Raw genomic sequence first — 131,231 nt, 5'->3', positions numbered from 1 at the left:
GCCGGCGCTTCCCCAGTGCAGCTGGAGCCTGGGATGGGAAGCGCCCAGCCGGGGGCGCAGGGTCTGGAGGCTGCCCGGCAAACCGTGAAGCCGGTAGTGCTTGGGCTTCAGGCAGCCCCTATGCCTCCGGACCCTGCGCCCCCGGCCGGGCACTTCCCCTCCTGGGCTCCGGCGGCGCAGGGTCCGGAGGCATGGGGGCTGCCCAAAGCCCGTAGCGCTCGGCTCTTAAACAGAGACGAAGAGTCGGGGAGGAGCAGAGCCGCCGCAGCCAGAGGCTCTGCTCCTCCCCTGACTCTTCAGCTCTGTTTAAGAGCCGAGCTGCCCGAGCGCTACCGGCTTCGGGCAGCCCCCATGCCTCCGGACCCTGCGCCGCCGGAGCCTGGGAGGGGAAGTGCCCAGCCAGCGGCTGAGGTCCGGAGGCAAGGGGGCTGCCTGAAGCCCATAGCGCTCGGGCAGCTTGGCTCTTAAACAGAGCCGAAGAGTCAGGGGAGGAGCAGAGCCTCCGCGGGAGGGGAAGTGCCCGGCCGGCATTTTCCCGGACATGTTCGGCTTTTTGGCAATTCCCCCCGGACGAGGGTTTGAGTGCCGAAAAGCCAGACATGTCCAGGAAAAAGCAGACGTATGGTAACCCTACAATAGATCTTATTCACATGCAGCACTTGTCTCTCTTATGGTCTTAATAATACTGACTAGGACGGCACCTAATTAGAATCTGTGCTGTATGTTGTTGTTTCTTCTTTCTTCCTCTACAGAAATCAGGAGCAATACCTTCAAACACTCACCAAAACAAAAGCAGCCTGCAGACGTAATGTTTCTTCTACACCTTGGAAATTGCAATAAAATAAAACCGGACAGTTGTGGAAGCACGCGAGATCAAGGCACAAGATCCTCACTGGTGTAAATTGGCTTAGCACTATTCCAGTCTATGCCCATTTATACCAGCTGAAGATCAGGCCCAAGGTTTTTATTACTACATTATTAAAGCACAAATTACCAGGCTTTAGATGTACATAGTAGCGCCAAGCTGCAGCAGATTCTTTAATGTGTTCCTTGTTCCCAGGTGAGTAAAATGGCAGAGTTCCCAAGGCTGACAGGTTCTGTTTGGTGGGCCCCATTACAAAATAAACACACCTTAGGAAGGTATTGTATCTACCACAATAGTTCCCCTGCCTGGGGGATAAGATTTGCAAAAGTACTCAGTGCTGGATTAATTCTGCTTCTCTTGACCTCAATGGGAGCAGCATTAGACCAGTACAGAGCACTTATGAAAGTCCCCTTCAGAGCATATGCTGCAGCAAGGTGTGGATACTGCAGGAAAGCTTACAGTGTGACTTTAAGTCACAACCTGCACTAGGAAGAGGGCTGTGTAGTCAGGGCCGGCTTTAGCAAGAGGCTTGCGGGCTTGCGGCAAGTCCCGCCACCAGGAATCGAGCCACGCTCCGGCCAGGTTCGCCGGGCTTGGGTCCAACTCAGAGCTGCTCGGCGCTGGATCCGAGCCATGCCGCGGGGGCCGGGCCGGACCCGAGCCGGGCCGGAGCCGCTGGGGCCGGAATGGGCCGCGCCACCCGAGAGCCCTTCTCGCGCCCCCCGCCATCCCAGCTTACCTGATGCTGCCTGCCCGCCCCTGCTTCTTTTCAGACTTCCCGTGAACCTCTGATTCGTGGGAAGCAGGGGAGGGGGAGGAGCTGGGGGCGGAGCCTTCAGGGGAGAGGAGGAGGGGGAAGTGAGCTGGGGGCGGGGTGGAGAGCTGCAGCACGGGGCCCTCTTAGCGTGAGGCCCAATTCAGCCGAATCGGCCTAAAGCTGGCCCTGTGTGTAGTAACAGGAGGGTTCAGAGACATTCCAGCCTACTCAGCGATCATAACAACAAGGATCACATTCCGCACACACATACACACCCCTCAACCCCCAAATATATTTTCTGCCTGTTGCATTGAAAACCAGAGAAACACCAAAGTGAATTAAGATAAACTGAATTAAGGCCACTTTAATTTTGAATGAAAGTGTCCACACAGAGGTATAATGCAGTTTAACTAATCCACTTTTAATTCAACCTTTAGTTAATTTGGATTAACTTTCCCATGTGCCCCTTTGTAAACAAGCCCCAGGTTTCAGGACAATCTTTCTGAGCAATATGTTGCTCTCCCCTCCCACTTTAGCTTGACCCAGCAGGAGAGATGTCTGGAGACATGGGCATTAAAAAGCTTCTTTCAGTTCTATAAAGTGCATTTTCAGTCATTTCTGAATATTGGGAAATGCACAAAAGCTGGAGCGCAGCTGGCCTTTTACAGAATGCAGCATCCAATCCAACCAAAGTGATAGAGGAGATGGGACCCTGGCCCATTCAACCCCCTTTGGATGGTGGCACTAGATTCATGGACTCAGAGTAGGGGAGTGCAAGTAGGGCGATTGGCTGCCCCCCACATAGGATGCATAGAATCATAGAAGATTAGGCTTGGAAGAGACCTCAGGAGGTCACCTAGTCCAACCCCCTGCTCAAAGCAGGACCAACCCAACTAAATTATCCCAGCCACGGCTTTGTCAAGCCTGACCTTAAAAACCTCTAAGGATGGAGATTCCACCACCTCCCTAGGTGACCCATTCCTGTGCGTTACCACCCTCCTTGTGAAATAGTTTTCCTAATATCCAACCTAGACCTCCCCCACTGCAACTTGAGACCATTGCTCCTTGTTCTGTCATCTGCCACCACTGAGAACAGCCGAGCTCCATCCTCTTTGGAACCCCCCTTCAGGTAGTTGAAGGCTGCTATCAAATCCCTCCTCACACTTGTCTTCTGCAGGCTAAGTAAGCCCAGTTCCCTCAGCCTCTCCTCATAAGTCATGTGCCCTAGCCCCCTAATAATTTTCAATGCCCTCTGCTGGACTCTCTCCAATTTGTCCACATCTTTTCTGTAGTGGGGGGCCCAAAACTAGACGTTGCCGGGGTTTAGGGTGGGAAAGCTTCTTGACATCCTCTTTCTCCTCCTCTCCCCTTCTGTGAACCGATGCACCACCAGCCACAATTTGGCCTGTTTACTTTTTAATGGTGCTCATGATGGGCCATATCCAAAGCCTCTGAAGCCAGTAGGAGACTTTCCATTGACTATCAATGATATCGAATCAGGCCTATAAGTGCTTTTATCAGTACCTTTTCCTTTTTCTTCTTCTTTCTAGGCAATCCTAGAGACGGTTACAAAGCAAAATATCAGTCCCCTTACCTTGCTCCTAAGTTATTAGTGTACTCAGAAAATCAATATCCTTGCTCTGGCTATTTGTGCTAGCACATTGTTGGAGTTCCCCAGAGACCTCTTCCACTTGCTTCCCCAAGAACTCAGCCTGACTCCAGCCTTGTCACTCAGGTTCCTCTGTTTGGCATATAGCCAAGCTACACTGAGTTGCTCAGACTCAAGTGCAAGGGGTGGGTATACAGTATACCACACATCCAAAGTTACACAGCGAAACTCTTCCTTTATATTAGGGCTGTTGATTAATCACAGTTAACTCATGCGATTAACTCAAAAAACTTAATCGCAATTAATCGCCTTTTTAATTGCACTGTTAAACAATAGAATACCAATTGAAATTTATAAAATCTTTGGATGTTTTTCTACGTTTTCATATATAGTGTATTCTATGTTGTAACTGAAATCAAAGTGTATATTTTTGATTATAAATATTTGCACTGTAAAAATGATAAACAAAAGAAATAGTATTTTTCAATTCACCTCATAAAAGTACTGTGGTGCAATCTCTGTCATGAAAATGCAACTTACAAATGTAGATTTTTTGTTACATAACTGTACCCAAAAACAAAACAATGTAAAACTTCAGAGCCTACAAGTCCACTCAGTCCTACTTCTTTTTCAGCCAATCACTAAGAGACAAACAAGGAGATAATGCTGCCCTCTTCTTATTTACAATGTCACCAGAAAGTGAGAACAGGCATTTGCTTGGCACTTTTGTAGCCGGCATCGCAAAGTATTTACGTGCCAGATATGCTAAACAGAAGTCTTAAAAGAGCAACACTCTGATGCGGAAACTACAGAACCCAAACCACCAAAAAAGAAAAACAACCTTCTGCTGGTGGCATCTGACTCAGATGATGAAAATGAACATGCATCGGTCCATACTGCTTTGGATTGTTATCGAGCAGAACCCGTCATAAGCATGGACCAATGTCCCCTGGAATGGTGGTTGAAGCATGAAGGGACATATGAATTTTAGTGCATCTGGCACATAAATATCTTTCGATGCTAGCTATAACAGTGCCATGTGAACACCTGTTCTCACTTTCAGGTGACATGTACACAAGAAGCGGGCAGCATTATCTCCTGAAAATGTAAACAAACTTGTTTGTCTGAGCGATTGGTTGGACAAGATGTCGGACTGAGTGGACTTACAGCCTCTAAAATGTTACATTGTTTTATTTTTGAATGCAGTTTTTTTTATACATAATTCTACATTTGTAAGTTTAACTTTCATGAAAAAGTGATGGCACTACTGTTCTTGTGTTAGGTGTGTAGAGGAGCGGACTCACCCAGCGGCGCCTCTGCTGGTTATCCTGGGAATTAGCTCAATCCAGCCTGGAGCACCCCCTGCAGGCCGGTGGTCTGCCAGTCCTCTGGGCCCTATGTCCCTCCCAGACCCCCGTGCCCTTTTATCTGGGGTGCTGCCCCCTGGCAGTACACCCCTCAGTACTAGGGTCTCCCCTCCCCAGGGAACTCCCACCCACTATCCCTACCTCGCCTCAGTATAAGGCTACTGTCAGTCATTGTCTAGTCCCACGCCCTGGGGCAGACTGCAGTAGTAGCCTACTCATCATTGGCAAGGTTGGGTTTGGACCTGCTGCCTTGGCCTACCCCTGGGCTGCCCTCTGCAACCCCCAGTACCTTTTAGCCCAATACTAGGCCACAGCCTGGGGCTTTCCAGGCTGGAGCTCCCCAGCTCCTCTGCCTTTCCCCAGCCCTGCTCCACTCAGGTACCCTGTCTCTAGCTTCCTGCAGCCAGGCCCTTCTCGCTTTGAAGGCAGAGAGATACTGCTGACCTCCTGGCTCCCATACAGGCCAGCTGGGCCTGATTGGGGCGTGGCCTAAATGCAGCTACTTCGCCAATCAGCCTAGTAGCTGCTTCCCCCTGCAACAGCCTTCTCCCAGGGCTGTTTTAAGCCCTTCAGGGCAGGAGCGGGTGTCCACTCTGCTACAAGGTGAATTGAAAAATACTTTTTTTTTTTTTTTACAGTGCAAATACTTGTAATAAAAAATAAATATAAAGTGAGCACTATACACTTTGTATTCTGTGTTGTAATTGAAATCAATACATTTGAAAATGTAGAAAACATCCGAAAATATTTAAATAAATGGTATTCTATTAATGTTTAACAGTGCAATTAATCACGATTAATATTTTTAATCACAATTAATATTTTTAATTGCTTGACAGCCCTACTTTATATACATTTACACATTACATTGAATTTACTGTATATTGCATCAACACATTTTGGGATTGGTTTGGTCACTTGGTAGGAACCAGTCCCTGTACTGCATGCGCTGTCCATGCACGACTTACTCTTTACCTCATCTTACTTTCCAGGCTTATCTAATCCATTGTTATCTTGTTCTTTGTAAATGGTTCCCTGGGTGTTTTCCCTTATCTTAGCTAGCACAGACATTCTGTGTCCAGCCCGCTGAGCCATTTACCTCCCTAATCCTGTCTCCCAAGAAATGAGGCCTCAACTGTGTCCAGTTACTCATGTCAACCAGGCCTACACACACCACTGTTTCCCATAACAAGGATCATTTGACAAAATAAAGTTTAATCTAATTAAAATTTGCAGAGTAATTCTGTTGATATTGGTTCTCTCATGGTCAGGATTATGTTTCAGACAGTTTCTTTTTGAGAAGACCATAAATGTCTTTATTAGTTCTTTTCAAGAAGTTACCCTCCCTCCTTACATTCAGAATACACTCTAGGTTCACAGTGTCCTGTCCACAAATCCAGGAGGGAGGGATAGCTCAGTGGTTTGAGCATTGGCCTGCTAAATCCAAGGTTGTGAGCTCAATCCTTGAGGGGGCCACTTAGGGATCTGGAACAAAATCTGTACTTGGTCCTGCTAGTGAAGGCAGGGGGCTGGACCTGATGATCTTTCAAAGTCCTTTCCAGCTCTAGGAGATAGGATATCTTTATTTATAACACTTCATTTTGACTATAGGAGGAGAACACTAGATTTTATGGGCCTGATTCTTATTTACACTAAGGTCTCTTTACATCACTTTGTCAGCATAACGGGGCCTTGAAGTGGGTGAAATTGACACATACCCCCCACTTAAAAACCCCTTTATGCTATCACAGAGGTGGAAAGGGGCTTTGATAATCAAGCTCTGTATCATCATCATCATAGAAAAAGAAGCTTGAAGAACAGAAATTTTAGTCATATCAGATTCCAATCTATTGTTTCTGTTTATCATTTGAATTTTTATTTTAAGTTCATTATCTGCCCATTAACATACTGTGCATTGTCTTTTCAGTCTTTCAAAAGATGTTCCAGCTTTCATGTCCCAATTATGAATTTTAAGGTACCACATGACTCGCCACTTCAGGCTGATTTATAATTTACCACATCCATGTTTATTATTTGACTGCAATTCTGTTTGTCATATTTAAACCCTTACTTTAATATTAAAATAATAATCTTCTTAGTACCCAAAAGCAGGCATAGCACTCGATCTGCAGCTGGATCCAGGGGATGGAGCTATGCCAGATTACACCAGCTACATGGAGCCACTGGATAGATCTAGGCTGATTTACAGCAGGTGAGGTTCTGCTTCATAGTTCGCATTTCTAAGCAATGCAGCAGAATCTGGCTAGTGCATATTACGAAGTTACAGCCATTACCTCTGCTACATGCTTCTTTACACTGGTCACATTTGCATTTTTCAGTGTAGTCAAATCAGCTAGCTAGTACCAGTTCTTATTGCGAAGGTGTAATTCCTAGGACAAATTACGGCACTCATGGCATTTCCCATTTTATAGAAGTAGTAAAAATTCATCAGAATAAATTTCAGGGACTAGACATTACAGTGAGTGCTTCTGATAAATGCCAGAGTTTGAATTATTTATAAAAATGCTTCCATGATCCATGATAAACAGCCTTTAGTTATGATTTTGGAGCCCAGAAATTGTGATACACCTGCCTCATCCCAAGTTGATGAAACGGTGTTGTGTGTGCAAGGCTTTTTCAATAGGATGGTATGTTCTGTATAGCTAAGTTGATTAACTCTTGGTGTTGGATTTTATTACTAACATCCTGCTTCAGCAAATGGATAAATATAATAAATGTGACTCTTACTTCTCTATGAATATTTGGCTTCGAATTCAGCTTTGGCCGAATACCACTTTGAGGTATTTGGCCAAACACTACAATAGGAGATTCCATACACCACAAATTTAAAGCTCATCATATGTTTTAGAAAATCCAAAGATAGCTGCACCTTGCGACATTGTCGGAGAGGATGCTGTGCCCATCCTCCCCCACCCTTCCCTGGTTCCAACATGTCTGGGAAGGAAGGAACGGTCTTTGATCTACTGGGGTTGTGAGGCACTTAAGGGCTATCAAGTTTCAGTGGCTTCTCACCCAGCAGACAATAGGTTTTAGCCTGTATTTTTATAACTCCCAGTCTCCCACCACCTTTCCAGAGGGAGGGGAGAGAGCAATGCTTTGAGCCTTTAGAACCCAGTGTAAATATTGGGGCTGCTCAGTGCTGGAGTACACCAAACCCCGAGGGTGCCAGTAGCGGGCCCAGTGTACTTGGATTTGGAGGCAAGCACTGCAGGTTCTTCAGCAGCAAGGATTTGCAGGCACCAGGCGTGGTGGGTCCCTAATAACCCCTCAGACCCATGGCTGAGTTAAAGGGTAATTTTCTGGGGCTGGCAGGAAAGGGAAAGGTTGCAAATACCCTAAGTACAGAGATGTAAACAGGTACAGAAGAAAGTGAGCATGACAGTGATTCCTGTGTGGGTCCCTGCGGCTGTCCAATCATCAGGCCTAGTGCCTGGGGTGTCATCTCCAGTGCAGTTGCTATTCAAGCAAATAGGACCTTCCAGATTTCCAGGCCAGGATCAGTTAGTCTCTCATTGGTAGGGTTACCATAAGTCCGGATTTTCCTGGACATGTCCGGCTTTTTGGGGCTCAAATCCCCGTCCAGGGGGAAATCCCAAAAAGCCGGCGGTGCTCGGCCAGGGCCTCTGGGGCTGGGGCCGGCGGTGCGGTGCCGGGCCGGGGTCCGGGGGCGCGGTGCCGGGCCGGGCCAGGAGCCGGGGTCGCGGGGCCCAGCCGGGAACTGGGGGCGCGGGGCCGAGCCAGGAGCCGGGGGCGCGGTGCTGGGCCGGGAGCCAGTGCCCCAGGGCCCAAGCCAAGCCGAGCGGGAGACGCCGGGGCCAGAGCCACCAGAGGGAGCCGCTCAGCCGGGGGGCTGGACTGGGCCGCGCTGCACCCCACCCTACCCTACCTGCTGCCTCCCTGTTTCAGGCTTCCCGCGAACATTTGATTCGTGGGAAGCAGGGGAGGGGGAGGAGCAGGGGGCGGAGTGTTCAGGGGAGGGGCAGAGTTGGAGCGGGGCTGAGGGCGGGGAAGGGGCGGGGCCGGGTCCCCATGGAGTGTCCTCCTTTTTAAAAACTAAAAGATGGTAACCCTACTCATTGGAGCACCTCTGCACTGACTCCCTGTCTAGCTGCTGCTGCTCCCCATAAGTCCCCCACAGACCTGCACACAGCTGTGATGTCCAGCCATCTGAGCCTGTTCCACACATGGCTCTGCATGCAGTTCCTGAGGGTTGTGCTATGCACCTGCCTTCTCTGCAACTTCTGGCTTGCCATGTGGCTGTTGCTTCTCAACAGAGCCCAGCCACTTCCGCGTTCAGGACCTTCTTCTTCCCCTTTCCTGGCTAGGGGAAAGGAAAGTTCTGGGGAGAAGGGGCTGGTGGGAGTTGTAATCCTCTGTTTAGCTGATCAGCTCTTGTGTCCTGTTGGTTGTATATGAGAGTTCTCCAATCTATACCAGATATAACAACATGTCCAGTATTCCAGAGAAATGCAATTTGAACCTGCAGCTAGTTAAAAAAGATCCTTAACAAGCCAGCAGTTGGAAAGAGGAGTTACATATAAGGTCTCAGTTATATTTTAATTATAGTGGCTTCATTTGGCTTCAGTCCCTCATGGTTTCTGTGACTCACAAAGGAAGGAATGGATTTCCATCTCCTTTCTTTTTCACTACAAAATAGAGGATGGTTCACTAAGTGCTGAAACAAGCATGCAGTATCAGGAGGGTGTGACATTCTATACCTTGGGGGTATAGATATACTGTAATCCCCATATTCCTCATTTTCATATAATCATGATCTTACCTTACAAGGCCTATTTTATATGTATCATGCTGTAAGTTGGGGAATCAGCCAGATATCAGCTCCCCAGAGGCAACAGCAAGGAAAGTAACCAACACTCGGGCGGGGTGTCAAACAACCCATCAACAGCTATTATTCAGCAAGGGAGCTACAATTCAATGACTCACCTGCATGAGGCCACCCCAATTGCTCAACCTTGCTTGGAGAGACTCAGCAATGCCCCCAGACATGCCTGGACTTGTGCTCCCCAAGCACATGGACTGAGGGTATAAAACAGACAGAGTGGACACATACTGGGCCCTTCTCCTGTCCCTATCTTCGCTGCAAGCAACTAAGACTCTGAGAAGAAGACAACAGAGGAGATTGGCCCAGGTTTAAGGAACAAACCTGTATATTAAGGACTGTAATGTCCAGTGGGGTGAGAAAAACTGCTTAATCTAGATGTTGCCCAGTCTAATAGGGTTGAGAGTTTAGACTGCGTGCTTATATTTTGTTTTTTCTTTTGGTAACCACTCTGACTTTTTGCCTATCACTTAATATCACTTAAAATCTATCTTTGTAGTTAATAAATCTGTTTGTTTACTCCACCTGAAGCAGTGCATTTGGTTTGAAGCATGTCAGAGACTTACCTTGGGATAACAAGCCTGGTACATACAGGGCCGGTTCTAACTTTTTTGCCGCCCCAAGCAAAAAAAAAAAAAAAAAGAGTGCCGCCCTGCCATAACCCCCCCCCCCAAAGCGCTGCGCCACCCCCTGAAACTCCCCCCCCCCCCGTGCCACGCCATGCTGAAACAAAAACAACACCCACCCGAGCGCTGTCCGGCCGAAACAAAAACAACAAAACAAAAAAACCTCAAGCGCCGCCCCACCGAACCAAAAAAAACACCCGAGCACCCCCCACCACCCCAAAATTGGCCGCCCCTTACAAGGTGCCACCCAAGCACGTGCTTGGCCAGCTGGTGCCTGGAGCCAGCCCTGGGTACATATCAATTTCTTTGTTAAATTGATCAACTCACATAAGCTTGCAGCATCCAGCGGGCATAACTGGATGCTGCAAGACAGAGGTTCCTAGGGTTGTTTCTAGGACCAGAGATATTGGCTAGTGTCATTCTCTTGCAAGTAGCTGGGAGCAGCTTACATGCCGAGGCTGTGCGTGAACAGCCCAGGAGTGGGGGTTCTCACAGCAGAGCAGGGTAAGGCTGGCTCCCAGAGTCAAGGATTGGAGTGACCTAGCTGATCACTGGTCCAGATAACACCAGGGGAACGTCACAGAGGGCTCATTCAAAGTTTTAATCGGAGTTGCTGCTGGATTTCGTACATTAAGTTTACATTAGGTGGTAAGGAGAGAGGTCTAATGTGGCTTCTTATTTAACTAATGCTCTCCTATGGGAGCATGCACAGAAAAATAGACTATTGAATTTCACCCTGCAGCCAAGAAATCATCAGGCAGACTGCCAGCCAATCAAAAACAAGGGGAACAAGATGGGACAATGGTGCAAATTGTTTACCTTTTCCAAAAAGCAAAAACTCTTTTCTCTCACAGTAGAACTAAGGATTTCTCAACAACCAATTAAACCCATCAGTCTTCAGGTCCCCATTTTTTTCAGGCAACCCCTAAAATAGTGCCTGCAAGCTTTGACATTGTGAAACAGGGCCAGACAGGGTTAAGCAACTTGCAGGCTAATTGACCCAGATTCAACCGTTAGAGACATATTAGTAAATAATGGTTGTGTTTTTGTGTGTTTACAGATATATCGTTAGAGGTTGACAGAGTAACCAAACAGTTCCCGTCTATCGTCGTATTCTGTTAATTCAGAGCTCAAAAGGAGATGATAACATTTAAATGAACTCTGAATGTAGTGATAACACTGTCTTAATTTCTCTTTGAAGTTTGTGGTAAATTATCTGTAAGTGGCTGGAGATTGGCAATTGGTTTATGTTAATCCATGTAGCTAATTACTGGTGATGCTTAGGAAATAGGAGGTTACTTCAAAAGCTTATTGTTTACCCCAGGACTGCATGCTGTCAAGAGGCTGAAAAACAAAAACAAACAAACAAACAAAAAAAAAACAATTATAAAAGGAATTCTTGGGCTCTGATCCTTTTATCTCAGATCTGCTTAAGCTTTATCAGTGGAAGTTTGAGCCAAAAGACTGAGGTCTCCAGTCCCATCTGGATCACCCTTATGCTGGACATTGGACTGAACCTATGGACTAATTCTGAAAGAACTATTTGCAACTCTAAAGCTCACCCTCTCTACTGTGAAACTGACATAAGAATTCATTTCATATCTGTATGTATAATGATCTTTTAACAAATACTCTCTTTTTCTTTTTTAATACATTTTAGTTTAGTTAATAAGAATTGGCTGTAAGTGTGTATTTGGGAAAGATGTGAAATATTCATTGACCTGGCAGGTAATGTGTCTGATCCTTTGGGATTGGTAGAATTTTTTAATTGGGGAACAAGATTTTCAGTAATTCTCATCATATTTGACTTGGCTGTCTGGGAGGAAGCCCAAGGCTGGGTTGCTTTAAGTCAACTGTGTTTTTGGCTTCTGGGTGACCAGTAAGGTATTATGGAAGCTGTTTTGTTGCTGGCTTGGTGAATCTAAGTATTAGAATAACCACCAGTTTTGGGGATTGTCTGCCCCATTCTTTGCAGTTTGCCCTAATTGAGCAATCTCAGCGTGGCCCCCCTGGGACCCGGGTCACAGACATATTCAGATTGTTCCCATGTACACAAACAAACTGTAGAAGCAAGCACTGACAAGGCAGACCTCTCTTTCAAGGTAGTTTGTGTTACATATGCATGCACAAAAGGAATTTCCTTTTAACTGTGGAGCATTATGCACAAACACCTGCAATTAGAGTGGCCACGTTGAGCCGAAATGTACACTGGGGAATTTAATCATTATTAATTTTCAGTGGATGAAATGGGTCCAATTCAAGGCACAGGCACAGTATTTCAGAGAAAAAAAAAAATGGTTACTAACCTTCTCGTATCTGTTGCTCTTCGAGATGTGTTGTTCATATCCATTCCAATCAGGTGTGTGGCAGCTGGAAGATTTCCCCCCTAGCAGTATCTGTTGGGTCGGCCTGGGTGCCCCCTTGAGTCGCGCCCAATATAGGGCCCTGCTGACCTGCCACCTCTTCAGTTTCTTCTTGCCAGCTACTCCAACAGGGGGGGTAGGAGGGAGGGTATTGGAATGGACATGAGCATCACATCTCAAAGAACAACAGTTACAAGAAGGTTAGTAACTGTTTTTTCTTCAAGTGATTGCTTGTGTCAATTCCAATCAGGTGTTTCCCATGCCTAAATTTTAGAGGCGGGGTCGGAGCTTAAACGTCCACTGATTGAAGCACCGCTCTACCAAAGGCTGCATCTTCTCTGGCCTGCTGGGTAATCACATAATGTGAGGTGAAAGTGTGTTTTGATGACCATGTCACCGCTCTGCATATTTTCTGGGTCGGAACATGCACCAGGAATGCCGCTGACAAGGCCTGCTCCCTGGTGGAGTGTGCTGTGAGCAGAGAGGCAGGCAACCCTGCCAGGTTGTAGGACTCCCGGATGCAGGACGTGATCCATGACAAGATCCTCTGGGAGAACACTGGAAGACCTTTCATCCTATCTGCTACAGCAACAAACAGCTGGATGGACTTCCGGAACGGTTTAGTTCGCTCAATGTAAAAGGCCAATGCCCGGCGAACGTCCAACGATTGAAGTTTTTGCTCCCTGCTGCTTGAGTGAAGCTTAGGGTAGAAAACTGGGAGAAAGATATCCTGATTAACGTGAAACTGGGAGACAATCTTAGGGAGGAAAGCTAGATGTGGCCTGAGCTGAACTTTGTCCTTATAGAACACAGTGTAAGGAGGGTCTGATGTTAAGGTCTTAAGCTCAGACACCTCCTAGCTGACGTTATTGCTACCAGAAACGCACCTTGTACGAGAGGTAGAAAAAAAGAACATGTCACCAGCAGTTTGAAAAGTGGCCTTATCAGTCTGGAAAGGACCAAATTAAGGTCCCAGGCTGGGACCGGCTGTTGAACATGTGGATATTGCCTGTCGAGACCTTTCAGGAAACAGCTGACCATGGGGTTGGCAAAGACCGACTGGCCCTCTGTGCCTGGATGGAAGGCAGAAATGGTGGCCAAGTGAACCTTTATTGATGACATGGACAGCCTCTGCTGCTTAAGGTGGAGAAGGTAGTCCAGTATAAGGGGTATGGACACAAGGGTCAGAGACGGATGGTGTTGCGCCGACCAGATCGAAAACCTCTTCCACTTGGCCAGGTAGGTAGCCCTGGTGGAAGGTTTTCTATTGCCAATGAGGACTTGTCTGATTGGGTCTGAACAAGTGAGCTCTGTTGGGTTCAGCCATGGAGCTTCCATGCTGTGAGGTGCAAGGACTCGAGGTTCAGGTGCTGGAGACGGCTGTGATCCTGAGTTAGCAGCTCTGGGAAGAGCAGCAAGATGATTGGGGCTTCCACAGACATTTTGAGGAGAGATGTGTACCAGTGTTGAAGGGGCCAGGCTGGAGCTATCAATATCACCGAGGCCTCGTCCCTCTGAACTTTGAGGAGCATCTTGTGAACAAGAAGGATGGGAGGGAATGCATACAAGAGGTGGCCCTCCCAAGGAAGGAGGAGCGCGTCCATGATGGAGCCTCGGCTGTGGTTCAGGGAAGAGCAAAACTGCTGGCACTTCCTGTTGCATCGTATGGCAAACAGATCTATCTGGGGAAACCCACACTGATGGAAGATGAAGTTTGTGACTCCAGGTGCAGGGACCACTCGTAGCTGTGAAACAACCTACTGAAATAGTCTGCCAACTCGTTCTGTACTCCGGGGAGATACAATGCTTCCAGGTGTATCAAATGAGCTACACAGAAGTCCCACAGTATGAGAGCTTCCTGGCAAAGGGGAGAGGAGCGTACACCCCCCAAATTGTTTATATAAAACATCGCCGTGGTGTTGTCCGTCATAACCAATACACATTTCCCTGCCAGGTGAGCATGGAAGGTCTGGCATGCCAGGCGGACCACTCTCAGCTCCCTGATGTTGATGTGAAGAGCAAGTTCCATCTAAGACCAGAGACCCTGTGTCCTGAGGTCTCCCAGATGTGTGCCCCAACCCAAGGCTGACACGTCCGTCACCAGCGAGAGGGATGGCTGAGGTCTGGTGAATGGAACCCTCCCATACACTACCTGTGGGTCGAGCCACCACAGGAGGGAGGCAAGGATTGGGTGGGGCAGTGTGATGATCCTGTTCAAATTGTCCCAAATTGGCTGATACACCAAGGCTAGCCATGCTCGGAGCGGCCCAAGTCTGAGCCTGGCATGCTGCACCACATAGGTACAAGTGGCTATATGTCCCAGGAGTTTCAGGCAATTCCTTGCCATGGTGGTAGGGAATTGCCTGAGACCTCGAATGACATCACCCAGGGCCCAGAACCTCGCTTCCAGGAGGTATGCCCTGGCCTGTGTCGAGTCCAGTGCTGATCCTATAAACTCTATCTGCTGAACAGGGGACAGTCGATTTCCCCACGTTCAGAAGAAAACCCAGTTCATCGAAAGTTGCCCTTATGAAGTTGACTTGCGCCTCCACTTGCTCTCTGGAGCTGCCCTTGATTAGCCAGTCGTCAAGATATGGAAACACCCATACCTATTGCCTGTGCAGGAATGTGGCCACAACTGCCATGCACTTGGTATACATGCAAGATGCCGCTGAGAGGCCGAACAGGAGGACTGTGAACTGGTAATGAATGTGATTTATCATAAACCCTGAGGTACTTCCTGTGGGACGGAGTGATTGCGATATGAAAATAAGTGGCTTTTAAGTCCAGGGTGGCATACCAGTCCCCTGGATCCAAGGAAGGGATGATGGCGGCCAAGGAGACCATGCGAAATTTAAGTTTCTTCATGAACTTGTTGAGATCTTGCAGGTCTAGGATGGGCCTGAGAGCACCCTTGGCTTTCGGTATTAGGAAATACCGGAAATAGAAGCCCCTGCCCTTTAGCTCCTGATGAACCTCTTCCACTGCCCCCAGTGATAGGAGCGAGTGCACCTCCTGTATGAAGAGTTGCTCGTGAGAAGGGTCCCTGAAGATGGACGGGGAAGGGGGTGAAAAGTTGGGAGGGTTGAGAATTGGAGGGAGTATCCCCTTTCTACCATGCGGAGCATGCTGATGTAATATGGGCCTATGCAGGGTAGAAAGTCAGCACAAGAAGGTAAGGCTGGGTGGATCCAGTGTTCATACTGGTGCACCGTCCTTGAGCACACCTTCAAAAAGCCTGGTTTTGGCCTGAGGAAGGCTGCAACTGGCCAGAGACCTGGCCTGAAGAAGGGTGTGGTCTCTTTCTGGAGTTCCTGTTCCTCCACCGGGAGCCATTTTGCCCGTTATGCGGCTGGTAGAACCATGGTGGAGGTTATGGCCTAAAATGTTTCCGCTGTGTGGCGGGAGTATGGAAGCCAAGGGACTTTAAGGTGGCCCTGGAGTCTTTTAGGCTGTGCACCTGGGAGTCTGTCTTTTCAGAGAAGAGGGCACAACCCTCGAAGGGGAGGTCCTGGGTTGTCTGCTGGACCTCATAAAGGAGGCCAGAGACCTGCAACCTGGAACTTCTCCTCATGGTCATCCCTGTTGCCATAGTGCGGGAAGTTGCACCCACCATGTCTAGGGCTACTTGTAGAGTTGCATGGGAGATAAGTTTGCCCTCTTCAGCCGGCGCAGAAAACTCTGTGTGGGAGTCCTGAGGAAGGAGCTCTGCAAATCTGGCCATCACCCCGCAGGTGTTATAATTGTACTTACTGACAATGGCCTGCTGGTGGGTAATAAGGAGCTGCATCCCCCCTGGTCAAATAGCCCTTCCTCCTGAAAAGGTCCAGTTTTTTGGCCTCCCAATTTTTTGGGGAGGGGCCCTGGTAGCCCTGGTGCTCACGCTGGTTGGCTGCGTCCACTACCAAGGAGGGGTGCATGTATAAATGCTCATAACCTTTGGAGGGGATGAAGTACCTCCGCTCATACCTCTTTGCTGTAGGAGGCAAAGAGGTTGGGGTTAGCCACAAGGTCTTGGTGGCCTCACTTTATCAGTGGCAGAACGATCTGGGATGACACGGGAGGGGCAAGGATATCGAACATGGGGTCAGCGTCCACCACCACCCTCCTCCGTTTTAATGTTCAGGTTCTGGGCCACCCTGTTCAGCAGTTGCTGCAGAATCCTGATATCCACCAGGGCCAGGGCAATTGATGTTCCCACCACCGCCTCGTTTGGGGAGGATGAAGAAGAGAGACCGGCTGGTAGTGGGCCCTGCTCTCTGCCATGGGCGCCCCGAGAGTCTCACAGAACCAGGAGCGCCGGCAGTGTTATTGATGGGAGGAGCATCGCGGTCCCCACTATCGGTGCCAAAGCCATCAATGCTGCGGATGTCACTGGTGCTGAAGCCGTCAACGCCGCAGATGTCACCGGTGCTGAAGCCATCAACATTGTTGGCGCCATGGTGGCTGGCTGGTGCCGACAGTGCTGTCTCTGCCCCTGGTGCCGACAGTGCTGGCGGCGGCCCAAAGGATGCCGAGACCACTGATGCAGAGATGGCCACCGGCCCGGCCACGGTGCCAGATGGGCTGGCGATCATGCCGGGACTGGGACCTTCTGCTTCTATTGGAGGGCGATGACTCCGCTTCTGACTCCAAGGATTCTGTATAGGATGGCCACGGAGGAGCGGAGCTCATCGGTGCCAGAGATCGATGCCGCGGGCTGGGGTACCGGTGTGGCTCTGCCATGTGGGTGGCTGATACCAGGGGACGGTGCGCAGGGGATGGTAAGCGCGGTCCCATCATTGCTGGCTTGCTCCTTGACTGCACTGGGGGGGTCGAACGGGCACCAGTGACCTCTCCGGCCTCGGAGATCTGATTGAGGATGGAGCACGACTTCCATCAGAAGGATACAAAGGCGCTGGTCCTGAGGCAGAAACCTCTACAAACCTTGCAGTGCTCCTTGAGATGACTCTCTTCCAAACGCTTCAAAAACAAAGTGTTCGGATCGCTCTTTGGCATAGACTTGCGACAGTCCTCACAGGCTTTAAAACCTGGGGATCAAGGCATGGCCCGGTGCCGGGAGAGAACGGGGGCAGGGGGGAACCCCCAACTAAACCTGTAGACAACTAATACTAACTGCTAACTATATACAGAAACAGGAAGAAGTTCACTGCTAAAAGTGGGGTACCTTGCCGAAGCAAGAGAACGAATGTTCCAATTAACCGTCACTGGCAGCAAGAAGGAACTGAGAATGTGGCAGGTCCGCAGGGCCCTATATTGAGCGCCATGAAAGCGTGACCCCAGGGGGCACGCAGGCCGACTCGACGGATACTGCTAGGGGGGAAATCTTCCGGCTGCCGTGCATGCAGCGCACGCATACCTGATTGGAACTGACATGAGCAATCACTCGAAGAACAATCCAATTTTCACTACTTTTAACCAGCAATCAAAAAGAAACTAGCCAGTGACACCCCCAAACTCCCCCTGCAGATAAACACTTGAGTAAAGGGTCGAGTCTTGCAATAGACTCTTGCTCTGTTGGATCTGTGAGGCAAGCGAAGCTAATATAGAGTCAAGGGCCCTCTTCTGGGAGAGTTTTCTCTGATGATACAAGGCATTTTAGGTGGTATCCTGGCACCCTCTGAAGCCAATAGCAAAACTCCCATTTACTTCAATATGGTCAGAATTTCACTTTTAAATCTACCACTCAAGCATCTCAGCTGATCTCAGGGGTCATAAGAGTACGTAGGGAGAGAGACCATTGCTCAGGAAGCCAGGACCAAAGTCATATAGAACATTATAAATCAAGGTCAACAGCTTCCATTGCAGCCAGAATCAAACAAGCCAGAGTGTTATAATGTCTAACAACACGTGCTCTGTGGCTAAAACCACCAAGCAGGCAGGCAGCTGCTTTCTGCACCAGTGGTAGTTTCCAGGTGGTCTCCCAGAGTAGCCCTGCATTGCAACGATCCAATGCAAAAGTCCTGAAGATATGGATTACTGTAGCAAGGGCCAGATCCAAGAGAAATGGTGGCAATCACCTTCCCTGAGTCAAATAAAGGCACTTTCCACTGATGCCAACTGGGATTTCCTGGCCAGCAGGAGATTGTAAAGCATCCCCACACCACGGAACCTGTGGATAAAGAATAAGCGCACTGTCAGCACTAGTGGCAGGACCCAATTCTGCCACTCACTCCAGAGCCTTGTATCAACCCCATTAGCATTACCTCTGTGTCTTGTCTGGTTTGATCTTCAGCCAGTTTGTTCTCTCCTTCGCAGCCAGTCCCTGAAAAAGCAGACACACCAGACAATTGGGGTCAGACAAAATGTCGCAGACTGTAGAGGTACTGATGGTATTGCAGCCCAAATCATTATGCTTTCTCCCTCAGCAGCTGTGCCTGCCCATCAGACAGGGGCCTTGCAGAACCCTCACAAGTGATTCCCTAAGGCAGGATGAGCATTTGCCCCAAACTCTTGGGGAATGTCTCAATGAGAAAAGAACGGAAGAACTCAGGGGTGATACTGGCAACACCAGTTATGGTCAATCCAGTCTGCAGTCTAGCAGTGCCCTTGGGTTCCTTGCTGCCAGTAAGCTCTCAGGTCCATCTGTCAGCAACTTTTTGTACCGTCTCTGGCTGGCTAGGAGACTCCATCCCACCCAGGTGGACTATAGCCTGGTGTGATGGTCCTCGCTCAAGGATTGGTTGGTAGGATAGTGTCACCTAGTGGGCAGGGCTGAGGCCTATGACTTGCAAGGGGGTTGTTAGTAGGGGAGCCTAGGGATACCTGCTCCAGTGGGCTCCCACCCAGAGTCCTTTGAGAGTTATCAATGATCCGATAGCCAGGGGCTGCTTCAGGCTGCTCACCCTGGGCCACTTCCTATCACCCTCCCCCACCCCCGCAATTGCCCAAAGTTGCCATCTGGGTCCAGGCGGCATGAAGGGTGTCAGCTCACCAGCCAGCACCTTCTGGTGGCTGCATGTAGCGGGATAACTCTCTTCCTTTCTAGGATAGCAACTGCCTCCTTCTGTGGTATGGCCCACCCTCTTAGACCAGATCGGTCCCAGGGCTTTCCCCGACTGGGGAATTAACAGAACTAGGAGTCCATATGAGAGGGAGAGGGGAATGCTTCCTTCTCAGGCTGTCTCTGGAGCAGGTCCCTTACATCCCTCAGGGAGGGACCTTTGGCCAGTTGTCATGGGGAGAGATTCTGCCTTTCTCTCAGCTCACCTCTGCTGGAGCTGCAGGTTGCAGGTCTGCTCTCTTCCCTGGTCTGCCACCCAATGAGCTGCTCCCCTGCATTTTAACTCCTCCTCCAGGTGAGGGGAGAAGGGGGCTGACTGAGGCTAGAGCAGTTCCTTAACCCCTAGTTGCCCAGTGTGGGGTTTGTACACCCATCACACCTGGCCTCAGTTATTCACCCCTCCATCATCTCTCAGCTGGAACACAGCAATGTGATATACCTGGCCATGAAGCCTCAGCTATTAGGAAAGGCCACCTAGTACTGAACTTTGCAGTGTCTCCCCGCAGCAACACTGGCTGCTGCAAGCACCTCACAGCTTGAATAGCTCGACTGGGTGAGAATCCCAATGGTGGAGAAAACGCCTCCTTTACACTTATAGCAAAGGACTTTAAAAGAAACTCTGTCACCAGTGATCACATTGGTGAGCAATTTCTGCCATTGGTGGCTGACCATTACCCCATGTTTCAGCTGCTTGTAATAGCCTATTATTACCCAGACTCCAACCGAGCAGAACACGAACAGAGTATTCTCTGTTATAAAGGTCTAAAATCACTGGTTTCCATGGGCAGCTGAATGAAACATGCTCTGATCAAATAGCAGAGGTGTTTTCACCTCAAACGGCGGCAGGTGGTTGTCAGACAATGACAACGGTATAATTGACAAATGACAATTATATAAATGACAATGCCAAGGCACCCAACTCTCTCCAAGTCAGCTCCAAAAAACACAGAACAGCTGCAATACATATGCCTTAATCCCTAAATTATTATGGAATTAACATTTGTTGCCATCATGCTGTTAATTCTGCTGGAGTGTTATGCCCTTTCCCCCACCTGCTGTCCGTCTTGTAAGCTCTTTGGGAGAAGGCCTATCTACTACCCTGTTTGTTCAGTGCCTAGGATGCTGGAGCCCCACTCTTGGTTGGTCTTTAGGCACTACTGTAATAAATATGATTAATTATATAATGGCATCAACTTGTTATCCTATTTCTCCGCAATTGTCTGTTGCTACTGCCTGTTATATCACGCCTACTTTTAGGTTGGAAGATCTTTGGGACAAGGGCTGTGCTTTATGATCAGTGGGACATCTAGCACATTTTCAAGGAGTGGATAAATAAAATACAATGAAGAGGAGAAAACCTGGGAGTTGCAGAGTGGAAAAGGAATTGCTATATTAGATTAATCCCTGGTCCATCCAGTCCAGTATCCTGCCTCCAACAGTGACCAATACCAGATGTTTCACAGGAAGGTCCAAAAAAATCACAGTATGCAGATGTGGAATAATCTGGCCTCACATCAGGTCTCCTCCTAATCCCTAATAATTAAAGATTGGTTTAACCCCTGAAGCATGAGGTTTAATATCTCTTCCAAAATTGTTATTAATTATAACTCTGGATATTCTTGTTATCCACATAAATGTCCAATCCCTTTTTGAAACTTGGTAAGTTTTTGGCCTCAATGACTTCATGTGGCAATGAGTTCCACAGTCTAATTACACATTGCAGCAGAAGTATTTAATCAGTTTTGCTTTTGCAACCTTTTAATTTCATTGAACAGCCTCTTCTTGTGCTTTAAGATAGGGAGAACCAGAAGCTCCTGACCTACTTTCTAGATAGCACACATTACAGGGCTGCTCATCAGCCCAGGCAAGTGAGGATAACCAAGAATTCCCAAAAGCTACAAAATACTTTACTCACTTGAGAATTCTATGCAGATTTAAGGACAAATTGTGATTTGATTCCAATGCCACAACTCACTCCAATAGCAAAACATAACACCAGAAAGTTTGAAGAATGTAACGCTGCATGAGGCTCAAATCTTGGTATAGCTAATAATGCCTAAAGAAACTGCCTTGTTAGCATGGTAATTTACCCCACCCAGGAGTCACTTTCTAAGAGCGTTGGTGTGGTAACAACTGCTTGGTGAGGCCAAGGCAGGATTGTAGTAATTAAATCTGGGCTGTAGGGGGCTTGGAAGGGGCAGGGATGTTCCCTGTGACTCCCCAGCTCCCTCCCCCATAGGGTGTTCACTGTGCATGTGCACCAGGCACCTACACCCCAGGCCTGCCTTGTGCCCCATCCCGACCCTACTGGCCCAGGTAGCAGCAGTGGCAGCTCCAGCTCCTGGGTTTGCCTGCTGCTTCTTAGCTATTAAAAGCTTACCTTATTTATAGTGATTAAATTATACACTAGGCGGGGGAGGAAATAACTATTTTGTGATTTATGCCTCACCTGTCAAAAATGTCACAAGCCACCACTAATCCATTCCTATATATACTGTTATCCCCTCTGCTCTCATATGCCGCTTTTCTAAGGTAAACGATCCCAATCGTTTAACTCTGTCATCATATGAGAGATTTTCCACATCCCTAATCCCTGTTGCTCTTCTCTGAAACTTTTCCAATTCTTTTTGAGATGGGGTGACCAGTTCTGCACACATTGTTCCAGATGAGGCGGCACCACTGACTTCTATAATAAGTAACATATATATAATGTATTACATTTTCCATATTATTCTCCACACTATTTATTCTCTATGCATCTTTTCTTTTTGGGTGATGCTTCACATTGAGCTGAGTTCTTCTCTGACTGAGCCGTCCATACTGATGCTCAACTCCCATTCCTGAGTTGATAGTTACTGTAGAACCCCGAAATTTGTGAGAGTAGTTTAAATGTATCCCTCCAATGTGCATTACTTTGCATTTATCAACACGGAATGTCCTTTGCCATTGTGCTGCCCACTCCGCTAGCTTGGTTATGTCCCACTAATGTTCCTCCTCTTCTTCTCTGGACTTAACGAACCTAAATAATTTTGTGTCATCTGACCATTTTGCATTTCACTGCTCACTTCCATTTCCAGATCATTAACAAATGTATTAATCAAACTGGCAGCTGTTCAAAAGCTGAGAAATCTTAGAACAGAATAAACATTTTTGTTAATTGCATTTCTCATTATATATTATGTGGCATAATTAGCTCTTCAGGACCGGGACTGTATTTTAGTGCAACCCCCAGGACAAAAAGACCCTAATCCCAGTTGGCATCTGTGGGTGCCAACAATATAAATAGTACTAACGTATTATAAATGTAGTTGATAGGATACTGAGAGACCTAACACATTGTTACTAGGAAACTTTTCAACGTGCACTCTGAAGTTAGATTTTGACACTCAAGTTCACAGAAAGAAGATACAAGTCTAAGGAACTCTAAATATTTCAGTGGAAAGAAAGAGGTAGAATCATTTCTTTAACAAAAAGAAGAACAGGAGTACTTGTGGCACCTTAGAGACTAATACATTTATTAGAGCATAAGCTTTCATGGACTACAGCCCACTTCTTCGGATGCAAGAAGTGGGCTGTAGTCCACGAAAGCTTATGCTCTAATAAATTTGTTAGTCTCTAAGGTGCCACAAGTACTCTTGTTCTTCTTTTTGCGGATACAGACTAACACGGCTGCTACTCTGAAACATTTCTTTAACAGTCATGGAATGCTTCTATATTCCCTTGGATCAGTATACAGAATTTCCATTGATTTCAGTGGTGCAACTGGTATCTCTGGGAGCTCCCAATACCAATCTAAGGCAGTGCTTGACCCTAACTCTGCACTAATCAGACGGGAAAACTCAGGCAGAGCTAGCAGGAGAATTTTAGATCAAATGGCAAATCTGTGAGTTTGCCTCTTGAACAAAGATCGCAAAGGTGCATTCAATCCGGGTACAGAGCCACGGACTGCACATGATTTCCCTTCTTGAACTATGCTCTGGAACCTACCAACACAACTTAAAATTGCGGGAGCATGACAGAGAATCAGCTCATGACTTCGCTTTCAGATGTGCTGACAAGTCTGCATGCTGGCAATGTTAACAGCAGCCTGTGACTGCACTGCCCACTAACTGAAGAAGAGATCACACACTGTTTGGCTGCATGCCCTTTCAGCATATTTACAAAACTCATGAGAACAGAATCAGTGGAGCAGGTACTGAAGAGACATACTGGAAGGAAACAACATCTTTTCATATAGTGATAAGGAAGATAATGAAAAATTCCTACTTGTTGACCTTTTTCTAAGTACCATGTTTCCCTCTTCTAAAATAAAGGTCACAGTATCAGTGCTTGTAGGTGCTGCCTACTATAACTGGAATTTGAGAGACAAACAATTAGTACACAGGACTGGCCTTACCAGGAGGTAAACTGAGGCCGCTGCCTCAGGTGCCAGACTGTGGAGGGCGCCACTAGGACCCAGAGTGTAGAAAATTGTGTCTGCTGCTAGTGCATATGTATTCACTCTGCTCTAGATGCACAGAGAAGGTGGAGTGCTGTGCTGGAGGAAGGAGGGCACAAGAGACATAACAGGCAGGCAGGAGAAAAGGTGAGAGGGAAGAACAGAAAGCAGCAGGAGCTGCAGGGAGAGAGAGAGAGGACGACGAGGAGGAGCCTCTTATGTACCTCTCTAGCACCCCCAGGAGCCTGGACTGATTAACACCAGCTGCTCAGGGAGCTTCCTGTTTCCTGCCGCTTCCCTGAACCCACTTGAGGAGAACAGGCAGTCAACTGAAGTAGTAGGAGCCAGTTAGGCCCTTAAGACGCTGATCTCTTCCCTCCCTCAGGCCCTGCTACCAGCCTGCATATTTGTTCCCTTCAATTGAGTGTTGAGAGCCGCTATAGCTGGCACAGAACAGCAGTCATGAGTGAGAGAAGAAAACACCCCTATGGGGTAACATTCAGAAAAAGAAAGAAAGCAAAGGAAGCTTTTCTATCTAAGCAGGAAGGAGCTCTCCTGAGATACATAGACACAAATGTTCACGGTGAGCCCTCTGGCCCCAGTGAGGATGTGAGTGGTGAGGAGATGCCTGATCTTCCAGTTAGTCAGAGTGTAGGTGACCTGACAGCTAGTGCAGCATCCATATCTCCATCTCAAATAGATGTAACCATGCACATTCCTGAAGAACAGTGTAGCTCAGAGAAGAGTGTGGTGGAGGCACAAGAAACAGCTGCTGCTGAGCTTAGTTCCTTAAGTCTAGATGATCCAGGACTGTGGACCCACTTGAGCAGTAGCCTGAGGGACTTCCTTGTACTGCATGGGCCACAGCAAGTGAAAAATTTCATGTTCCCCAAGACAATGAAAATAGAAGTTTCCATCCAACACATTACTGGCGTGATATCCCCAATGGTGACAAAGTGGAGAGGCCATGGCTTATGTACTCAAAAACCCAGAATGCTGCATACTGTTTTTGTTGCAAACTCTTGCAGTCTAATGTTCCAGTTGGCAGAGGAACTTCACACTGAAGCTATTTTCCCACCCATTCGAGTATACAAGAGTCACCGAAGAAGATGACATTTTGATTACAAGGCACGGGATAATCCCATAAGAGACCCCAAACAACAATTCAAAGTTGAATTCTTTAACCTAGATTGTGCAATACAGTCAGTTGAAGAACGTTTCATGCAGCTCAAGGAACACAGCAGTATATTTGGGATGTTGTATATTCCAAAACTCTTCACTGTACCTGAAGAAGACCTACACCAGCAATGCAGGGCACTAGAGACAGTGTTGACACATGATGACATGCGCAATATTGATGCGAGTGATTTAGGTGATGAACTGAAAGCCCAAGATACATTTCAGCTGGATCAACTCCAAAGGCTGTTCTGGAATATATGTGCACAAATAAGATGACCACCCTCTTTCTAAATACTTTTGTTGCTCTGTGCATACTTCTAACAGTTCCTGTAACAGTAGCCAGTGGAGAACGCAGCTTCTCCAAGCTGAAGTTAATAAAAACACATCTACACTCCACAATGACACAGGACAGGCTGGTCGGCCTTGCAACCATCTCAATAGAGCATGGGCTGGCCCAGACTGTGGACCTTCAGGAAGCAGTTCAAATCTTTGCAACCAAGGCGGCACGGAAAGCACCACTTTGATTATTCAAACATATAAAAATGCCAGTGTTTACTATGCAGACAAGAAAAGTTACATTTGCTGTTCAGGCGTTTGAAAGTTAAGTGTTACTTAAAATTTTTGAACAAGGCATTTTAAGCGGTTAGTTCTCCTTTATTGGAATAGGTAGCAGAGCAATACCCTGGGAGGAGTAGAACAGGAAGAAGGCAGAATTGAGACCTTTCAAAGTTTTGGCCCAAGCAAGGAGGCATGGGGGGCATCATTTGAGCTCCCCGCCTCAGGTGCCAAAATGTTGTGGGCCAGCCCTGTTAGTACAGGATGTACATCAATGCAGCACATTAAAAATTATTCTGTAGGCATTAGCAAAGGCATTTACCATGCTTTCCTTCTCCAGTCAGTAGCTTAGGCAAGCCCTGAGGCTGTTGCAACAGACTTACTCAAGCTATCACTTATGAACACTAGAATCTGTACAGCACCTTAGTACTACTGGGCTGTAATCCCCCAAATGTATCTCTTGTATCTGATATGGCCAATTTACAATATGGAGTGAGAGATAAACTGCTCCTTCTCATGCTTCAATGTCTGAGTATTTTAGAATACAACATGTCTTGAACAAACCTTACCCTTAACTACCCTTGCACGTTTATTCCCAGAGCCCACACAACAGCAATGCAATGGAACAGATGGAACGACGTTCTGGGTGCTGGCGGTCAAACAAGCATAAAAGTATTCTACTTTTCTTCTAGAGAACCTGCATAGTCACAAGTACTGACTTTTAAAGCTGAGCAGAGTTTAAAGGATTTATTTGAACATTCTTGTGTGTGTACTTTGTTCTCCTCAAGAGCTGATATTTTATTAAAATTAATCTCTTTTGCAAAATAGCAAATATCCAGCAATCTTATTTAAATGGATCAAAGAAGGGTCACACGTTTTCTAACAAGTATATAATGTGGCATTAGTATTAATACCTTAGATGACTACGAATTATTTTACTATACATTGAAGCTCGTTGTCTCTCTTCAATATCCAAACTTACTGAATAATGTACGAGGAAGTTACTTAATTTTAGGCTACCAACACAAGGTCTCTCTCTTCAGTATTAAATATGTAATTTTCAAGTTATCACCAACACTCTAGATAATCATTATTCAAATACCACCAGTTCACACTAAAGATTTATTAAACTAACAAGATACGAATCATACTTCATCTCATTACTTTTTCTTGTACTATGTGGTAGATCCTTTTCTCATATAATCTCCCTCTCGCAATTTTGCCTCTGTTGGTATTGACATTTCCTCATCAATTGTTGGGAGTGGACCACATCCACTCTGACTGAATTGGCCTTCAACATTGGTTCTCCACCTCTAAGGTAACTCCCTTCTCTTCATGTGCCAATATATATTTATGCCTGTATCTGTAATTTTCACTCTATGCATCTGAAGAAGTGGATTTTTTACTCATGAAAGCTTATGCCCAAATAAATTGGTTAGTCTTTAAGGTGCCACTGGACTCCTCATTGTTCTTCTATTTTTATCTCTTTGGAGCAGGGTGTTTTATTCCATGTTTGAGCAACCAAGGAAACTCAAGAAAAAATGATGCTGAACACAGACTAAAATCAAGAATTGGTCTATAAATAATCTTATAAACAAACAGTTATTTTTTCAATCAGAGGGGAACTAGGTTTGACACTTCACCAGTTTTCATGACTGTGAAAACAAACAAATATAAATCAATTACAGACCCAGTCATTAATTTTAGATCACCACCAAAATGCACTACAATATTCTTTTATTTAGTTTACAGTAGAATCTATCAGTACAGGTTGCAGAAAGAAAATGTTTAGTGCTATTTACAATTTGTTTTAAAACTCTGCTCTATACAAATTTAATTCTGATCAGTATGAACAATATTTTTGTAGGCCTATGGCATATAAAGCATTTCATCAAAGCAGTAACAATGGGTAAAATAACCTGATTTGAATGATGCTGACCATTTGAAAAAACAATTACACAACATCTGTAAGGGCTGTGAACACTTATTAAGTACAGAACACAACGTCAACCTGTGACTTTTTTTTTTTTTTTTTTTTTTTTAAGGCTAATGCTATTTATATGGAATATTGTTCTATTATGCTACACGCCAATCTATATTTAAGTTCTATAGTTATGCATTTTATAAGATTTTTATTAAATATATTCTACACTTATTTGTAATTTCATCCAGGAAGAATTCTTCCCGAGTGAAAAAATATAAAATCTTTTATATTTTTACAGGTTTAGATGAAACTAGCTCATGCTTTAGTGCTGTGCAAATTTCTTTAGCATATCAATCTTTAAATTATTGATATGAAATAAAATGGCATCCTTTTTAATTATGTATGCCTTTAAAAATCAGCTTCTGATTTGAATACAATTGCAAGCACTAATACCAAATGCAGATTACATAAAGAAACAAAACCAGTACTATGGCAGAGGTTTTTTCTTTTTTTAGCTTTCATAATTCTTTTGAAGTCTCTTATGAGTAAGCACGATTCTGGACACCGAGATACAGAGGAGTAAGAATTACTGAAAAACATCAATTGCTGATATTCAAATACATAAAATTGATTAGTAAATGAAGTCTTCTAATATTTATGCACAATAATAAAAGCCTATGAACTACAGGAAATTACCCCTCCCATATTAAGGCTAGGAAATGCACTCTCTGCACTTGTTTGTGCTGTATGAACAAGCACTCAACTAACGTAGGAGAAAAGAGTGCACCATAATAATGAAAAAAAATCAGTTTCAACAGCCCTCTACAGAGTGCTTTTAAATTACAGGCACATCGTTTTTCGTTTGTTGCAGTGAAAATATATATAGCCAGGCTCGGTTTAGTTAGTATTCTGTGCCAGTTCGGCCACCAAGATTGACTTGGTAGAATTGACTTCAGTTTTTCCTTTGAGTTGGCCATTAGTGAGCTTTTTTAAATTATGGATTCTATTTTCCAGTGCTGTATTATATATTGGAGATTATTTCTAGGTGTCTCAAATATCATTAGAGATTGCTGATGAGAAACATATTGTCAACTGTTTTTAGTGCAAATTGCATCTAGAAAGCTTGATTGATTAGTTCCGGTTAATGAAGATTTTTGTGGCAGCAAAATGATTTCTGCTGTGGAAGAGAACACTAACTTTTTCTGGAGATTGAATGCATTCAAGAACCGATGTATTATAAGATTATTCAGCAAGAAAAAAATAGAAATAAAATTATAATGGAATTGTTCATAGATCTCTCCTTTAAAAAAGAGAATAATGTGACAGTGTTTATGTAATATTTCAGTTCCATGGATTTACAGACAGGCTCTTCCTAAAGGTGTTTGAAGCAAGGCTGGGCCTCTTCTATTCCAGCAGCATGAAAGACAAAGACTATATTACATCACACTTAGCAGGTAAAGCAGACAGAGTTTACAGGATCACACAGCAATTGCTCTCTCCAGTTTTTTCACGGTTCCTCTGACCTGTGGAACAACGAGAAGAAAATTTACAAAACATTCAGTTGGGGCGAGCAGGGGGGATAACTGTTAATGATACAAGAACTATGCAAAAATTTTATCTTGTGCAACTTTATAAGCTCTGGAGAATACAAAAAATGTTACTCAGATACATAACTAAGAAATATGCTTTTTATTTTAGTGTGTCCAAAATCACTTGTTACTTGCTTGACAAGAACTATTCATAAACCATGAAGATTTTTCTCCTTTCAAAACATCCAATGAAAACAATGACATTTTTGAACACGTGCCTATGCAGCTGAAGTTGGAAGCGTATCTACTATATAGCCTACCTTGAGAGTTTGGCTCTGGCAATGTCTCTCTAGCCACCAAATGCATCACCGTTGTCTTGCCAAAAGGAAGTTTTAATGCTGTGTGAAAAATAGAGGATGATTTAACGACACACAAACTCTTTTCATCACTACAGAACAAACCCAACTAAAACCATAACTTTAACTGGATTAGCTTTTTTCACAGCTTCCTCCTACTTACTTCAAAATTCATACTGCTTATTTACCAATCCTAGAAAGAAGTTTTGTATAAATGTTACCCAGATCAGGGTCTTATAAAATGATCAAATGAAATACTGTGTTTTTAATGTTTGCCACTGTGAGGATGATAAAGTTATGTGGCCTGACCCTGCTCTCTTTGAAGTCAGTGGTACAATTCACCTTAATGGGAGCAGGAATGGTCTCTTATGCCTTGATTCAGCAAAGTGCTTAATTTTAAGCATATGATTAGGCCTATGGGACCAACTTAAGCCACAAAATAAATACTTATTCTCAAGGAATTGAACAGCACACAGTGTTTATTACTAGAAGCCTAACATTTTTCCAATTCTCTTGAAAAGTAAATAATCCAAATCTCTGATGATATGATGTGATATTTACAAATAATTTGATGGAATACCACCTCATTACAATGCCTCATGTTTTGACACTGAACACCCATCACACATCAATAGTATGTGAGAATAGTGCATCTCCAGAAACTTTAAAATGTTGTTTAAAACCAGTTGTTTAAGACAAAGTGTTTTCCTCAACACTGTTACTACCATGTATTATTGAAATTGAAAGAATTTTAAAAATCTGATTTTCTTTTCACAATTCATTCCACTTTGCAGTAAAACTAGACTGGTCAGCTTCATATTCCAGTTTTCATAATATTGTGTTTACGTTTTCAACACTCTGGAGTTTTGATAAATATTCCACTGCAATCTCACTGACTGAAAAAAACAAAACAAAACAAAAAAACACAAAAAACCCCAAAAACATTTATACCTTAGTCATATTAGGTTGGCACACCCTTTTAAAATGTCCCTCCAACCCCAGGCTTCTGTGTTCTGGACTGCAACTTTGTGACAGCATTTGTTCAGTATGGTTATTTGTAAAAGTTTCACGTATTACTAGAACTTCATTTTCTCCTGAGGTTTTAAATTTTCCACTATAAATTAGGAGAAAGATATCTTCCACCACATGCTCCATTAAAAAAAATAAAAATAAATCAATCAATCAGGGAATATCATCAGCAATAGATGAACCAGCTCAGTTTCTCTTTAGGTATTCAAGGTACTTCCTCCCCACCCCTTTAGTACTTGTGTCCAAAAACATAACACTGTGACTTAAAGCAGAACCTTAACCTCTAATGAGCAGGTCACAGCTTCCATTTTCACCATTGCAGAGTCTGCCATCTGCATTTAGAAACAATCCATCCACAGTAACTGAGGAGGGAGGATGGAGAGGGAGTATCCTAACAGTCTCTCTTTTCCATTTCAACCAGTTTATTGCAGAGCCAAGAATCAGATATAAAACTAAACCTGGTACTTGCTGGCCAGAAGCACTAGATCCCTAGTTTAGATGGACTAATGTAATTAATTTAGTTTTAAGCAGCCAAACATTTTCTTTGTAAACATTTTCATTTAAAACAGGCAATTATCTTATCAGGAGAAAGAGAGACATTGAAATCCCTTTGAAATACAATTGACATTTGTACTTCCCAGAGAACAAGCTATGTGGTAAACTAAGGCTATGTCTGCATTACGCAGCTTTTAGCGACATGGCTATGTCATACAGCCGTGCCGCTAAAAGTTGTGCAGGAGAGCCAACAAATTTCCACCTCCAACAAGCGGTGTTTGTGTTGTCAGCAGGAGAGTTCTCCTGCTGGCAACGCACTGTTCACACTGGCACTTTTGTCTTTCAGGGGAAGGGGGGTTAACACCTCCGAAAGACAAAAGTTTCGTCATTCAGTTGCCAGTGTAGACATAGCCTAAATCTGAAGGGTGTTTTTGCCCTATGGAAAGCAGCCTGTGCCTACACATAGAGGTTGTTGATCGTTCTAAGTCTAAAACAGTTCTAAGTTTTGAGTCTTTGATACAACAGATAACTCTACAAAGGCTATATATTTTCAATCTCTCCCCCCTTGTAAGTATTCTCACACTTCTTATCAAACTGTCTGTACTGGGCTAGCTTGATTATCACTTCAAAAGTTTTTTTCTCTTACTTAATTGGCCTCTCAGAGTTGGTAAGACAACTCGCACCTGTTCATGCTCTCTGTATGTGTGTCTCCTCAATATATGTTTCACTCTATATGCATCCGAAGAAGTGGGCTGTAGTCCACGAAAGCTTATGCTCTAATAAATTTGTTAGTCTCTAAGGTGCCACAAGTGCTCCTGTTCTTTTTATATATTTTCAGTTCAAGAAGAAAATCCCTTTATATCTAGTTTACGTGAACTCTAAGAAGCCATTAGAGAAAGACCAAAATGTTACAAACTAATCACATTAGGGAAACGTTACCTAAACTCAAAAGGACACTAGAGGCGACTATGCTCTGATTAGTGAACTGTGGAGCTTGATTATTTACAGTAATCAAGCAAAAGTATGCTAATATTTCAATTAATGCAGAGGTGGGCAAACTATGGCCCGCAGACCGTCCTGCCCGGCCCCCGAGCTCCTGGCCCGGGAGGCTAGATCCAGCCCCTCCCCCGCTGCTCCCCATTCCCTGCTGCCTCAGCTCACTCGCTCCGCCACCGGCGCAATGTTCTGGGCAACAGGGCTGTGAGCTCCGGGGCAGTGCCGCTGCAGAGCCCGGCCTGACCCAGTTTCTGTGCTGCGTGGTGGTGGTGGCATGGCCTGGCTCCAGCCAGGTGGCGCATCTGTAGCACCGCCAGCCATCGGTGCTCCAGGCAGAGCAGTAAGTGGGCATGGAGCAGGGGGGATTAGACAGAGGGCAGGGAAGTTCGGGGTGGTAGTCAGGGGGTGAGAGTGTGGATAGGGGCGGGGGGCAGGGGTCCCGGGGGAGGATCAGTCAGGAAGGAGGGGGGGTTGGATGGGGCAGGGGTCCGGGGATGGTCAGGGGACAGGGAGTGGGTGTGTGTGGATGGGGCAAGGGTCCCAGTGGGGCAGTCAGGGAACGGGGGGGTTGGATGGGGCAGGAGTCCCGGGGAGGGGTGGGGGGGGCAGATAGGAGGTGGGGGCCAGGCCACAGCCCCTTCCCCTAACCGACCCTCCATACAATTTACAAAATCTGATGCGGCCCTGAGGCCAAAAAGTTTGCCCAACCCCTGAATTAATGGCTTGCATAATTTTTACACAAGTCCTTGTCAGTGGTTTCTAATATTTCCCTGGACTGGGGTACAGGAAGGGAGACAGAAGCATCTTTGGTCTATGCCCAATTCTCCTTTCCTGTTGACTTTTTTGGTTCTTTTTCTCTTTTCCTCAATCTTTATTCTATTCTCTTCATTTAGTTCTACTGTCCTGTCTCTGTTATATCCTTTCTTCTGCTTTCTCTCTCCAGTGTCCTTTCTCTTCTTGTCTTTTTTTTTTAATAAAAAGAAGAAATATTAGAGCAATTCTCTACTGCTTCCTCCCAGTATCTGATTGAAGAAGGAGAACTTTTGAAATGCAGTACCTCATGGCTATTTGTAAAATTAGTTCAACCACAAGCTATTAGTCTAATAATCAACTATCATATGAAATTTGCTGGTGGCATCTGGACAACATGTTCTCTTCACCCATCTTTTCACACACTGACTACTAGCAGCAACAGAAAATGATGGATCTGGCACTTCTTGCAACAATGACACTGCAGACTTTAGAGACAAATGTTTTTTTCTATTACCATTCCCACTGATACTTTTGCCGTTTCCTCAGTCATTCTTGTATTAGCAGATACTTCAAAAGATGCATTAACACCGGCTGGCAGAGAAGCTCAAGACTTTTTTTTTTTTTTTTTTTTTTTTTTTTTACTTTTAAGCTTCAACTTCAGTCAGTTTTTACAAGATGAAGTTGAGTTTAGAAGTAGAAAACTGCCACACTTTGACAGAAAGAACCAATGATGATATTTAGTGTCCAAAGAGACAATCTGAGGGTACTGTTGCCTCTTCAATTGACAAAATGACTTTCAGTGGTGAACAAGCCCAAACTCCAGTCAATATTCACTAACCACTTGAGACAAATTAAATGCTCTTTATAAATGTTATAACTCAACACCCCTAAAATCCTTGGATGAAAAGCATTACAGAAATGCAAAGTATTATAACGTCATGAGAAACTGCATACTGGACTAAACATTAAGTTACTATTTTCTTTTGTTATGGAATGTATCCATGTTGCTTTAGTAAAGGTTGCATCAACATTTCTTTTCAGAAATTTATAACTCAAGCTGTATAATCTTATGCCAGGTTGAAATTTATTACATTATTTCATTAGTGTTGAAATAAATGTTTTAAAACAAACCTCTAAAATATAACAACAGAAATAAATCTTTGTAATACATGAAATATCCCTGGGGTAAAGCTGTGATGATTAAATTGCAATACATCAGTGAGCAGCAATCTGAACTAAAATTCCCTGATCCCAAGTATGCATTTAAAATCCATGAAACTGTCTTAATGTAGCAACCAAAAGCATGCTAGCTATTCTTTCCAGCGGAACTGGATAAACAAACACTGACTCTTGTTAGTACTGTGAGGTCCAGTCTGATCTCAGTGAAGAAAGTGAGTACAGTGGTGCAGAGAAACACCTACAGATGAATACCAAAGAACATCTTGTATAGTCATCTTTGGCTGGAGAATGATAATCTGAGGCAAGGCATCATGGGAGGAGAACTTGATGATGATTCAAGCTTGGGGCTGGAGGAATGAGGCAAAGAATGGGGAAAAGAGGCAATATCTTCACTAACACTAAGAACACACTACTTCTCACTACCTTCAAGAGTGGGCCATAAAATTGCACAATAGGTATTATGTATATTAACTAACTGAAGCCTAAATAAAAATTCCACAGTGACAGTTACTACTAAGCAGTACACAGTGAAGTTTGCCATTATTTAGCCAGTATATAAAGTAGTATTAGAAAACTGAACCATATGGAGGATAAATTGTCCAAAAGGAGATCAGCAGCCCAGGTTAGTAATGGCTAAAAGTGGTTATCTATTTAGAATGAATTGGTGGCCCAGTTCTTAATGGAGAAGCATCTATATCACAACTAGCACAAAATGACAACCTGGTTACCATTATCAGCAAATAGGGCAACAATTAAAGGAGAAAAATAGAATGAACTGCCCTGTCATCCTAGAGCTAGTCTCTCCAAGTTGGTGTTGAAGCACATTGGCAGGGCACATATGAAACTTTCCCCCGTAATATATTGTATTTGTTTTCCAGAGTCTTTATATGAGAGATTGTGGGATGCCAAAGATTCAAGTTTCTCATTCATGCCACCAGAGTGAAAGAAAGAAACAAAAAACAAAAACAAGAAAACAGACAAAAATGATAAATACAAAGGGATAAAGTCATTCCAGGTTTATCTTTAACTTCAAGACAGCTACCCCAGGGATGACTTTATATTACATTCTCCCCTCCCTGTGCATTCATAATTACCAACCGCATTAACAGAAGCAATTTGTAGACAGAGAGTATAGGCCCTTTAGCTCACTTGTCAGATTTGGTAAGAGCAAACAGAAAAGAGATATTTTGTTTAGACATTTATTTTACTTAAAATTCATATGGCTGCCACCACCTCTGGAAGGAAATATTGTTAATTACAATACATTGTACTACATCTCTGATAAATAAAAAATAAATCTACAAAATATAACAAACCCTACAAAATATAACTAGAAAACATGACACAAGGGGGCACAGTTGAGCTGTATTTCCTCACCATACAAAGTGAAGCTATTTACTTTTGTTCTCACATAACTATACAATTGTATCCTTGGGACAGAGCTAGATAGCAAAAATATTTCCCCTCATTCTAATTCACAGGGTGTCTTTCTTCATTACACTAAGTTCCCTAGTATTGTTTAACCAATTATCATAATCTTTATCCATCATTTTTAATATACTTAGAGATTTCTGAAATGGTTTACAATATAAATGCAGTATACGAGAAGTGGAATAAAATCATCCCTCTTTCATTAAAAGACAATAAAGATAGCATAACTAATCCTTACGTGAGAAAAGATTTAATTAACACAGTGATATATACCATAGTCTAACATCCGATTCTAGCAGGATGGAAAAATATAAAGGTAACACAGAGTATCCCATGTTATGCTACAGCAAAACTGTGCAGAAAACCATGTTGTGACCTTGAAGTCTAGAGAGGGTTTTACTTAAACGAGAATTTACTGCATTTTAAATAAATATTCACTTTGCCTGGGGAGAAAGTTGCTAAATTATACTACCCAAGTTATTTCATTACCTCCTAGTGTCACATTGCCATGAAGAAACCGTCCTTGATAAATAAGCCGCAGAATATTTGGACTGCTGACCTGCTCTTCTTCCCAATCTGAAAAAGAATAAAGAGGACTTTGTCAGGAACAGCCCAGTATATGCATCTTTTGTTTATTCCCACCCATTCAGGGTAGAAAAGAGAAAACAGAACTCTTCCAGTTCAGTACTAACAAGACAGTGCGGCCTGCTGTTTAGTGAAGAGGATCTGAAGTTAAGACTCCTAAATACTGTTCCTTATTTCCCGATTCAAACGTGGACAATAACTATTCTGTGCTTCACTTTACTTCTGCTTTATTAATGGTTATAAGTGATATATATGGTTATAAGTTCCTATGTAAAATATTTTTAAATGGCTGATAAGGAAGATACTTCCTGTTCCCATTCAGATTCAATATCCATCTGGATAATTTAGTTCCATTTTCCTTCAATTGCAGGAGATTCTCAATCTCACTGCCCTCCAACATTGAACTGGCTTAGTTCAGCCTTAGTCCAGCACTGATAAGCAGACACATATATAGAAGAAACACATCCGTTCTCTGATTTGAAAATCATTTTAAATCAGTAAGCAGAAGTTCTCCTCTCTGTGGCTACTGGGCAGTGCTGAATGAGGATTAGATTTAGCCAGCTGAATTTCCAGAGGGCATAATGAACTGAACATACCCTGAAATTCCTGGAAAAGCTGAATGGTAAGCATCTGACCCTCGCAGAAGAGAGACATATTGATATATTTCAGGAAATTTCTCATAGCACAGTCTGTACAGATTTATGTATCACAAATTAGCTGTAAGAATAATGTATAAGTAATGTATAAGATTAGATGATCACTTATTATTCCCGTTTAAAATTTCTGTCAATTTTCAAAACAAGTAAGCGAATCTACATTACATTTTAAGGGTAAATATTGCAAAATATTAACAAAATTATTTAATTTAAATCTGCTCTTTCAGAATGATGTCTTCCATTCATTTGCTGACCAGGTATCTGATACCAACTGTTCACAAATCTCCTTCTGCTCTGCTCCATCTATTGAAATGTTTATATAGCAAACACAAATATTCAAGAAGGGATAGGAGAAGCCAACCTGTATGCCCAGAATACACAATGGACAGAATGGGCAGAGAGGAAGAGAAAACGAAACAGGGTGTTGGGAAAGATATTTAAAACATTGTGGAAAGTGTGTGACCAGCATCTGGTAGGAAAAGATGCAGGAAGAGAAGAGTGAAAAGTGAACTATTACAATTGATGCCTGTTCCCTTTTAAAGGCATCAGGCACAATGACACATGATTCGAGGTGTACAGAGCACTACAAAGTCAGGCTGACATCAGAAACAAGTATGAGCAGAGAGTATGTAGAAGTGGCAAGATTTACTAGATGCCTCAGAACGTTTAATTTACAAGATATGATAAAACTAGACAACTGAAACCATCTGAAATTCAAATGTTTTCATTTACTACCTGTTTTAATTGTAGTGCAATTCAATGAAGGGACATTGATATGCTGTCAACAGAGTAGTCAAAATGAAGTGTTACAATTATCCTGCTTGATGAAACTTTATCTATAATTTTCTGCTTTAAGATTTCACTTCTCTGACTTCCATCTGGACTGAAGTAGTAAAGTTTAGTCAATTTGTGGTACTAGAAAGATGCAATAATACAAGAGGCCAGAAGATGAAAAGTGGCAATTTGGTATAATAATTCCTGACAGCTGATCCACCATTTTATGTTTTTAATCTTTGCTCCTTGGCAGAGTCTCAAAAATTCTTCCCCTTAAACAGTCACTCGGGATATTTAATTTTCATAATGAAAACACTTCTCCCCTAGCTAAACCAATGAAAAGAAGTTCAACTGAAAAGTGTTGTAACACTTATCAGATGATCATTATAAGAGAAAATTTAATTATTCCAACAACTATACTCAGAGGATAAAGTAATTTTAGAAAAGAGGGAATAAAGAGAAACTTTTCTAATATCAACTATCTGTATGAGCAAATGAATCAAACTGGACATTCTCACTGGGAGCGAGGAAGTTTTTAAATCAAGAGTATTTCAACTTATACATGGGGGGAAGGGAATAGAAGAGAGGTGGCTTAAGCATGCTTGCTTATAACTCTTTACGATCATTAAATGTAGTCAGGACACTGTGCAAATTTCAGATATATGGCAAAATTCTGCCCTCAGCTACAGTGATGTAAACCTAGACTATCTCCACCAAACTCAGTGAAGTTAATTTGGATCTTTATTATTGTACCTAAGGGCACAATTTTGCTCATATCTCTAAAAGACCCCAAGGCAGATTCATCTTTGCACATCTTATGGACAAATCAAACACATAAATAAAAAAACTTGAGGGAACAGATTCAACTTAGTCACCTCTTTAAATAATTTTAATGCGTCATTCTAGGTCAGTTATAATCAACTCTTGTAACAAAGATAGTTTTCAAATTGTAAAGAACAAGAGATTATTCACATATGCTCGCTGCTTGGGAAGGCTTAAACAAGTCAATAATAAATTTCAGAGCTGCCTCAATTTTAAATAATTCCAGTTTCTGCCTCTCAAAACTAACTTACACATGAAATGTAATTTAAAGAGATGGGGAAGAGAGATCAGATCACAATTTCAGTGACAAATCTAGGCACTGTACTTTCTCCAAAATATAAATAAGGCATTAGCAGCTATTTGTTCTCAAGATTTACATACACATAACAACTTGACCTGTAATCATATTCAACCTATGAGCCATTTCTCTGGTACATGTTGCATACTATGATCACACATTAACTTTAGCTGTCATTCCTTAGGTAATATGGAATGGCTTTCTTCCTATTAAAATACGCAATTTTCTTCATTCTTTGTTATGTGTACAAGGTACAAATCTCAGTTTTAATTGCTGCTGCACAAGTCTGAAGTAGTCAATTTGATTAAATGCTACTAATTAACTGCACTGACATATAAATAAGAGTCACAAAATATAAATCCCTGATCCTGTGTTACATAGTGCCTGTTATGCGCCTTAATAGCTAGGCAGGGTGTTGACTTGAAACTGCAATGTAATCTACTCAGGAGTAGATTTAAGAGGACAAAACAGTTGGTTCGGCCATTACTAATTCACACAAATACACACAAGATAAATTTTATTTTGTCTGTGGAACTGTGCTTCTAGGACACAACTATGTACAATAGATACCGAGTTGCCATACCAAAAAGAATCATTGGTCCAGCTAGTTTGGTATAAAAAGTCTCCAACAGCTGTGTGTCTGTAGTGTATCTAATACTTTAGAGGACCACAATCCTTGCATTTTGTCAACTGTGTAAAACTGCATCAGGGCAAGAAAAATTCCTTCCTAACCTTCAGAGGAGGCCAGTTTAGGGCCAAAGCATGCATTATTGAAACTCCTATTGACATAGATAGCATAGATGCACATTATTCCTGTTCATGTGCAGTAATTTTCTAGTCCTCTTGAAACACTAAGTTAATGGCTCCCAATGACTTCCAGTATCAGAGAATGTCTAAATATTTTCTTTCATCAAATGTAACGTCATTTCTCAGTTTTGGCTAGTGTTTTGGATTGTGGGACAGGGAGACAAAGATGTCCTGATCAGTTTTTGTTGAACCATTCATTATTTTACTTACATATACGCAAACCCCATCTCAGATTACACTTCCACTTTCCAAAATAAATACTCCCAAATTAATTTAAAATATCTTCATATTTAAATATGTTCCCAGCTTCCCTCATCCTTTAAAGTCTTTTACAATTGCCTTTTATCATTACCTTTTTTCTGGACATTACTGTATTTGTGTAGATTGTTTCTGAGGCAAAGCAATCAAAAATACAAAATATTTGAGGTTCAGTTTTGCTATTTCATTCATATAAAATGGCATATTTTCCTTACTCATCCTTAGACAAAGGGTATAATATCTAACATCCGCCAGGATCTTTCTGCAGTTATTAGATTTGTACCAAGTCTGTCTAGAAAAAAAAATCATAATGAGGGAAAAGCAGTACGTAGGGCACAATGAATATGAGAAGTAACCTCAGAAGTAAGCTAGGTAATGGACTATACTTCAACATCTCAAATTTTGTACCACTGAAAACAGAAGAGAAAATATATCTATATAAACTTCCATTTGAATATGAAGAACAATGATAAAATTATTAACATTTCAGTCTTAATTACAGAAGAGTAAACAGCTTTAACTGGACAGTTAGCAGCTAAAGGACACACAAAAATGACTCACCCATAGGCCAGTTGTCATACACATGTTTTGCAATATCTGCAGCAGAATCATTTGGTGAAAACAAGAACTCTTTCGTTTTCCCACTTACCAAGATGAGGCGCAAATTTATCTGTAAAGAAAATGGAACATTAGGAAGATTTGCTAAAAATAAATACAAATACACTATTTAATCAAAAGGCTATTTAAATTGCTAAAGTTATTCGCTGGTTTTAGCAACTAATCAGTCCAAATTAGTCTGGAAAAAAATCCTAACAGATTTAAACAGAAAATACAAAATACAGACAACCGTATTTCAAGTACCTTTGCATCAACCAAAAAGGGTGGACAGAAGGGAGTTTTCCCATAAATGGGCTAAGAAGATGACAATTATACTAATAAAATGTGTCATGTCTATTAAGGCTCTTTAATTTGATCACAATATATGCAAATGCCTTTTATTAGTTATCAGTACCATCAAATAGTTTTTCAAGGAACAAACAAGTTCAGTAAAAAACATCGCTAAATGCTAAGAATTCATCTTCTCTTGACCTTTTACTTAACTGAAGGAGGGAAAATAAGAATAATGCCTACTTCCTCAACATATGCACATTTAAAAATATGAAATTCAGCTTCTAAAAATTAAACCCTAGACTAACTCCAAATCCCTCTTCTGTATATTTGCTACCGTGACTGTCAGACCTGACTTTACCATATGGATAGGGTGAGCAGATGTCCCATTTTTGGGGACTTTTTCTTATATAGGCGCCTATTATCCCTCCACCCCCATCCCGTTGTTTCACAGTTGCTATCTGGTAACCCTACATATTGACCCACTACAGAATATTAGAAAGTCAAACAGCCTCCGGCCAGTGCCCTCTACGTTTTACGACATTGAATCTTCTGCTGATCTAACTTGCAACTTTACTTTTCTCCCATGGAGAATAAAATCCTGACTCCATGAAGTATTAATGACACCATGATTTTTCTCTTAGATGTCTCAAACAATACCTCCAGATACTGGCATCTTCAGTTATTATTCCCCCCCTTTCTGTTTGAGAGTTACTAACGGACTGAATCAAGACATTCCATCCCACAGGACCCAGCCCACGGACCAAAAAATGATAGAAAGACATCCTAATGTCTAGGTCTCAAAACGGCCCTGGTTATAGCAATATTAATAGTAGCTAAATGACTGTCAAAGCCTACATTTCCATCCTCACCATCTACCATTCTGTCCCAAGTAATAGAACATAGTGATAACCACAGGGCTAACCTCTGCAGCCCACTTGGGTGTGCTAGACAAACTGCCTTCAAATATATGGTTCCCCTTGCAATTTCTCACCCCTTGCTATAAGAGAACGAATATTTAGTATAACAATAAAAAGTGAGGCTTTACTGGATTTTGACCTGTATTCAACAGGGTTTTTTTTCCCCATTTGCTATATTACTCACAAATAGGAGCTTGAACAGAGATTCATCTTGAAAGATCTACAGAACATGATATTTCTATCAGTTTTTTCTTTGTCTGAAATTCACTTAGGAATCCAGTAAGGGGGGGAAATAGGCTACTGTATAAATGAAGTGGTTATTCTCTTTCTTAAACTCCTGACTGTCATAATGGCAGAGACCTTGTTTTTTGACTGCAGTCCAAATGTCAACCTTTTTTTTTTTTGGTGCATAAAGCCCCTAAATAATGTTATGGTATACCGGAATATTTATTATTGCTTGCATTGTTCTGTACAGCACAGATAAAGTCAAAGAAGATGTAAGGCAGGAAGGGGCAGGAGTTTTAGAAAAGTTACTTAAACAAGGAAGATTCTTCAAATGCTCAGACCAAACCCAACCAAAAATATTAAGAACAGTCATATTGAGAAAGTAAAAGAAGATGTCCAAATAGGCTGTTGACAGACGCATATTACAGCATATGGAAGACCTGTTTGAATTGTGTGTGTTTGGAGATATTCAATGCTAAAGAAAAACCTCTAAATCTACAGTGCTAGATGGATCTAATTGTTTCAATAGTCTGTGTTATATTTTAACAACTACTGTCTCTATTGTCACTGAATTGCCAAACAATCCAGAAGATTGAGAAAGGATCACATAATCTAAAATAGTTACACTAACTACTTTTTTAGGTGCTGAATGGTCTTGTCACCAAACATTGACTGTTTAGCATTGCCAAAGACTGATGAGCTAAAACAGACAGAGCAATGTCTAAGGCCTGGTCTATACTACCCGCCTGAATCGGCGGGTAGAAATCGACCTCTCGGGGATCGATTTATCGCGTCCCGTCGGGACGCGACAATCGATCCCCGAATCGGCGCTCTAACTCCACCAGCGGAGGTGGTAGTAAGCGCCGCCGACAAAAAGCGGCAGAAGTCGATTTTGCCGCCGTCCTCACAACGGGGTAAGTCGGCTGTAATACGTCGAATTCAGCTACGCTATTCACGTAGCTGAATTTGCGTATCTTAAATCGACTCCCCGCTGTAGTGTAGATGTACCCTAAGGCAATAGTCCTTGTATTAATCAGAGAACTTATTCCCCACTTAGTACAGCATATAGGGGATGGCATATTTCCTTGTTTTTCTGCTTCTTAGGCTTGTCAGGCTCACTACAGAAAACAAAAATTATGTAAAAATAGTGTGAAAATGTAAGTAAAATTAAACTAACATTTCTGTAAGGACCTAACAGACCTCTGAGTAATTATACAATTTAAAATGAAGAGGAGTAACAGAAATAAAAAACTGAGTAAAAATGCTCATTGACATTTATCCTATGTGGCTGACTCCATTACTGCTGAAGTTCTGCTATTGTCTCAGAGGTTCACATGATCCTGTGATCCAATATCAAGATGCTTCAGGGAAAGCTAACACATTTTTGAAGAGTATACTGTAACTATATGTAGACTAGGGTTTTTTATTTTTGTTTCAAAATGTGACCATTACTGAATATTAGCAAAAGCCTGAAGCAAATCTCTAAAATACTTAACCAGATGTTGTGTCAAGTCATGCATGGAAACAACTGCTCTAACAAATGGTTAAATATTTTCTTACTTAGAGCACTGTAGACTATAGTCATATTTAGTGTGCGTGCTTGTCTAAATTTTAAATCTCATTTTTTAAATCTTCTCTTGAAGGAATCTTACTGTTCATGGTAGTGTGACAGTCCCATGAGGTCTGAATCTGAAAGTCTAGTCTTTAAAATCTCCTTGAGGCACCGTGAACTGTTAAAGGCATTCAACTGCTATGCTACTTTCTCTGCAAAACTCTTTGATTAAGATCTTTTTAAACATACTATTGCAAATTTGTGAGTATGAATGCATGTAGTAGGGGAGAGCCTGGATAATGGAAGAGTTATCTAATATACAAGTAGCTAATTTTAAACTCCTAAGGTTATACAATGATTCAGATGCCAGTTGTAGAATACATCATATCTCATCATTTGAAACGCTACAATGGAATTAAAATGTGTCCCCAGATGATTACCAAAAAGAGTTTATTTTTCTTCCTAAGGAGGTCCTATCCTTGTTATGCCTTCTGTGCTTTTCATGATCATGGCTGGTTTGTTCCTCCATGAGAGATAGGATAACAATGAGTCTTGTGATTCTTTTTATGAAGGATACGGAAGATAGGTTCCAGCCTCTTGCTGTGGGCAAGACAACCCAGAGTCTTTGCTGTGAATTTTAAAATTCAAGTTTCTGTGTTGTAGTAATAACTGAGATGTTATTGATGAAAGGTGAAAAGAGCCAGCGATGTTAGAAGTAATATTTAGTGTCAATTCTGGACTATGTCCACTCTGGTTGGTCCTTGCAAAATCAAATTATGAACATTATGTTTGAGAATTTTAAGCATATACAATCACTAACTTTTTAAGTTATCTTTCATACCCCTCATTTCTTGGCAGCTTAAAATGTTTTTAGGAACATTTTAAATGTGGGGAAGGAAGTGGCTTGGAGAACTAATTTCTTCACTGCAAGCATGTTTACTGGGTGAAAATGTCAGCCATTTTTGAAAAACAGTCTATACAATTGTTTGAATGCTACAGACTCCCTAGAGTTTTATTTTCTGGCCCAAGAAAGGATTCTGCAATACAAGAATACTGTAAACCGTTGTAAATAGCAAGAAGTGAGCAACGTAAGTTACAGTATTTCCATCCTATTCTATTAATTTAGATATTGATATTATCAATTTTTATATTACAGTGATGACTGGAGGCTTCCAATCAGGAAAAAAGGACCTTCATAAAGCTATACGCTCAAACATAGTGTCAGCACCTGTCCTGAAGAATACAGTCTATGATGTATCAGAGGGGTAGTCGTGTTAATCTGTATCCACAAAAACAACGAGGAGTCTGGTGGCATCTTAAAGATTAACAGATTTATTTGGGCATAAGCGTTCGTGGGTAAAAAACCCACTTCTTCAGATGCATAGAGTGGGTTTTTTACCCACGAAAGCTTATGCCCAAATAAATCTGTGAGTCTTTCAGGTGCCACCAGACTCCTCGTTGTTTTTGAGTCTATGATGAGGTCTCTGAGATAACTTGGGGCTGGGTTGGGGGTTTTATTTTTCCACAAAGTATGCAACATTTACAAAATTGTGGGAAGAACACTTCTTCTCTGTCATGCACAGGAAATATGTTTAAATGAAAAACTTGTTGGGCCAAAGAAGTAGAGAGGGTGGCAAACAGCATATAAAAACACACAGATTTAAGTTTTCCTTTTTGCAGTCTGATATATTTAGTTCCTGGTTCATTTTCATAATTAATGTTTTAAAAGAGAGAGATGTACTCCAAAGCTTAAAGTTAAATCTGGAGCTGCTAAAGATTCAGTATATCAACTAGCCTAGAAAAAGGCCTCTCTGTCTCTAGGTCCACATCACCATGCAATACAAACTTTACTTATCAGTGTCAGATTTGCTTAACAGAGATTTAAAAGAGCTGAAAAATCAAACTGGTAGCTTGAAGAAAAAGCTTGGATCAATGCTAAGGTTCTTGGAACACACAGACTAAAAAATGAGGTCCCCTTCCTCCACCAAAAATCATGAAGATTGCACTGTTTTTCTGAGTATGCCATGGCTCTTTTGTATCTCTGGGACATCCTAGCAGGCAACACAAACACACATCTGTCAAATACCCAAATATTCTTTAAAGCGACACACAATCATTCTAGTTTTTCAGGATCAGGAATACTATTTTACAGTATTTTGCTGTCCAGAGACCGCAAACTAATTATAAATGTATGTTTAAAACAAACCATTTTACCCTTATAATGTTCCATTATTCAGAAGCATGCTCTTCTTTATACTGCTATGAATAAAATAAGAACTAAACCAGAATCCAATTTTACACAGGATCATTTCATCCCAAAGGAACGCAGAGCACTTTACAAACTTTATATACTACTTAGTAAAATAGATAAAACCCCTCCTTAAAAAGCTCTACCACATAAAATACATCTACATGACATTATAACATTTATTTTAATAACCTTTCCAATATTGGTTGCTCTATTTATTGCAAGAAAACTGACAGTGCAAGAAATGGCTTTGGAGAACTTTCACCTTTAAGTAAACTTTGATTAATGATTTTACATTTCCTAAAAGGAACTACTAGTCTGATATTTTTTACCTAAGACTTCTATAGCCAAGAGATTAGAGGAAGAAAAATTAGTCTCCATGTATTCTGTTTGTTTACTCTGGTGCAGGTAGTTTCATTGTTTCTCCAATGTAGTTAGACTTGGCAGAATTCAATTTTTATTTTTTTATCATTTTGGCTGATAACGTTCATTTTAAGCATTTTTTATCTTTATCTATTTAAACTGTCATAGTTGTGGGAAATTATGGGTGTGTGTGTCAGACTATAGTTATTTAATGGCTGTCACGGAGAGTCAAAAAGTTAAATTTTATAGCCATTAAAACACAAACTGTCAATATCACATGTGAAAATATAAAAGTAAATATCCTTAAAATCAAACTAAAATAACTTTTGAAGCAGCATTTTTCTTACTTTGCTTAGCTGTAAATTTATATTATTATTGATGGGAACATTTTTGTTTGTTTGTATATGTGTAGTGAAATCGACATTTACCCACATTTAATGATAAAAATCAAATCCTTCCAACTTTAAATATAGTCAGTTTCTCTGAGGAAAATACAGGTCTTTCCCACAACACGAAAGAAATTCAGTTTTTAAAAAAAATGCGAAAACATGGTCCTAAATCTGCCCTGAGGACCATGCAGTCATACCCATGTCCACACAGAGCCCCTACTGAAGTCAAAGAGGGTGCACCTGCCTGCTTCTCAGTGCAGGATTGGGGTCTATGAGCTGTGACTGAGCTAGTTCTCTCAGGGACAAGTATAGTCCCTGAAATAACGGGGGGAGAGGGGACGGGGGATGGGATGACTCTCTTTCAAGTTGACTGCCATTTTAATAGTTACCATATCACGTGTTACAAATGCTATTCCATTAATGGCTATGTTTTGAAGATGCATATTATAAGTTGACTTTACACAGTACTTTTGGAAATCACTAAGCTCTGCCCATGAAGTGGCACTATTTCTATAGTAAATTCCTTATTTTGAAGCAGAGGGAGATGAACAATGGACAAATATTAAAGAAAGTAAGTGGAATAAACAAATTAATGTGATAATATGGAGCACTATAAAGTTTTAGTGCCATTCGTTTGGTAGACCTGCATAACTCACTTGTAACCACACCACTTTTGAAAAAGTTGGTCATCCCAAACACGAGGCCATAAAAACTTTATAGTATGCAACGCATCACACTCTAGATTTATAGGAACTTTGTAACTATTTTTATAACAGGAGCACTGATCACTTAATAGGGAAACAAACAGCTTTAAAGAAAAACGACTTGTTTTGTATGTGTAATTGGCCCCTTGAAGTGAGGAATGATAGGAAGTCTTTGTACAGGTAAGGCAGTCTCAATATACATTAGCAAAGTTTGGAGAAGCAAGTGAGGGGAGAGAGATAAAACCCAAATAAAGGGATACCATTTTCTTTGGGGAAAAAAGTCCAACCTTGCTGGTAAAATATAAACACTGAACTCAAAATATAACTATAGTATCAATGGCTGTTTCTATGAATACAAGGTCCTCAGTGACACCCATCCATTATCTCACTCCTGTTCAAATACCATAAAAGCAAAGGCAATATTTTACTAGATAACTCTGGGGCTTATAAGAGGATAACATATTTTCTGAGTGGGAAGAGCTGGGAAACAGTAAGCTTCGATCAAACTGATGGGAATATTGTTGTAGATAATGAGCCAATAGTAAAGCACAATGGGTCCAATTACAGTTGATAAGAAAAGCCTTGCTCAACCTAGACAGTAAACACCCTCGGGGCAGGGACTGTCTTTTACACTACATGTTTGTATGGTGCCTAGTTGTACTGTAAAAACTCAAAGAAGAAACAGAAACCACATAAATTATATATACTACTATTAAATTAACGCAGCAGCCCCATTCCCCCAATCCCAAATTCCTCACTTCCCATAACCATCACCCCAATAATGTTTGTTTCTTAAGCAGCCCTTCTATACAGAAGTGTTTTGCCCTGAATGTCAGTAGATTCTGGTTATTTTGGACCAATGAGGGGAGTAGTATCCACCAAGTCCCATAGAAAACTAGTGTATTCGACCCACAAGTCATCTTTAAAGAGTCTGCAATCATGTAGAGAGGAGCTACAAGGAGTGGGGAAGGAGAAGCCAAAATGATCCCTGCCAACAGTAACGTGGGCCTCCCAATTTGGAGGTAGGGGTGTGTGAGTGCACACGTGCTTCGTAGAAAAGAAAGACATGACTAAAGAAAACGGAAAAAATTAAGACAGCTGCTTTATGGCTAGCAACTTTTATTTTATTAATGTTCCTACATATTTTCAGGTCTGACCCTTATAAGGAGAGGAAGAGAGAAAGACATTACTGGTGCACTAGAGAGAGCATATAGAAAGGTCCTCATGTAAACTAGGAAAAGGTGGGAGTGAAATGGCAAAGTCTGGGTTTCCTGCTGAGAGATGGAAGGAAATGAAGCAGAGAACACTGAAGACTGGGGAAGCGTGTGAAGGGGAGCTGGACTTGGAGACATCAGGAACTTAAAGTCTGAATCAAGAAGTCACTGAGACCATAGGCAAAGATGAATACAAGCTTCCAGATGTAAATCCTGATGCAGTTGAAATTAAGAGCAAAATTCTATTAACTTCAATGGGACCAGAATTTGGCTCTTCAACTGAAAATCAAATACAAGGATGTCACTAAAACACACAATATGAAACCGAACGTTTCATATCTGTGTTATTAACTGGCAATGAAGTCAGCATATTTAGGACTGCAAATGACATATGGTCATGTGATCTCATTTGATCCAATACACTAATTTTCCACCACATTAAGATAGACAATGCTCATTCAGTGATACTGCATTTACTGTGAATACTAATTTATCTGAACTAATTTAAGAATGTCAATTGTGCATTGCCTAGGGAGCTAATTTATTTATTTAAATTTATTTAAAATTGATTCAAATGAATAAAATTGGTTATAAAAATAACAAGCAATATACAAGGGAGCTCTTAGTTTTCCAAAATTTACTTTGGCCACAGAAAACCAATTGCTCACCCCAGGATTCTCCCATGAGCCCAGGTTACATAGGACCAGAGCAGGACCAGAGGAGCATTTCCATGTTAAAGGGTGTATTTTTTCCCCCAAATTGTGAATGACATGTTTTATTACCAAAAGAGAAACAAAGATAACTAAAGATAGTTAAAGTATTTTAAAAGCTTCCTTGGAAGGTCTTAAGATAGAAGATGAGGGGAGGGCAGAAGAGAGTTTCTTCATCCTGACCAATTTGTTTTTAAAAACATGTAATTATTTTGTTTGTTTTTTCATGGAGATGGGAGTCCCACATATCGGAGCATATGGTCTAATGTCATGGTTACTCTCCCACCAGCTTCTTCTGAAAGCTATTGTTTGTGCCCAAAGAAGTGGATGGGCACAAGAGAATGCCAACATGCTCCCATCTAGGGTGGCAAGGTAGGAGGGACAAGCCTATGGCCAAAATGCTGAATCTATATATGGTAATGCAGCCATTAATCCAGCTCAAATTTCTGTTCTATTCATAGTCTATTGTGAAGCATGCTGCAATTGTTATATTTTTAATGCTGTATTGCTGTATTCAAGTGTTTTAAATAGAAATCTTTGAACAAGTGCAATAATTTTACATAGTTGAAACGAACAATATCTGCCACTGAATTTAGACACAGCTAGAAAAATTCTAGAAAAAAAATGACCATGCTGCAGTGTAGGGAGAGGTGAAGAGTTATTGGCCATTCATGTAGTGAGGTCACTGGTTATTCTTTAAACATACTACACATAAGTTACTAGCCAGAAAATGATGTGAAAAATGGTGGTCCCATGAAGGGTCCCAGGGTCAGCATCCCTACAGAAATCTCAGCACTCTCTCCCGACTCAGCAGTTGGACATGGTAGAATTTGGGCTTCTCATCAATGTGTTGTCCTAGAGTCCCGGTGGTGGGACTCACAGTCCTCTTTTGTTTCTATGGCTTGGCTACTATGCATCTGGTAAGTTTTTTTAGCCTCGACTGCAAGTATAAAGAAAGAAATCGAAAAAATTCTGTACTTACAAGTATTTTTTTTTAAGTGAGCAAAGCAGAGAATTACACCTTGAAGCAGAGACAGATTTCAGTTCACTTGAGCGGAAATACCATGAAATTAAATTTTTATCATCATCAACTGATTCCAAGTTTCATTGGATCTACTGTGTACCATGGCAGTCAACCAGAATTTTGCCAATTCAAAGCACTATCTAAACCATTGAGCTGTGATAATTAAAGGCAAAATACAGGACATAAGATATTTTTATCTTTGATGCAAAAAATAGTAGTAATGTTTAATTTAAATGGCTGTTTAAGTAACTATATAGACCTGGTTTACTCAAGTGAAAGTAAGCAACTCAGACATGAATGAAAGCAAAATCCCTTCTTCCTAATTGGGTTCTTCCTAATATAGCCCATAGCAAACATTTAATCACACGATAAGAGGATTAAGGATTGTGAGGTTACATGCTAGTTTCCCTAGAACAAAACTCCTTACAAGCCAACAACATGATCTAGGCCATTGAATGTGCTTCTTGGAGCAGGCTAATGGTCATTCCTTATCTTCAGAGATTTTCAATCTTAATGAGTAACCCTTAAAGCACAATAAAAAAATAAAACTTGCTTTTAAAGAAATCTACATATTTGTTTTGTTCAAACACCATGGGATAAATTCATTGCTGATGTAGCCTCACTGAAGTCAACTGACTGACATCAATGGTGTTACATCACAGATGAAGTCTGACCCAGATACTATTCTGTTCATTATATGCAGTTTTATATTAAAAAGGATAAGTGTAGCCTTTCTGGATTTTTGCTGTATCATGCCAGTTCAGTGCATGTCTCCTACCAATCAGTAGGTAGACAAAAATTATGATTATACCACTTCCCTTACAAAGAGAGCTTGGGTAGCATGAACTAGCTACTTGTTATTAATGGATAGAGATCATTACTTCAATTTTTCCTCCTTGAATGTTTCTTCTATATCTACTGTAGGCTTCTATAAAGTAACCTGTACTTTACCAATTGCTATCTGATCACTTGATCCCTTTTGAAGCCCTGAGTTCCCAATCCAATATTTCATACCCTGGATGCCTATCTTAGGGTTTTATACAGCACTCATTGCCATAGTAGTGAAGCACTTCCAGCTGAACTGGATCTGCACCAAGATGTCTAGTGGATTTTGTGGAGTCTAGTGCTTGTCTCCCTTCCCTGATATAGGAGGTTCTGCCTGGGGAACACTAATATCCCTCACAGTGATTACAAAATAGGAAGACTTAATATTAGCAAGTTTTTTCCCGCATCCAACAATTCTTTTCTGATAAGCCACCTGATCTGCTTCACCAAAGAAGTGAGCAAGGTTATGTTCTATAAATTTGGCCAACTTGTGCAGTTCCCTGCATCTTAATAATTGTTTGTAAAGCACTCTGAAGTATTCTCTTTAGATAACTCAATAGTAAACAAAAATAACTTCCATAAGCTTCTTACCATTTAGTAATAAGTCTACAGCACAACTGATTCAAACATGTATGCAGCACAATGTATGATGATCTAAATTTAATAGGCTTCCCACCTCCCCCATCTAAAAGCATTTTTCCATCACACCTGACATAGGATAATTTTAGATCTGGGATATTTGGACGCTGAAGAGCAGCAGATTGACCATTTTGAGTCTCATCGTCTTTGTCAGCTGCTCCAAATTAAGTGGCAGGACAAGATCAACAATGAAGATACTTGTAGCCAAATCCAGCAACTGGTTCGGTTTTGACAGCTTTCTTGGTGCAGACATATTAGGATGGAAGACGAATGAATTATGAAGTTTGTTTACCAAGCAATGCAGCTACAAATGGTCAGCAATCACCTGACTGCCAAAGCTTCAATGCCACCATAAGATCGCCAGTGATGGACAGACTGACCATCCAACCAGACCATCTTAAGGATCTAGTTAGAAATCAATCTGGGTGGCACTTAATCTGCAAGGAGACTACATTCATTTTGGATTTGCCTTGAATGATGAATGAATGAGTGATTAGGCTCAATCATATTCAACATCCTCAAGAACATGTTTTCACCAATTATGTTTAGTATATTTGGCACAAACACAGTTAACACCATGATAGAACTAAAGCTTGAAAGGAAGGATGCTTTTGCGGATAAAGCACTGGAATGAGACTCAGGAGACCTCTTTATTCAATTCCTGTCTTTGCCATAGACTTCGCAAGTCACTTCATCTCCATCCCCAGTTCTCATCTGAAAAATGGGGATAATAATCCTTCCCTCTTCCTACACTCTGTTCCTTCTGTCTATTTAGGCAGTAAACTTCCAGGGTCTGCACTCAAAGTCACCACTAAAATGGGGTTTTGATCTCTAAAACCAGATGTGTTAAAATTGAGTACTTCTGTGATATTTTAATGGATCTCATAATGCTTTTCACAGACTATTCATATTACTTTAAAATAAAGGCATTTACTTGAGCGTTAGTTTTAAAAGAGATTATTGACTAAGGGGTTAATCAACACAAGTGATGAAGAAGAACTACTCCTCAGAAAATAAGAGTAACTAAACCTTTGGTACTGGCCAATTTTGGGGCAGCGGGGGTGTTACCCAGATATTACAGAATATATGAAAAAAATACTCCTTGTTAGGACTGCTTCTTTTTAATTCTGAGAGTTATGGAGGCATGCATAACTCAGTTGGGCCAGGTCATTTCTAATAAGAGGAATTCAAAAATATATATATTTTTTTTCATGAGACTCACAAGATGGGTGATGTAATGTTTAAGAAGCTTCATTTAAATTTAAATTAAAATGCAGAGCCCCCCGGACCAGTGGCCAGGACCCGGGCAATGTGAGTGCCACTGAAAATCAGCTCATGTGCCGCCTTCGGCACGCGTGCCATAGGTTGCCTACCCTGCCCTAGATGATGTTTGATGAGCTCTGTCACAGTCATGGCATAGTTACATTTACAATTCCACAACTGTCTTGCAAAAACTAAAGTGTACCATCATAGGACACTACAATGAATACAAGAAACAGCTGCTCAATATGAAGAGAGAAAAAATCCACATAGTTAAAGCTATTCTATTCTTTCCAATATGTTTGTCAGACAAATCATTGTACATAGCTGAAAGGAGGAACTGGTGTTTAAAAAGAAGACTGCATTTGTTTTACAAACTAGCTATCAAGAAAACTATTGTCTCAAGCTATCCATGCTAATCACAGACAATTTGCATCAACCTGCGACTAGTGACACTGTCACTTAGTGGTGCCACAGACAGCTATGGCATCATCTGCTTTACTATTACCATTCTCATTTATAAATTAGTGTTCTTAGAACATTTATGAATTCTCATGTGACTACAATTGTATTTCATTGATTTCTTCAACAGACAAGTCTCTTCAGCGGAAATAAATAGACTATCAAGTTATACAGGATGACTGTTACAAATACTGCACAGCTGCTTAGTATCACAAACCGAGGAGTGAGTAGGTGGATAAATGCATGTAATGTCAGACGTCGTCTAGCATTTTTCCTCCCTCCTTCCCCTGAACACACAATGATATAAGAAAGTTGCACCTCTTGCAGTCTTTGGAACAATTAGGTAGAAAGGACAAAAATACAGCTGCACATATAATGTTATTTCCATGAACTTGTCCAGGTGTCAGATCTTCTACACAGAGAAGCACCATTTGGGTCAGTTAGTTCTGATTTGCCCCAAAGAACTTTGGCCAGCATTTAAAACTTCAATTGAATTTCTAGAGATGGGTGCAGCCCAGAGAACAAAGGTGAAAGAAACTGGCAGAAGTAGCACACGAGAGAAAATAAAGATGACAGGCAGAAGGAATAACTAAAAATTAAACTTATGGAGAAGGAATACCAGTTTGGCCCTGTAAAGAACAAAGGATTCCAGAAATAATGATGGCACGGGGAAGAACAGTAGCTAAAGGAAGGTGTTCAAATACCATGGTGATGAATGTATTATAAAGTGAGACAGATGTAGTCATCCAAGGGAACACTGAATAAGGATGGTGAAGAGAGAGTTCCCAAATTTGAACACGAGCCAAATTCTGCTCTCAGTTTCACTTGGACGACAGCATTACATGGATGCCACAGTTCTGAATTTGATTTGATATGCCTAAATTATAAGACAACAAAGGAAAAGAATAGGAAGGAGAAAAACACAAAATACCTCACCTACTGGAGGGGAAGGAGGAAGCAGAGAAATAAGGATTTTTATGGAAAAGGGAAGCTACATTTAATGGACTTTTCTTTGTTAATTTAACCTAAAAAATAAACATTTCCTGGACCACAAGAGGAGTGGTCATATACCTGACATGTTTATAACCCCTCTAGTCCCCTCCTTTGCCAAGAAACAATTTTCTGCAATATCTGTCCCAATCTACTCTTTAGCTAGTGGTATCTGAAGCAGCAAGATTTTCACCAACCCCACAAAATTTGTGGGTAATTTAATGCTGAATTCATCAACATTAATTTAATCCACTTCCCTTCTTCACTCTTTGGATCAATCTCCCTTTGAAAGGAGCACTAGGGCCAGCATCCAGAGAGAGCAGATGGTGGTTAAGAACACTGGAGAAGCACAGGGCTCCCAGATGGGCAGTTTGAGATCCACTGGTTAGAGGCAAGGAAGATGTCCCCTGCTCACCATCAAGCAAACAGAAGAATATGTAGAAACTTGGAACAGTTGCTTGACTAATTCAACAGTAGCCCAGAATGATGATGTACACTGTCTTAAGCATAAAACCAAAAACATATAAACAGGAAGACACCATCATGACAATCTGATGATGCAAAGTAGGAAGGAAAACCAACTTCCTCATTAAAAACATTAGAAAAAAGTGAAGAGTTTTTTATATATATATATATATATATATAGGTCAGAGATTTAGGAAATTTGCCTAAAGTAATCACTTGTGTTTTCCTTTAATTGACCTTTTCAATTTGTTTTTACCCCCTTTCCATCTTCTATATCTAACACACACACAAACCATCTCAATGCAACATACACATGGTGCATGCAGTGTTTTGCTAATGTGCATGACATCTGGGGTTCTTATAGTTAAATTTTAAAACAAAACAAAACAAAACACCTATCTAAGAGACTATCAGATACTTATATGGTCCCTATTACTGGAGTATCTGAGTGCCTCACAATCTTTAATGTATTTATCCTCATAACATCCCTATGAAATAGGGAAGTATCATCCCCATTCTACTGATGGGGAACTGAGACTCAAAAAGATTAAATGGCTTGCCCAAGTTCACTCAAAGTCTGTGGAAGACCAGGGAATTGAATCCAAGTCTAGCAAGTCCTAAACTAGCACCCTATCCACTGGATCATCCCTCACATAAGCAGAGACAAACTTAAAGATGCATGTTTGACTTAACTGACTCGGCAGCATCTTTTAAAGCTTAATTCGAATTGATTTCTGGCATGTGGCCTGAAGATCTCATGTGTTTTGCCATCAAATCTCAAAATATACCAAAATAAGTACAATAAAAGCCCTATTCACCATCCATACACAAACCATATCTTCATGGAACTAAGTAGGTTTTAAATGGCTGAACAACTACATGGTGCCGTTAGGAGCAAACTATCCTTGTTTAAAAAATGAATTTTACTGCAGGCATCAAATTATCCATAATGCTTAAAAATCAAGTTTCTAATCTCTTCATCATCAAACCTGCTGAGACTGAACAACTCAGATATAATCTAAGAGAATGATTTACATTTATTTATTTATATTTATCCACCTACAGGCATTAAGAAGGGATTCCCCACTCCACCCCTCACTGTATTTTTCCCCCTCCTTTCTCTGAAGCATCAAGAATAGTCACAGCTGGAAACTGGATGTTGGAAGAGAAGGGACAGGGCTCTCAGGTGGCACCGAGTATTCTCTTTCCGAGGTGGCTGGCTGGTTATTGCTCATATGTTCAGGGTCTAATTGATCCCAACCAAACGTGTGGCATAGAATTTTCCCCAGGTCAGACTGGCAGTGACCTTGGGCTTTTTTCACCTTCTTGTGAAGCACATAGGTGTGGGTTACTTGCCAGGATTATCTGGGTATATCTAACTTAATACACCTCTACCCCGATATAACGCTGTCCTCGGGAGCCAACAAATCTTACCGCATTATAGGTGAAACCGCGTTATATCAAACTTGCTCTGATCCGCCGGAGTGCGCAGCCCCGCCCCCCCGGAGCACTGCTTTACCGCGTGATATCCGAATTCGTGTTATATCAGGTCGCATTATATCGGGGTAGAGGTGTAATGTCCTTGCTACTGCAGGGGCTTTGGGAACTGGTGCAACTCAGTCCCTCATATTCTCTGCCTGTGGCACATAATAATCTAGTCTCCTATAGCCTGTAATAATGGTCTGATTTCAGTTGTTGGGTTTAGTGTGCAGGGGCTGGGTGGTTTTGGTGGATTGTGATGTATAGGAGGTCAGACTGCCCTTAAATTCTATGCAAAGGTTGTTTTATTTTAAAGTTATGTTTCTACCTTATCAGAATATACTATTAGTTCTTAAAACTATAAAGCAAGATATATATATATATACACACACACACACGTCTCAGCCTCAACATAACTAACATATCTAGCTAAGAACTTATTTATTAAAACTCAAATGAAGGAAATCAAAGTGTCATTTTATGACTGCATAGTGGAATTACTCAAATTCATCCACAATAAACATCTACTTGCATGCAACTGTTATGTAGGAGTTATTTAAAGGCAGGTAAGCTGAAAACACATATTCATACACAATAAACTTACCCAACTTCTTTAATCAACATACATTTATGAAAAAGTTAAATTATATAAACTATATAAGAAGTGGAATACATCAGTCTATGCTCACACAAGGTAAAATACTATGGCAACAGAGATTAGAGAGGTGTTAATGTCGGCTTCCTTATACAATCAGCAGGTGAGTGGATGCCCCATTGCAACTGTCCAATATATAAGTCACTGAGGATTCCTTGAAAAAGCAGAAGCACAATAAATGTCTTGTTGCTAATATAACTGGTTTTGTATGTTTAAGTTTTCATGAGCACATATTTTGTGACATGACATTTTTATGGGAAGAGGAATTTATGCACTGGGGGACTCAGCTTTACCAAAGATTTTTTAACTTTCCCTTGTTTATCCATATATTTCTTACTAAATTTCCTATTTCTCAAAAGGTATTCATGACAGGGACTTGTTTTTCTTCTCAACCCCCTCTCCCTACTACTTGATTCTGCAGGAATGCCTTAGTGTTGACCCTGGACTCAACATAATTTCCACAGCAACAGACCCGTCTGAATGATACAGAATTAAGCACTTCCCCATAGTATCAAGAAGGAGAAGTTGTGCTGAGGGAGAACATGTATCCAAATACATACTTCAAGCACAGCAAAGGGAAGTACTGGTAAACTGCTTTTGGTACAAGCTGTCTCTTTACAAGTTTAGAATCAGTGCTAAAATCTGTCTTTGAGGTCAAGCAGGACAGTCCAGTGGCTAGCCGTAGCCTGGAACTTGGTAGACCTGGATTCAGTTCCTGGCTCTGCTACAGACTGTGTGACCTTGAGCAAGCCAGAGTCTTTGTACTACAGTTCACCTATATGTAAAATGTGGATAATGGTACTTTCCCTATGTCACAGGTGTGTTGTGAGACATTCAGATACTACTGAAAGGGCATGCAGAGTGGATAAAATCTGGGGTTTATTTTATTCAGATTTTTAAAAATCCAATTTTTAAATCAGTTTTTTATTTAAATGAATTTTTTTTAAATTTCAGTTAATTTGAATTTTAAATTTAAATTATGACAACTTACATCAAGGCCTAGACTTACTGTAATTTATTAAAATAATTTAAATTAGATAAAAATAATAATATTAAGCAGCATAGGTTTGCTGCCAAGTTTTAAAGAAAATCATACCACTGAACTGATGGAAGTCACTGGTTAAGCACCAGGAACCAGAGTTTGCCAAAGGGCTAATACAACTTGTGAATAGCTGTTGCCTTTTCTACAGATGCAGGGAGAATATTGTCTTCATTTCAGTTTATTCAACTAATTCAGTTCAATGAGGCATTTACTGAAAGTTAATAAACTAATGGGAGTTGAAAAAGCAGAAAAGCTTCCAAACTATTAATAAAAATCAAATGTGAGAGGATAAGATCTACTAGTACTAAAAATCTCAAAGGACACAATGACCAAAACCAATCAGTTCCATTCACTAACTACAGATATTTATTTTCTTTAATAAATCAATTCAGTTTTAAATGCAAAACAATTTCATATAAACTTTCTGATAAACTTTTTTATGTATTCAGCACATTTAAGAGCCTTATTTAACTAATAACATTTTAAAATTATAGTTTTATGCGTTTTAATTTAATTTTAATTTCCATCCAAACAGAGTTTGGCAAAAAGCAACTGAAAATTAATCATTATCTAGAAAATAAGAAATGCATCATTCACCATTTTTAATTACCGGTACTTAAATAAATGTGGATAGATATGGTGTATCCTTCTGGTTAGCAAAAAAGCACCAAATATAGTGTAAAGGCTATATTTCATTGAAAAAAAAAAATCAATGTTTTAATCGTTACCAGCCAATAAGAATAAAAATTTCTTTAGGAAAATAGTTAATCCAAATACTAAACAAGATTAAAATTATTTACCGGTAAATTGTTTTGATTTACATCAATCCACTGGGGAAAGAGGGGGCATATAAGTACCTACGATTTTTCTGAATAATTAGTGTACTAATCCATGCCCTTTTTCCAAATTCTGGGTCTCTTGAGGACTTTCATATAAGCTTCAATTAAGTACACCTCTACCCCTATATAACACAAATTTGGATATAACGCGGTAAAGCAGCGCTCCGGGGGGAGGGGGAGGGGCTGCGTGCTCCAGCGGATCAAAGCAAGTTCACTATAACGCGGTTTCACCTATAACGCGGTAAGATTTTTTGGCTCCCAAGGACAGCGTTATATCGGGGTAGACGTGTAAAACTGTGCATTACTGCCAAGAATAAAAGCTTGTCCAAATAATTCTAGTTGATTAGAACTGTTCTAGGAAACTGCTTTTGATAGAAAGTGTTCCATCAGACAAACATGATAAATACTCTACTTCTATTAGGCCCTCACTAAAATTCAATTTCAAATTTTAAAAGCCGACAACTCACTACTAAAACTGCAGTACTGACAATAAGCAAATTTCTCCCAGATCTAAACCCATGGTATTTTGGACCTTTCCAATATCTGCCTCAAAGGTAGCATTAAAAAGTTTAATTAGCTCTTGATGCAAGTACTGAACCAGCTGATCATCTTCACCTTCCTCCCTAAATGCGTCACTAAAATCATCAGGGGGCTATCTGTGCTGTGAAGGAAGAGACTATTATTGTGATTACCTGCTGCAATCTCTCTCACAAACTACAGCAGCTACAGTGCAGTTCTTTAGAGTGAATATAGCTCTGCACTTGACAGTATAGTACTCCCAGTGTTTGCAGTCATTCCAAGGTTTCTTAGAGCAGCGAACACATCAATATATTTACAATTAGCCCATTATTTAGATGTCGGGAGAATGAGTTGACCTATACCAGAGGTTTTCAAACTGTGGTGCATGCCCCTGCCCCCCCGGGGCTGCAGCAGACTGTTCGGGCCAGCCCTGTGTGGCAGAAATGTTCGGGGATGGAACGCCACAGCCACCCCGACTCACTTCAGTGAGCCACCCAGTCTGTGGGTCTATTTAGTCGGAGGGGGGAGGGCGGATCAAAATAAAAAATTATAACTTAAAGGGTGTGATGGGTTGGATCACAGAAACCCCTTTGGGAGTTGCCACCTGATGTGCCAAGACTACTTCTATCCCTGTTTTCCCTGCCAGCTCAGGACTCCAGCACCCTGTCTTGCTGAGCCAGACACTCCCGTCTGCTCCAACAAAGACCCAGGGTCTGAATTACTTGCCCCAAAGCTGCAGGTTTACCTGAAAACAGCTCACAGAAGTGTGCTTGTCTTTAACACTCAGATGCCCAACTCCCAATGGGGTCTAAACTCAAATAAATCCATTTTATCCTGTATAAAGCTTATACAGGGTAAACTCAAATTGTTTGTCCTCTATAACACTGATAGAGAGATATGCATAGTTGTTATTAGGTATTAATACATACTCTGAGTTACTTAATAAGTAAAAGGTGATTTTATTAAATACAGAAAATAGGATTTAAGTGGTTCCAAGTAGTAACAGACAGAACAAAGGAAATCACCAAGCAAAATAAAATAAAATGTGCAAATCTATGTCTAATGAAACTAAATACAGATAAGATCCTCACCAGTTCCAGAATGCTCCCTTTTACAGACTAATCAGCCTGGGTCCAGCAATCACTCACACCCCCTGTAGTTACTGTCCTTTATTCCAGTTTCCTTCAAGTATCCTGGGGAGTGGAAAGGCTCCTTCTTTAGCCAGCTGAAGACAAAATGGAGGGGTCTCCCACGGGTTTAAACAGACTTTCTTTTGTGGGTGGAGACCCCCCTCCTCACTCCTATGCAAAGGAGTTCTGGAGTCACCCGGGCAAGTCACATGTCCCTGCATGACTCACAGTCTTTACAGGTAGTATTCATTGTTCACATGCTACCTTGAATGTCCTCAAGTAGACTTATGTGGATTGGAGCATTCCAAGATCCATTGTCCTTTAAGTGTTTCTTGATTAGGTACTTAATTTCAACATTCCTTTCTCCAGGAACTGACCAAATGCTCTACTAAGGTTATTTAGAAATCAAGCCAGTACACAGCCAACATTCATAACATTCATTATGTCGAATACAAAAATGCTACATGCATGCAAATAGGATTAATACATTCAGTAGATCATAACCTTTACGGAGATATGTTACATGGCATATGTAGCATAAACCACATTCTAAGCATATTTCCGTAGAGCCTTATGGGCAGTACCATCACAAAGGGAACTTCAGCTCAAAAAAAGTTTAAAAAACTACTGACCTATACTATATTATAAAATCCCTATATAGTACGTAAAAAAACTAGACTTGAAGAAGTCATTATATTGGGATACATATCAGACAAATATAATGGACCAGATTCCAACCCATTAAAACACAAAATAAAAATCTCTGGGGATAGAATGTCTGATAATAACTTTAGCATTAATAAAGGACAAAATAAATTATTTGGAAGTTCAAAATATAAATCAGACATACTATTGCATCTCAGGAAAGAGACAAGGTTGTTAGCAAGCATACAAACGAATACAAATGGTAAGAACATTTTCACTGACATCTAGAATACTAATACTGGGCCAAGTCAAGATAAAACTCCATACAAAAATGTTCCTGGAAAAAATAATTCAAGAGGTATTACATACCCATAAAATAGTAATACTAAAATTTTATGTAGAATTCTCTCTGAGAAAATTTGTTTGCCATTGCATAAAGACAAAAGAAAACAGACAGTATTTCAGTACTATATTCCATAATAATTGCCAGCATACAGATTTGTGCTTTTTTAAAAGACACTCTTTGGGAAGCTTTCATTTGTAGTTAGCAATTATTGTCATTTATCATATAACACATGCTAACATTCATAATTTACTCTTCATAAAGACCTCTGCTAAATCAAGCAAAATGTTTTAGTTCAGCAGTTCCCAAACCTTTTATTAAGGTGGCTTACCAACTGCATTTTGACTTTCTGAGGGACCCACCATTACCCCTGCTATCCCTCCTCTCCCTTTCTCAGTCCTCCAGTCCCCCCCTTCTCAGGCCAAGCCCCCTATTTGGTTCCCCCAAGAACCCCTTGCTCTCGCTCTCCCAGCCTTGCCACCTCTGGTAGCCCCAGCCAGCTCTTCTGTCCTCACAGCAAGGCCAAGATCACTACACTAAGCTATTCACTGTCTGCTCACTAAAAGAACAGGAGTACTTGTGGCACCTTAGAGACTAAAATATATTAGAGCATAAGCTTTCGTGGGCTACAGCCCACTTCTTCGGATGCATAGAATGGAACATATATTGAGGAGATATATATATACACACACATACAGAGAGCATGAACAGGTGGGAGTTGTCTTACCAACTCTGAGAGGCCAATTAATTGAGACAACTCCCACCTGTTCATGCTCTCTGTATGTGTGTATATATATATCTTCTCAATATATGTTCCATTCTATGCATCCGAAGAAGTGGGCTGTAGCCCACGAAAACTTATGCTCTCATAAATTTGTTAGTCTCTAAGGTGCCACAAGTACTCCTGTTCTTTTCGTGGATACAGACTAACACGGCTGCTACTCTGAAACCTGTCTGCTCACTGGCTCTGGCCACTTTTTTGGCACTGCTGCTGCCTGGATCCTCCACACTGCTGCTTGCTACCCAGAGGAAGTGAGCTCAGAATCCACCCAGCAGTGGCAACATGGAGGAAGCAGCGCATCCCTTCCTCACCCACGCCCCAGAAGTGTTTCCTCCACGCTGCTGCTTGGGTCCTGCTCCCCAAAATACTGCTGCCTGCTGACTATAGGAAGTGAGAGCATGGAGTAGGGGAATGCCTCCAGGGCACATACAAGGCAGATATCGGCTGCTGTCAGCTCACTCGCTGGCTTGGGCCACTTCCTTTGCGCTACTGCTGAGGCCGGCTGGAAGCGAGGGAGGAAGGAAGCTCTTCCAAGGCATGCACAGCCTACCTACACCCTTCCCAAGATCCACTGTTGTGTTGGAACGCACCATCTGGGAAACACTGTTTTAGTTCATGTAGAAGAAATATTTTGAATGAAGTCCTGAAACACTTGGTACTGTATTATAGTTTGCTGTTTTAACTCAAAAGCAATAAATAAATAAGGACCTTATCAGGAGACAGATTGCGCAATGCAGAATCCTGTGCATAGGCTGAGCCCCACTGGAGTCAATGGGGCTCAGCGTTTGCTTAGACTACTGTGTCTGTGCAATCAGTCATAGGATCATGGTCTAAGTTTATTAATATTAAACCACACACTCAATCCCCAAAAGTTATTGTCTGAGGGCCTGATCCAATTCCCACACAACTCAATGAGAAAAATTCTCATTGACTTCAATTGTGCAGGAATTGTGCCTTAGTCCACAATTTTAAAGCAGTATAATAAAAATATGAAGTTACATATAGCAGCAAAATTATACATATGCAAAATAGGAAGAAGTGGGGGAAATGGTAAAACGCCTACTCAGAATTTTATTTGCGTCTCTGGGTTTCAGAAACTGAGTTTAGGAATATAAATACCATCAAAGAGTAAACAAATGGTCTAATCCATCTGGATCCTGTCCCTGACATAGTCCAATGTTGGATACTTCAGAGGAAGAAGTAAAATCCTACAATTAGCCTAAATTGTGCAATGCTGTATCATTGGGAATTTTTTTTTCTTGGTTCATGATCACCTTCGGCCTTGAAGCATGAAAATTAACAGCCCTCATAGATTTTTATCTTCATGTAACTGTACATACTCTTATTCAAGAAGTAATTTTAAAAAATTTTTTACTCAACTATTCCATTTGCCTCAACACCACCATACAGCAGAGAATTCCACAGATTAATTATATACCTTCCAAAAAGCTTCCCTTCATCCTTTTATGAATTTGCCACCTTTAAATTCCATAACTATCCCGTGTCCTTGTATAATGGGAAAGGTAACATAGGTGTATATATGAATAGCCTTACTTAAGACATTCTGTCACCTTACCTTTCTTATCTGTACATCTCTTTTCTTACCTCAACTAGTGAAATTAATATTGCTCTGTATATTACTCCTGTATTTTTTCCACTCATAAAAAAACAACCACCACACCCAATACTCATTTAATTATATTTTGAAAGACTATTTATCTTAAGGATGTCAGAGAAAAATAGTGTAATCTTACCCAAGAACAATATACTTGCCCTTTCATGTAATGTGTGCATTCCATATTTCTCCCTGAGTTTGCTTTTTGTCCTTAATTTACAGCTACTCAGAATTCACTATTTCCTAACTTAAAGTTAACGTTTACGTAATTCATGTGGAGGCATTTCAATTTATTCATTTGGTTGGAATCAAATACGATTTTATCAGGTATAAATTGAAGTAGTTTGAAGATCATAACTCGCTCTTTAGTATCACAGAAACAAACTTATAATAAGTTTATTATGACAACTTAAATGTTTATCCAGAATGTTGTAAGAGCTATACAAAACCAAATATTTCTTACCAGCTAATTGTTTTCTGTGGCTTGGTAATACGGGGGGGGGGGGGGGGAAGACTACTTAAAAACTTTAAAAGGGGACTAGAACTTCTGGTATGTTAATCAAACCGAGGGAGATTATTTAGGAGAAGGATGCTTTGCACCAAACTCCTCCTCCTCTTAGGCTTTATCTGTAGGTGTTCCTCAGCTTATGAACATCCAGTTTTAAGGACCTAGATAGAAACTCATCTAGGTAACATTTTATCTACACTCTACAAGGAGGCTACATCCCTTTTGGATTTGCCTTGAGAATGATGATGCTGATGATGAAAGTTTTCATATGAAAATATAGTGGAGACTAATCCTATCTAGTATTGTACTGGCTGCTTTGCCAGAGAGGGGCTGCTGGGGAGCGAGTTCAACTGATGTTGTCAACCATAGAAAATTAACAGAAGGTAGGAATATTTTGTTCTTCTGCTAGCTGCTTTCATGGTGGACAGCGAGCTCCCAACTGGAGCACATTACAGGTGAATTGGAAAGAGCCTCATCTCCACTCCTCCTGAGAAGTCTGAGACCCTCTGATTTGTAGCCGTCCTAGCTGCTGATACTGCTGTCTGAGAGATGACTTAAAACAAAAGAAACAACAAGAAAAGACTGGGGAAAACCTGCAAAAAGAGCATAGTGAGAAAGAGGACTCGATGCAAAAATCCCTTCTGACTGGCCACTATCTACTTAGCCAACATACAGTGAAGAATATAACTCTTTATCCACACTGGTGGCACTCAGGCTACAGAAACAGACACACTGGCAATCATTTCTCCAACAAAATGCTGCCACTTATGTGAGTTGAACTCTGAGCAACTGATTATTAAATATTTAACTAATGCCATAAGTGTACTTGAGCTCTACAGAAACAAGACACAGCACCTGTCCCAGAAGAAGAACTTCAGCTCAATCCAATGTAATCTGTAATGGTTATTTAGGCAGGCAGAATGCAATTTCCAGAATTGGAATTTGTCCAGGATGCAAGCACACCACTCTTGCAAAAGTATGAGCCTGTGGTTTAAGTTTCAAAGCCCATCCCTCCAGCAATGAAGCACTGACTTGGAGCATTGGTTTAACACAGACTCAGAGGCCAGAAAACCATCGACCGAATCACCAGCACTCGTGCTGTCTGTGGTCAACATAACTAGGAGATCGCAGAGAAAAGCTAAATACTGACCAAAGTAGGACTTATGAGATCTAGTGAGATTACAGAGGGAAAGGTTATGGGTTCAGGCCAAAAGTATGTCTTTATTGGGACTGAATTTAAATTATTCTAAAGATATCAATCATATATATATTATTTAATTAACGTGTGCCTTGGCACTGAAATTAGAGCCAGTAATCAAACATTTTATTTCCCTTTACTCACTCAAGCTTGATCAGTACAAAACATAGAATAAATATTTGATTTCATGAAGTAACACTGATTACTTTCTTCTCATTTGGTTAAAGCAAACATTTAAGTGTACACAGACTGCTAATAATGAATACCTTGACATATATTAGATCTTTATTGCACAACACATTAGACCTATTCTGGGCAGAATATTTACTATTCTTAGAATTTGTCATAACTATATTAATGACTTAAAAACCATGAAATTCCGCCACAGACTATAAATGTAACCCAATTACGTTAACAGAAGGTTATACAGATATGGTTAGAATGGAAGCTACAATTAAGGTTGCCTAAACATTTCCATTTTAACCTTCGGTTATCAGTCATGCTTAACTTTCTAAACCTTGTACCATTCAGGTTGAAATTTCCCAAACCTGGCCATTGCTCAAGAGTGATTTTGTTTAAAGTATGAGTAAGAACAATTCACCCATTTTTGAAAATAGTGGAAAGAGGGGAAACTACTTTCTCACATTAAAAAAAAAAGAGCAATCTTTTTCTGAACAGCTCTAACCCAAGATGACTGAAAGTGGAAAGTAGAAAATAGGAAGGGCAGATACACATTTGTAAATTTTTAACATATGTACATATGTAGGAACTTTCTAATAAGTATTTTAGCAATTAAATAAAACTGTTTGCTTAAACAAGACACGACTATGCCCATCTGGAAACAGCTTTGCCTTATTTAAGAGCAGGTGTCTCCAGATCTCTATTTGGCAACTAATGCATGAAAAAGTATTTAACCATCTCTAGACAAACATTCTTTAAACTGAAGTTCTATTTTGGTTTCCTACTTAGGATTCACAACAAACCAAATGTGATCACAGACTCTAAGCTCTGCCAGAGACAGTATCTGCTCCAACACTCTATTTCTGTTAAAGCTGATGAACTGTTCATTTTAAAAAAATCTTTAAGCATATTCTGTAATATGAACTCTAGAGTATAAATGCTCAACTTCCCTACTTGAAACACCAGCATAATAGCAAATTTCCCCAATACCTTCTGAGAAGTCACTTCCTGCTTTAACTCTGTTATGGCTTTGTACCACATAGCAAAGAGGAGCCACCAATCTTTGATCAAGCTCATGAAATACTGTATTGGCCGACACAGGAAAAAAAAATCTTTGTGAACATGCAAATAACTGAACTATGGTATTTAGTGAAATATCAATGTGACAAGCAAAAATGGAAAAGGAAAAGTTCCTCCCCTCCCTCCCCCCATCCCCATCAACTACATAAGATCATAAGAATGTCCACACTGGGTCAGATCAATGATCCACCTAGCCCAGCATCCTGTCTTCCCATAGTGGCCAATGCCAGATGCTTCAAAGGCAAAGGCAATTATTGAATGATCCATCCCATGTTGTCCACTCTCAGCTTCTGGCAGTAAGAGGCTTAGAATGGGGTAACACCACTGATCATCTTGGCTAGTAGCCACTGATGGACCTATCCTCCATGAACTTACAGTAGAACCTCAGAGTTACGAACACAAGAGTTATGAACTGACCAGACAACCAAACACCTTGTTTGGAACTGGAAGTATGCAATCAGGCAACAGCAAGGAGGGGGAGGGGGAACAAATACAGTAGAGTACTGAGTTAAACGTAAAAAACTAAAAAAAATAAAGGGAAAGCAGCATTTTTCTTCTGCATAGTAAAGTTTCAAAGCTGTATTAAGTTAATGTTCAGTTGTAAACATTTGAAAGAACTATAAGGTTTTATTCGGAGTAACAAACATTTCAGAGCTACGAGCAACCTGCATTCCCAAGGTGCTTGTAACTCTGAGGTTCTACTGTATCTAATTATTTTTTTAATCTAGTTATACATTTGGTCTTCACAACAACCCTGGCAATGAGTTCAACAGGTTGACTGTGCATTGTGTGAAGAAGTACTTCCTTTTGTTTGTTTTAAACCTTCTGACTATTAATTTCATTATGTGACTCCCAGCTCTTGTGTTCTGTGAAAGTAAATAACACTTTCTTATTCACTTTCTTCACACCAGTCATGATTTTATAGATCTCTATCATATCGCCTGTTAGTCGTCTCTTTTCCAAGCTGAAAAGTCCCAGGCTTTTTAATCTCTCCTCATAAGAAAGCTGTTCCATACCCCTAATCTTTTTTTGCCTTTCTGTATCTTTTCCAATTCTAATATACCTTTTTTTCAGATGGGGCAATCAGAACTGCCCACAGTATTCAAGGTGTGGATGTACCGTGGATTTATATAGTGTCATTATGATATTTTCTGTCTTGCTATGTATCCCTTTCCTAATGGTATTCTGTTAACTTTTTTGACTGCCGCTGCACATTGAGCAGATGTTTTCACAGAATTATCCACAATGACTCCCAGATCACTTTTCTGAGTGTTAACTGCTAATTTAGACCCCATCATTTTGTATGTATAGTTGGGATTATGTTTTCCAATGTGCATTACTTTGCAATTATCAGCACTGAATTTCATCTGCCATTTTGTTGTCCAGTCACCCAGTTTTGAGAGACCCCTTTGTAATTCTTCACAGGCTGCTTTGGACTTAACTATCTTGAATAATTTTGTATCATCTGCAAATTTTGCCACATCACTGTTTTGCCACTGCTTTTTCCAGACCATTTATGAATATGTTGAACAGAAGTGGTCCCAGTACAGACCCTTAAGGGACCACTATTTACCTCTCTCCACTTGGAAAACCCACCATTTCTTTCTACCCTTTGTGTCCTATCTTTTAACCAGTTACTGATCCATGAGAGAACCTTCCCTCTTATCCCATGACTTCTTACTTTGCTTACGAGTCTTTGGTGAGGGATCTTGTCCAAAGCTTTCTGAAAGTCCAAGTACACTATATCCACTGGATCCCCCTTGTCCACATGTTTGTTGACCCATCCCTTTCAAAAAATTCTAATAGATTGGTGAAGCATGGTTTCCCTTTACAAAAACCATTTTGACTCTTCCCCAACAAAGCATTTTCATTTATAAGTCTGGTAAGTCTGTTCTTTACTATACTTTCCACCAATTTGCCTGGTATTGAAGTTAGGCTTACTTTTGGAACCTTTTTTAAAAACTGGCTTCACATTAGCTATCCTCCAGTCATGCGGTACGGAGGCTGGTTTAAGTGACAGTTAGTAGTTCTGCAACTTCATTTGAGTTCCCTCAGAACTCCTGGGTGAAAATCATCTGTTCCTGGTGTCTTATTACCTTAAACGTATCAATTTATTCCAAAACCTCCTCTACCGACATCAATCTGGGACAGTTCCTCAGATTTTTCACCTAAAATGAATAGCTCAGGTGTGGGAATCTTCCTTGTGCAGATATCCTCTGCAGTGAAGACTGATGCAAAGAATTCATTTAGCTTCTCTGCAATGGCCTTATCTTTCTTAAAAGCTCTTTTAGCACTTCGATCATCCAGTGACCCCACTGATTACACTGGTCTACAATTTTTGAGAAGTCGTCTGCTTCAGAGATAAAATAAAATAAATACTATTTATTACGTATTTTGATGTGCTGAATTCAAATATGACAATTCAAACAACTGATTGGCTACTGTTTCTAAGATATTTAAGTTTTTACATTGTATGTCTATGTATATTGTGTAGATAGTAGAGTTTTAAGCATAAATTGTAAACCTAGGTCTTTTCATGTGTTTATGGTTGCTTTACATGATAATATTTCACCTGTCCTGTTTATGTAACACTTTAAAAATCAGCAAAAGGGTTATGTAAATAAAATGTATTATGAAACAAAAGGCAAAAAACTATTATGTACATAGTTTAGTCCTATTCAGTGTCTACTCGGCACTTCTTGGCTTGTCTCTTGTATTCATTAAATGGAGCATCTCTTGTCACTGTCCAGCAATAGTCTGCAAGCATTGATGGGCTCCATTTGCCTTATAGCGGTTCTCCATTGTTGCAATGTCCTGGTGAAATCGCTCGCCGTGCTCGTCGCTCACTGCTCCGCAGTTCGGTGGAAAAAAATCTAGATGAGAGTGCAAAAAATGTATCTTTAGTGACATGTTGCAACCAAGGCTTCTGTATGCCTTGAGGAGGTTTTCCACCAACAACCTGTAGTTGTCTGCCTTGTTGTTTCAGAGAAAATTTATTGCCACTAACTGGAAGGCTTTCCATGCCGTCTTTTCCTTGCCACGCAGTGCATGGTCAAATGCATCATCTCAAAGAAGTTCACGAATCTGAGGACCAACAAAGACACCTTCCTTTATCTTAGCTTCACTTAACCTTGGAAATTTTCCACGGAGGTACTTGAAAGCTGCTTGTGTTTTGTCAATGGCCTTGACAAAGTTCTTCATCAGACCCCGCTTGATGTGTAAGGATGGTAACAAAATCTTCCTTGATTCAACAAGTGGTGGATGCTGAACACTTTTCCTCCCAGGCTCCAATGACTGTCGGAGTGGCCAATCTTTCTTGATATAGTGGGAATCTCTTGCACGACTATCCCATTCGCAGAGAAAACAGCAGTACTTTCTGTATCCAGTCTGCAGACCAAGCACGAGAGCAACAACCTTCAAATCGCCACAAAGCTGCCATTAATGTTGGTCATAGTTTACGCACCTCAAAAGTTGTTTCATGTTGTCATAGGTTTCCCTCATATGGACTGCATGACCAACTGGAATTGATGGCAAAACATTGCCATTATGCAGTAAAACAGCTTTAAGACTCGTCTTCGATGAATCAATGAACAGTCTCCACTCATCTGGATCGTGAACGATGTTGAGGGCTGCCATCACACCATCGATGTTGTTGCAGGCTACAAGATCACCTTCCATGAAGAAGAATGGGACAAGATCCTTTTGACGGTCACGGAACATGGAAACCCTAACATCACCTGCCAGGAGATTCCACTGCTGTAGTCTGGCACCCAACAGCTCTGCCTTACGCTTGGGTAGTTCCAAATCCCTGACAAGGTCATTCAGTTCACCTTGTGTTATGAGGTGTGGTTCAGAGGAGGAGGATGGGACAAAATGTGGGTCCTGTGACATTGATGGTTCAGGACCAGAAGTTTCATCCTCTTCCTCGTCTGACTCAAGTAAGAATGATTCTGGTGCATCAGGAACCGGCAGTCCTTCTCCCTGGGGTACTGGGCGTATAGCTGATGGAATATTTGGATAATGCACAGTCCACTTTTTCTTCTTTGACACACCTTTCCCAACTGGAGGCACCATGCAGAAGTAACAATTGCTGGTATGATCTGTTGGCTCTCTCCAAATCATTGGCACTGCAAAAGGCATAGTTTTCCTTTTCCTGTTCAACCACTGTTGCACAAGTGTGGCAGCACATGTGTGGGGCCCACCTCTAGTCCTGATCTCCAATTTTGCAGCCAAAATAAAGGTGATAAGCTTTCTTAACCATAGTGGTTATACTGCACTTTTGTGATGCAAAAGTCACTTCACCACAAACATAGCAGAAGTTATCTGCACTGTTCACACAAGTATGAGGCATCTCTGCTCACTTTGGCTAAACAGAAATGTGTCCCTTTGCAAAATCAAACACTGACAAATAAGAGAGCACGACACTGTATGATTTCTAGAGCTGATATAGGGCAATTTGTTCAGCGGAGTGATGTAAGCTTGGTTATGATTGCATCATCCATGACTTCTAGGAATAACATGATGCAATTCATATCATGTATGACGCAATACCAGCTTCAGATTGCATCATTCATTGTTTTGCCTAAAAAGCAAGTACTGTCCAAACTCAGTCACAGATTTATTCATAGATCAAATCAAAGATGTATTTTAGTCATTTCTGGTTTAAATTGAGATCCCTTCCCTTTATAACTCACTTATCCTCCGCCATTCCCAAGTCAAGGGTCATATATACTGATCCAATAGCATATCTTGAAAATTAGAGCCAATCAACAATTTTAAGCATCATTTTCGTTCTCAGTGACCCAGTATTAGTAAAGTTTGACTACATTTATTTCAGAAGCATTTTGGCTGTAAAGCAGTGTTATCTGGCAGGTTTCCTACTTCTGATGTACTGAAAAATGGTTTTGCTGTTAGTTTGTGTGTCTTTGGCTAGTTGCTCTTCAAGTTTTTTTTTTTCTGACCTGCATAATTATACTTTTACACTTGACTTGGCAGAGTTTATGCTTCTTTCTATTTTCCTCAGTAGGATTTGACTTCCAATTTTGGAAAGGATGCCTTTTTGCCTTTAACTGCTTCTTTTACTTGTTTAGTCATACTGGCACTTTTTTGATCCTCTTACTGTTCTTTTAATTTAGGGTACACATTTAATTTGAGCCTCTATCACTGTGTTTTCCATGCAGTTTGCAGGCATTTCACTCATGACTGTTCCTTTTCATTTCCACTTAATTAGCTTCCTCATTTTTGTGTAGTTCCCCTGAAGTGAAATGCTACTGTGATCGGCTTCTTTGGTATCTCTCTCTCCCCCCCTCCCCCGCCCCCAAGAATGTTAACTTTAATTATATTACGGTTACTACCACCGAGCGGTTCAGCTATATTCACCTCTTGGACCAGATTCTGTGCTCCACTTAAGACTAAATCAAGAATTCTCTCTCCCCTTGTGGATTCTAGGACTAGCTGCTCCAAGAAACAGTCATTAATGGTGTCTAGAAACTTTAATTCTGCATCCCGTCCTTTTGAGGTGACATGTATCCAGTCAATACGGGGATCGCTGAAATCCCCCATTATTACTGAGTTTTCTATTTTTATAGCCTGTCTAATCTCCCTGAACATTTCACACAATCACCATCACAGGCCTGGTCTGATGGTCAGTAACATATTCTTATTGCTGTACTCTTATTATTCAAGCATGGAATTTCTATCCATAGAGATTCTATGGTACAGCTTGATTCATTTAAGGTTTTTACTATATTTGACTCTATGCTTTCTTTCAGATATAGTGCCTCTCCCCACCAGCATGACCTACTCTGTCATTCCTGTATATTTTGTACCCTAGTATTACTATGTCCCGTTGATTATATTCATTCCGTCAAGTTTCTATAATGCCTATTAAATCAATACCTTCATTTAATACCAGGCACTCAAGTTCACCCATCTTAGTATTTTGACTTCTAGCATTCATATACAAGCACTTATAAAATTTGTCACTTTTTAGTTGTCTGCCCTATGTTATGTAATTAAATGGGACACTTTCATTTGACTAGTATCAGGGAGTAGCTGTGTTAGTCTGTATCCACAAAAACGAGGAGTCTGGTGGCACCTTAAAGACTAACAGATTTATTTGGGCATAAGCTTTCGTGGGTAAAAAACCCACTTCTTTAGATGCATGGAGTCTTTATCAATTTCTATCCTCTCCTCTTTACTACAATTTAAAGAATACACATTAATAGAGCCTCCCCAACAGGATGTCTTTGCCCGAACTATGTGCTTCTCCACATCTATCAGCTCGCCCCCCCCCATACCTTCAGCCCTTAATTTAAAAGTTCCTCTACGGTCTTTTTAATTTTATATGCCTGCAGTCTGGTTCCCTTTTGGTTTAGGTGGAGCCATCCTCCTGTACAGGGTCCTCCTTTCCCAGTTTCCCAGTTCCTAAAAAACCCAAACCCTTTTCCCTATCTTATCGTCTCCTCGACGCATTGAGACCCTGAAGTTCTGCCTGTCTAACTGGCCCTGCACATGGAACTGGAAGCATTTCAGAGGATGCAACCACAGAGGTCCTGGACTTTAATCTCTTACCTAGCAGCCTAAATGTGGCCTCCAGGACCCTCCCCTACCCCCATGTCATTCGTACCTACATGTACCACAACATGTACCAGCTCCTCCCCAGCACTGTATATAAGCCCATCTAGATGTCTCAAGAGATTCACAATCTTTGCACCCAGTAGGCAATTCAGAACTAACAATTCAGCTAAGAATGCATGTACTCAAATGACTCCACTGCAGAATATGCCCTCTGACACCATCATCTTGCTACTGTTACTAGGTGAGGTGCCTAGTAGTTTTCACTGCCTAGTTTTCACTGCCATGCGGTAGAAATGGCAGAAATCACAAGCAGCAGCAGCATCGGCACACTGCTTCATTTTCTCTGTTTGATTAACAGACTGTATCAGCAAAGCAATGGAGAGAGAGAGGCCTGGCCACGCCTCCGTGTAGGAGCCAGAGGGGGGACATGCCACTGCTTCCGGGAGCTGCTTGAGGTAAGTGCTGCCCAGAGCCTGCACCTCCTCCTTTGCCCCAACCCCCTGCTCCACCCGATTCCCCTCCCACCCTTAGAACCCCTCGGTCCCAGTCCGGAGCACCTTCCTGCACGCCAAACCTCTCATCCGCAGCCCCATCCCAGAGCCCCTTCACCCTCTCCCGCACCTCAACCCCCAATTTTGTGAGCATTCATGGCCCGCCATACAATTTCCATACCCAAATGTGGCCCTCGGGCCAAAAAGTTTGCCCATGCCTGCTCTAGAGACATCCTATCTTTTGCTGACTAATCCATATGCACACATTTATCTACCATTTTCTATGCTGATGACTGAAGTTTACCTTTGTATACTTTATACCTCTGCCCCCTTCGTCCAGTCCCACAAATCTCTTTCTCTGGCTGTGTTGAAATTGCAGCTGGTAGTATGCCTTCCAGTCTGGATAGACTGACACATGCCAGCTCCACTTGAGCCAGCTAAAATTAGCAATATGGATGTTGCAGCACAGGCTAGCTGCCTGAGTGCAAGCCCACCCAATCTCTGGGTCCAAGCTCAGGCATCATCATCGAATCTGCTATTATTAGCACTCTAGCTTGAGCGGAACTAGTATAGATCTGTCTACCCAGACTGGGAGGCATATTACCAGCTGCAGCATAGACACGCCCCCTGGTATTTCCTCTCGACTGATCTGCTGCTAACCCAATTTGAATGTGGCCAAAAATAAGCTTATTTTTTATTCCCAACCCCTGACCCCTTCACCTTTCCTCACTGCTCAGGATCACACTCACCAACAGTCTCATAACTTTTAGGTTCTCTGACCCTTCCCCCTCTTACATATATATATATATAAAGACAATGTCCATCTCATCACTTTCCCCTTATTATTATATTATTTGTTCAATTAGGGTGACCGGGTATCCCATTTTTAAAGGGCTAGTCCTCTTTTTTGGGACTTTTTCTTATATAGGCGTCTATTACCCCCCTCCGCCTGTCCCGTTTTTTCACAGTTGCTATCTGGTAACCCTATGTACAATCATAGCACATAGCAGCCCTAGTCACGGACCAGGAACCCACAGTGCTAGACTCCGTACCAACACAGAACAAAACATGTTCTCCACTGCAACCACTTCAGAACCCAAGCAAAATGGGAACTGAAGACCCTCTGACTTAACTTAGGATTTTGTACTGCCACCCATTACCACAGTGTTTGAGCACCAGCTGATGGCTCTTGGCTGTTGCCAGTATTCAAAGAGAACACCCAGGTTAGAATCTGAGTACCAATCTCTTAGGACAACTGATACATTTCAGAAATGAATAGGTACAACAACTGCAGATTCACAAGTTGCACTAATTAAAAGTTTGGCCTAGTATTATTACTAATAAAAATTCATATTCTCATCTAATTAAAGTTCTTGTACTGTAGTTCAGTAGAGTTTATGTAGTATTCTTCACACAGGACATCACTAAAAACTTCAGAGTGAGATGGTCACACTGTAGTCTAAAGAGAAAAGGAAGGTTTTTAATGTGAGATTTAAAAAGAAGAGACTAAGTCAGAAAGGGAAGAGGAGTTTTGGTTGAACAGAAGAATATATGGCAGGGATCGGCAACCTTTGGCACGCGGCACGCCAGGGTAAGCACCCTGGTGGGCCGGGCCGGTTTGTTTACCTGCCGCATCTGCAGGTTCAGCGGATCGCGGCTCCCACTGGCCGTGGTTTGCCGCTCCAGGCCAATGGGAGCGGCGGGAAGGGATGTGCTGGCCGCCACTTCCCACAGCTCCCATTGGCCTGGAGCGGCGAACCACGGCCAGTGGGAGCCGTGATGGGCCAAACCTGAGGAAGCAGCAGGTAAACAAACCGGCCCGGCCCGCCAGGGTGCTTACCCTGGCGAGCCGCGTGCCAAAGGTTGCCGATTCCTGATATATGGTAATCAAACCAAACAATATTGCCACTCCATGAACCGGAGGGTGGATCAAAAACAGTCTCTTTTTATAAAAATAGATGTACTCATTCAAAAAACAAAACAAAAAGAAAAAAAAAAAAACCACACACATTGCCTTATCTTGAGCTCCTTAGTGGTGGTGTTACTGTCATCTCCTGCCAGGACTCAGTATTCCTATTGCAAGGGATGACACAAGGGCAGCAATGAGCTTTTTGCCTCATTAGATTTTTCTCTCCAGAGAGCAGTACCAGCAGAAAGAAGAATGTCTGGTAAATATCGTCAGGGACATCAGAAATAATAATAAAAAAACAACTAAATACATGAGTCTACTTTTGTCTGGTAAATATTGTGACGAAAAAGTATTACATGCAACACAGTTATATTTACCTAAATCCCTTATCAGTTCTCTCTGAAATTTACTATAACAGCTATAATTTTCAAAGAAGTGTAAAACATCTGGAGATTTCCTGGCAGCCTTTTATTATTATTTGATTTTTTTAAAATAGTTCTTTTATTTTGCTTCTTCTGCCCAATCAACCAGGCAGCTAGTGCCTTTTTTTTTTAATTAAAGCCATCTGGCCTGATTTTGGCATTCTGACCAAATTCCGAATTTGTATTCTCGTAGGTTCAAATGTGTGTTCTCAATAGGTCACAGACTATTACTTGGCTGCTCACAAATGTAGTTTTGGTTTTATCTTTGACAGCCTACCCAGCCTAAGTGGTTTCCATTTGATCAACTCATCCAGCTCTTACAAACTGAGTTTCCATACAGCTTTGTTTCTGACTTGAAATTTTAATTTTATTTTATATTAGTATTATTTCATGTTTGTCAGTAACTAATTCTAAGTCATCGTCCAGGGGAAGGAGAAGACGTGACAAAAAGATGTATTACCTCTGTATCAATTTTTGTAGTCCTTCCTCTGAAGGCTAGACGGGAAAAGAAATGGAACTTTTCCCCTTAATTTAGACTATGGTTTTATCCAATCGTTCATCAAGATATTTGCCCTCAGTTATTTGAATTGGACCATTAAGTGCTTGGCTTGGCTCTTCATTTGTCAGGACCTCAGAAGTGCTGTCTTGCATCAGTGTTAATTAGTATAGCTGTAGCTGCAAGCATTCAGTGAGGCATCAGAGAGTCCAAGACTGTGGCAAAGGAGAATTTTTTAAAGGGTAAATTTGAGGTCTTTGATCTTCCTAGAATGATCCTCTGACGCTGAGACAGTGCCACATGAAGGTAGCCCATGCAAAACATGTACCAGCAGCAGAGGCTGCAGAAAATGCTTAATTTATTTTCAGGGCAGTTTCCCATCCAGGCAGGAGATTAGAAGAGCAAAGCATTTCAGGCACTTACCAGTACATAGTAGGGTAACGAGTGCTATAGGAGACCATAAGACATCAATAAAACAGCCCTACTTTTTTGCTTCTTTTTGGTGGGTTTATCTACCACATTGAGTGGATCAGAATGAGTGCCCTGTCAAAATAAAATGTTATTCTCCTGGGGAGCCCAGAAAATAAAGCTTGGCAGAACTAAGAAAGATCCCTGAACCCCCTAAACTCTGTAAATTAACAATTTTTCGGTGCTCTAGGAATCTGCAGACCCATCTGATAACTCTGCTAGGAGTCAGAAAGAAGTGAGGATTTTCCATAGGGTGGAATTAAGTCCTTCAATTGACAATTCTGTTCCTGCCTGAAGGAGCAGGGAAAGCCCGCTACTAGAATGGTAAAATTGCCAGTGATGAAGAACTCACAATTCTGTACAATATTCTGCAACATCCACCGAGTATTCCAGGGAAAACTACCTGTAAATATACAATACATTATCTCATCCAGTCCCTTAAAAATATTTCTGTTAGATTTCACTGAAGTCTTACAGTCTGATTCAACAGAGCATAGTTCCTGTAGAAGATGGCAGAATGACTTACCAACTTTTAAGATCACATTAAAGACATTTCAAGTAATGCTCAGTCAGAAGGAGACCTGTAAGCTTGAACTGCTTTCAGTAATTTTATAGAAAAAATACTGATATAAAATTTAAAAATAAAAGTCTACTTTTACTGCACAACGAATGGCAGAATAATGCAATTATATTATATAACTGACCTACAATAACAATGTACTGTCTGTCTTTTTGCAGAATTAATATCAAATGTTCTCTTCATCTCAACACCCCAATATGTTGCTTATCAATTGCAATAGCTACAATACTTAAATATATCTGCCAGTTTCAGTTTGTCAATGCTAGAGAGTTTATAACAAACATTCAATAAGTATATTTTCAATAAACATCACTAGTCTGTATTACAACTAAAGTTGGTCAAAAAATTTTGCCTGAAACTTTTGAAAGGGGCAGAAAACACAGATTTGGGTTAACTGAAAAATTTCACGAATTCATGTTGATTTTGACAAATTGTTTCAGTCAAAAAAAGAAGAGAAAAAGATTCAGAAACAACTAAACGTTCATTTCAGCATTATCTAAATGTTTCGATTTTGGGGGTTAGATTCACAAGGGGACATTTGCCCCATTCACAAAATCATAGGGCTGGAAGGGACCTCGAGTCCAGCCACCTGCACAGAGCCAGGAACAAGTAAATGAAGGAAAACCTAAACTGGAGGAAGAAGAGTTGTGCCCCTGCCCCTTACACCAAATAGCTTGGTAGTCAGGGCACTCACTTGGGATGTGGGAGACTCGGGTTTGATTCCCTTTTCTAGGATGGAAACTTGCCCTAACCATTAACCTATAGGGTAGTCTGGGTGTCTCTCTCTCAAGATCTCCTTTTGAAACCTGCTGCACTTTGCATAAAATACCTGAATATTCATTGGAGAAGAGACTCTTATCCCCTCTCCCAGGTGACTGTCCAAACCACTTACCTACAAAGACATTCTCTCTCTCTCTCTCTCTCTCTGGCCCAATGAAAATTTTTTCTACAAAGTGAATTTCAATTTGCCAAGAAGTCTGAAAAATGTTGGTTGGGATCGACCCAAAATGACTTTTTTTTTTTTAAAATGCCAGAGAACCAAAAAAAATCAGTATTTGTACGGCTCTAATTAAAACAATGACACAGCTATCTCTTAGCTAAAAGTTACAAAAAGCTGCATCATCTCAATGGATCAGAAAGGAAGGAGAATGTCAGACAGATTACCTAAATCAGTGGTTTTCAATATGGGGTACCCAAGCTCTCATCAGGGGACGCATGAGACAACACATTTTATTTAGTAAGACTTGGCAATCTAACCATAGATATATTATGACCTTATCTCAGATGGGGGTATGTGATAGACTACATTATTCGGAAAGTGTACACAGCCTAAAAGGTTTGAAAACCACTGACCTAAATGTTACTTGGGTTACATGACAATAGAATTCGAATGCACTCTGAGTTATAGCTATAAAACACATCAACACTCCTCACAAAGAATTCAGGAGGAATGTACATCTCTAAGCATGGGTAGTCCCTCTGTGGAGCAGTTCGAAACCTAATGGGAGAAGATGAAAGCATAGACCAGAGGAAGGGAGCGTAGCAGAGGAAAACTTTCAAATACATTCCTCTTATTTGTGCAAAAACTGAATATAAAAAAAGCATAGACAAATTAAAGGAATTTCAGATCAAAACAGAAAAAGCTTTTTGTCAACTCACAGAAAGCCTCCTGTGAGTCCTGTGTTGTTCTTAAATGCATACCCTCATCCAGTCAGCCGTCCAAAATTGACAGCTGGCTAAACCCCTTCCAAAAGGAAACATAAGCTTGTAGTGTAGTTAACAGATGGTGGCACAGGTTATGAAACTGGGCTTCGCTTCTGTCTCTTAACATAATCTTTTACCATGTTCAGCTGAACTGTATATTTAAATAGTCCTTCATCTTACTACAATTTAGAATTCTACTGAACATCTGTATATTCTAAACATAAGAATATGTGATAAGTACATTTGTAGAGAGTATCTCCTACCCTGAGTGTTACTACTATCAGTTTCCAGCAACAGAAAGAATTTGCAAATTAAAAAAATGAAACTTCAGGGTTATTTTCTTATGCCTCAAGTAAAAAAGGTAAAGGGGCATGTCAGGACACTGCTTATTCAGATTTGACAGGCTGACTTTCCACATTCACTCCATCCATGGATCCCATTGTCTAGCTTCATGATATCCCAGCATTCATTCTGGTGGTGATGCCACACCTATCAAGCCATATACCAGGGACTGAAACCTGATTATTATGAAGATAAGACAAGTGCCACCATCTCCATTCAATGTTGCATGGTGTTTTTAAGTCTTCAATATTAATCTCAAGTGCTACAGTATAACAATGTTTCTTAACTTTTAAAATATAGAATACTGGGGAAAGTTAATGTATTTGCCCCTTGACATGCACCAGTCTTCAGCACTGTTCAACAGCCTTTAGGACATCACCAGAGTAGCACAAACCAGGTCATCCATCTTAAGCCTAAACCAGCCTTTGCATCTGGGTGACAGAATCTTTGTTATGTTGACATCAAAAAGAGGTCAGTTGAAGTAATTATAAGTGTGCTGATATACTACTTGCCCTCTTTATTTGGGGCATTCATAACCTACTATAATCCAAAAATGGTGATTTACAATAAAATGTTTACAAGGCACCTTTAAACTCCATACATCTTGCTTTTAATATAAGTAGATTTGCATTCAGCAGAAATAATTGTAAATCTCATACAATACATAAAAGTATTTTAAAACATACATTTCTAAGCATGGATAGACTCCATGGAGCAGTTCCAAACTTAAGTGGAAAGAGATGAAAGCACAGATCAAAGGAAAAGAGTGCAGCAGAGGAAATGTTTCAAGCACCTCAAGTATCACGTCCATGATATAGAGGTGTGGTATTCATGTTTACACAATTTTTCATTGCTAAGTCAAATAGTTAAATGTGAGTTGAAATAAACACACACACACACACACACACACCTCCCCTTAATCCCACATCAATTTAATTATGTATCAAAATAAGTCACATACAAATTGCTTCCTAGCTGATTAATATTGTATATTTTACTCCACACTACTCCAAACTGTAAATGTTAACTCCTAGTTCTTTTCTAACATCTGAAAGTGAGCCATGAGACTAAGTGTTACCATTCCCATAATGGATCATTTAGTAAAATTCATAATCCCTTCAGAGTAGATAAAAAAAAACATCTATTTATATGCTGTATTGAAAGCATACCAAGTTTTTATAAATTCCTTAAAAGGTGCAAGAAAAGAGCTATTGGTTAAATTAACACACAAAGTGACTCTCATTCCTCTACAAAAACCTACCGTATTCACCAGAATCTAAAAGTCACTTTGCAAGCATATAGGAGGCTACAGTATTTATGGATTTAATCCATCTGAGCTGGAGAAGCAATGGCCTATCCACCTAATTCTGGATAGGAATACTCTACATAGGATATCATTTCAATATTCCTGAGCTGAAATATATATCCCAATAATCAAACTCAAAGTTTATGCAGTATTTACTCCTGAGGGAATTCTGCACCACTGAGCATGCACAGAATTTATGTCCCCTGCAGATTTCTTTGCTTCCCCACAGAAAAATGACTTTCTGGCGGGGAAGCAAAGGGAAGCCACAAGAGCGGTCATGCGCCCCTCCCCAGCAATATGTTTTGGGTGCCCAGGGCAGCCAGCAGAGAGATAAATCACTGTGGGGCAGGAGGCGGGACTGGGGAATACCCGGTTGGTGGTTCCTACCCTGCACAGAGTTTAGCTGCTAATCTGGGCTGGGCTGGTGAGGATGGAACTTCCTCTTCCCCTGCATGCCATCCGGGTCAGACCCACCTCCAGATTTCTCCCCCGACTGCAGGAAGCTCTACAAACTCCCCATCTGCCCTGCTTCCTGCACCCATTGCTCCTCAGCTGCATGGGGAGGGATCCCTGTACAAGGAGCTGTTCCCCCATCCCCCCCCCCCCCCAGCCCCCCCCCCCCCCCCCCGCTGAGCCCTATCTCCCCCACACACACTAAGCCCCAACCACCTTTGCCTGGACCTCGCTGCAGAGTCCAATTACCATTGCACACAGAACCCCTCAACAAGCCCCTGTGCAGCCAGATCACCTCCACACCCGGATCCCCCACTGAGCCACCCACAACGATTGCCCCGCACAGAACCCTCTCAACCCACATCTGGATCCCCCCACACTAAGCCCCTCCACATTTGGATCCTGTCTTACTGAGCCTGTCTCCCACACCTCGTACATTTGGCATGGAGGGACAGGCCCAGCCCTTGCACTGTGTCAGGTTGGATGCAGCCTCAACGCTGAGTCTGTGTCCCCGGGGAGGGGAGGGGGAGGGGGAAGCAGCTACACAGTGATCTCCCATCTCTGTGCAGCCAGTGGCCTGTGCTCCCCAATACCATGCTGGAGCCTCCACATTTATCTGACAAGTACAATTTGCAGAATTTTAAAATCTTGTGCATAGAATTACAATGTTTTGGCGCAGAATGCCCTCAGGAGTATTAGTTCTCTAGCATGCCTTCACTAATGCTCATCTGGTAGGGCAGTATCATGCCCACTTGCAATGTGGTCTGCCAGTTCAACAGGACCTAGTTGCCAACCAAATATGTTTTCAACAGCTAGCTTTTTGGTGGCAATCAATAACAAATTAGAGCTACGTACTTCATTACACAAGTTTGTATCTGTTGATGCAAGCGAGCATTTTACTATCAAATGCTATTTTTGCTGTCTTTTCCCAGCTTCTCTTACTGAGCGAATCTCAGAAGTGGTAATGTGTATTTAATAGATGCAGTCAAAGGTCTCTAGAAATTTACCATTTACTTTTACTTTTTACAAATTAAAAATTGTATGCAAAAGTAAGCCAAGACTGGGATTTTTTAGAGGATTTAAGGGAGTAACACACAGCTCCTCGCCTTTATAAATCACAATATAAAAATCTTATCTCCACTAGCACAATATCAAATTTAAAAACTCTTTGGACTTCATGGTGATCCACCATGTCATTGTCAGGTTTTTGGGTACAGTTTGAAGAAATGCATACCAAAATGGAAGACTTAATTGCTTTTAATATTACATTCCTTCACCTCCACCTCCATCCAAAAACAGAAAAAACCCAACAACGCCAGGTAGCCATTCTATTCCAGCAACACAGTCATATTCCACCCTGATAGGGGCTGCCTTTTAAGTGACGGGACAGCGAATTGTCTTATACATATTATATATTACCTTGTTGTATTTTATATCCATTATATTTTCTTTAGTAGAATAGAAATAGAAGTATCATCTCTTTTACGTAATGTATTCTAGGGCTTGAAAATCTACTAGCTAGAGTAGTGGGCTTCAGTATTGCTGCAATTCACTTTACATAAATTTCAGGTGCCATAAAGCCCTTTGCAATAATGGTTCCATTTCTAGAAAATAGATATCAAAGTGATCAACAATAAAACAGAAACAATACTAAGCCAACAGCCTTTAGAGTGACATTCCACATAAAATGTCACAATCTGTATTCTTAGCCTTTTAGCACAGTTTCTGTAACTGCTGCCTTGAACCTTATTTTTGATATAACTAAAGTAACAAGATAACAGTTTACCAATTCCATCTTTGGCACAGAAAAAATACATTACAAGAAATTAAACAGTATTGCAAACTGTAGTAGTTTATAAAGACATGCATAATAAACAACATTCCCCTAAAATTCTGATTGACATTATGCTTAAACTCCTGGTTCTTTTAATAAGACTATTTTCCACCAAGGTTCAGAACTTAACCATTTTACTCAACATGGTAAAATCTGTTACATTTTTGTAATCTGGTGCTAAATTGTCCATCCACCACCTGTCCATGACTTGTACTATATACGTCTGACTAAATCGGGGGGGGGTGCAGGGGGGGGCCTGGGGTTGCTGCAGGTGCTGGGAGAGCTGTGGGTGCTGGGGGGGGGGGGGTCACAGAAGTCACAGAGGTCCCGGAAAGTCACAGAATCCATGACTTCCGTGACCTTCATGAGAAACTCACAGTCTTAGTCATAGTGGATCATAAACTAAAGATGAGTCAACAGTACAACACTGTTGCAAAAAAAACCAAACATCATTCTGGGATGTATTAACAGGAGTGTTGTAAGCAAGACACGAGAAGTAATTCTTCCGCTGTACTCCATGCTGATTAGGTCTCAACTGGTATTGTGTCTAGTTCTAGGTGCCATATTTCAGGAAAGATGTGGACAAATGAGGGAAAAATCCAGAGGAGAGCAACAAAAATTATTAAAGATCTACAAAACGTGATCTATGAAGGAAGATTGAAATAATTAGATGTGTCTAGTCTGGAGAAGAAAAGACTGAGGGGGGACATGATAACAGTTTTCAGGTACATAAAAGATTCTTACAAGGAGGGGGGAGAAAAATTGTTCTCTTTAACCTCTCAGGATAGGAGAAAAAACAATGGGCTTAAATTGCATCAAGCGTGGTTTAGGTTGGACATAAGGAAAAACTTCTTAACTACCAGGGTAATTAAGCACTGGAATAAATTGCCTAGGGAGGTTGTGGAATCTCTGTCATTGGAAAATTTTAAGAGCAGGTTAGACAAACACCTGTCATTGATGGTCTAGATAAAACTAGTCCTGCCTTGAGTGCAGGGGACTGGACTAGAAGACCACTCAAGGTCCCCTCCAGTCCTACAATTCTATGGCTGGTTGGCCGACATTCAGAGTTTCAGACACTCTGAAGCTGGCTATTACTGTTCCTAACAGAGTACCCAGTGTACTGCTAAAAACAGCCAACTGGCTTTACCCCCAAAGTTAACAGGCAGAGAGTAGGTAGCCTTGCCTTTATTTCAAGATATAAATTTCAATTTTTAAAATACCTGTGTAACTCTCAAGAATTGTATGAATAACATATACTTGCTATGAGCCACAATACAAATACTGGGTTATAACAACTACTATGCAATCTTAACTACAGGAGGACCTCCCAATTTCCCCTATATAACAGCAAACCTGAACTGATCTTCAGGGATAGAAGTTATAAATAGTAATCTTGGTTCTCCTGGGGGGAAAGTACCATATTTCTTAGAACATGTTTCAGTATTTTATTATAAAATATCTACTCAGTGCAAAAAAACAAAACAAAAACTCCGGGTGCAGTAACATCTGTAATGTTTTATTTTCAGTCTTTCATAGAATCATAGAAATGTAGAGCTGGAAGGGACCTTGAGAGGTCATTAAATCCATCTTCCCCCATGCTGAGGCAGAGCCAAGTATACCCATTCAATAACACAGGAAAGTGGTTCTCAACCAGGGGTATGTATACCCCTGGGGGTACGCAGATGTGTACTTCCAGAGGGTACATCAACTCGTTTAGATATTTAACAAAGGCTACATAAAAAGCAATAGCGATGTCAGTAGAAACTAAAATTTCATACAATGACTTGTTTATACTGCTCTATATGCTATACACTGACATGTAAGTACAATATTTATATCCTAATTGATTTTATAATTTTATGGTAAAAATCGAGAAAGTAAGCAATTTTTCAGTAATAGTGTGCTCTAACACTTGTCTGATTTTATAAGCAAGTAGTTTTTAAGTGAGGTAAAACTTGGGGGTACACCAGAGAAATCAAACTCCTGAAAGGGGTACAGTAGTCTGGAAAGGTTGAGAGTCACTGACATAGAGCTCGTTGCTGTTCAGACATGACAAGGTATTTTAAAGTATCTTCAGTATTAAAAAGGATAAAAAGGGCCAAAAATATATACAAACAGTCCACCACACACAACCATCCAGAAATTACTCTTTATGGTTACTACTCTTCCTTTCCTCTCTCATATCTATGAATTTTAGCATTTTTCCTTTCAGTTGTTTTCATACACTGAAAAATAGGACATTTGTATGATCATAATCTAAATTTTTAGGATGGGGGAGCTAAGGGGAAAATGAACATCTCCTAATGGCAGGTTTATCATCAATAAAGACCTAATTGGTTTATGATTTTATGGGCTTTTAATATTGAAAAATATACGCCATGGCTATGAAGGGTAGTTGGTTAATGCCTGCACATCTTCAGAGATGAAAGGTCAAAGTATAGATCTCATTCAGGTCACAAATTAAACAAATTAGTTGATTTCAACCTAATCCCAAATGGTGGGTTATTATAATCATAAAGCTACTACATACAGTAACTGGTCACAATTGTCTGTCTCTGCTCAGAAGATGCCCAAGACTAGCAAAAGTGTTGAAGGTCGGACTAATGTGAAGTGGCAGAACCAACTGAGAAAGTCTGTAAGTACCAAACTTGCCTATGGCTGGCTCAGCTCTACCCAGAATTCTTAGTCCCACACTTTTACAACTTCTAACCCAATTTATATAATCAAGCACACACAAAATAACATACATGCAGATAGAAGGACTGATCAGTGATCAGCCTATAATCCATGTATAGGGCAGGTTGTCTTTATAAAAGTAAAGAGATAGCAAAGAGATAGTACCTGAACTAAGAAGATTCTGGGTTGCTGCAAACCTGGACTACAGCATGCTTGGTGTGGATGGAATCTTTGAAGAATTTAGCTGCAAAGCTCTATTAAATCTGTACTGAGCATGCCAAATTTGGGTGGATTTTTACAGGGATGGCACATCACTGACACAAAGGTCAACTCCCTGCCAAAATTTCAAATCCCTGCTCCAAAGCATGGGGGCACTAGTGGTTTTCAAAAAAGAAGATTACTGGAATTTTTTAACATGGTCAAAACAATTTTTTTCTAACCTAGTTCTCTGAAATGGCTTAATTGTTTTGGCTGAAGTTTTCCATAAAAATACGAAGCCTAAGGCAAACATGGTAGTAACGTTATAAGCAACTGAACAAAATGGGAAGTATCAGGTAACCTTAGTAACAGACAGCACTACCAGCCCTACCTATAATAATATACTGTTCTTTTTTCAGAGAATGACTGCAAATAGCCTGTAAAAGTACTTTCATTTTAGGTACATAGGTAGTAATATTACCAGCTCGCCTGTTGCAATACAACCGTAGAGTCACCAATTCTTTTACATATTTTCAATTCTGTTCCAATATTTTAATTATTAGCAAGCTAAAAAGACTTGCATCTGAAGAAGTGAGGTTCTTACCCACGAAAGCTTATGCTCCCAGTACTTCTGTTAGTCTCAAAGGTGCCACAGGACCCTCTGAAGCTAAAAAGAGTTCACAATTGTCTACCTTTCTCATTAAAAAAACTTGATTAATCAAAATTTGAAATATTTTTGCAACCTGTCTTGGTATTGGTGTAAAAAGAAAAAAGAAAAGCTGCATATAAATATCATATATACAAATACAGACAAGTCCCCATATAATGATTTACCTTAAACTGTAAAGATTAAGACAACATGCATAACTATGTAAGTCCAATAAGAAATGTAATTATGTGTCCATTTACATCAATAATTCAGTTTTCACAAATGAAAATTATATTTGCTTTATTATGTTTTACACAGGGTGGATTTGATTTAAATCAAATTGATTTAAATCATGATTTAAATCACTAGTCAGGAAGACTCAATTTAATCATGGATTTCTACATAAAAGTGCATTCTTGTTGGTTGTTATAACCTTAATACTTATTCTTCACAACTCAGAGATAGAAGTAGGTTTCATTTTTAGAAGGTACACACTACACATTTTTAAGTGATTTATTTTGAAAACTTTTCAGATTAGTTTTACAGTTATATCAGAAAATGAATGATTGGTTATTTCATTTACCAAAGGTAATTGAAGCAGATAGTTCACCTCCCAGTGACATCATAAATATCTCCAATTCAACAAGTTAATTATTAATATCTGGAGAATTTTTTGCCATGCTGTATTAGGAAGAGATCACCACCAGACAGACATTTAAATTGTGTTATATAACTAAAACAACAATGTTATGTATTCTGGATTTTTTTCTTCAACATCAAACATATAATATTTTAACAAAATAAGCATATGAATTTTTGAATTCAGTTAAACATTCAAGTTTTTTAAAATCTGGTTTGTTTTTTGTAAAAATTCTTTTTAACTAAAATAGTTATATTATTTATTTAAAAAAAAACAAAAATTAAATCGACTGTCAGCCAGGTCAACATGAGAAACTTAAAATATTAGGTTCTGCAGCAAACTCAGTCGTATTCACCTTCATTTCCCTGTTTATTCATAATCTGGAAGAGAAAAACAAGCTTTCCTGCTTTTTCAGGTCCCAAACCATTTCTCAATTGGAATGAATTAGTCCAAAGGAAGAATATATTCTTTCTGCACCGGCAGAAGAAGCTACTGCTGTTAAAAGTGAAATTATCACTTCAACAGTCTCTGAATCCAAGTGTTTAAGTGACTTTCACCAGTTCACTGATATGACTTTCTTTAAAACATCACTAGCAAACATATTTCTTGAATGGTTCATCCTTAGCTCTGAAGTTTATTATAGTTGGCATTATGGAAGGATGATTGCTGGATGCATTTTATCAAAAAAATCCAAAAGATCCGATTTCAATTAAAAAAAAAAAACACCAAAAAACAGTTTTTGGGGTTTTTTTAAATCATTGATTTTTATCCACCCCGATTTCACAACAGCTATTAATTACTCTGCATAATTCTTCTTTGTAAAGACTAAAATTAAAAATGTATAGCACCAAGATGACATACAAACTTCAACCCTTATTAGTACACTGTACATCAACTAAAGTCACTGAAAATTATTCCAAACAGTCACATTCATGCCACCGGCCAATCCAAGTACTGATGTGTAATAAAACCTATTACATCCAGTATTTTAAACCTTTTTGATACTATATAGCTCATTATTAGCCATTCTCAGTCACTCATGATACAATACATAATGCTACAAAAAGAATATCTGCGCCAATATAACCTGGTACTTAAGCTCCTTTGGAAAGTATAAACCTTTTTTTTTTTTTTAAATAAATGCCACAGTTCTAAAGTAACTGAAGTGCTCTGCTGATGGTTCATTAGGGTAACATGGAAATAGGTACTGTTGGATAACTAATCAAGCTCAAAACACCATCAGCATCTTAAAGTTATACCACAGCTCTGAAAGGCATAATTGATTAACTCAGTGGTTCCCAAACTTGTTCCGCCGCTTGTGCAGGAAAAGCCCCTAGCGGGCCGGGCCGGTTTGTGTACCTGCCGCGTCCGTAGGTTCGGCCGATTGCAGCCGATCGCAGCTCCCAGTGGCCGCGGTTCGCTGCTCCAGGCCAACGGGAGCTGCTGGAAGTGGCGCGGACCGAGGGACAATGTGTCAAGTTCCCTCCTCTTTCAGATGATTTTATAAGTTTAATGGCTCTCTGTGGAGACTCTTTTTGGAGAAAATTTATAGTATGTTCTGATCAACGTCCTCTTCTTTTTTAGTGCAAATTTCAAACACATCTATGATAATTACTTGATGCAAGTTTAAAGAGAACCTGCCAATGGATTCCACTGACTGCAATTGTCAAACTAGAGCATATCAATCCTCCTCTGAATGTCAATCAACCAACCACCCAACCAACCCTGAAACTGACATTGGCTGTCAAAGAATATTTGAATTTTCACTCCATGCTTTAGGATGGTTCGATGTTACTTCTTTAACAAGGTTTAAATATTTCTGAAGACTTATACATCAGAAGTTTAGAATTACTACAACAGAGAAGGTCTCATCTTTTTTCCATTGGCATAACAAATAAAGATATCCTTGGCTCAATTTTACCAACATTCTTGGAAGGCCCCTTCGGCAATATTATTCTCCAAATTTTCTTTTCTGATGTAGAATCAATAGCATTAACTAGGAATGCATTTGGCTGCATAGAGACAATTTCAGGAATTTTCTCATATTTGACCAACAATCCTTACAAGTTTAAGTGTTCGTTCTTTAATTTTTTCCTTCACTATTTCTTCATTTTCATCACAAGCAGCATCTAGTGGTGGACCTGTCATTTTAAATTTGTCTGGGCAAGTATATCCAGGCCAAAATGCTTCAGCCATTTCTTTAAATTGCTCATTTTGTGCTAACCTGGAGGTGGTTAGCATACTAAGAGGTTACAACTCCTATCAAATGCAAGTTGTTGTTATAGCATAGTCATAGATTGCTCTTTGCCAATTTTTGGCTGCCAAAAACCAGAGACTACTCCAAAACAAAGCTGAAGACATGCTAAAAGGTCTGAAATTTAGATTTAAGTCAGCATCATGGCTAGGATTAGATGACAATGATGGAATCAAAAGTTTTCACTGTTACTAAATTTAGAATAAATAGCCAATATCTAGTGAATGCAATCGTGCAGATAGAAGACTGAAAAATAAGATGAGCCAACCAGCTATATAAAGAACCATCAAGATTACCCAGAACTTTCCAGAAGTGTCTAGAATCTTGCAAGACCACCCTCCCAAGAATAATGTAAATTCTTCAGAGTGAGAAAGAAGGTTAGAAGTTTAAAAAAAAAAAAAAAAAATAGAAAAAATTCTCTAAGACCCAGGGGCTGGGTTTCTCTGTGGGGAAAAGCAGGTTTTATTTTTGGGATTTGGGATTTTTGTTGTTGTCGTTGCAACATCACTATTTTTTCAGATTTACTTTGTGTATTTGACAGCACTTTGCATATGGTCAGTTCTACTGTTTCTCCAAATTATTTCTAGCATTTATCTTACAGTAGTGCTCAATGAGTGCAGACAGGACTGGAATACCATTGTGCTTTGTACTGTACAAGCATATATGAAAAAATAGTTCCAGCCCTCAAACCTTACACTCTAAAACTTATTTAAACATAGCAACAGACAAAATTTAGATATAAGTGTATATTCAAGTACGCCCCACGTATTCCACATTCCATAGCCTCAGGTTTCACTGCTTTCACAGAGCTGTGCTCCAGAATCTAAGCTTTATATATCATAGTGATCATGGAAAAAACCTTGAAAGCATCAACACTGTTACCTGCCTGAGTTTGCACAGAGACTAAAACAACAGCCCAGAGCCCTGTGGACTCCAGAGCTGCAGAATTTGGCTATTTTTTGAGATACAAAATTCAACATTTGTTGCTGTAGAATTCATCATTTTGCTGCAGCCAGGTGCCCAGCTTTTGTTTTCCGTCTCTCAGTCTTTCCAGGACCTACCAGCAGTTGCCTCTGGCTCCCCAGCATTCCCAAAATGGGAAATTAATTGGATTATAGTGTGTGCTCCCTGCGCTGTTTCATGGAACTAGACAACGGGGAGCTGGAGAGCAAGAACTGGAGTCCAGCTTGCAGCCAGGAAACAGGGGGAACCAGAAAACAGGCTCATGACTTAGCTTGCCTGGAAAACAGTACAGCAGCCAAGGCCAGGAGGAAATGTCCCAGTGAAGCAGACTATAAGCCCTGTCAGTTCCTTGCACAATGGTGGAAGCAAGTTCTGTGCCAAACAACTTGAACAACAACATAGGAGCCAAGGCCCAGGGAGAGGAGCTGGGCCACCTGGAGAGAATGGCAAAAAAAACCTCATCTTCAAAAATAACTATTGACAAATTTTACATCTGAGTATTTTCAACTATGAGAGACAGATCTGTGTTTGTGTACGGGAATAAGATATGGGGCATTTTATTGCAAAAGAGTAAATTAACACTGCCTAAAAGTTATGGATGGGTACTGTGGAATTTGGTCCTATTCTGCCACGGAGTATACAATGCCTTGTATACAAACGAATGATCACAATAATGATTGGTACACCTGGTTAGATACATGGGTTGTTCTGTTTTGTTTGTTGGGCGGTGGGAATGTATGAATATTTTCAAATAATTTTAGAGGTTGCTTAATATATATGTGACATCAGCTTTGAGCAGGTTTGGCCCTGATCACAGCTGCAGGTAACAGGAGAGTGTGAGAAGACAGGCAGGGAGAAATATCTTGTCCCTGTAAAAGCAGCACTGCAATATGTTACATACCCTGGTTCAACATATAGGGAGTCAGAAAAGGAGTTTTCTTCATCCTGATCCCCTCCTACATCCCCCCCCCCCCCCCCCCCCCCACACACACAAACAAAAAAAGGGGGGCAGGGAGGCAGTAAAAAAAGGAAGATGACAATAACACAGGAAATGATACAGAAGAGAGTGATTCACACTATTCTGTATCAGGAAAGAAAGACTACCCAAATGCTTCCTGGCTGCAAACTGGATAATGTATTACAATTAAATACAGAACACAGTATACCATGAATAAATATTTAAACTCTTCAGACTGGAGAAGGGGATGTAAAATGCACAGAAATAACATTTTAGCATTTATTAGTCACTCCCTCAAGCTCTCCTTGATAAAGTTACACAGTCAACTTGATATTTAATCAGTTTAACAAATAAGAAAAAAGTTATTTTAGATTCTGTCACAAAGCCTACGAAAAGTAAAAGGAAGAAGGGTAACTAAAATAAATAAGGTAAGAAGACAAAGATGCACCATTTTTTGAATTCTGTCCCCATAAATGAAATGCTGTGAATAAAATCAAAATATGTTTAGCTACTTTATTTACAATATATTATGTTGATATTCTCCGTGAGTATTCTTATATTTAGAATTTTTTTAAACTGGTTGATGGATACTGAAACTTAACTGCAACACAACTACTTCTTCAGGTTCTTCTTCCACTCTCCTACTGCACCTTCTTTCAGGCTGCCCCATCTGCCTGAGGCCATATCCCTGTCTGGTTTTCTCCATCAAGTCTCTCATGAAATCACACTTCACAAGTGCCAGTATACACTAGGCCATCCACCTTCTCCCTACTTTTAACTTCCTGAAATAGCTTGTACAGGCACACATATAAACCCCTTCAAAAACTGTGGAATAAGTTTGGAGTAAGGTTTTTGTTGTTGTTTCCCTTCTTTTGTCCACTGTCCTCATTACCCACTTAGATTATAGGGTTTCTGCCCGAAAAGCACCTGACTTGTGTCTAGCAGGAGAGATGCTAATTACGTTTTACCAAAAATAGGCATTCCACACACCATAATGTCTTTTGCTCAAGTCTTAGTATATGGACTCAAACAGACGGTATAAAATAAGTTAATATAGTCTATAAATTCCTAATTTTAAAATGTTTTGTTGTTTACATGGTGCCCATGCAAAAGGGGTCAACAAAAAGAATATTTCCCTCGAACATTACTCAGAGAGAGAAATGTATGGGACTTAACAACACAGGAGACTTGCAAAGCGTGGCCCGGGATATGCAGAGGTGACAGAGTCTTGTTCATGCTCTAAGTCAGGGGTAGGCAACCTATGGCACGCGTGCCGAAGGCGGCATGCGAGCTGATTTTCAGTGGCATTCACACTGCCGGGGTCCTGCCCACCGGTCCGGGGGACTCTGCATTTTAATTTAATTTTAAAATGAAGCTTCTTAAACATTTTAAAAACCTTATTTACTTTACAAACAACAATAGTTCAGTTATATATTATAGACTTATTAAAAGACTTATTGGGCAGCACAATATGGGGAGAAGGTGACCAGCTCTCTGTGGAGAAAGAAGCGGTTCGGGACTATTTAGAAAAACTGGACGTGCACAAGTCCATGGGGCTCGATGCACTGCATCTGAGGGTGCTAAAGGAGTTGGCAGATGAGACTGCAGAGCCATTAGCCATTATTTTTGAAAACTCATGGCAATCGGGGAAGGTCCCAGATGACTGGAAAAAGGCTAATGTAGTGCCCATCTTTAAAAAAAGGGAAGGAGGAGGATCCGGGGAACTACAGGCCAGTCAACCTCACCTCAGTCCCTGGAAAAATCATGGAGCAGGTCCTCAAGGAATCAATTATGAAACACTTAGAGGAGAGGAAAGTGATCAGAAACAGTCAGCATGGATTCACCAAGGGCAAGTCGTGCCTGACTAACCTAATTGCCTTCTATGATGAGATAACTGGCTCTGTGGATGAGGGGAAAGCAGTGGATGTGTTATTCCTTGACTTTAGCAAAGCTTTTGATACGGTCTCCCACAATATTCTTGCCACCAAGTTAAGGAAGTATGGGCTGGATGAATGGACTGTAAGGTGGACAGAAAGCTGGCTAGATCGTCAGGCTCAACGGGTAGTGATCAATGGCTCCATGTCTAGTTGGCAGCCGTTTCAAGTGGAGTGCCCCAAGGGTTGGTCCTGGGGCCGGTTTTGTTTAATATCTTTATTAATGATCTGGAGGATGGCGTGGACTGCACTCTCAGCAAGTTTGCAGATGACACTAAACTAGGAGGCGTGGTAGATACACTAGAGGGTAGGGATCAGATACAGAGGGACCTAGACAAATTAGAGGATTGGGCCAAAAAAAAACCTGATGAGGTTCAACAAGGACAAGTGCAGAGTCCTGCACTTAGGACGGAAGAATCCCATGCACTGCTACAGACTAGGGACCGAATGGCTAGGTAGCAGTTCTGCAGAAAAGGACCGAGGGGTCACAGTGGATGAGAAGCTGGATATGAGTCAACAGTGTGCTCTTGTTGCCAAGAAGGCTAACGGCATTTTGGGCTGTATAAGATGGGGCATTGCCAGCAGATCGAGGAACGTGATCGTTCCTCTTTATTCGACATTGGTGAGGCCTCTTTTGGAATACTGTGTCCAGTTTTGGGCCCCACACTACAAGAAGGATGTAGAAAAATTGGAAAGAGTCCAGCAGAGGGCAACAAAAATGATTAGGGGGCTGGAGCACATGACTTATGAGGAGAGGCTGAGGGAACTGGGATTGTTTAGTCTCCAGAAGAGAAGAATGAGGGGGGATTTGATAGCAGCCTTCAACTACCTGAAGGGGGTTCCAAAGAGGATGGAGTTCAGCTGTTCTCAGTGGTGGCAGATGACAGAACAAGGAGCAATGGTCTCAAGTTGCAGTGGGGGAGGTCCAGTTTGGATATTAGGAAACACTATCTCACTAGGAGGGTGGTGAAGCACTGGAATGCGTTACCTAGGGAGGTGGTGGAGTCTCCTTCCTTGGAGGTTTTTAAGGCCTGGCTTGACAAAGCCCTGGCTGGGATGATTTAGTTGGGAATTAGTCCTGCTTTGAGCAGGGGGTTGGACTAGATGACCTCTTGAGGTCCCTTCCAACCCTGATATTCTATGATTCTAAAAGAGACCTTCTAAAAACATTAAAATGTATTACTGGCACGCGAAACCTTAAATCAGAGTGAATTAATGAAGACGCGGCACACCACTTCTGATAGGTTGCCGATCCCTGCCCTAAGTAATGTCTGAAGGTGCAGGAAGGACTCAGTTTGACACTAAGCCATAAAAGGTGCTTTTCAAAGATGGAAGTCCTCAAAAAGAAATTACATTTGTAAGGAAGAGTGTCATAACAGTACAAGATATATGGACACAGCCCTGCAAAGTTCATGTGACGGTCCAACTGAAATCCCTGGAATTACTCATTTAAATAATAGCTTCTGTATTGAGCCCATTTTTAGTAGCTTGTGCTGAAACAATCAACTATGCTTATAGCAAAACTCCAACAGAAAACTATTAAATATTTTCATTAAGTCAAAAGAGTAGAGTCAAATTAACTACATGAATCCACAAACCACTTAGTGCCTTTTTATTTTTATTGAAGAAATATGGACTTGCAAACAGATTACCTGTTATCTACAATCTATTTCCAACCACTACTGCATGGCAAAACTGGCCAATTTTCTGGTGAAAATGTTTGAAATAGTCAGAGGTGATCCCTATGGTCACTGCCACCCCCAATATTCTTTTACTACAACAGGGAACTATGAGAAAAAACAAACAAACAAAATTAGGCTCTAGTCCTGCAATACAATCTGCTACCACTGACCCCTACACATGTCTAGAGTCCTAATTAAATTGATGAAATGCCACACAGGCACATAGGTCAACACTAGCAGGTTTCATTGACGAACTGGAGCCTTAACCTTTAAGTAGCATGTATTGCTACGTAATAGCAAAACACATACTTATAAAACAATGTTTGGAATGTGGTGTGTCATAATCTACTTTGTTAATGGAATGCAAATGATAAAGAATTAGTATGTTAATCACTTAGGACTGATGTGTTGAAATATTTAGCCCCATAAAGAGAGACTAATTCTAGAGGAAGTCAATCAAACATGTGACTGAAGAGAAAGAGGTCAAAGCTTTGCGCATATTCAAATACTGTACTAGCCAAAAAATTCTGTACAGTTTTCATAGATTTATATAAATTCAGAATATACACACACACAGAACATTGCTAATTTCCACTGATAGGAAGAGCTATTGCAAATTACTACATTTTACAAAGTAGCAATTAAAATAATAAAAAGCAGCTACTAAATCGTTTATCTGACAAATACAGTTTAGCTTTAATTATTTATTATAATACTTCAGTGTTTTGTAACAGGTTTTGTAAATGTGATGAATTTTAGTAATATGACATCTCTCTAGACTACTATTAAATCCTTGAGAACTGGGGAAAAGACCACTGCTTGTGCATACAAATTATGGAGTGGGTGGATTAGGGAAATGCAAATTACCAAGACTCTACAGTAAATACAAACATAAACAAGGTGACAGCCTGATAAATGTTTCTCTTTTAGGAACAATCAGTTTAAACAGCAATTACTAGAAAATGTGAGCTTTTGGAGTGAAGAGGTTGTTGATAATAGGAGACTAAGGGCTAGTCTACACTGGCAACGTTAAAGCGCTAACGTGGCTTGTGTAGTCGCGGCAGAGCATTGGGAGAGAGCTCTCCCAGCACTCTAAAAATAAAAAATCCCACCTCCACGAGGGGCATGACTACCAGCGCTGGTGCACTGTCTATACTGGCGCTTTACAGTGCTGAAACTTGCTGCGCTCAGCGCGGTGTTTTTTCACACCCGAGCGAGAAAGTTGCAGCGCTGTAAAGTTCCAGTGTAGACAAGCCCTAAGAATGACTATCCCCATGTTCCTTCTAACAATTTATCTATACTTAATACCCCGAGTTTCCACAGTGTATATGCCACAAGCCTTCTAAGACAAGACAACTGCAGCTAAAAAAAAAAAATGCAGAAACCTAACGAAATGGTCCTAAAAAAGCCAGCATGAATTTATACCCTCAGTTAAAATGAATGGATACTGACGTTATCATTTGATATTTCATCCCCATATATCCAAAAAATCACTACTACTAACTAGCTTCTTGATTATGAACAAATGGCATATCTTTAGGCCTAGATTTTACTACTAGCAAGTACCAATATGGCATCAGAATAATTACTACTTTTAAAAGATGGAACAGTTTTTATAGCTAAAATATTTTTATTTCTATCATTTAAATGCGTACATTGATATAAAATCGAGTCTTCAGCACAAGAAGTCTAGTGACAGCACGATGATTACCAAGTAGGTAGGGTCCAGGAGTACTGTGGAGGGGCAATTTGCTCAGCTCATGGAAAGGGGAGAGAAGAATGCTTCTTGTTGCTGTCTAGAGACCCCTACAGCCAATTTCAAAAGCAATGCTAAGGGATTTGTATCCAGCCCTCCACAGCTAGAGAAAGATTTGCTGTGATATGACGCATTAGTCAGGGAGGGGAAGTGGAAAGACTATTCAGCGTATCCTCAGGGCTAAGGAGACCCTGGAAGGAAACATACACTAAATAATATTATGACTGAAAATCATAGTGGAAAGGATTCAGACTCAGAGACAACAGTCCTCCCATCCTCCAAGTCATAATATACAGAATATATTTGAGAGAGAAAAAAAGCCCATAAATAATTTTTAAAAATTTCAATGGCTATTTTAATACTTCCCTTTTTTTGGCAAAAATGTAGTTTTTCTACAGCAGCCAAAATGACTCTCTGCAAGAAACAATGAAAGTAAGCTCCCAAATGGTACCACTATTCCAACAGCCTGATTAGCATGAATATGCATCATTAACTGCATATCTACTATGCCTGAAACAAGGGCTATCCATCTTTACATTCTTTCCACAGTACTAGGTTATGAAGGCAAAATTTCACACCAGATGACAGAAGCATGGACATGTCTTCTGCTGTAAGACAAAGTCACCACCAATCACCTTGAAATATGAAGAATGAAGTGATATATAAAAGAGTTTTGCTGTAAGAATAAAGAGGTAACATATCCAAATATATTAACAGCTTCTTTCAAAAAGCTTCTTTCAATATATAACATCAGAAAATTCATGCTGCAAATAGATTAATTAGCAGACCTGAAAGACTAGTGCAAGAACTCCCTCCCCCCACCCCAAGCACCAGAATATGCCCACATATACACCTTTCTGGTTTTAAATGTATTGATCTGGCAGGTCCAACGAGGGCTCAATAAAAAACTATACTGGTCGAAGTACAGTTCACTAAAAGAAATACAACTGCCCTTGAAAAATGTCAATATTGCAGCTAGTACACAAGAGATCCTATTGTGTAAATAGATGTGAGAGTTTTTTCCTGTTGACGTGTATCAAGTGAAGAGATTACCTCCCTATCAATGCTAGATGCCAAAGTGTTGGTGGGAGGCGGCGGGGGGAGAAGAGAGGATGGGACCGAATTTCAGCTGGTTCTGGGGGATAAACGCTTTCCAACATGCTATGGTTTGGACACAAATGGTTTCCGTACAGTTTTATTTTGTATAGCATCTCCCTCACACATTATAATCCAAAATGCTTCACAGAATTAAACAATACAGCTTCACTAGTGTAGGTAAGGACGATTACCTCTCCGAGTTGCCTTACTACATACAAGACGACACTGCAGCTCCCCGATTCCCTTACGAAAAATCAAAGCAGCATCTGGACGTATGGGATGGGGGGGAGGCTAGAACTTTTTGTCCCCCTCGTTACGTGACAGGACTGTCATTTTCTGCAAACCCTCTTTGCGGAACCCCTCTCTTTTTCCGTCTTCATCTCCCAAACACACGCCCAGCAGACTGTCAACCAAGGTCCGTAGTAACGACAACAAATAAGGCGCATGGTACTTACCATGTCAGCTGGGACACTGCTGGACATCTTGCTGTTATACTCTGGTGGTTTAAAACAACTTTTTTAAAAAAAATAATAATCCCAAGCTCGCACAGCAAGGGATCCGCGCGCGGTTCGGCGGCAGTAAGTTCAATGTTACTGTGAGTGTTTGCTATGCAGAGAGGAGGCTGTTTGTTGAGGGGGAAATATCCGAGAGGAGCCGGTCTCCAGCGGGCACAGCAGCAGCCCGGAGATGGCAGCAGATCCTTGTCGGCAGCAGCGGTGCCAGGTGGACCAGGCAGGGCTCTACAGTGACATGAATTGCGTGCGGGGGTTTTTCTTCCTTTTCCAGCCCAGACCGATAATGACGGGATGATTCACGGGATAGCTCTGCGCCCAAGTCACCTCCTCATTAAAGCGGGCGACCCAGACAGGCTGGGCGACCTTCCGGTGGCCGGAGCGAGCGGCTGAAGTTTGTGTCCTCCCAGGAGGCGGGGAGGGTGCCGAGGGCGGGGGCTGACCACCCTGCGCGGTGCCTGCGGGCGAGGGAGAAGGGCAGCGTCTCTCCCCTGCCCGGGGTGCCCTCCCCCACACCGCTCCGGGAGCGGCAGCGCCTCAAGGGGGATTTAAACGGCAGCCGCCTCCAGCCCGCAGCAGCCTCAGGTCTCTGCTCTCATCGCCGCCGCCTCCCCAGGCCCCCCTCCAACGGCTCCCTCAGCAGCCCGGCGGGGACCCCAGTGCCGGGCTGGCTGCCCTGTCTCGCCTCGCTGTGGGCCGGGGCCGTCTCACTGCGATCCGCTCTCTGCCCCGCGCCCGCAGCCGCCGCCTGTCATCTTCCTCTCAAGCCAACATGGCGCCCAGCGAGCCGAAGGAAGGGGACACGGCAGGGGAGAGACGAGCCCCGCCCCCCCGTGCGTCACGTACGGCAGCCCCCGCGGGGCACCATGGGGATTGTAGGCCGAGGAGCGGGGAAAGCCTCGGGAACGAACAGCCGGATAGTCGAGCGCCGCCCTCCCTCAGCAACGGTTGCTAGGGCTGGCAACGGGCCGCTGGCGGGGCTGGGCCTGGGGAGCGGCATCGTGCTGCGCTGGCCTTGTTGTCACGGGGGCGCACACAGGGGCCCAGCAGGGACTGGCGCCTCGCCCACATTTCGCCAGGGGGCTGCAGGCTCAGGGGGGCCCACACTTCCCAAGGGCCCCTCCCTGCCAGCAGGGGCTGCAGTCCCAATGATCACCCTGCTCTCCAAAGCCTCTGGCTGGAAGCAGGGCCTCTTGCAGAGCTTGGCACTACCAGGGCACCCAATTCCCTGAACTCCTTACAGACCCAGCGGGGCCGCAAGCAGGTGTAGTTTTCCAAAGTCCTCAGCCTGGATTTCACTCAGTGTTCGTAGTGCAACTTCTGTGAGCTTGGCCCAGGCCTGGGGGCCAGGCACCAACCCAAGAGACAGCCACTGAAAGTGATGACGTGGTACAATGCAGAGTGAGAATAAGACATGAAAAAAGGCCGGATATGAAGGGTGCCTGAGATGTCTTGGTGACACAAACAATGCACCCATTTTCTTTATATATTATACACCTCCAAGTAAATATTAAATAAATTGCACTGTTTTCATGAGGTGGGCTGTAACTACTTTACAGCTACTTGGAGTACCACTGGGAGCCCTTTCAGATGGTATTATTTACAAAATATGGTTGTATGTTTTGTTCCTGTACATTTTCCATCTGAGTAGAAGAGAATTATTTCTTTATTCCACAGGTTCACATGCCTCAGGTGCCACAGCTCTTCTTTGAACTTCTCAATTCTTAGATTGTTTTAGCCTGAAATATCAGTCATTTCTAGTCTGGACCATTCTTTCTAAGCTGTTTAGTTCTTCCAGTGAAAAGCTCCAAAGGGACCCACAGCAGAAATGATGACTTATTGCATTTTCAAAAGGAAAACAGTTCCTCACCAAATGCTTCCTTACTTCAAGGCCAAATTTTCTTAAAAGAAGGCTGTAGGGCAATTTATGCCTTACCACAGTCTGATTTGGAATCCCAGCCCTGGCTAAGTAAAGGTAAGTAACGGTAATGTCAGGTGGAAGATGTCCAGCTGTTTAACCAAGATGCAGATGTATAGACACACATCTGCTCATGTAAAAGTGTCAAAGAAAATATTAAGAAAATCAAGCAGATGATTCCTTAAGGATGGTTCACTATCCTCTATAGACACCAGACTGAATTTGTAGGTCATAGGTCTCCTGTAAACTCACATCAAAATATGGCTAAGTTCAATACTTCAGAAAGTTAGAGACTGCCTCTCTGCCCATGCTATACTATAGCATTGGTGTACAGAGGAGGCGTTTGAGCAGGAGCCCTCTCAGTATAATACAGAGGGAACTTGCAGCAGGATGTTCTTCATGATGGGTCTTCCTGTTTGGAATGCATTTCTCTACTCCTTGGCCCAAAATAGCACAAATCTGTTGACGGCCATGGCTTGCAGCAAGATCCATCTCATTACCAGAGTTTTGGGGGAAGTGAGTGTTACAAGAGCAAACTAGTGGAGAGGCCATGTGAATAGGAGATCAGGGTTCTATTCCCAGCTTTTCCTGCTGTCATGTTGTGTGACCTTGGACACATCACTTCACTCTTCTGTGCCTGTTTCCCCTGCAACCCTTGGTCAGTCTTGCTTGTTTAGTCTGTGAGCTCACTGAATGACTCTCTCTCTGTTTATATGAGTACTTGTGGCACCTTAGAGACTAACAAATTTATTAGAGCATAAGCTTTCGTGGGCTACAACCCACTTCTTCGGATGCATCCTTATGCTCTAATAAATTTGTTAGTCTCTAAGGTGCCACAAGTACTCCTGTTCTTTTTGAGGATACAGACTAACACGGCTGCTACCCTGAAATCTGTTTATATGGTACCTTACATAATGGGGCCCTGCTCTCAGCTGGGGCTTTTAGGGCCAGCACTACATGACCACAAATAATAATAAAAGGACTGGTATTTGTGGGAGCAGCAGGATAGTGTTGGAGCATTGATTTTATTGATCTCTCTGGTAATTCTCAAATTTTGGAGAAGCTGGTGGGTTTTTACGTGAAAGAGCTCTTTTATTCTTTTTGTTATACTTCAAAATACAAAAATAATGATCATTGTAGAACACCAACCATAAGGGAGTCTCAGTCAGTAATACTTCTCCATCCCACATAAGACACATTCTTCCTGTGAATGCATGGTTAAATCTGTGACAGATTAAGGAACTGTGAACAGGTCAAACTGATTATTGTCTTGTCCCCAAACTATGGTTAGGCCCAGGTCCTGCAAAGACTTACACATGTGCTTAACTTTATGGGCTGCAATTAGTCCCATTTCTTGATACTGCAAGAAATCGCCATATCTGTCATACTGAGCTCCTCCTGATATATCCCAAGCATTGTCAATTTCCATTGTCCACACTATGTGGTAAGGGTATTCAACAGCTCCCAGGACTGGGCCTTGATAGGGACCTCAGGATTTGACCCCAAGTCTGGAAATATTTTTCCCTACTACACTGATTCCTTTTCATTTTGCAAAATATTGATTTTCCCTCGTTTGTTTCACAAGTTCTGCTTATATCAAGCCAACACAGCATGTGTTCCAGCCACATCAATTGATGTCAGCATCATTCTGGGAATAGCATTTATTAGTTAACTTCTGCTTCAGAGCCAGTAAGGAAATGAAAACAAAACTTTTGAGTTTTTGCAGTGTTTACATTACATTTTTGAATGTTAGGTGTCAGACTGATATAATTAAAAATACTATAACAACTTAGATTGTGGGTCTAAAACATGAACAGTATCCCTTTACGTTTTCCATGCACCTGTCTATATTGTAGTGTCTATATACAAATGTAAGGAATATAAGCAACAAACAAGAAGAATGAGAAGTGCTACAAAGTGATGATAATTATGACCTAAGTGGCATAAATTAAACCTGGAGGGAATAGTGTAATGCCAGTATTAATGGACACAAGTGGTAGAAAAGGCAAGATGGAATATTGGTGTCATGTATCAAACATTTTTATGCCAATGAGTTGCAATTCAACAATGAAGAATGTATGGAGTAAAATTCGATGGAGTAGGATATAAGGAATGAAAAACAAAGGGGTGGAGGTGGGATACAGTAGGTATGAAGAGAACAAAAACAAAACATTCCTAGACCTACTTTTGGAAGTATGTGAATCCCCAGGATACTATATTCAGGGGTTTTAACTATCCAGAAATCTATGAGGTAACAAACACAGCCAAAAAAGCAAATGGAAATTCCTGAGTTACATATGTAAGACGAGCCAGAAAATAAAAAATCCAAGCAGACGACAATCCATCTTGGGGTCTGTTTCCTACCAACAAGGTGGAACTGAAAGAAACCATTGGAAATAATAGGGAAGATCTGAGCCAGGAGCTTGAATTTAGCATTGTAAGGAATGGGTTTCAGACCACAGCAGTAAAAGGATATTAAACATCACGAAATCAAATCTGGGGAAATTTTAAAAAATTGTGAATAAAGGTGTGGCAGCAGAGAAGTACTAAAACTGTCAGCATTGGAGAAGGCTGGAGAATCCCAAGGGTGCCATAATATAAGTACAACGGACTGCAATTCTTCAGAAAAAGGAACAAGAAGCAGCAGCTTCATGAATGACAACTACAACAAGGTTATAAAATCAACTGCACAGGAAAGAGAAATGGGGAAAAAACAAAAATACATGCTTAAGTTAGGAGGGAAATAGAAGAGCACTAGAAAACAGAATTTCTTACTTCTAACAAAAAGTTCAAGGAGAATAAGAAGGGCTTTAACAAATCTTAAGGAAGAAGAGTGATGCTCAGGGTGGTTGTTAGTGTCACCAAAATCCCAGCCTTCATTTATGTTTTGTAGAAGCCAATGTAGCCCAGGGCTGAATGTAGCCTATTGTCTTCAGAGAATCAAATTTCATGGGGAATCTGGAGTACGGTTACAGTTTGTCATTTCTATTTTTTGCTGACTAACACAGGGTATTCTTTGGTCTTGCAGCACATAGAAGCAATGCTATATTAATTTTTTATAATTATTATTAGGGTTTCCAGTTTTAGGCTAAATCTCAGTAATCAAAGCACATATTTAAGCTTTATAAAATGAATATCAAAATGCCAGGAATTTTAAACGTTTGCAGAGTGAAAAGTTTTTGCAGAGCAGAATCTGGTCCTAAATTAGAATGAACAATCATTTCTGATTTCTCAATGTTTATGTTTGCATTATCTAAACTCCACTAGGACTCCTAGTACTAAAACAAGTTTTCATTTATAGAGCCCTGCATATCTGTGGATATCGCAGATGGATGCAAATCCAAATTTTATATTTAGAGCCCTGCAAATTTGCAGATATAATTTTGTATCCACACAGGGCTCTATTCATTTACCTAAGGATCTTAACTATATTTTTTTCATTCTCTGAAATACTTCCTCTCATTTCAGCTACACGAGCCAGTGAAATTACTCTGAATGTATATGCTTTAACCAAGATCAGAATCTGTCCTTATGTTTTTAATGATGTCATAATTTGCAGCAGTCGACATTTTTATACCAAGCACGTATTTATTGGTTGCATACATTATTACATCAGTGTAAAATAACCATCAGTGTGATTTAAATTCTAACATTCACGAGTCCCAAAATCTGAATAAAGCAGCATTTAGAAATTCTATTTTTTTATTGACTCAAGAGACCACTTGTCCTTTGGTTACCACTTGCTGTTTGCTCAGGAAATTCTTTACAGCCACTGTTACATTCTTTAAACATAATAGGACAATGGTATAGTGTCGTCTATGGGGTACGGGGACACCACTGTTTTGTATTTCTTTAAATTTATTACTATAGCTACTAGGAACAATCAACAAAGACTTCCTGAGGATGAATGTTGTCAGTATATGAAACATTGAATAATCCCTTTTTTTGTTTTGCTGAAAGCTCTGCTTTCTTTTATATGTAAAGGGGGAAAATGACAGTACTGGGGAATGGAGCTGTACAAATATGATGATATTTTTTAATTAAAAAAAAGTAGGGACTTTGGGCTGGATTATGATCTCAAACTAATTCCATGCCACCACTGTAACTCCATTGACTTCACCCGAGTTATTCACGATTTACACTGATGGGAGAGAAGCAGCAGGCCCTTTAACTGGAACTTCCATTATATTTCAATCTGAATTTTATTCTGTTTATATTGCCAGACCCAGATAATCTAGAATGCTGCAGCTGTTGTGACAGATTGTTTTCTTTAAGATTCAGTCATGGCATTGGCATAGACTCATAGACTCTCAGGTCAGAAGGCACTATCACAGGGGTTCTCAACTGGGGGGACCCCTCAGGGAGTCACGAAGTTATTACATGGGGCGTCGTGAGCTGTCAGCCTCCACCCCAAATCCCGCTTTGCCTCCAGCATTTATAATGGTGTTAAATATATAAAAACATGTTTTTAATTTATAAGGGGGGTCGCACTCAGAGGCTTACTATGTGAAAGGGGTCACCAGTACAAAAGTTTGAGACCCACTGCACTATCATGATCATCACTGCCAGATTAACGGGCCCATACCCAAAGATCCCAGCCAATTTGGGGGCCCCTGCAGGAGTGCAGGAACCTGTTTTGAGGTGAGGGGGGCACTGGTGCCAAAACTCTGGCCCCGCCCCTGCTCCTCCTCTTCCCTCAGGTACCCACCCCCTGCTCCTCCTCTTCCCCCTGAGCTCCTGCCCCCTGACCAGGCTGAAGCTGGAGCCGGGATGTGGTAAGAGCCGCCCAGGGAGCTCGGGCCACTGTGGGGAGCCCCAGACCCTCCACCTGCACTGGGCAGGGAGATCGGAGGGGCCCAAGAGCAGTCCCCGGCCCATGTCCAAATTGCCCAGGGCAGGTGTAGGGTTCCGGATAGGGTTGGCAGGTGTCTGGTTTTCGACTGAAACACCCAGTCGAAAAGGGACCCTGGTGGCTCCGGTCAGGACCGCTGACCAGGCCGTTAAAAGTAGGGTTGCGGTGCAGAGGGGCTGGCAGACTCCCTGCCTGGCTCCATGCAGGTCTCAGAAGCGGCGACATGTCCGGCTCCTAGGCAGACAGGCAGACAGGGAAGCTCTGTGAGCTGCCCCTGAGTGCCGGCTCTGCAGCTCCCATTAGCCAGGAACCACCGCCAATGGGATCTATAGGGGTGATGCCTACAGGCAGGGTCAGCGTGTGGAATTTCCCTGGCTGCCCCATGCCTAGGAGCCAGAGGGACATGTCGCCACTTCTGGGAGCTGCCTGAGGTAAGCGCTGCCCAGAGCCCGCATCCCTCACTCTCTTCTGCAACCAAACTCCCTCCTGGAACCCGCACCCCGGACCCCCTCCCACACCCCAACCCCCTCCCCAAGTCTGGAGCCCCCTCCCGCACCCTGAACCCCTCATTTCTGGCCCCACTCCTAAGCCTGCACCCCCAGCCCAGAGCCATCACCCTCTCCTGTACCCCAACCCCTGGCCCCAGCCCGGAGCCTCCTCCCACACTCCTAACCCCTCGACCCCAGCCTGGAGCCTCCTCCTGCTCTCCAAACCCCACATCTCCAGCCCCACTCCAGAGCCTACCCCCCAGCCAGAGCCCTCACCCCCTCATGCACTCCAAACCCCTGCGTCAGCCCGGCGCCTCCTCCTGCAGCCCAACCCCCCCAGCCCCACCCCAGAGCCCGCACCTCCAGCTGGAGCCCTCACCCCCTCCTGCACCCCAATCAGGGCCGGCTCCAGGCACCAGCTTGGCAAGCAGGTACTTGGGGCGGCCACTTCGGAGAAGGGCAGCAGGTCCAGCTATTCGGCGGCAATTCAGCAGAAGCGAATCCCGCTTGGAGCGAAGAACCTTCTGCCGAATTGCCACCGCAGATCGTGATCGTGGCTTTTTTTTTTTTTTTTGGCTGCTTGAGGCGGCCAAAACCCTGGAGCCATGACCCCAATGCCCTGCCCTAGCCTGAAGCCTGCTCCTGCACCCTGAACCCCTCATTTATGGCCACCACCCCGGTGCCTGCACCCTTAGCCGGAGCCCTCACTCCCTCCGACATCCCAACAACCTGCCTCAGCCCCCACCCACATTCTGAATCTCTCGGCCCCAGCCCAGAGCCCCCTCCTGCACCCCAAACCCCTCATCCCCAGCCCCACCCCAGAGCCCACACCCCTAGCCAGAGCCCTCACCCCCTACTCCACCCCAACCACCTGCCCTAGCTAGGAGCCCCTTCCCACACTCCAAACCCCTCAGCTCCATCCCCCCACCAGCCTGGACCCCCTCCTGCACCTGAAACCCCTCATCCCTGGCCACTGAACCTCGCCTACCCGTAATCTCTGGCTGAGTTACTGATGATGGGTTGCAGAATTCCAGAGTGCCTCAATTAAATCTACCCTCTGTGCATAGATGTTCAGTAGCAGTATTTACATAATATAGACCTATACCCCCAAACCAGCTAACTAGCATAAAACATCATATAATTGATGTAGTGTCAGCAAGGGGTTGAAACAGGACTTTGAGACACCCACACAACAGTTTTTTAACAACAGCGTTTGAGCTGGTTATGATTTCTAATTGTGCTGAGCAGGCACTGCCTGCTTCTCTCATTCATTTAAAAGCTCAATTATAAGCTGTATTAACTCAAAGTTAAATAAAAGGAGAATTCAATGCACATTTATCTCATCATTCAGCGCTAAAGCATCCATCACTATTAGTATTGTATCTGGGTGCATGGAGGCCCTACCCACATACAACTGTAATGGCATAAATATTTGTCCATACACAACACCTGTGATAAAATTTCAATTCTTTTTATTAGAGTATAAATGATTTCTTAAAAGATACCATGAATCCAATGTTTGCAAGGTCACACATTCATTCCTCTGTTTAAAATGTGTTATTTATTAATTAATTGCTAACAATGTTCCTGGTGCAGTATGACATGCAAAATGAGAAATGATCCCTGCTCCAAAGAGCCTTTAATCCAAAGGGCAGGATCCTGTGAACACTTCTGCTTGTGCTCAGCTGAAAGCATGGGAGTAGTCTCACTGAAGTCAGAATTAACTTGTGCACACAGGACTACTGATGTGCTTAACCATTAAACCTGTGCGTAAGCTTTTGCAGGATTGAGGCTTTAGATCAGTGGGTCTCAAACTTTTTTACTGGCGACCTCTTTCACATAGCAAGCCTCTGAGTGTGACCCCCCCAATAAATTAAACACACTTTTTAATATATTTAACACCATTATAAATGCTGGAGGCAAGGGGGTTTGGGGTGGAGGTTGACAGCTCGCAACCCCCCACATAATGATCTCACGACGCCCTGAGGGGTCCCGACCCCCAGTTTGAGAACCCCTGCTTTAGACTGTAAATTCCCCAGGACAAAAATCTTGTCTCATTTTGTCTCTTTTACAACGCTGAGTATGCTGCTAGCACTTAATTAATAATACAATTCAAACAGATGTATGAGCGTCTGACTTCACAAACGTTGCAGTCATGGCATCTTAAGAAAATATTTAAACCTCATAAGAAATAGAGGAAAACTCATCACTGGCTTTGCTATGGACATTTATAATGTGGCTACTGGAGCTTGCAGTTAAGTATGCGCATCAGTGTTTGCAAGATGGGGGCCTCAGGGCTCAGTCCAGCTGCCATTAAAACAAATGGGAAGACTCCCACTGCCTACCATGAGAGTTGTATGAGATCCTAAATCCATTCACTTTCCAGAAAGCCTCCCTTTCTGAAGCTCTGAGGACGCGTTGAGAGACTTCATAAAAACTTGTAAAAAATAAATTGAAGAAAAATTGAAAGGGGGAAAATATATCTAGCTCTCTTCCCTGCAGCTTTATTGTATGATTAAATACTTGTATACTTTCTATTTTACTGGAACAAATTTCTTTGCAGATCCAGCAAAATGTATGTTTTAACACAAATATTAATGCAGAACAATACAGTGTATTTTGTGAAGTATTAGAAATGCCACCAAACAAAGATGCTATTCACTTTTCTCAGCCGTTTTGTAATAAATGACTGCAGTAAAAGCAAAGTCTGTGTTTCCTTATTGATGAAACACCTCTTCAACTTTGTATGAAAACCTAACTCTCCCATGACCTAAGAAGAGCATGAATGGTACTTTAAAAAGTGGGAGATGGCTTGAGATTAGTCTAAAGGAGCAAAGCATGCACCTTAAAACAAAAATGCTATTCAATATTTTCCATAAAAGAAATGGAGTGAAAGCTGTCGTCAGATTTAACTTGTACTATTCCTGACTACCATGAACTACATAATGAAATGAAAAATACATTTTGTCATAACCTCCACATACATATACACCCTCAAAATCTGTTTGATACAGAGCTCATTTGTAAAAACACTTCTGTACTTAGGTGTTGATCCTACACAGCTCTCCATGCTGGCCGAGCTTCTTTCATCCCGAAAGAAGATTCAGACTTTCCCAATTCCTTTTAGGCAGCTGGACTCTAGCATATTCTGTAAAGCAGGTCACTTTATTTCATAAATTGGTTCTGCACTTACAGTGCTCCAGCCCCCATGTAATGTTTTGGCCTTATGACAGATATAGCAACCTCATGCAGTATCTTAGGGGACTACTGCATTACATTTATGAATGATTTATGTATGATTGTGTTCTACTCCATTGGGGAGGGTTACCACAGCTCCCCCAGAAATTAAACACAGTGTGGGTGTGTTTGGGTGGCGGGGTGGGGGAAGAACTACCCCGGTGATTATAAAGAACTCCAGAGAAGTTCCACTCACCCCCACCCCCGGGATGATTTGCATATACTGGTTCAAACTAGGTTTTCCAGAGACCAAGCGACAAAGAACGGGATTTTGGTATAAAAGGCTGAGTTTAAACTGATATAGGATCTTCCTTTTGACTCAACAAACTGACAGGACCTGGGGTCCTATAGGGACCCCCCTTTGTGGAAGGGTTGGGAAGACTGACACCTACCAGAGCCCTACGTTGGAGCTGGGAGTTACTTTGGGCAAGATTTTAGTAAGCATGTAGGAACTTTTCTTGTATTTTATATCTTTTCTCTGTAATGCTTTTAGCTTAAGAATAAATGTACTCCAGAGAGAGCTGCGTGGTCATATGTAACTACTGGTAAATCACACCTGTCATAGCCCACAGAGAGTAAGCAACACACAGGACTGGCCATTAGGCAGGCTGTCTTGCTGGGCACATCACAGTGTAAGGCAGGGATCTGTGCAGCCTTAAAATCCCTCAGTCAGAATGGAGTGGGACACAGTCCCTGCCCAGCGACAGGTGACAACTGGAGACCTGAGACCTCACTGGACACTTCAGGAGTGGACCACAGAGACGGGGGGATTCAGGGGCAGTTACCCTGAAACTGGGACAGGCATCACGTAATGTTTTGTTTACTTGCGTTAGTAGGCAAGTTACACCTAAAAATAGATTCAGTCAGAGACAGACTCAGGCAGAACAAATTTGACTGGTGATATTTTCAGCATCAAAAGAGAAGCGCAGCACAGCTGACAATAAACTTATACAATCAGTTAATCTAGACTAACAATCATTTGTAATAGCACCTTCTAGTGACTCTCAATAATGTTAAAGTGTGGAGTGCTGTAAATATGTCCCATTTTGGGATGCAATCCAGACCAGTCAGGGGTTGTGTCACCACCTGCCCAGCAACCTTGGGTGCCTCAAAATACTTTGTTGCTGTAGCTCTCTCCCTGAGTCCCTCCCAAACAGCATGCTGGTCACCCCCTGAGTGTCTGTATATAGCTGCAGCTGCCAGCAACACTCCAGTCACACTTTTGGTTACTACTTGCAAGGTGACCCCAACACACTCCTAGTGCCAGCTTTCCCCGCAAAACGTGTGTTCTGCACTGACTAGCCTTCTTCTGGACAGTTCAGACATTAGAGGTCCATTGCCTCTGTACGGGGAGTTACCAAACAATTCAGTTTAAACACAACACTGGATTAGTTTTGATTAAGAAAAATAAAACAAGTCTATTTAACTACAAAGAGATAGATTTTAAGTGAGTACAAGTATAAGGCATTGAAGTCAGAAACGGTTACAAGAGCAAAAGATAAAATCCTTTCTAGTAATTAAAACTTAGCTAGACTTGGTTCAAGATAAAATCCTTGCCACATGTTCCTGGCAACACTGCCAACCAAAATTTTAGGTCAGAACCCCTCTCAAAGTCCTTAGGCTGGTTCCTATGTCTTCTTAGGTGAGAGAGAAAGAAAGAATTCCTGGGGTGTTTTGCCCCTCACTTTTTATAGTCCAGTCCCCCTTTGAAATGCACTTTCCTGAGGTTATCCCTAGATACAGTTCCTTCCTGCTGTCAAGACACACATGGAGTCTTATGGTAAAAGAAGTTCCATGTTGTTGTTTGTTAAAATACAGACCGATCTGTCCCTGTCCCCTCCATTGCCAAAGAATGGCCACTTGACTGGTGATTGCCCATCAACTTTGATGACACCTAACTAGAGGTGTCAGCTTGTCCTTTGTCTTTGAGGAACAGGTTTACTCCCCTCCCCAGACTTGTCTGGTAAACACATTTCAGTCATAATTTCAGCTTATGTTGCAACACACATTTCTCCATGATATTATTGACCAGCAAGTTATGAGCTTTCAAATGCTACCTCACAAGACATATTTTGTACCATGATTATTACAATAGAGTGTAGGGAGTGAATACAGGGGGTGCATTCGATCACAAAGGTTAAAAACTAATGAGCAGGACATGCAGAGCATGGAAGCCTAATTCTGTATTAATAAGAGCACTAGCCTAGAATAGCTTTGCAACAGTAGCAGGAATCAGACCTATGAGGGGAACATATAGCTAAGCATTACTTAAAACATCGCGCCATTACCCATGCTTCCTGATGCACCCATTCCCCAACGCTGTCCTGCCCTACCTTGCCACCCCCACCCTTATTTTTTTTTTTACCCTGAACACATGGTAAGTGAGTGAGCATCAAGAGAATCAGAATTACTATCATTCCATGCAGAGGACACAACACCTTGCACTTAACATTACTTCATCTATGTATAGCCTTCACCCCACATTTCTGGTGGAGCACAACAACCTTGTGTGCGCTGTTGCACACCATGCAAAAAGTTGTGAAATCAAAACCACTGATTTTTTTTAAAAAAACTTTTTGCCATTGTTTTCAAGAATCCAACTTTTACAAAAATTTCAAACTGTGTAATTTTTTAAATAGCCCATGTTTCTTTTTCCTTTGCTCCAGCAGTAGAAACACATAAAGTAGATAATGTTCAGAGTTAAAAAGGAAAAGGATTTGAACAGCTTTCTGGGTTCTCTAGCATACTATCTTTATTGAGGCTGGAATGCAGCAAAATTATACTTGCTTTTATTCCATTGACTGAAATGCCAGGCTAGCCCCACTAATGAATATAGGATCACTACGTCATATGATTATTACTTCTATGGATAAAAGGGAGCGTTTACCAGTAAATGTGAATGGGCTGATTTCTTCTGCCTGGAAATAGTCAAATAGGGTTCTATCAGCTCGCTCTTCTAAAGACAGGGGTTTTATTTGAGTGGATCTGGACATGCTGGTGAATGTAAATAAATGCCCAAAGATGCTGATAATGAGATGAAGTTGAAAGGCTCAAAGCATACTAGAAAAATGAAAAAGCGATATCTTAAGATCAGACTGGTATTTTGGTATGAATGATCTTGCCAACTTGAAAAATATTTTTCCAGGGAATGAGAGATTAGAGAATATTTAACAACATTAGGTCTGATTTCTTGTAAGTGTATGAATAAATAACAGCATACTTTGTGTAGTGTATATTGATTCTTATACTAAACCGGTTGTTTGGGTTAAGCTGTTAGAATTGTGTGAATGTGTCTCTGTTACCAATATCCGTCCTCATTCTCCCTCTTCCCTTCTATTTAAAAAAATGTTTTTCAATTAAAGAAAATAGCAACGAACTGTTCTGCTCTGTTATACCCATGGAAATCCAGAGTAAATGGAGCTAGATAGATCAGAATCTAGACCAAAGCCACTAGCCAATGTTTGCTCTCAATGCCCTGATCCCCGATAGCACAAGCTCCTCCAATCTCAATATATTGAACTGTTAACATCCATCACTCAGTTTATAAGAGGCCCAGGATACTGAATCAGTTAGGATGATAACTAAATGGGAAGAAGTTTTAGGACTCAATTCAGGAAGGTGCCAAACACTGTGTCCCCAGGCAAGCAAAGCACTTTGGCATGTGCTTAACTTTAAGCATGTGAGAAGTCCCAGACTTGCAGGATCAAACCTTTACCCAGTAAGGACTATATTGTGTGTGTGAGGCACCACTCACAGTAAAAGGTGGTGCAGACTTGCACTGTCCAAAGGAACACCAAGAATGTCAAAGCCAGGTCATGGGCAGCCAGACTTAGGGGTCAGAGGCAAAGCCCACTGTCTGGAGTGGAGAGTCAGTCGGGTCAGAATACCAGGAGAAGCAGGAGACAAACTGGAAAGCAGAACTACAAGTCAGTAACCAGAGTCAGGCCAGGTCAGGATACCGGGGGGTCAAAGACAGGAGAGAAACTGGAGATCAGAACCACAAATCAGAGGTCAGGAGCCAAACCAGGGGAGCTGGAGCCACAAGGTACACAGTCCTGAGCAGGGTAGATCCCAGTTGTTCAGACAGTTTCCTGTTCCTGTTGCTGCATTAAGTAGGGCCAGCGGGCCAATCCTGCTCTGGGACTCCACCAATGGGACTTCAGGAGCAGAGCTATAAACTGGGGCTGGACTTCATGGGTCCTGGGCCAGCAGTTGTTAGCAGGCTGCCAAGGGGAGGGTTGAAATGTGGCTGCTCCTGTGGACTGGGATTCGAGGATCAGGGGTCATGACAAAGAAGCATTTTCTTCCCCATGGGCAGAATGACTCCTTGTCACACAGGAGGAAAGCATGGTGAGCGTGTGGACTGCAATTCTGCCTGGCCCTTATGTAGGTCATGCACATTGGGGTAGGCCCCTTTGCACCCACCCCCTTTGCCTTGCCCCTTGTGTACTCGCATAAGGACTGGGATTGATTTTTTTTCTGGGATGTCCCACTGGCAATTCCTATTATCATCCATTCTGAATACTCTGCATTTTTTTGGATTTTTGACAGAAGTAATTGGCATTTGTTATAGAGTATTATGTGTAGGGCACTTTGGGTGTTTTTGTCGGAGCCCAAAATACTCCAGAACCACAGGCAGGTTTTATAACTGCCCTTACTCATACCAAAGTGCATATGTAATGTGCAGAATAGTGAAGAGAGGTATACAGTTCCTTTTACGACTGGTTTAGCTTGACAAAGTATGTTAATGTTTCTTTGCTCTCTAGTTTGTTCCTTATACACTTCTGTGAGCAAATGAATGTGTTAAATTAGGTCCTGTAGAGGCCTGTTGGCAATTTTAAAGACATGGCATAATGAAGCCTGTTTCAAACTCTGCAGAAATATATTCTTTTGAAAACCTTGCAAATTAAACATTGGGTAGGCTTGATTCATTTGATTCATTAACAAATAGGGAGAGGGTGTATAGAGCCGTACCCTTTTCCCTTTCCAGCTCCACCTCTATTGCCCCTACAGAGGGGGCAGCCAGAATCCTTGTTTTCAGAGGACATGTGCTCAGACCCCTTTTAGGTGTCTCTAGTTGGGCACCCAAAGTCACTAGTTGCTTTTGAAGATGTTGTTAAAAGTGCCCTGGTCTGTAGCACATTCCCGTCCACAAACAAAACATCACATCCCCCATCTCTAAGCAAAGTCACTTACAGCAGCACCAGACACTTTGGCCTTGTCTACACTACACAGTTTGGTCGACAAAAGTCAGCTTTCATCAACAAAACAGTGTAGGTGGGAGGTGTACACATTGAAATGTTCCTCCCGCCGATGTAACTACTCTGCTATGCCAACATAATAAAACCACATTGACAAGTGGCATAGAGCTTTTTGTGACGTAGTTAGAGAATCAGTGTAGACACCTCACTGGGTTGTTGCCCTAATTGGCCTCCAGGAGGTGTCCCACAATGCCCATCATGACCACTCTGGTAAGCAGTTTGAACTCTGCTGCCCTGAAGGCACACAATTATGTGCCCCCTCCCACATTAAAGGCCTAGGAATTTTTGAAATTTCTCTTCCTGTTTGCTGGGTGTGTCCAGTTCACACAGCATCTTCCCAACTGACCATGCCGGCTTTCTGCAGCAGATGCGCTCCCCTGTGGAGTACACCAAAGCAGTTGGATCTGCTGAGTTTATGGGGAGAGGAGGCTGTGCAGTTGCAGCTTCTCACCAACTGTAGGAACTTCGATAGCTGTGGGCTGATTGCTAGTGGCATTCAGGAGAAGGGGCATGAAAGGGACACGCAGCAGTGTCGTGCTAAAATCAAGGAGCTGAGGCAGGCGTATCAGAAGGAAAGGGAGGCCAACCATCGCTCTGGTGGAGCACTGAAGACATGACACTTCTATAAGGACCCGCACGCCATCCTCTGTGGTGACCCTACCTTCACCGCCAAGAGCCCTGTAGATACTTCGGGGGGGACTGGAGACAGCGGCCAGCAGACTCAACCCTGATAAGGAACTGGAGGATGAGGAGATGGAGATGGAGGATGATGTGGAGTACACATGGGGTTGTCCAGTGTCGCGGCACGTCAGACCTCTTTTCCACTCCAGAGGGGTCTAGCCAGTCCCAGCACTCCAGCTCTGGCAAGCAGGATGCAGGAGAGGGGAGCTCCGGTAAGTGTTCAGTTTGCTTTCATACTGCACGGTGAGAGGAGATTGAGCTCTCATGTACTTTATTATATGGTACAGGAAGGATAAGGGACAGAAATTAACAACAGAGCCTGTCCATCTACACAGTAGAGCCATGGCAGAAAAGTTTGTTAACGTACATGGGGATGTCTCTTGAATCCTCCATAGTGATCTCTAGGAAACACTTCTGTAGGTATTCTGCAATTCTCCGCCAAAGGTTCCTTGGGAGAACTGCCTCGTTTCTCCCCCTGCTGTAGGAAACTTTGCCGCTCCATCTGGCAATTATTTCTGCAGGGACCAGAGCGGCACACAGGCGATGTGGAAATAGACTCCCTACCCGCTTATAGTAATCCCCTTTGCAAACCTCCCTTTCTCCCTTCCTGCCCTTTTCCCCATGTCCAACCCCTATTCCCTGCTAACTCGCCACAATTATGACTCACGGTGACCTGTGTGCTAGCCAAGGGGCAGTAAGAAAGAGGTGTGTGTAACTATTGTGATTCACGACTGTGAGTGCACTCACAGTTCTGTCTCTGTTCATTGTTTCTTTGCCTTCTGCAGATGTGCCCTTGAGAACACACTCCTCCATACCTACGGAGCCTTATCCATCAGATAAGGTGACAACCCAAGAGTAATAAAGAGGATCTGTTTTGCAAGGTGCTGCAGTCTACAGATGCAGCTCAGAGCAAAAGAAGAGCATGGAGGGAGACAATAAATGAAAGACTGCAGCTGGATAGCCAGGAAAGGACACAGGGGCAAGAGCAGATGATAAAGCTCCTTGAGGACCAGACAGAGTTGTTGAAGTCCCTCATTACCCTGCAATTGCAGCAAATCTGTGCCCAACTCCCCCTCAAGCCACTACACAACACTGGTCCATGCCCTCCCCAAACTCCCCCCACCCCTGCATTCATCGCGTGTTACCAGTCCCTCACACAATCCTGTGCATTCCATGCCTGGGGACTGGTTTCCCAATGAAAGCTGGAGTTACACCCAGGTGTGAGAGCCCTAACTGTGAGACTGTTCCTCATTTTCTTGTCCCCTGTTTGACCAAAAGTTTGCATTTGATCCTGTTATTAAACTTGAGTCTTTAAAATTAAATAAGTCTTTATTTGTGAAATACAGATGTACGTACATCGCTCAGTGCTAACATTGAAACACACTGGCTATAGGTAGGACTATCTGCTCCTTGCAATTAATGCTCAAGAAACAAGCACAGCAGGGGCAATTCATGGTGGCAAGTAAACATTGTCTAGCCCAGTGGTTCCAAAACTTGTTCCGCCACTTCTGCAGGGAAAGCCCCTGGCAGGCCGGGCCGGTTTGTTTACCGATCGCGGCTCCCAGTGGCCGCGGTTTGCTGCTCCAGGCCAATGGGAGATGCTGGAAGCGGCGCGGGCTGAGGGACGTACTGGCCACCACTTCCAGCAGCTCCCATTGGTCTGGAGCAGCACACTGCGGCCACTGGGAGCCGCGGTTGGCAGAACCTGTGGGCACGGCAGGTAAACAAACCGGCCCAGCCCACCAGGGGCTTTCCCTGAACAAGCGACGGAACAAGTTTGGGAACCACAGGTCTAGCCAAATGAATCACATAAAAACACATTACTGGGAATCATGGTCAAAATACTCCTTCAAAGGCTCCCTGATTTGAATAGCCTCCCACTGCACCCCACTAATTGTCTTTGTATCTGGCTGCTGAAAATCAGCAGCCAGCCGATCAGCCTCAGTGGTCCATTCCTAGGGAAACTTTTCTCCCTTTGATTTGCAAATATTATGGAGAGTACAGCAGGCCACAATGACCATCGGAGTATTTTCCTCATTGAGGTCTAACCGGCCAAAAAGACAGCACCTGCGTCCTTTAAATCGGCCAAAGTCACGTTCAACGGTCATTCGGCATCTGCTGAGCCTGTTGTTAAAGTGCTCCTTGCTGCTATCTAGGTTCCCGGTGCAAGGCTTCATGAGCCAGGGGAACAAGATATGCAGGGTAACCCAGGATCACTATGGGCATTTGCACATTCCACATTGGAATCTTCTGGTCTGGAAAGAAAGTCCCAGTGTGCAGCTTTCTATACAGTCCAGTCAGTCTTCCGAAAAATGCGTGCATCATGCGCCTTCCCTGACTATCTTGCATTGATGTAAATGAAACATCCCTGATGATCCACCAGTGCCCGCAAGACCATGGAGAAGTAGCCCTTTTGGTTGATGTACCCTGTTGCAAGATGGTTGGGGGCCAAAATGGAGATATGCATTCCCTCTATTGCCCCGCCGCAGTTAGGGGATCCCATTGCCTCAAAACCATCAATTATTTTGTAGCAGGAGGCAATTAATGGCCCTGCACACTTGCATCACCACAACCCCCACGGTGGACTTTCCAACTCCAGACTCATTCTCAATTGACCAGTAGCAGTCTGGAGTTGCCAGCTTCCACAATCGATCACCACTCGCTTTTCCACAGTGACAGCAGCTCTCATTCGGGTTTTCATTGAGCAGTGCTACAGTGCTGGGGCGAGCTCCACACACAGTTCCAGGAAGGTGGCTTTGCGCATCTGAATGTTCTGCAGCCACTGCTCATCGTACCAGACCTGCATCACAATGTGATCCCACCACTCAGTGCTTGTTTCCCGAGCCCAGTACCGACGGTCCACTGTGGCAAGCTGGTCTGTGAATGTGAGCAGCAATCTTGAATTATTTGTTTCCATGGCAGACAGCAGAATAAGCATCACTGATTCACTCTCTGATTTGCAGCTCATGAAATACTGCAGGACTAGTTGAGTTGTGTTCATACTGCTCATCATCACAATGGTCAGCAGCTCAGGATCCACACTCTTAGGCAGAGACGGCGGTTCTCTGTTCAACAGGGGCTTTTGAAAAATGGCACGAAACCAAGCAGGAAGTATGAAACCCATGAAATGATGGGACGGAAAGAACTGCATCACAGGATTGCGAGCGCGTCCCCATGATGTGCTGCGATCTGTTCCAAGAGCTCCCAGTGGCAAGGGTGACAGAGGGTGGCAAGTTACACAGTGGGATAGCTACCCACTATGCAACGACTGTGGATCGTGCTCAGGAGATAAAAGGAGTGTTGAGTGGACATACTCCACCGATGTTATTAAAGCAACCTATGATCATCGACAAAACTTAGGTCGACTTAACTCTGTAGTGTAGACATGGCCTAACTTTTCTCATTTTAGTTACCCTCTGACCCCGTTAGAACCCATTGACCCATTTCCAAAATCCTTCTTCCTTCTAACCATCCTAATGATGAGAGCAGAGGCCTTGTCCTAGGTAGTGATGAAGGTCACAACATTCAGTATAATAAAGTCTTCGGCAATTTTATGGCTACAGATGTTGAACAGAACACCTCCATGTTATTGCTCCCAGAACATAAAAACACTAGTACACACAGCTGCATAATGAAACCTGAACAGCATATTCATGCCTAACAGCATCATACAGTGCAGCTTTTAGGGAACTTACTATTAGAAACATAATATACTGAATTCATATTGCATATGCTATAGAAACAAGAACGGCCATACTAGGTCAGACCAAAAGTCCATCTAGCCCTGTAGAAATCAGGGGCTTGGTTCAATTCTCATTGAAGTCAATAGAAAGTCAGTGGGAGCAGGATCAGAGCCCAGGTAGGTCACACTTATATTATATCCAAAGCCATCAGAGTCTGCTTATAGGTGAGCAAAGATGCTTTTGTACACAAATAAAGTAAGCCAGTTAAAAATGCTAAAGATCCAAATTTGGTATCAGATTATTTATGCACCTCACTTCGAAATTGTAAAGTCCTTATGTAGGTGCTGCATATTTTAAACTTTAGTCAAACAAAATAGTTGAAAAAATCATTGATAATTTAAATTACTTACTGAAACCTGAGTGCAGGGTTAGGGGTTTTCTAGCCTATAGTTGGCAAATTCAACACCGCAGAAAACATCTGGAGAAGCTGCATGCCCCAGGCAGCTTTAGATGTTAGTGATGTTATCAACTGTACTCAGGTTTTGACAGGAGAAAATCTCAGTTTATCTTCTTTATCTTGTCCTTTGGGTATAGGACAAGAAGAAAGAGGAAGCATTCATATCAGCTTAACAAGGAAGTCCAGTGCTTGAGCCCTTTCTTGCAAATTGACTATGCAGCTGTGAATTTAACATTGAGGTTTCAATTTGCCAAAATGTAAGTGGCTATATAAACATTCATAATTATTTCCACTGTCACATTTGGAACTGTTAAATAAAAAGAGTAAAAAACAGTTAAAGTAAATACTATTCACTTGTACATATGCCATTATCCTCCAGCTTCTAAAGCCCAATGAAATTGTCTGAGCCAAGCACCATGGACTTAAAACAAGTCACATATTTGATAGAAAGTAAGGAAAAAACCAGTAACAGCTAGATATAGATCTGTGCAGGCACAACATTCACAATATCGGAGCAAATTGACCACCAACCAGTAGTTAGTTTCCTTCATTATTTCCAGAGCACATACAATTCTCTAGTGTGGAAATGCCATAGGTTCACCCTGTTTGCAGAGAGTTCGCTCGAAGCCCTATTATCTCTATCCAGATGGACACCCTGGTGTGCCAGACTTTGCATCTGCAGTCACTGCTCCAAACAGTCACATAATTCATTCAAATAAGTCAACAATGCTTAGATTGCAGGTGGGGGAGATGTTACCTCCAGAATAAAAAGAACTCCGCTGAACCCAAACAAGCAATGTTGCTTTGTGTGCGTGGTATTTCAGACTGACTCAGAAAGAAAATCATCTGAAAGGTTCACATAAATTCAGGTGCCCTAATCTCATCTGGCAGAACATAAATGGATTTGAGAATCTCTGTTAACTCTCCTTTTGGCCTGCATAGACATCCCAAGTAGGGCAAACTTTAATATTTACACTTCTAGAATCTCCTGCCCCAATGCAAACATTTTTACAGAGAAATAGCATTCACTGGGGGGGTCTTTTTTTCTTTGAAAAAAATAAACCTGCTAAAGATAAAGGTTGTGATCTTTGGCTGCTCAGGGGTAGAGGCAAAGTGGCTTTCTGATCCTGGGGCTGGCTGGAGACTGGACTGGTCCCTTACATAGGAGGCTGCTCTAACTTATGCACACCTGCCTACAGAAGAGGCCTTTTCTTCCCAGGCACTATCATTGTGCTGGGTAAGGAATGGCGGAAGAACCACTACAGCAGCTTACTTAGATTGTAAACTCCATGAGGTAGGGGGCATCTTTTTGTTTTGTGCAGCACCTACCGCAGGGTTCTGGTCTATGATTGGGGTCCGCAGATATTACTGTAATACAAATAATAATAAAATCATTCAATCAATAATATACCACTTGGGGATTCCCCACTCTAGAGGAATCTTCCTCCAGCTGATTAAACTAGAATCATGGCCATGTGCATCACGAGAGCAGCACAAGGTAGCCGTAACCAGGGCCAGGATAAGGTAAATTAAGAACTACATTAAAAATAACTACATTAAAAATAACAAGGAATCCGACCGGTGGCACTTTAAAGACTAACAGATTTATTTGGCATAAGCTTTCGTGGGTAAAAAACCTCATATAGCTTATGCCAAAATAAATCTGTTAGTCTTTAAGGTGCCACCGGACTCCTTGTTGTTTTCTGTGGATACAGACTAACACGGCTACCCCCTAATACATTAAAAATGAGACTTGTATTAGTTTAGTGGGAGCTTTAGTAATTTGAACACATACAGCCCACTCATTGCTTCATTATTCAAAGTCTCTCCATGCCTCCCCAACAGTGACTTGACAGCTCCTGCCATGTTGCCATATGGTTCGTTTCTAATGTGGGTGAGGAGATGCTTGTGAAGGTGATTTCCTAGCACTTACGGAATCCTCCTAGTGAAAGCAAAAGACTGATAATTTCTGCAGTTGGATTCTGGTGTCTGATGAATCCCTGTCTTGGCTGTCTTTCCTCTGTAGTTATATTAACAAAAACCTTGTTTTGCAGTGAATCATGTAGAACTTTTGTCATCACAACATCATTTCACACAGGATTTAAAAATGTAACAACTGTCCAAGAAAAAGTGAAATTCATAACGCACCAGAATTATCTCCCTCAAATGGTAAGAAGGAGAAAGTCATGATTGCAGTGGAAATATTGCAATGCATGTATGAAAGGGATTCATGCTGTCATTTCCGTTTTACAGTATTTGCCACTTAATTGCAACATAGAATCATAGAATATCAGAGTTGGAAGGGACATCAGGAGGTCATCTAGTCCAATCCCCTGCTCAAAGCAGGACCAATTCCCAACTAAATCATCCCAGCCAGGATTTTGTCAAGCCTGACCTTAAAAACCTCTAAGGAAGGAGATTCCACCACCTCCCTAGGTAACCCATTCCAGTGCTTCACCACCCTCCTAGTGAAAACGTTTTTCCTAATATCTAACCTAGGCTTCTCAGAAGCCTCCTTGTCCATCAGAATTGGGTCTATTCGGCATTGGTGAGGCCTCATCTGGAGTACTGTGTCCAGTTTGGGGCCTCACACTACAAGAAGGATGTGGAAAAATTGGAAAGAGTCCAACAGAGAGCAACAAAAATGATTAGGGGACTGGAGCACATGACTTATGAGGAGAGGCTGAGGGAACTGGGATTGTTTAGTCTGCAGAAGAGAAGAATGAGGGGGGATTTGAAGCTGCTTTCAACTACCTGAAAGGGGGTTCCAAAGAGGATGGATCTAGACTGTTCTCAGTGGTACCAGATGACAGAACAAGGAGTAATGGTCTCAAGTTGCAGTGGGGGCGGTTTAGGTTGGATATTAAGAAAAACTTTTTCACTAGGAGGGTGGTAAAGCACTGGAATGGGTTATCTAGGGAGGTGATGGAATCTTCTTCCTTAGAGGTTTTTAAGGTCAGGCTTGACAAAGCCCTGGCTGGGATGATTTAGTTGGGGATTGGTCCTGCTTTGAGCAGGGGATTGGACTAGATGACCTCCTGAGGTCCCTCCAACCTTGAAATTTTATGATTCTCTTTAGGAACAAACAATTCACAGTAACCCAGGTAACTTCTGATTAGTTAAAACAGTTCAAATAACAGAAAATGTGCTTATTATTTTAAAAACTGAAATAATAACAATAACAAAGCCTTTCATATAGTATCTTGCAAGTATTTGTACATTTTCTTGACTACATTGAACTCCTAATCCAATAGCTATGAAAGGAGATGTTACACATAGCTATGTGAACATATGATAGCACTTTTCCCTCTAAGATTGCAGACCAAGTCTATGCAACTGTGTTAATGAACTGAGTCTTTTCTTTTCAGTACTATCCCTTTACAACAGGTTTCAGTGAATGGTATCTAGGTACCACACTCACTAGGCACTTAGATACTCCTGTGCCAGGCATATGATGGATAATTAGATATTGGCTGGAGCAGTGTGAAGTGGCAGCTGAAGAAGGGTGCTAACTGAAAATAAATGAAGAACAATGAACCCAATGACAATCAGGTATAGTGTTCTGCACACCTTTCCCAATTTCCATTCTCTGGAGTGGATCCTCCTACTCGGGTACTATATAGTTCATATCCGAAGTGCCTTGCCTCCGCATAGACAGACCTGACTCCCACAGATAGCCTTATCACAATATTGGACCCCAGTTCTTGTGATGCTAAGGAAAGGCTCACTGTTAGGGCTAGTCGACACTACTCGCCTGGATCGGCGGATAGAAATCGATCTCTTGGGGATCGATTTATCGCGTCTCATCTAGACGGATAAATCGATCCCTGAATTGACGCGCTTACTCCCACCTCGTCAGGAGGAGTAAGCGCCGTCGACTGGGGAGCCGCGGCGGTCGATTTGCTGCCATCCTCACAACAGGGTAAGTCGAATAGGATACGCCGAATTCAGCTATTCGCGTAGCTGAATTTGCATATCTTAAATTGACCCCCACCCTTAGTGTAGACCTAGCCTCAGTGTTTGTATTACTGTAGAACCCAGAAATCTGAATCAGAATCAGGGCTCTACAGTGCTAAGTGCTGTACAGACAGAAACAGTCCCGGCTCTAAAGAACTTACAGTCTGAATAGGGTTTCCTTCCAACTCCATTTAGAGTTTTTCTACATGGGGAAATTGACTAGAATAGCTATTTCAGAATAAGAGTGTCCTTATGGGGAGGTATTCCAAAATAGCTACTCTAGTCACTTTCTTGATGTAGGCAAGTCCTTACTAGCTGCCTTTCTCCCTTACTTTCCCTCTCTATCCCATTCCATGCCTTTCCATAAACATTTGAATGATGTAAGAGCCAGGGGACCTATTCTGTGAATGGAGTTTTACTGAGGTATGGACAGATCAGGAGCCACGTAGGGTGAAGAACTGGTACAAGACAGAATAATATGTAGTAATGGGATGAAATTAAGCAAGAGGAAACTGTAGTCTAAATAAAAGGAGAAACCTTCTAGGAGTGAGAATTACAGTATTAGGCTGTGGAACACTGTGCTGTGTCCCATCACTTGGGACATTTAAAACTAAAGTCTGCTTGAAAGGAGTCATGGGCCAGCACAGAGCACCCAGAATCCCTACTCTGTTGAGGAACCTGCAGCCACTTCAAAAGGCGAAACTGCTGAGGATGGGCGAGATAGCTGGGGAGTCCAGGAGCTGAGCCAATTCAAGACACTACCCTTGCAGCCTCCCATGTTGGGGATCCTAGGCCATCCTGGTCACAGTTTAATGCTGCCCTCCCTTGGGGTGAATTCCCCCTTTGGTGCAGGGTCCCTGCTGATGCAGGGGAGTGCAAGTTGCAGATATATTCCCCTGCACCAGTGGGGGTGAACTGAGCCCCAGGAGTGTACCGCACCTTTCAAAATTCTGTTATTCAAAACCCACTGTCTATGTTGAAAAGAAGGAATTCGTGCACCTGGACTGACGCGTGAGAAAAACCACAAGAGTTGAAACCAACTGAATGCTTTTCATGCATATTCCGTACATAAAAAAATAGTTACAAACAGGGAAAGAAGAGGAGATTAAAGGAGAAGGTGGTGGAGTGAAGAAGGGGAGCCTAAGATTCTTCGTTAGCTCTGTGCAGCACAAAATCCTCACCTTCTTGGCAGAGGTTCACTACAAACCTGATCCTGCTCATGTTACAATCTCCAGCTAAACTGGAGTGGGATCTGGCCCAATAAAACTGCACTGTGCAACCATTTCATTATGGCTGCTGGACAAGGTTGAAGCATGAGAATGGCTTCACCCACCACTCTGCTGGGGATTGGAAATGATAACTGTTATGCTTCTAGACAGGGCCATCACCAGAGCGGGGCAAAGGGGGCAGCTGCCCATGGCGCAAAACCGCGGGGGCAGAAAAATGATTAAAAAAACCAGTAGGGGGCACAAATATGCTTGTTTGTTCCAGGCACTAAAATGCCTAGTTACCGCTCTGCTTCTAGACACTGTCGATGCATGGGAATAGGAGACCTCATGAGGTTTTATTCTACCGTCTCCTGCACTGAGCAGTTCCCAGTGGGCTAGCACAGAGTTTACTGCCGTTTTGTTTTCCCTTCAAGTCAGGATACACTAGGGGACTTTCTGTGACTGCCTGCACTACACCCAATCTGACAATTATTTAGATACACTTTGCTCTCAACCTTTACATCAGCCTCCGCACAAACAGGAAGGCACTAATACAGCTCCAAACAGAACAAGCATCATGTTAAAATAAAGCAAAGAAGTGACCTACAAGCATGGAGGAAGCAAAAATAAGATGCATGGTTTGAAGTTAATTAGCCCTCGAACTGTCAGGCCCAATTACTTCCAGTCGGCTCTGACATTTCTAAGATTAATTAGAGTGTTCGCTGTCACATTTCACAAAGGGGCCACCATTATATGAGCAAGATCTACCAGCTTTCGGCACACACTGTCTTGAAATTTTGCAGTGTGAAATTATAGCTGAGTGTTAATTGTGGACCCTCTGGTAGAAGCCGCCTAATTTTTAGATTTATATTGAGGAATGCACTGTATCCATACACCGAATTTTTGAAGGATAGGTCTAAATGAATGGCTGATGGATTTTAAGCATATGAAACAGCTGGGTATGAGTCCCTGATCTTGCTCTAACCATAGGTGCCAACTGGAGCACCCACAGAAAAAAGATAGTGGGTGCTCAGCACCCACTGGCAGCTATCTAGATCTCCCTCCTCGTGCCTCCCACACACCAGTGATCAGCTGTTCAGTGGCTTGCAGGAGGCTCTACGGGGGGAGGGGGCAGAGCAGGGGCAGGAAGAGGTGGAGTGGGGGTGAGAAGAGATGGAGTGGGTGGGGGTTTGGGGGAAGCTGTGGAGCAGAGGTTGAGCACCCTCTAGGAACTTAGAAAGTCAGTGCCTCTGGCTCTAACTACTGGAATATTAGTAGTACATACATATTGGTACAGTACACACAGTATAGACATGTTATATAGCTTATATTCACCACAGGACAGTCCCAGTCCTACTTCTTTATATCTGTGTCTGAAACTAGTTTTCCAATATGTTTAGGAGCAACAGTGGATGCAGTGGACAGTTCCTAAAATCCACATTAGTGATTATTTCACCATTGTTTTGATGTTATTGAACCACACTCTAGAAAAGATAACAAGCAATGGCAAATTTCACAACAGGCATGTGATCATCTCTCAGTTTCCATGAGTGGGTGCTCCACAGAGCAGGAGGGCCACAGGGTGGCAGGGGACAGGGCTAGAGTGGTGGCTATAGCATGCAGCCTCATCCTCCCTCATTCATTACGTAAGCTAATGGTAACATTGTCAGCAGTACTGTATGCAATGTCTGCCTCGGCTTCAAGGACAGAAGCAGCTGTGCGTTTTCAAAGAAGCTGCGGGGGTTGCTGGAATGCAGAGTGGAAGCATTGTCCTCCATGCCTATGGTTTTGCCCTCTGCAGCTCTCCCTCACATACCCGCAGATCTGCCAGGTTACAAGGTTAGGGGCTAATTCCTCTACTCATTCCACAGAGACAAGACAAGCCAAGGAATGGGAGGAAGTTCTGACCTGCTCAGTTTCCTGCCCCTTCCATGAGCGTCTGTGGGGGAGAATTAAACCCTTTACATAGACGTGTGCACAAATCATTTCTTTAGAACCCATATTTGTGAGCCCTTTACAGATGGGTAAATCTTTGCTTAGATCATCTACAATCTAAATCTTTGGCGTTTTTATTTTCATTTGCCATCTAAGCTGAATGCAACATAAAGAGGTGGAGTCTAAATTTTGCTCTGGAGATGGTGACATCTGTGGTCATTCTGATATCTGGTGGAAGGAAGTTGCATAGATGCACAGAATGTTCAGTCTCCTGTGGCTTTCACCCCAGGCACAGTCAACTCTAGTGTTTCTGATGATTGCAGTTGTCATGGTAGATCACTGCCATGCAGAGACAGAGGTGATCGATAAGTTACCTGGTCCCAGCCCTTTAAGGGACTTGAAGATAAGCACAGTGTACACCTAGGAGTGAGTAAGTGCAGAATCTGTCCTGTGGCTAATAAACTTAGTTTTTACTTGTAGTAGAATAGCACGTAAAGACCCCAACCAAGATTAGGGCCCCATTGTGCTAGTCACTGCACAAACACACAGTAAGAGACAATCCCTGCCCTGACAAGCTTTGTCTAAAGAGATCAAATGGACAAAAGGTGGGAGAAGGAAGTATTATCCCCATTTAATAGGTAGAGGACTGAAGCACAAGGACATTAAGTGACTTGCCCAAGGTCATACATAGAGAGTCTGTGGTGAACCCAGGAAATGAATGCAGATCTTCTGAGTCTCAGGCCAATCCAGTGCCTTAACCCCAAGCCCATCCTTTCTCTCATGCACGTCTATCCATATACATTTTGAAACCTAATAGCAAACAGACCGACTAAAAGCTGTGGCACAGATTCCAAATGCTTTGTCATCCTCTATATCATTAATGCAGTATTTACAAGTCCCTACTGAATCCAGTGAAATGCTGTTCTTCTCTCTCCTCTTAAAGATGGTTATTGACTTTAAAAATGAAGGAAGGGAAAAACCAGTTACTCTAGCAGACAGCTGTTAATCATTAACAGCATGTGCAAACCAGAATATACGTAACCCTTTGACACACTGTAAGAAATATAAATGTGTATGATGACAGATAACAAGATATAGTGGTTTGTGTCTCTTTCAGAAAGTATTGCATAGCTCAGTGGTGGGCAACCTGCGGCCCATCAGGGTAATCCGCTGGTGGGCCACAAGGCAGTTTGTTTACATTGCTGTCCACAGGCACGGCTGCCTGCAGCTCCCAGTGGCCCCGGTTCGCTGTTCCCAACCAATGGCAGCTGCGGGAAGCAGCGGCCAGCATGTCCCTGCGACCCGTGCCACTTCCCACAGCTCCCATTGTCCTGGAACGGCGAACTGCAGCCACTGGGAGCTGTGGGCGGCCATGCCTGCGGACGGTCAATGTAAACAAACTGTCTCGTGGCCCACCAGAGGATTACCCTGATGGTCTGCGTGCGGCCCAGGGGTCGCAGGTTGCCCACCACTGGCATAGCTACTAGGAAGAGGGAAATTAAATCTCATACCAGTTGAATTTGGTAAGGTAGCTGCTTTTTCAAATAGAGGAAATAGATACTTTAAAGCTGGTAAACTATCAATGCATAAGTAATGACTGCTAAAAAACTGCAAAGTCTTTTATGTTGTGCTCCTGATTAAGCAGAGAATCCAGTATGTAAATGCTTAGTCAGTCTGATTTTACCGACTCACACAGCTTTGCTCAGAGTATTGGAGAAAGGGCTGCTTCTGCACAGAAAAAAAAAAGATGAACTGATATAGGGTTAGGACGTTGATCAGAACCCACTGTGTATTTATCTATGTCACAGGTGAATAATACCAGCTAATACGGCCTGTGTTGTCATCAGACAGAAATTCTCTTGGGGCTCAGTCTTAATACCCCTTGTAAGGTACTGAACAACTTTTGACTCCCCCTGAAGTCAAGGGGATTTAAGGGTGGCTCAGCACCACAAAGGTTCAGGACCTTGGTTTCAACAAAGATATAGTCTATTGTTCCTAAGCATTGCTTGGGTTCTCATGCATCAGGTGCTTCAGCCTTTTGTAGCCCCTTGCGTTCGATTAATTTACCAGTGAGACATTTTTCTGCTCACTGTCCTTCAGGTTCAAAACAAATGTGATGATTGTTTCATTTCCTAAAATGGCTTGGCCACTGGAAGAGATAGCAGTGATGGGACACAGGTTCTCATATCCTCATATGTATCAGTACTTTTCTTACCAGAATCTTTCCACCATTCAGAAATTCAAAGCAACAGTAATAACTTTGCATGGGGAAAGGCAGTTGGCATGAAATCCTTCCCTGTGCTTCCCAAGGCCTGGAGATTTAGCCTCCTATTGTAGCTCAGCATGCCAGCCTGCCTGTCTTTCAAGACATGAATGTGCTGATGCCACCTGCTGGTGAGAACTAGAGAGGGAGACAGAAGATCCAGTTTCAAATTGCTTTTATAATGTAACATTAAGGTTTGCTTTAGGAAAAATGTTTATCGTTACTGAAAACAACCCGTATACTAATTTTGGAAGCAATAAACGTGCTGCTAGTTTTCGTCACTGAAATCAATTTACTAATTCATTATTTTGAATTCATGGGGGGGGGGTTCTATATATATATTATATATTACACCTCTACCCCGATGTAACACTGTCCTCGGGAGCCAAAAAATCTTACCGCGTTATAGGTGAAACCGCGTTATATCGAACTTGCTTTGATCCGTCGGAGTGTGCAGCCTCTCCCCCCCCCCCCCGCCCCCGGAGCACTGCTTTACCGCATTATATCCGAATTCGTGTTATATCGGGTCGCATTATATCGGGGTAGAGGTGTATATGCATCACAGTTCAAGCTGCATATATGTGGAAACACTTATGCTTCTTCACTGGTTAAGTGTTATGGTACAAGGCTGAGCACCACACATGATGTGGATGTACCAACTTATCTTAAGTACATTCAGTCATGTCATGTGTCATCTCATACTTAGCACAACAGGAATCAACATCATTTCAGAACCAGAATTTCTTTCCAAATATTAGTACATTGCTGGGGAACTCAAGTGAAGATTTGCCAATGTGTTTCAGAAGCTGCAGTATTTTGTGTGGCTACCTTCATGACAGAGAGAGGTTAATGTCACAGCATTTACAGTATTATGGCAGAAGGAGGCATAGCCATTAACACATTGGACTGGGATGCTGGAGGCCTGTGTTCAGTCCCAGCTCTCCCAGAGACCTTCTGGGAATGGCTACACAGCCTGAGGCAGCGAGACTCCGAGCCCGGGATGACAGACTCAGTGGAGTTCGTGCTAGTACTAGTGCTTTGAAGTTGTGGCTCAGGCTTTGAAGCTCACCCCCTCCCACTAATGACCATGAGGTGCTCATATAGTACTGTGATAAGGGCAGGGCCGGCTCCAGGGACCAGCCTACTAAGCATGTGCTTGGGGCGGCACCTGGAGGGGGGCGGCGCTCTGGCCCAAGAGTGGGGCCGCGGCTGGGCTCTCCGTCCTCCTCCCAGCGCTCCGGCCGGTCGGGGAGAGCGGGGCCCCGGCCGGGCTCGCCGCCCTCCCCGCAGCGCTCCGGCCAGCCAGGGAGAGCGGGGCCGCGGCCTGGCTTGGGGGGCCGCGGAAAGCTTTTTTGCCTGGGGTGGCAAAAAAGCCAGAGCCGGCCCTGGATAAGGGCTATATAAGAACCGGGTTATTATTATAGGAATGACTTTAAGAAAACCATAACATTAACATGAAAAAGATTTGACAAGAAATAAATGTCACAGCCCTGTCTGACAATCACCAAACTGAGTTAATCGGGCCCAACCTCGATCCCACATGCCGCTAAGCCGCGCAGGTCTGGGCAGGGCCCAGCCTGTTTGAAGCGCTGGGCCTCTAGGTCACACTCCCAGGTACAGACTCACGGTCTGTAACCTGTCCTTGGGACATGGGACTCCATGGCCCAGCTACCCTAGGCCCCAAGACCTCCCAAGCCTGACCCACCCTTTGTGCACACTACCCCGAGTTCCCCCATTCTGTGGGGGCTCTGGTTTCTAGTTAACTCTTCAAGGACACATGGCAGGGAAAGCAAGGAATGCAGGTTTTGCACAGGAACTTCTTATACTCTCTCTCTGTCTCTCTCTCTCCTTTTAGAAAGCAAGGAGAGTTACAGATCTAGGCAAAACAATAAACACCTGAACATGCTTTCCCCACCCCCAGCCTCAACCCAAGTTGTTAACCCTCCTGAGGATCCTGGGGTTGGTCAGTGTCCTTGGGGGATAACTAGGGTTGCCAACCCTCCCGGATTGGCCTGGAATCTCCCGGAATCAGGCTCAATCTCCGGGAGGCTACTGAAGCCAATCCGGGAGATTTTAGGCTGCTAAAAGTCTGATGGCGTAGCAGGGTTAAGACAGGCTCCCTACCTGCCCTGGCTCTGTGTCGCTCCTGGAAGTGGCGACATGTCCAGCAGCAGCTCCCAGGAGGAGGCACAGCCAGGGGTTCTCTGTGTGCTGCCCCCGCCCCAAGCACTGACTCCGCAACTCCCATTGGCTGGGAACGGGGAACCGTGGCTAATTTGAGCTGCGAGGACAGTGCCTGCAGAGCCGCCTGGCTGCCTGTGAGCCTAGGAGCCATTGCCAGACATGCCGCTGCTTCCGGGAGCCACCCAAGGCAAGTGCCACCCAGCCAGAGCCTGCACCCTGAACTCCATCCCACACTGCAACTCCCTGCCCCAGCCCCCTCCCGCACTCAACCCCCCTGCCCCAACCCTGAGCCCCTCCCGCACCCAAACTCCCTCCCAGAGTCCGCACCCCAAACCCCCTCCTGCACCCCAACCCCCTGCCCCAGGCTCAGCTTGGAGCCCCCTCCCACACTCTAGGGTTACCATATTTCAACAATCAAAAAAGAGGATGGGAGGAGCCCCGCCCTAGCCCCACCCCCACCCTGCCCTAGCCCCGCCCCTGTCCCTTCCATTCCCTCCCACTTCCCGCCCCCCTCAGAACCTCCAACCCTCCCCCCACTCCTTGTCCCCTGACTGCCCCCTCCTGGGACCCCTGCCCCTAACTGCCCCCCAGGACTCCACCCCCTACCTAAGCCTCCCTGCTCCTTGTCCCCTAACTGCCAACCACTCCCCACCCCCTGACAGCCCCTCCCCCAGAACTCCCAACCCATCTAAACCCCTCAGCTGCCTGTCCCCTGACTGCCCCCTCCTGGGACCCCTGCCCCTAACTGCCCCCCAGGACTCCACCCCCTACCTAAGCCTCCCTGTTCCTTGTCCCC

General features: G+C 42.2%; 1 protein-coding gene across 1 annotated transcript; it reads right to left on the bottom strand.

Annotated features, from left to right (window-relative positions):
- Positions 1 to 27,343: 27,343 nt before the first annotated feature.
- On the bottom strand, positions 27,344 to 99,115 carry UBL3 (ubiquitin like 3). Its single transcript, XM_034758685.1, has 5 exons — positions 98,255 to 99,115; positions 40,077 to 40,185; positions 35,805 to 35,891; positions 29,397 to 29,474; positions 27,344 to 29,070 (listed from the first exon to the last, which is right to left on the bottom strand). Exons 1-5 carry the CDS (start codon positions 98,279 to 98,281, stop codon positions 29,018 to 29,020), a joined length of 354 nt encoding a protein of 117 aa, XP_034614576.1. The 5' UTR covers positions 98,282 to 99,115; the 3' UTR covers positions 27,344 to 29,017.
- Between the last annotated feature and the right edge of the window lie 32,116 nt (positions 99,116 to 131,231).

The sequence above is a fragment of the Trachemys scripta genome, chromosome 1, assembly GCF_013100865.1.
Source record: "Trachemys scripta elegans isolate TJP31775 chromosome 1, CAS_Tse_1.0, whole genome shotgun sequence".
In the NCBI taxonomy this organism is placed as follows: Eukaryota; Metazoa; Chordata; order Testudines; family Emydidae; genus Trachemys; species Trachemys scripta.
The sequence above is the reverse complement of the archived record's forward strand: the minus strand, read 5'-3'. Positions and strand labels throughout refer to the sequence as shown.

Coding starts and splice junctions, on each gene's coding strand:
- UBL3 (XM_034758685.1), bottom strand. CDS start 98,281: ATGTCCAGCAGTGTCCCAGCTGACATG. Junction 40,186..98,254: donor GCAGTGTCCCAGCTGACATG/GTAAGTACCATG, acceptor TTTTCTTTACAG/ATAAATTTGCGCCTCATCTT. Junction 29,475..35,804: donor TGGCAATGTGACACTAGGAG/GTAATGAAATAA, acceptor TTTTTCACACAG/CATTAAAACTTCCTTTTGGC.